The following is a 144,179-nucleotide window of genomic DNA, read 5'->3' as shown; positions in this document are numbered from 1 at the left end:
TTTACATTTCTAAATTCTGTCCCTCCTTCATCGCCATAAATAAAGCAGTTGCTATGGCACAATGTGAAACCAAACAGCTCTTTCTCTAGACCAAGGAGAGCAGCCTACCTCCCCAGGAGTAGCGGTTTGTCTTTTGAAGCTGAGTGAAAATAAAGGGAGTTTCACTTCTGAGCTTTGAATTCCCCTGTGAAAACCTGAATAGAAATACATGGAACACATATAATCTACCACTGGCTGGCAAAGATGCAAAAGGACTTTTCTAGGCCTGTAGGTTATTAAGACAACCCACTCATAAAAACTTCTATCAGTAAATGAGTCACTAAATCTCAACCAGGAGATGAATAACCATTTTAGGGAAGTAACTGTGACCTCAAGAGGCTCTTACTTACTTTGCAGCACAGATGAACTGGGAATTGGAAGAAACAGCACTACCACCTTCAGCAGAAAAACCTCCAAGCAGTGCACAAACATGACTGGGTGAAGTCCCACAGTGCAATCATTAGATGCAATTCGCCTCCTATGGCACACTGGAAAATCACACACAACAGCCACATGCCCTGCTGAGGGCTCAAAACAAGTCAGCAAAGGCTCTGAGAACAGATCTAGGAATTACAGGCTCCTGCTCCAGCCACTACAATATCAGCAACAAAGGAGGATGAAAGTTTCAGAGTTACCCTGTGGACACAAATATAGCAGCAAGGCACTTTTCCTGCTAGCCTGAGCAGGTAGGCACAGGTGTAATCACTACATACAGACCCCCCCTAGCTTTCAGTCAGGACTTTTCACCTGGAAAAGCTTCAATATGTGTGAATAAGCTCACAGCATCCATCCATTACAGTGCGAGCCACTTCCTCAGCCTTGTGACTAAAGGTGTTCTTCTTTCAGGAGAAATAATTCCAGTGTCTTTTAGACAACCATTAATGCACAATAATTATACCCCCTTTTTTTAATAAATTTTAATAATAAATGTTCAACTTTTAAAAATTACATTTTAAATCAAACATCATTCATTTTTTATTACAAACTCTTGGAGATCACAGTTTTAAAAACATATAGTGTTTCTTCACTTAAGATGGAACAGCCTATAGATAAAATTGTGACTTGCAGTACTGTGTATTCAAGACTGCAAGTTCATAAAACTACAAACAGAATTATTTCTTCAATATGGAAGATCATATGGAAGATCAAGTGGAAAATCATAAATTGCATGGAACATTAGACTCCTGTATGCCACCACACCAATCCCTTAAAAGTGAGGAATGTGGCTTCGATGTCTTCACAGCAATTCATGGGCTACACAGTCTCAAATTTTCACTCTGAAAGAAATATGCAGCTTGAAAGAATGTAGGACTGGGAAAGGTGATACACATGATGAGTGATTCCCTAAAAAATATGGCCTACTAAGAGAGTAGTGATGACTTAGGGAAGTTAAAACTGACTTGTCCAAGGACATCCATTTGGCACTCTGTCACATGTCAGCTGCACCATACCGATATCTGCTTCTACACAGCTCCATGATTCAAATGAATAATGTTCAAGAAGACTATCTCCCACTTTGTGATGGGTTTTTCCTGCTGGTGATGCTTTTAAATTATGCTTCAGGACCTTATCCAATAGCACACAGGTTTTTCCTCAAGTAGAAGACATTCAGAGACACAAATACACAAGCTGGTCTTCATGTCCACATTCTTTATAGCAGAACTATTGAGTTCTTCTGGATGTCAAATTGTGCCAGGGTGCAAGTGGTGCAGCTGTAGTGGTCAGTAATGGTCCTAGGGTGCAGGCTGATAGGTGAAGTTCAACTCTGAAAAACACCAGAGTAGAAGAACCTGTCAAAGAATGAATATGGTAAGGGTCATTCAAAATTAAGCATACTATTTTATTAATCTTATGTAAATAAAGCCATTCATTAGGAATTCAACATACTAAGAATACTAAACAGGGACCTTGTCAAACCCATGCACACTCTGTACTTATTCCTGGCCACTAAACTTCTGAGGGTACTGAGATGATCTTGCCTGGCGCTATTGTGACCCTCTATTATCCTATTAGCTGCAATAGGATTTAAGAGAGGATTTAATCATTAATTTTTTAAACAGTTGCCTTGACTTAGGCAGCCAAAGAATATTAAATGTTTCCTAATTATTCTTCCTTTTTTGACTTTCTTTAATATGGGTTGGAAACACCACAGCCAGACTCTTACATCCCACCTTCCCAAGAAACCACAACTACATGAACTTGGGAAGGCTGTCTCTGCATAAAAACCTAAAATTATGTGATACTTTGTTACAGCCCAATTTGGAATAAAACCATGGCAGCAAATGAGAATGAGAAGTGGGAACATAGTAATTCTTCCTGAAAACTGGAGGGGTAAAAGTCTGAGTTTGCTTCAAAGATGACTTTGCAGTTTACTGAACCAGTAATCCCTCCTTACTGGCCACATCCAAAACCACTCAATTAAAATAAGAAACTTGACAGAAACTTGACCAAGTGAATCAATTTCATATTTAAATAGATGAATAATGTTAATTTTCATTAAATGAAAACTTTTGCCATTTTAAACCAGATCTTATGAGAATCAGATCCTTCTCCCTCCTTTTTAGACCTCCAGCAATCACTTGGAAAGACATATACAATTTTATGCATATTCTCCTCTATATTATGCATATTTCTCTCTCTGAAATCAGTGGCATCAGCAGAAAAGAGAGAACACCCTTACTTTTTGTTATTGATTTTGAAAGTTCTTCCCATTTAGAATATTCATTTCTCATCCTCACTTAAAGCGCAAGGTTACAGTTACTGCAAAGCCCATGGCCACATGAAAACCCATATAGCAAACCTCAGGAATGGGACTGAGCCCTGGGAAGCTCCTGCAAGGCTGTGAGAAAAGGATGGCAGCCATCACTTTCTCCCATTCTACTTGCACCTCCTTTAATGGAGGTGAAGGATTACAATCTCATCTTTTTTCTGCCTCCTAAATGAAGTTTGGTTTTACAAGTCAGCCAGCTGAGGTATCTTCATGGCACTCGTGCCATGGGAAAAGGATAATTCTGCCCTAAGAAAGGCAAATAAATGGATGGGGGAGGGAACATGTATTGTCTCTCACAGCTTGTAAGAATTTAAGCACCTGGCTCTGGGACTCAGTGTATTTGACCCAAGATGAAAGAAAGTTCTGTGCAGTGTAATTTCACACACCTGTAGCCATCCCATCCTGCACACTCAAGCAAGACCTGCTCTGCAAACCTGACAAATCTTAGAAAGGTGGGGAAGATTGACTGACACCAATATGGCTGCTTTTTGGAAAAAACATCAAACCAACCTGTTGGAAAACACCCTTTTTTTTTAAGACTGCAGCCACACACACAACAGAGACAACCATCTTGCTCCAGAACAACTCTTCTAAGCAGAGCTTCCCACAAAACCATGAGAACAACCAGAGATCTCTGCTGCTCCTGTGGGATATGTGGAGAAATCTTGGCCAAATTAACAAAGAGTTTTACAATAAACATCGTTAACACTGTTACTGACAAATTCATCAGCATTGGGCACCCTCAGAAATGCCATTGACGTAATCAATGTCAATGATCAAAAAACCCAAGACAGCACCACAAATAAAATATCTAAGCTGCCAAATTCACACCACAGTACCTTCCAGAGGAAAGTGTAACAAATGTAAGTTAAAAGGAAGCTTGTCACCCCTATGAGTTTATGATTCTGCTAAGAATGCCAAGAACTGAATTAAAGGTATAAAAGGTAATCAAACAGGTGAGACAAGGCAAGATTTTTTTCCTTATTCATACTATACTGAATAACAAGTATTCTTGAGCAACAGCTCAGGACCAAGCACTAGCAACAGAAAATTAGGGTTTTTTATAAGTGACCTTTTTTGCAACTCTTTCATACAGTAGTAGGGTCCTAAAACACTTCACCTCATTTGCTCCCATCTCTGTGTTTCTCATTATCCAGGTGTTCTCACCCTGGGATACAAATGTACTTTCTCAGTACTCTAAGAATCCAGGACAAATTTACTACTAATCTTGTTTTGCCAGAAAATATATGAGACAGTAAGTGGGTTAAATTTCCATATTCTGCCTCACTGATGTCTCTCAGCATCGATTAACAGGAAAAGGTTTGAAACTGCAGATCACTTTATAAGACAATTTCATCTTTGGTCTCTCTGCCTTCATTTGCACAATTATTGCCAGTTTAGATTGAGTGGTGTGGACATAAAACCACAAAAAATTACAAATCGGTCACTAGAAAACCACCATAAGGCAGTGTCTTTGATCAGCGGTCATGAGAGCATGACTTTTCTAAAGGTGCCCATGAAAGTTGTGCCAATCATCCCTGAAGAAGTGTATCCCACCTTCTCTCTCCTCTTCAGTGAAAAAGGAAGATTTAAATTTAGCTTGTAAATCCTCTCACTGTTCCACTAAGCATTCAAAATCTGTAGCAAGATGCCACATCAGTAAGCAAATAAGAGACGAAATGAAAGAATATGGTTTCCACGAGCAGATTTTTATAATTCTATAAAGAGTAATATTTCACAGATGTCACCTAAGTGGGATGTACCACTGCCTCTTGGAGAGTTGCATCTGAATTCACTAATTTTCTCATTTTGCATGGAGAGAGGGGAAAAAGGAGACCCAGAGTTAACAGCTTTTACTGAATGAATGTAGAATAAAGCCACCTAGGAGGTGGATTTTAAAACAAAGACCTAAGGGAAAAGTATAGTGTGCAATTTCTATCAGGAAACATCAAAAGAAAGAAAAAGCAAGAGACACTATACGAAGGAAATAACCCCAAGGCCTTATGTGTGCATGGTCTGGATGATGAGAAACATTGAAAGAGTGATGACAAAAGAGCCAGTCACAAAATCATCTCATAGCTGTTTGTACTGAACTGTTAATGCAACCTGCTTAGAACAGACAAAAAAAAGGGACACTGCAGGGCACAAACTAATAAGGGACCAAGGCAAAAAAAGGTATTTCCAATCTGCTTTCACGAGGGGAGAAGGAAAAGACGAAAAGTTGCAAGAGTGAGAGATGAATGAAAAAAATGTAAGACTTGAAATTCCTGACTTGTGAAGAGACTGCAAGTACAAATACAATATGATGGCAACACCCTCTGACCCATGCATGTATGAATAATCATTGCTCTAAGAAGTACAGGTTAACAATTTAGCTTAACCAGGGAGCAAAGAATAATGCAGAGCTCTAGGGAGTGAAAAAAATATTGCATTTTTTTTGTAATATTAGCTATATTCTCCTTGTGTTAGTCTATATTATTCACTAAAGTAAAATATATTTTATTAATCCCTGCCAAGTTGGTAACTGTAATAGACAGGAGCCAACAGACATATGAAGAATAATTGATGTCAAATAAGTCATAAATAATGAAAGAAAAACAGGGATTCTTCCTGGGGAAAGCTACTAATGCATTATGTCTAAAGCAGAGTGGCAGCAGTGAAAGTGGGTTTGTAAGAAGGTTACACACAACAACTTTGAGTTTCTGTTTCCTGTTAGAACTAAGAAAATATTTAAGCTGTACTCACTGAATATAATTACAGACGCTTTCAAAGATCTTTAAATATTTAACTACCTAATCTTCACAATATCTCTATTAAACAGACATTTCTTTGTAGCCCAAATTTACACAAGAGAAACATCTTTTCTAGCTTATTTTTAAAAGTGGTTTTATTTCTTTTATGAAATGTTGGAAACTGAAAAAACCCCCACTGGATAGAGGCCTCTGCAGGTGCAGCTTTGTAGATGCAGACACAAATGAGAAGTTTTCTGCTCTTTGATTACTGCTGCCAGTCAAGCCAACACTCACTACAGGCTTCAAAATGCAGAGGCAATTAAGTAAAAGGACAAAACCGTATCTGCAAATTTCAGCAGAGGCTCCTTCAAAGTTCAGCATGAAGAAGGGCCCTGCTCACAACTGCACACCTGGCTGTGCCAAGAGCAGACTTTACAAGCTCTTGGCACTTCAGCTCCAGCTGAATCTATTGACGGGTGCTGCTTTTCTGAGCCAAATTTCCAAGGCAGAGGGAATGAAAGGAAGGCAACAGGCTTATTTTAAACTTGACATTTCAGCAGAGCAAATCTACAGAATAATTGGAAAGACTTGCAACAAGCATATAATATTTATCCATACATTTTGACCAAAGAATTGCTGGTTGGTCTAGCACTACACTGAGAAGCAAAAAGAACACAGAAACAGTACAGCCAGATGAATGAACTTGGATATTCCTAGGGCATACTATTTTCTCATAGAAGAGCTGAAAGATGTCACCTGTACCTTAATTAAATTTTTAGAAGTTCCCAAATGAAGAGCAGCTACCAGACAGTGAGAGAGAACAAAATGAGAAAATGAGGTTTCTGCTTAATTGCATTGTGTATTCTACATGGGCATCTGATAAAAGAAGCTGAATCTTAAACAAGGTAACACATAATCATTTTTGTTTTAATTACAACTAAAGAAACAAACTAGATACATAAAAAATAAAATCTAAAATTATTGGAGAGTTCCCTAGGACGTAGGACAGGACTATTGGGTGACACAGAAACACAGAGTACACACATCCCACATGCACAAGAGTCCCCCATAGTACTGAAATAATAACTCTGAATGTGCAGTATGGTGCAGCCCTTGCGGCAATGGAAATGGTTATATTGATTTTACTGAGCTGAAGACAGGACAAGCTCCGCATGACTTTGAAACTTAGGATACAAATTAGTCAACTGGAAAAAAGCACAAGCCAGGCAGTAATACTCAGGTAATAATAGTACTCACAGAAAAAAGTAATACATGGTCATTAAGAGTATGGGAATGAGTCTTTACAGGACAGGCAGCAATGCTGCATAAATACTAGTAGTGCAAGTCATTTAATACATGCAAAATTGCAACTCTGTTGCCCTGATTTTGTAAGACTTTGTTAAGCCTTCTGATGTTTACATTCTTTCAACAAACTTTCTCACACACAGTTCTGTAAATAACCTATGTTTTGCATTCTTTCATGGAGGTGGAGAGAATTGATGGACCCTTGGTCTGTCCAGTGGCATTGGAGAGGTGGCACTGTCACCCTCCAATCCACTGTCACCTTTGAAAAACTATAAATGTTGGAGTCAGAAAATAAAGCTTCTTCTTTTTTGTTCCCCTCGAGAGCAGCAGTGTCTGTGTCATCATTTCGTGCCTTATCACAACACAACTCTGCAAGTATTTGACAACAATGAAAATATAGGAGAGAAATATTTACCAGAATTGTTAACAGCATTGCAGTTACAGAGGAAAAACATACAGCCAAAGCCTCGCTGGATATTTCCTTCACAGAACAGCCAGGAAATTTAATTTTTAAAAAGGGTACAGTGGATGAAACCAAAGGATAAGTTTGCCCAGGACCACTGTTCCAACATCTCTACCAGAAGGCTGTAAAAGAGGGTTTACTCTGCTTAGGAAACTCTTTTGATGGGTGACCCACTTCTAGTCAAAGAGAATTATTATGTCCTCACTCTTCATTCCCTACCTGGACTGCTGACTCATTGTCCAGTGCTACAGAACCTGTGCAGTGAGTGACAGACACTATTATATCAGTCTCAGAAGTTGCATTTTTCACCTATTTCATGCTCACATGATTAGGTCAGATAAGATCCAGGATTTTTTCCCTTCAAAAAACTTAAAGCAAGCATCTTGACTGACTAATTTGAATTTAGAGCTGATTTTCTTTGTTAGTGTTATTAAGTAGACAAATCATAGCTATGAACCAAAAAAGGTTGCTTTAGCCTGCTTTGTACCAATGCAAATGATGACTTGAGTTACAAGGTTGAATGGAGCCTAATATCTGCTTGGAACAAAGTGGAAGACTCAGTGGTATTTGCTATTATATATATAGGTGTGGACTTATATGTATGAAGAGCTTTAAGACCCTTGCTACACCAGGAATCCTTGGGCAAGATTTTTGGAGGCACATAAATAATCCAGCAATGTGGCAACTGGGATTTACCAAAGCACATGCAAACTGCAAGAATTCAAATTTTACTAAAAAGTCAGTGTGTGCAAAAATATTTTATAGATTCTAGGAGATGGCTCCTGCAGATGCAAGTGCCTAAACACCTTTGTCATCTGCACTGAAGCCCCATAAGGCTGCTGAGACAACACATACCACATCGTGATTTCTTGTAAGGCAAAAACATCTGGAAGCTGTAAATATGTAAGTTGTCAAGCCTTTGGTCCACAAATCCACCTGAGTTAAGCTGAAATTAGTGGCACCTAGGGACCTATGTATTTTTGTACATCTGGCCTGAAAATTTCATGCCAAAGTTCGTCATGACAAAGTTTAACAAAGTTTTCAGTTTGTTTCTCAGATGTGTGTATCAGGGTTGTTAGTTAATAACTGCTGATGCTGCGTCTGGTGTAGGGACCCTGTGTGGAATCCAGTCTGAGCAAGGTTGAGCAGAGACACACCAAAAATGGTTCCAGATGCTCATGGAGTGGTGAGATGGTTTCTACACAATGAAGTAAAGAAGAGCTGCCTGAGGGGACAGAGGGCAATCAAAGATGACACTTTTCAAGTAAGAGGTGGAACGGAAACAGTGGTCTATTGGTTTGGCCCAGAGTGAACTTCATAAAGGACTTGGGTCTGTGCCTCATCCAAGTAACTGAAGCTTTTCCAGAACATTTAATCTGAGATTTTTATCCTCTGCTTTGTAAGGGCTTCCAGCAAGGCAAAGTAATGGGATTATGACAATTTGTGAATTTGGTCAAGCCTCATCATTGCTGATAGCTCATTACAGAGTGGAGCTTCATAAGCAGTCTTCCCTGTAGTGCAACCATCTTTTCTGAACCTTTCTAGGGGCAATCAGCATCCTTGGGGGTATAAAAGGACAGATTACTTCCAGTGTGAATCTGATGTAAAAGCAGGGCATTTCAGGAGACATAGAAATAACAAATGATTACAGAGTTTGCAAGAAGCAATGGGATAGGCCTACTGCTAGCAGTGTCTCTACTCCTAGCTAGAGGAACATTAGCATTCATGAAAGACTGACTCAGAAGCAATAAAGCATCATCCCAGATGCAAATGATGTGCTCGAAATCCTTTTTACTGAACTTGTTAACCTAATTACAACTTTGAAAACTGTTGACTCAACATAGTTTCTCCAGTTTAACAGGTTCAGGGTCAAAGCCATATGCTCTGACAACGGTGAGATATGAAACACACTCCCTGTGACATGGTACAGGAGCACAAATCTGTCTAATGCAATTTGAAGACAGGCAGTGGCAGGCAGTGATGATCAGCTGGCAAACAGCTCTGTCTCAGGACACACAAGATAGAAAGTGTGCAAGAGTCAACATATGCCAAATAGAAACATCTTTCTTCCACTAACAGGCTTTAATTATTGAATACAATGGAAAACTGTGGCAATGCGAGGCACTACTGCGTGGTAGTTATTGGAAGTGCTGACATTTTAAATAGCAGCTAATAATGTTCTTAGTTGCTTTTAGGAGAAACAAAACTAAAATTTGCATTTTCCCACATGCAAATTTCATCAGAGAGATTCAAGATCTCTTGAGGAACATGCTGGCACAAGCTTCATTGTATTTTGTTTCAGTCTGTGGTGAATGCACTGCGTGGCACAGAGAGAATGTGAGCACAATGTATTACTGAAGGGCATTTGAAGAGTGAGAACATAGCCACTTTGACTTACAATGTACAGAGGGATACATTCAGAATTGTAAGTACAAGACTAATAGGTTCACTGAAGATAGGGATGGCTGAAGGGAAGAAAAAGCTATCACAGAAAGCAAAATTCAATAGCAGAGCAAAAGTCTAGTAACTGGTTTGAAAGGAGCTTTGCATCTGTGTGGAGCATGATAATAGGAGTGGAATATCTTCAGTCAGAAAGTGCTTAAAGATAATTAAAGCATTTTCACACTTTTAATGTCCTCTAAATGACTAAAATGTCAAGGTTGCATCAATTTGAAGCATTCATAACACATACACAGATGCAAAATAAAAAGAAATTATCAAATTCCCTGATGCTGCCAAATGTTGACTATTTGGTAAGAAGAGCACAGCACATACCACAGGAGCACATCACATCAGTATGAACCGATACAAGTGCAGGCTGCAGAGTTATCTATGCTGAGTAATTCTGCACTCAGGGAAATTGATCCACATTTCTATCACCATAAGAGGTGAAAATAATTTGTTCTTCTATCTCCAGTTACAATCAGACAGAGAAAATATCAGCTCAAAGACACTTACACTGAAAGAATATATCCATAGGCTACACAGACACAGAGGTAAAACCTGACATCTGTGCTTATATCAACACGTAGGACTGACTTTGAGGTTACTCTCACGGGTCCCTCAACAGATAAGCCATTGCACCCCTATCAAGGAGTTACTCAAAAATCCTTGAGGTGACACCTAGGCCAGGGTGGGCCCTCACAGAAAGCAGGGACAGGGAGCTGGGGACTATGGCTGGTTGATTTTTTCGGATATAAGTAGATCACATATCCCAGAGACCAAGGGGCAAAGAGGTGGATAGGGTTGGACATCTTTTTGTCCATGGAAAGTCAGCAAAGATCCATGGTCTAAGTTTGGTGGGAACACAGGCTCAAACCAAGTTGTCAGGATCATCACAAAAATGTGGGACAAAGGGAAGGGTCTGGGATGGGTCAGTCCTCAGAAAGTATTGTTTGCTTCACCAGCAATGCTGAGAGATCCCTCAGCAATCCTTCATGGCACCCTCTGCATAAGCCCAAACTTGGTGTTTTACTGTCCCTTATCTCAGGTAACAACACAAGCAAACCAAACCCCTGAAATCTGCCTATCATTGCCAACAACTGGTCTGAAAGCTGGGAGGAAATATCATTTTTGCTATGATTCATGGAATTATAGAATCATTTAGGTTGGAAAAGACCTCTAAGATCATCAAATTCAACTGCTAATCAAAAAGGCAAACAAAAACAGCTGTAAAAATGTGTCTACGTTATTAAAAAATACATCAACATTTTGCCATCTGATTGAAATAAGAACCAGGTATGTTTCAGATTTTGTTCTGTTTCAAGTGGCTTCATTTTTTCTTTCATTTCCTGTTATATTAAACCACACCAATTTTTCAAGAGTCCTAACTGCTTTCTCTTCCCTTACCTCTCCTGAACAACATACTGAATGCTACAAATCAAGCTATTTCATCCTTTTCATGCTTTTACATTAATATGTTGAATAAGACAGAATATTTTCACCATTTTTACACAGCATTTTAGTTTTTCTTTATGAATGCTACAAAAAATCACATTAGCACTTCTGAAATTAGATGGCTGTGATTCATTATGGGTTTTTATATCACCTCAGGCCTAAGATACAACTCTGAATTCCAAGTTCAGAGCACTGTTACTTTTAATACCCTTCCCCAAACCCACTCCTCACAGGTTCCTGCAGCACAGGCTGGTACTCACTCTCCTCAGACATGGCTTTCTTCAAAAATTAACCTTCTTAACATCACAGACACAAAAAATTTTCAAAAAGTGATTCTAGAGATAAAAATTGCTTACTTGCAGGCAACCACCACAACCCTGCCTGTGGGAGGCAGGTATCACAATCCCTGTTTCACAGTTAGGGAAACTGAGGCACGCGTGTCAATGATTTGGCAGTCTGAAAGTTTGTGGCAGAATCCAGTCTGACCCACAGGGACAGGTAAAAGCAAGAATCTACAAATTTACTGCAGGCACCCAATTCTGTGTGACATGAGTGAATATAAATGTAGGAGACAGCCTGGTTCCTTCTCATGGCTGTGAATGTTCCAGCTACTCAGTACAGACTGTGACAAATGCTAACACTGACTTGAAAGAGTCTTGTGAGGAGGCAACATTAAATTTCTTTCTGCAGTTGCAAACAACCTGTGTTACACTGGGGAAAATGCAGTGCATCTTCTGAATGCATTTTACCCATCACAAAAAGTAACAACTCTGAAGTGATGTATTAAAAGCAAGTGAGAGTATAAGCCAGAATGATTTACACAAAGAACTCTGTCAAAAGCAAATGCAGAACTTGGGCTTTCACTTACCTTCTGCCTAACTATGATGGATTTTTCTCTGAAGGGCTGGATATAAGGATTTGTAGCAGAAATAACCATGTATAAAATATAGTCTGGCTCACATCCTTATCTACCCTGCTGTTGAGGAGGGACAACCTATACTCCTACTCTCCCACTCCTTTTTTATTTTGCCATTGACCTTCGCTATTTGTTCAAAGCTCCTAGATATCCAGTAGCCCAGTCAAACAGGAGCTGCAACAATCCAAAGACCTTCTCAGGAGGTCTCTTGGTATTCCCAGGACACAGCTCCCATTCAGACCCTTTGAGACAGGAAACTGGCATTTCTGAAGCTCAGCCAGTTTTTGGCGATATCCAAAGCAGATTATCAAACACATCAAGTTACAGAGACCTCCAAAATAATTTAACCATCACAGTATCTGCACATTTTAAAATAAATGTTTTCACTGACCAAGAAGTCCTCCCAAAACAAGGATTTTATGGGTCTTGTATCACTGGTTTTGGCAGCATCTGCAGTCAGACAGCTTAAACAGCTATTAAATGCCAAGGAAATAATACAACAGTATCCAAGATGTTCTCAGTAGTTTTCCTAGTTCTCCTTCACATTGAGATGAGCTACAAGAATGGAATCCCTAAGGTGTCTCCCATGTTAAAAGAAAGGCAGGAGGGAAGATAAGAGGAGTGTCTCAGTGGAGGGGAATACAATATTGACATTTGAAACAGTCAATGTGGAACAATTTTAATGAAAATTATGAATATTTTTGAACACTTGATAAAACAGAATATGTATTATTGGCCCACCTTTCAAATGGGACCCAGCTCCCTGCAGGGAAACACTTCTGTTAGTGCAGTGTTCCACCTCTTAAAAAGAGGTTATTTCTTTCCACTGTTAATAAAAGAACCCTCAGACAGCCAGCTCAGAGTAGGTCACTGTGGACCTCTAAAATCTGGATCGCTGAAGCTCACCCTGCCATTAAGACTTCAAAATACATCAGTTATCAGTAAAACTCATAATGTGACTGGCTGATACTATTCTCCTTCACTATCCATCATTATTCCACCCTACCCAAAGGCAGTTAGACCACTTAGACGCAGATACAGTATCTCTCTTCCCTCTCAGTCTTGACTTTGCAAAATTGTGCTTCCTTTCACATAAAAATAAGAAAAAAATCGGAAAAAGACAAATCATCTGGTTGAGATGCTATATATAATCATTCTCATGGCCTCCTTTCACTTATGCATTTCCTTTTCTCCTCCTCTTCTCATGGACATTTTTCTTCCAAGTTTTAATCATATCCCTTTTCTCTCCTTTGTTTTCTGTGCCTTTCTCCTTTCCAATTTCTTTTTGGCCATGTTTTCTTCTGCTCCTCAGTGGGCTGATTATGAATTCAGTTTCCTCAGGCCACTGCCTTTACCTTTTTGCCCTACTTTTGTCTTTGAGTTCTTCCTCTCCCCTTCCTTCTGCAATTTCCCAGTACCCTTCCCAGTACCTCTGAGAATACTTCCCCAGGACTCTCCCCCAGTCTTATTTTTGCCTTTTTCTATTACATAGGAAAAGAAAGCTTGTAAAGCTTCATTATCCCAAAGCTATGATGGTATCCAAGCTATTTCATTACCAGCCCAACTGGTCTCAGTGATCTGCATATATCTGCACCATTTAGGTGTTTATACTAAGCCTATTCAACATAGATTGGCAGAATGGTGTGGGTGAGAAGGGATTTTAAAGATGACCTAGTTCCAGCCTCCCTGCCACAGGCAGGAACACCTTCCACTAGCTCAGGCTGCTCAAATATAAAATATTTGCTTACATGGATGGAGACAATCAGAGAGAAGGTAATATCCATTAAGTCAAGGAGCTAAGGAACAGCCAGTGTACTGCAGGAGATTAATGCTTGGTCTAAGATATTAAGACCCCTCATTTTTGCTAAATGACTGAAATGTATTGAATGGGTATGAAGAGAAAAGAAGTACAAGTGTTGAGGGTAAAGATTAAGCCCATTCAGATCCTTTGAGGGACTTGCTAAAGATCAGCTAATGCTTTCTGCCAGGAATAGGCTCACTTTGATGCAAGCAAACCTGAAATGTAAGAAATGCACAGATAAAAGAATTCCTCAGAAGGTGTGCATCAGGAAAGCATTTAGAGCCTCTCTGCAAGATAAAGGCAGACAGAGACCTCTCTGATTTAATCTAGGTGTAAGAAGAGGAAGTCTGGTTTTCATTTCTTCACCTCTGTTTGTAAAAGACAGTTCTATACAGTCCATTTGGTCTTAAGTAACCCGTTTTATTTTCACATTACACAAGAGCACTCTTCTCCCAAGTATGTAGCCTGAGGCACTGGGATATCTTCAGTGCTATAGGAAAGAAACAAGTACTTATCTTAAAATTGTATTGTAAGCAGGAAGGCTCTTTGACGTGTAAAAAGACAGTAACAGAGCACAGCTAAAACAGAATAGTTTTATATGAACTTTGTAATGCTGTCCTTACAGACTCTGTGCATCACAAGCCTCCTCTAACATCACGCATCTCAGTCCTATTGCAAGACTTTTTCCAAACTCCCATGACTTTCTAGCAAAGCCTGGATGAGCCACTGAAATCTTCATGTCACACTTCCCACACAAAAGGTTTTTCTTGATTACTCAGAATGTGACCCTTGTCTTGCACAGGCTAAATCCTCTACAAAGAGCAGAGAAGTCCCTCCACAATGACAGTCAGCTACACCTGGAAATACAGAAGAATTTGAGGAATGCCCAGCTGTGTGCTTGATTCACACTCACCTCTATCAAAGCACTTTGAGCAGAAATTCAGCTGGGAAACCAGTAAAGATGGAGATGTGCCTACACGGTTACATCCAGGAAATGCCAGTCTTACACTTCAGAATAGAATTTAAGAAACAGTTGCTGGATAAGTGGCTTGTAGATAAATCAGCACAGACATCTCAAGGACCACAGCTTCCTGGTCATAAAGAATCTTGTGAGCAGTCAACAAGAAGAGACCAGAGAAGACTGTTCCACCTTCTTTGGCCTCTAGGGAAAACATTATGATGTCTCACACCTTTAGTAATTCAGAATCCAAAAGAGATCAAGCTTTATCTTCAGTGTTGATGGCAGCATGTATAGGGTGACAGAATCATTGATTTCTCAAGAATATGTGTTTTCTGTTAGATTAAAAGCAGTTGTGTCTTCTTAAGAGGAAGATAAGGCTTGGTAGTTATTAAACTTGAAGCAAGAAAAACAGAAAAGGACACAGCACCAAGAGAGGAAAATAATTTCTTCAGGTATAATGAGCATTAAATTAGAAGTTTAATGATCCAGTGTAATAATTCTCTGAATTCAAGAAAGGCATGTGGTATCCAGCTGGCCAAGAGCAATTTTGACTACATGCCACCACAAATGTAGACTCTCATTTAATGTCTGTGAAACCAGACCAAAACGTAAACACAAATTTCACATCAGTCAAGTGCAAAGCACTTATTTGGTTTTAGGTCCTTGACTTCAACTTTCACAGGTTGCAGCTGACAATCAGATGCCTTTCCAATCAAAATGCGACCTTATTCTCTGCTTGATCTGGTCCTGAGTCAATGACCACTGAGAGGCTGAAACTTCATCCAATTTCTGGATTTCTGCTGTAAATGAACCTGTAACTGAGATTTAGTAATTGGAAGGAAAAGGCCTTGTACCTTAACAGAGAAGGAAAATGCACTTGCCCTACAAAAACTGCCATTTGATTAAATCAATAAAATTACAGCAAAAGGAACGTCAAGATCGGTGAATATATGAGATCACCAAATCACAGATTAAGTCTGCAGTTTTTTGCTTTTTGTGTGATTTTTAACAGATTCCTAATATATGAAAATAAAAAGTGGATGTAAATTTCCCATGGCATGTGTTCTGTCTGTTCATACTGAGAACACAAAGTCATTTTAAAGGATACCTTTTTTGTTGCTCATAATGCATTGCCACACGAAGGGACTGTTGCCCCTATCACGTGTCAGATGTCCCTATTAATCTTCTCAGACTCTAACTTTCAATTTGTTCTCTTCACTTCCAGAGAGCTGAAAAAGAAAAGAAAGGAATATCAACTCCTGGTCTTCATAATAGCCTTCACAAAGCTACCTTTCTTAGACTGTATTAGAGCCTTTCCCTCATTTAATAAATTCATGACAATTGGCAGACACAAATAACTTTGTGCTTCAGTGTAATTATGAAATAAAGAGCAGTTACATTGTTTATTTTGAAAATACTGTGCACTTAGTAAAAGGATATACTTACCATGAGCTTAAGTTTGTAGATGGAGAAATGTCTTTGATCCCTGTGACATGGGCCACGTGGATGAGACTGGCTAATCTTTTGGGCATCCAAGGACATCACATGCAAGAGCCGCTGGCAATGAAGTGTGGGAGGTAGTTCCATGTCTGGTTGCTTTCTTTTTGAAGCCATCTTGAAAATGGAGAGATTTCTTTTGCTTTTTTTATCACCATCTTTCAAAAGGCACAGATGCAACTTTTGGCATGATTTCCCTTTCAGGGTATTGTTCTGTTAATAATGCAAGTATGAATTTTGGATATCTTTTCTTTCTCCTGTCCTGTCTTTTAGATTTACTTGATCTAACTAATTCCCAGAAGCAGACAACAGCAATGAAAGGAAGAGCAACACTGCTTCTTGTTTTCCAGGATTTTTCTATTCTGCTTTTCTGTGTTCATTCTCTAGCTTTCTCCATGAAACCTGTTTTTCAGCTAAAGACAAGTTGTTTACAAACAGACACTTAGATGACATATTTCCAAATGACATATTGAATGTTAGAACTAACCCCAGAGAAATTTCCCCCCCCCCTCATTTCACAGGTCTGAGTTTACCAAATATAATGTACTGAATACAGATCTACAGAGGAAGACAAGTCTGAAGGAAAAAAGCAATCAAATAAACATTAGGCATAGAAAGCATCCACAGCTGTACAGATGTGCTCGTTGTTAGCAAGCTTCTACAGAATTACCCACTTGCTACCTACATGGCAAGCACAGGATCATGGTTAGGGTTTCACTAACAAATCCAGCTTGGGGAGGAACCTCTTTTAATGAACACACTCATCCAGCCCTGACTCCCACCCAGGCAGCACAGCAGAGACACAGGCATCTATACCAAAATAATTTATTTTCAGTTATAGTGTTGACCTTCCCCGTGAACTACAACTAGAAAGGTTTGTGTATTCAGGTGATTCAGAGCTAAACTCCTGGAAAATTTCAGCTGTAGCAGAGCTGCAAGTAAAAGAGAACAAATGAGGTCGAGAGCAGATAGGAAGCAGTCGTCCTGGCCAGGAGGTCAGCCCCTGACTCTTGAGAAGTGGACTCAGGCAAACACACTGAGCTGGCTATTCCATCTCACAGGTTAAGAGTTCAAGGACAGCAGAATATTTTTCTTGCTTGAAAGGATGTCTGCTGGCACAGGGAGGAATCTAATTCAGAGTAGTTTTCTGAAGAACAAGCTCCAGGGGTTCCCCATGACACAGTTTTCAGGTGTAAAAGGAACAGCAGCAGCAGAGCAGAGACTGACTTGGCTCTGTCCCCTCAAAGCACAATCAGTGCTTCCCAACTACAGTGGAAATAATTGTGCTACTGTAAACTGAGTTAGAATTTCATTTTCCAACACTCAAACTAATTATTAATTTCCATGAGAAAGATACAGCTCTTCAGCATATTTATAAGCCTAAATTTATTTGGATCTTATAAAAACATGTCCAAACACCACTATGCCCACCTTTCTGCATGCCTTCTTTAGAGCCTGCCTTTGCCACACTGTCCATCTCTCCTTACATTATACTATAAGCTCCTTTAGCTGTAGCCATGGAAAAATTATTTCACTGTCATTTGGGTGCTCAGCATCCTTTTTGAGCTTGATTTCGGACTTAATCAAGACTCAATGCAAGCCAATGAAATTAGAACCACAGAGATTCCTGTGAAAATTTTATGAGTGTGTTCTTCCAGAAAGTTCTTGGGTATCTGATGTGTAGCCAGTAAAAAAAAAACCTGAAAAATATACAAATTTACACCTATTTCAAAACATGTGGTACACAAGCATGAGTGGTACATTGCTGCATTTTGCTTTACTTGGAGAAAGAGTAGAGCAGTTGACAGAATTCAGACAAGTTGGATTAATTAACCTAGAGAGGAGAACATGATTGAAATGTCAAATTTCAGAACACAGCCAGAATGGAAAGCTGTGCCAGTCACTTGGTAGCTTGGTCAGTACCATGCACTGAAAAGAAGTGGATACACGCATCTCCATTCCCCCAAACAGGAAACAAATAGCCAGCTACTGCCTAGTCCAGAGATATAGCTAAAATGCCTTTATGTTTTCCTCTAAGTATTCAGAAAAGAAACTCAAATCTACAAATTGAAAGAGGAGAAATGAAGGTTTAGATAACAGGAGGAAGTTTTTTACTGTGAGGGTGGCAAGGCACTGGAATAGGCTGGCCAGGGAGGCTGTAGAGTTCCAACCCAGTTTGGATAAGGCCTTGAGCAACCTCTGGTCTAGTAGAAGTTGTCTCTGCCCATGGCAAGGGGTGTTGGAACTAGATGGTCCTTAAGGTCCTTTTCAAACCCTCAACATTCTACGATTCTGTGATTCTATGACCAAAGTACCAAGCCTGTCAGAGTTAAAAGAATGTCTGGCTGCTGCCAGTCATAAAGTTTATTTTAGGTAGTCCTGTGAGAAGCAGGGTGTTGGACTCAACAAGCCTTATGGGTCCCTTCCAATCTGATCTATTCCATGATTATTTTTAAGTCACCAGTCCTTGCCAAACATGAATGTCATTTTTAAATAATTTTAGCTATCATCAATTCATTTAAAAAATAAGTGAAGAAAAATCACTCACAAAAAATTTCATCCAGGTGAAGAATACTGAAAAGCCTCTGTTCAAGTTTATGTTTAGTTGAAATCAGATCTACTCCATTCCAGTCAAAACTACCACCTGTCAGTTCTGCTATACTTTAGATAAGCATTGTATAAATAATAACCTGGATACAAACTTCTAACAGAAAATGAAATATAAACTATTCATCAGTTGTCTACATGAGTGCAGATATATTTGTGAAAAACAAATAGGAGGTCTACAGGTCCTACAGACATTCTGACCCCAAATCTCACATGAAACTGCCCCTGTTCACCATTGACCAGCCACTGAAAGATTGTTATGCACTGCTAGACTGTCAGTGATGGAAAAATTGCTTTCTTCATATGCTTTGCCCACATTTTTCCTGATATATCTGGGCTTGTGCAAGAATTTCAGTTTCAGTGAAGGCTTGCAGGCAAGCAAACAGCAATTATTTAAAGCTGTCAGGAACAGAATCAGTTATAAGCACAGGCAGCTGCCTGCAGCATCACACACAAGAAAACATTTGGGTCCTTGCAGTACTTGCTGAAAATCCAGATGATGCCTGTACAAAATCAATGACTTGCTACTGACCACAAAAATGAAAATTAAAAAAAAAAAAAAAAAAGCAAAGCAATTTAAACCAGAAATGTGAAATAATATGGAGAAATACATACAGGAAACACAAAAATTATCGCCACCTCCCCTAAGGAAAATAATGGAAATAAATGGTTTGAAGTATTACTAGTGTTTTATGACACCAAGGAATTTAGGATTTATGTTATGACATGATTCACAGGCTTTATATTGCTGAGGATTCTACTGAAAGCAGCATAAAGATACCTACACATCAGATTTGTTTTCTTTTTGCTGCCATGTCCATGTCTCCATTTAAAAGTGAGAGAAACAGGAAAACAATAAACAAGTCCTATCATGACTCAAGAGTAATATTCCTGATACCCCATTTGGATCCTTCAAACAGTGAAAAAAGATAACATCTTTTGGACCACAGATGCATTCGATAAAGTCACTGTTTCCATTTGCCTTTTATTACATAAACCAATAAAATCAACATCAGAGACACTCTTCCAGGCAATACCCTCTTTTGTCACAAAAACCCCTACTTGGCTGATCTTGTTTTCCCTACAGGCCATGCATCTCTTTCTTCCTTAGGCCATGGTTGCAATAATACTGCTATGGCTGCTATGTAAAATGCCCACTGAGTCAGCACACTGAAACTTGAAAAGGTTTGAGTGTATGCACAGGATGGTTTAGAACTGACAATATTTTTGCCAGAGCCTTAATGGCGCTTTTCTTTAAGATATTGTGTTGCTGAATCTTTCTACCTTCTAACCTAACCAACTAACTAACTAACCCACCCCCAAAAAATTAAAAAAAATTATATAAATAAAAATTCCACCGCTGATCAGCACCTGGTAGAAAGATTCACCATGCACATTTTCTGCTTTGCTAGGGGATGAAGAACAACTTGAATTTAAGTGTCTACTCCATTGTAATGGGCAAACATCAGTAAAAAAACCGCAGTAAAATGTACATCTCATTAAGAATTATTCTTTCCACATGCTCAGAATATTACTCTTATCTTTATGAGCAAGGAGTCTGCCTGAGAACAATTCTGCAATTTCCCCACAGGACACTTCACAGGCTTAATTAGAGAAATTCCAAAGTTCTGTTTGCCAAGACCTTTCTTCTGCTAGACACAGAGCCAGAGTGGCAGAAATTGGAAGGCAGCTCTGGAGAACACCTACTCCAACCTCCCTGCTCAAGCAGGGGTGACTAGATGAAGCTCCTCAGAGCTGAGTCCACTCAGGGTTTTAGTATCCCCAAGGACAGACTCCACTGCCTCTCTTCAACACAAGGACTGGACACTGACACAAAGACTGCAAGTGACTGCAAAGGACACTGACACAAAGACTGCAAAGACACAAGTGACCTTCACAGATGACCAGAGAAGCAAGCAAAGGTAAAAAAACCACATAAAATATGTATAACTTAAATTGCAGCATGACTTGCAGTTTAGCACAATAAAATGCTACACAGTAACGCCCTTGAAATCACTGAAACGGGAGCATATGCCTCAGTACAATCAACCTATTGCTTTGATGTGACCTTACAATTCACAGTTCACACGAACAATACCCATTTCATGGTTTCACTCCAATAAAAATTTAATGAAATAATCCTTTAAAGTATAAATCTCTGGTTGCCTGCTTATTCTTATGAGCTAAGTAGGAACTACAACCTGCACCCTACAACTACGCTTTAAAGCACCCCAGAGTTGCTAGCTAAAACACTGCTGACTTTAAATATTCCAGCATATTCAGAAAGAACTGGTTGATGGTCTGCATTTCTTTAATACCTGATCAGAAGACAAGAATTTGCTGTTTCCCAAGGGCCACCCTAGTCTCCTGCCATTAGATTAGTATCACTGCTCAGAAAAAACATCATGATGTTTACCATCTTAGGATCAAGCTGATAAAAAGCCATTTAAAAAGCAACTCGACCCTTTCAAAACAAACTCTAACTTTTCAACTGAAGCTACTTAAATGTCTGCAAAGGGAAAAGTTTTGTTCCTTGCTTCAGAGGACAGCTACACCACCCTGTGAGTGCCAAGAAGCAGTGCAAGCTGATGGAGGCTGCAGCAGCTCTGATGCAGAGGGGGTCGGCAGCACCAGCATCACTTCTGAGCAGCAGCCAGAGATGGGGCTCGGCATCTCCCCTGCACTGCCCATGGTGCTACTCACTGTAAGTAAGGAAAATCGATTTTCTATTGCTTAGCTTCATAGAATAATAGTCTTAAAATGTTCAAGCAATATTTAGACACTGTTATTGTCATCTGAGAATTCCCTGGTCTTGTTCTGGGATTTCACTAGGGGAAATTTTGCTTTTGGACGCACCAGATGTGAAACATATTGCAAAACTCTTAAGCAGGGAAGGGTTTTCTGGAGAAATATAGGCATGCATTTTACTTACCACACACAAAGCAGGGAACAATCTTCACCACATTACAGCACTGCAAATACATGAAATAATCTAAAATGTGCTAGTGAACAGAAGTATTTGGCCTATTCTCTGTACTGTGTGTTTACTTTGAAGGAAGGTGAAAAGAGCAATCTCTCTACTAAATTCCTTTTGAACACAAACTTCATTGCATTCACCTCACTGAAACATAACTTAGGTTAATGGTGCCACCTGGTGACAACTCTTACTCGCTGCTCCCAGCCCTCGCCAAGCAAGAAAAAATAAATCTGTATGGCGTAAACCATCCCATCAAGAGTAAACCCCCCCAAAAACCACATCACCTGCATTAATTACTTGTCCTAATGAGCACAGTGTATAGCACGCAAAGAACAATAAACAATAGGAAGTAAAATATTTCTTAACACTTTCATTTTAGACACTATCACTCACTATTGCTTTATTAGCTTGTGAAGAGAATGCACCTAATAGTACAAGAAGGAAAATGAGAGAATTAACACTAATTTGTTGCAATCTACTGAGGATGTGGGAGCAGGGTGCTTTCTCTAGCTCAAAATCTTGTTTGCTGCAGTCCTGTGTAAAACTCTAGCACCACCTTGGAGGATTTTACTATCCCCATGACTGCAGTCCCTAAAAAAAAAAAAAAAAAAAAAAAAAAAAAAAAAAAAGAATGCTTGAGCATGTGCTTTTTGCACCTTACCTGCTAGTAACAACTCATGAGAGAAATTAATTCTGAAGCCATAACTGGTCTGTGCATCTCTCTCTGCATTGCAACACTGCTGACTACAATCACACAACAACTGATGGGAGGTTCCTTCTGCGTGGTGAGACTCTTGCCCTGTTTCCTCAAGGTAAATCGGGATTTATGCTGCAGGCAACAGTACGTGGTGGGGGAAAACACCTAGGGCAAGGAGGAGGCAAGCATGGAGAGGCCAAGAAAGGCTGGAATCCTTGCTCAGGTAGAGACAAGGTCAGGGAACGTAGCGCATCAAAGACCTAAAGCCTGTTTGGCATCTGTCAATGTGTATAATCAACCTTATTATATTAATTTCTGTCTCGTGTATAAAATAACAAATAGTTTACAAATGGACAGCTTCAAAAACCTAATATTTAAAGAAATTGGTAGAGGAGATTAACAAAAATGGAAATGGGAGTTTCTATTTTGCAGGAGATGCCTGGGCATAAAGTGGAGGAAAACACACTTTATATAACACAACTTAAAGCTGAAATAACATCTGTACAATAAAATAGCCAGAATTTGTGTTATGGATCATATTGATGGTTTCTCTACAGCTTTGCTTACATGCAAAATACGTGTTCCCCAAAAATCACTGCACAACAACCACTTTAATTACATTACAGTAACAACTTACAGGTGAAACCAGTCATTTTGGCAGTCTCACCTCATCTTTACTCCCACCCAGTTGTCACAATATCCCATTTACAGCAGCAATCCTGCACAACAATTCCAGCAGCACAACTGCCTAGTAGTCTTTCACATTTATAAAAAAGAGCATGCTTAACAGAAGGCAGTATACCTGCTTTACAGTTTGCTATGCTCACCCAAAAGTTGCTAATTTTACTAAACTCAACATTTTGGAAGGGCAGCTGAAATCACTGGGCATTTCAGTGCATTAATGTGCTTTTGAATAGAAAACAACATCCCCCAGGACCTTTAACAGACTGGTACTTCCTTTCTATGGAACCTAATCAGAAACCTGCTTAATTTAGCAAAATAGGACTATCTCAACAGGAGGATGTATACTCTTCTCCTAGAAGCCTACTTCACATGATAGTCACACACTGCAGATGCAAATTATACAAGTATCCATATGCTTCATTTATACAACTATTTAACCAGACTACCATAATAAATATGTCTAGTTAGATACTTGCAGTAAGTGTGCAGCTGTCTGGAAGGAGATACAAAATCACCATTAGTGAAATCCAAACTGCAGCTGTCATTAATCAAAGCTTTGCCCTTGAACATTCATCACTCCGATATTGCTGTGACAAAGTGGACTTTTACTGCTGTTTGGGAACCAGAAGATTTTACTTCCTTAAAATAATTTGAGATTTCTAGTGGTGCAGATGCTGTGAAAAAGGCAGTTTTCATGCTTGGTCTCAACAGAGCAAATAAGCAGAGGAAAGACGATCAACGTATTATAGAACGCTTAAATTATATGTAAAATGCTGAAGTTTTGCACAGTACATAGAAAATCCCCATTGAAAATATTTGTGTTTAATAGAAATAATTGATGTTTCTTGGATCAATGAAGTGGAGATAATGCAGTCAGGAGAGATTTTATTGTTAGACCAAATGAAGATTTCTATTATTTTGAAGTGGTGATGTAGAAGAAGCTTTAGTGAAGATGAGGTTCCACATGTAATGATACACTGCTGCTGCCAAGCCCTACATCATTTGATCAGAAAAGAGCAGAGGCTGTTAAAAATATTCATCCACTGGATTGACAGGGATGGACGGGTTTGCACAATCTTAGGGAATTAAACCAGAGCAATCCAAAGAGCTTTCCTCATGGTGAATATGGCAAATATATCACAGAATCACGTGGGTTGGAAAGGATTTTGAGAGGCCATCTAGGCCAAACTCCCCACAATGATCAGGGACATCTTCCACTAGATCTGTTTGCTCAGAGTCCCATCCAACCTGACCTTGAATGTTTTCAGGGTTGGGGCAGCTGCCAGGTCCCTGGGCAATCCATGCCAGTGCCTCACCACCCTCATTATAAATAACAGTTTGCCTTTTATCCATCTAAATCTACCCCCTTTTACCTTTAAACCATTTCTCCTTGACCTATTGCCACAGGTCTTATTAATAAGTCTGTCCCCATCCTTCTTATAAGCCCCTTCAAATATTACAAAGTCACAATAAGGTCTTCCTGGAGCCTTCTCTTCTTCAGGCCCAACAGCTCCAACTCCCTCAGCCTTCCTTAACTGGAGAGGTGTTCCATCCTTGTGATCATTTTCATGACTCTCCTCTGGAGCTGCTCTAACAGGTTGATGTTTTTCCAGTGCTAAGGATCCCAGAGAGGGATGCAGCACTCCAGGTGGGGTCTCACAAAGCAGAATAGAGCAGGAGAAACACCTCTCTTGCCTTGTTGGTTGTTGGTCATGCTGCTTTTGATGCATCCCAGGACTCAGCTGGCTTTCTGAGCTATGTCAAGGCTTCACTCCAGACTGTGAACCATCATTCCTTTAGAAAAATTATTGAAAACTTTCCAAAGGTTTGTCCTGTTTCCTCAAGGTAAATCAAACTCTATGAAGAACTCTATGAGCCTTATTTTTTATGCATTAACTAGCAGCTCACCAGGGCTCTTCATGGACAACATATTTGTCCAAAGAGGCTACATAAGGCACTGGATCTTCCTGGATGTGGCAAAGTCAAATTTAGCCACAAGAACAAGGTGTTGAGTGACTGCTATCAGGCATATTATTTAGGCTAGACACAAGATTATACACTTCCATAAGATGAAAGGGGCCAACCTGCAACATCTGAAGAAGAGCCTGAAGGCACATTCTGACAGTGCTTGTGAGGTGTTACCCAATAGCCACAGTGCACAAGCTCTGCCATGTCAACTACATACACTTGGAATCACCTTCTAGAGCTGAGCTTGGATTCATACTTTAAAATTCTCTTAGCCTCCAGAACAGAGCAGCCATGTACACTGATTTATGGGGATGATCCCTGGGCTGTGAATGGTGGGAAAGAATCCTGGTCACATGGGCCAAAACCTTGTCAGAAACCATTAAAGCTGTTTTACATGAAGATGAATGTTTCCCATGTGGAAATATGTGTGGTTCCCAGGTTAGTTCACTAATAAAGACATTTCCAACTAGATTTCAGCAGTCAGGACATTCTTTGAGAGTGGTTTGTTGGACACTGAGCGTGCACATGGGAAGTTCATAAACTTGCTGGAAATCCATACTCCTGCTTGCCTTGCAGTAACTTTGTCAAGTAACCACACTTGGAGCAAACTACGAAGAATTTGCTGACTGCAGCTTCTTCTGCATTTGTGAGCCATCTGTTCAGTCCCAGCACTTGTGTATATTGCTTCCACATGAGATCTGCACACTTTACTGGATGCTGCTTTATGAGAGCATTATCCAGTTCAGAAAGAGTCACCCTCAGCTGTGCAGTCACACCCAAGAGGTTTGGAATTCACTCCTGGTGCCATTGAGAGCCCTAAAGATATACTCTGTATACAGCAAATTCTTTAGGTCTTTTCACTGCACTATGGAAATTGTACTTCCAAGCAAAAAAGGTGTTAACTGGGAATTATTGTAAATTTATTGTTTAGTGAAGGACTCCTCAAAACTTCTTCTTTGCCAAACACATTTTAAATATCTTTTGGTTTGGGAAAAAGTGTTGCAGTTTGTGGCACAGTTTTAGTATATAGAAATAAATGATGAGCAGTGGGTTTGAGATATGCGACTACCATACCTCTCATGTCCAGTGATCTCCAGGGAAAGCAGTGAAAGGAATTTGAATATTCTTTGAGGATTTCTTGCAGCAAAAAGATGTCTGGCAGAGTAACTATGTCAAGCTATAGCATTTTCCTTTTTATCATGACTATTTTTATACTACTCTACTGTTTTTTCAAACACATGATGATGACTGGCACTGAAGACACTGGAGGAAGTTGACAATTGGAATGAATCACAGTCCTACAAAAATGCTTTTGAGTTCTGTGAAGAGATTTCTATTCAGGAACATCCGTATCTCCAAACCTTTGGCAGAGTTTAGCATGTATTTCCCTTACACAGTAAAACAAGTCCTATTTCAAGGAAGGTTCTTACAGAAACTTTCACATCTGATTTTTTTTGAGTGCAAATCTTGCAGAATATCAATCTGGACTGAGAAATCCTGCAGTTCTTGTATTTATCCTTAAAAGTGGTGCTGGATGAGAGCACTTTGCCAGCACAGGTTATCTCACAAACCTAGTGTAACCATATAACACAATTCTTATTAGAAGGTATTTAAGGTGTCTATTCAATTTTGCAATCCAATCAGGATTTATGTGTTTATCCCATTGAGAACTGTGTCTACATGCCCTAGCTATCCTTTGTCTTCCTCTCTAATCCTTTACTTATCACCCACACTGCTTAGCAAAAATTCAAGGCACTGGCCCTTTTCTTTACTCAGACATCCTCCAGTACCTTAGGATTGTCTCAATTTAATGCCAACTCCTCATTTTTATGCAAAATGCACCTGGCATAACATTACTACAGCATTATTACTGTACTGTACCTCACAACCCCATCCCATTTCTCCAGAGATTCATCTCCTCACCAAATGAGAACCAATACCCAAAGTTACAAGCACAAACACAAATCTGGCGTTTCACAAACTGCATTACAGCTCCTTTCTTAGGCCTTTCTTTAGAGAAAGTAAAGACAACTTGCAAAAAACAGGGTACAAAGAGAGCACAGCCTTATTACAAGAACCTTCACCTTATATCCTAATGCTACACCAAGCTCTGTAAGCAAATGCTGAAGGAAACCCCTCAGCACTCAGGTACTTCAAGAGACAGTTGACATCCTGGGCTGAGGAGAAATACATCAAAAAAGAGGCAAGTCCCCCAAAAAGGCACAAATACCATTCTTTCATCTTAACTACAGAGGCCAAAGCTGAAAATGTGAATTAGCTATCTTCTTTACTTCACTACAATCTCTTGTCTGAATTTAATAACTTGTTTGATTGATTTTCTCCTTCGACCAAAATCTTAAAAGGAAGAAATTATCTTGACAGCAAAGGTCATGAATGACACAAGAGACAACACAAGACACTCCAAAGGGAAACTGGGCCTTGGTAGTAATTCCCAAGCCAAAAAGCCCTACATGATAAATAATACATTTTGCAAAGCTGAACAAAGAGTGCTTGTCCCTTACCTTCCTAAGAGCACTGGCAGTTACTTTATCTCATTAAAGTACTGGATGTACTTATCCAATATTTACAGTTCTGCATTTGGGTTACTCTAGCAACTGTTATAGTCCCAGACAAGCAGTTAATGAAAGATGTATATATTTTAATTTGTGTGGAGTGTCAACTGGGATTCTTATGCTGTCACCCATACACCTCACTTAATCACCAGGATTCACCGACAAAGCTTTTGAGCAATCTTGTCCTTCTCTCTGACATGCAACATTTGCACTACATACAGGACAGATTTTCTCTGCTTGGTACTTCATGCATCTCCAGCTCAGACTCCTTAGGTAAATGATACTGAAACTGGTACCAAAAAATCCATTGCACAACTAGATATAATATCCAGACTAAAAAAAGATTGCTTCTCCTGCAGGACTGTCTGTTCTGAAAAACGAAGATCTTCCAGAAACAAAGCCAGCTCAAACCAGAAACAGAACTTTAGAGCATGTTTTAAAGCAGCAATTTTTCCATTATCCTTGTATGTTTGCTCTTTTTATTGCACTGATTTGACTGTATTCTTTGAATTCAGCCAATCAAACCAAGCCATCTCAGCTCAAACAGGATCTCCTGCTTTCAAAGGCACTATCTATTGCCTAAAGAGATATAGCCTTATATTTAGGGGTATATTCTAAAAACCAGCCCATCTGCGGTACCAATTATGTGGATTGAATCTCACTCAGTTTCTTTGGGCCTGTGAATAATGCACAAGTGTTGGTTACAGTTATCTAAGCTTCTCTCTGCTCCTACCTCAGCTCAGAGAATCCTAGATTGGTTTGGGCAGGAAGGGACCTTAAAGATCATCTAATCCAACCCTGCTGCCGTGGGCAGAGACACCTTTCATTAGACCAAGTTGTTCAAAGCCCCATTCAGCCTAACCATGGATACTCCCAGGGATGGGACATCCAAAACTTCTCTGGGCAACCACTTGAAGTGCTTCACCACCCTCACAGTAACAACTTTGTTTCTTATATATGATCTAACCTCAAATAATTTGTGCTGTTTTGGTCACCACCATATAAGGAAGATATTAAACTATTAGAGAGCATCCAAAGGAAGAAAACAAAGATGTTGAAGGGCCTTGAGAGGAAGCCTTATGAGGAGTGGCTGAGGACACTTGGTCTGTTCAGCCTGGAGCAGACCTCACTGCAGTCTGTGACTTCCTTGTGAGGGGAAGAGGAGTGACAGGCACTGATCTCTTCCTTCTGGTGACCAGTGACGGAACCAGAAGGTTTGGCCTATTGTTGTGTCAGGAGAGGTTTATGCTGGATATTAGGAAAAGCTTCTTCACCCAGAGGGTGCCTGGGCACTGGAACAGCTCCCCAGAAAAGTGTTCACAGCAGCAGCCTGACAGAGTACAGGAAGCATTTGGACAATGCTGTCAAGGACACGGTGTGACCCTTGGGGATGGTCCTGTGCAGGGCCAGGAGCTGGACTCAATGATCCTGATGGGTCCATTCCAACTCACTGTATTCTGTGACTCAACATGCCCTCTTTCAGTTAAAAGCCATTTCCCCTTGCACTATTACTCCATGCCCTTATATAAAATTCCTCTCCAGAGAGGCACTAAGGACTAGGAACAAATAAAATCAGTGGACTCTCACTCACAAAGGGTCAGAATAATGGCAAGTTTAGTAGAACAAGAATAAAATATCCAGGTTTGATTTTGTATTCTCATTAAAATATTGATCTTTATTGCATCAGAGTTCATTAAGCTGGTTTGTTCCAGCATAATCACTCACATTTCATGTTATGAGCAAGTACCTCCCAAAGCAAGACTGCCAGTGAAAAGTCTCACAGATGGCAGTTCCACCCTCCAACAGACATTCATTTGTCAAAACTGTAATACGAATAATTTCCAGTAATTAACAGATTTGTAAAACTAATAATTTATCATGAACAATGCAACATACAGAGACATGTAAGTATATAGTTTTAACACAGGAATAGCTCAATGTCTGCTCCTATTTGCAGATTTTCTAATTACTGCCTGCCATTTTTTGGCCCACTTTTGCTGTAGGCAGATATCCTATCCAATCTTCCACAGCAGAGATAAGAAAACTGAATCAGAATAGGCCCTTGACTGGCCTAAATTCTCTCCAAGACGATGAAATCAGACAATGCTTTCCATTATAACTTAAGCCTGACAGCCTCAATCAGGATGATCTCATGATATGATGTAAGCTTTGTATTCCTTAGTTAGGCTCTGTGTTCAGTCACAAGCGTCCTGTGAGGTCTTGGGTCAGTCACTACAGCTTTTGTTCAGATCAGCTGGGTTTTGCTGATCCATAAAAAAGTCCCAGAAGAGCCATGGTCAGCTGGCCACCACACACAAGGATGGGACTCCTCAGGAGGCTTTTGTGTTATTCAGACATGGACATTGTCACCTGACACTCCTAGGTGTCAAATGGAGACACTGAACCACAGCCAGATGCAGGGATAGGGAGCACTGTACACACAGACACCTAAAACTGCTTTTTGATGGAATGGGGAAAATTACCTCCCAATTCCAGAGGAAGATTTAAGAAGGCAGTCTTCTAAATAAAGAGGCCTTCCTCTGAAAATCTAAATCTATGAGATTCATTATCCTTGCTGGAAACTCATGTAGCAACTCTCAAAATATAATGTTGACCTCACATAACACATGCATTCCAGAATGCTTTATGCACCCTGTGAAATGAGCAAAATTTAACAGTCTAAAAAGCTTTCTAATTTCACATCCAATAAGACTATACAGAAAAGCAGCTGGAACTCCTGCTTATAAACACCTTGCTACAATTACAAGATAAGCAAAAGAATTAGGCTTTCCAATCACAATAAATTACCAAGCAGAAAACGTAATAAAATCTAACAAGGTCTTTCTATATTGCACTGTGTTATTACAACCTTTTTATAATACCATCTATTGCAAAATGCCAGACAGCTAATTAAGGGAAGAGCTTTTTTTGCAGGTTAAGTAGAACACCTACATTTCTGCAATTATTGTACTGTTGGAAAGTGTGTCCTGATTCTGCTCCCATTTAAAGAAAAGAAATCAAGTCAGCATTATAACAAGTTTTGTGTGCTTGCTCTCAAGTGCATTTAGCAAATGGTCAAAATGGCCAGGTAAGAGCTTGAAATGAACAAGCTGGGCTTTGCACAACCATAGTGCTCCTCACTCAAGGACTTTAGTGCATTAATAAATATTAATTAACTCCCATACTGCTGCTCTGAAATAAGCAAGGGATATATTTAAGTATCACTTGGTTTGCTACTGAAATGCATCCCCCTTTTTATGCTTGGCCAGGATGCAGCAGCTGTTGAACAACACACATGAATATTAAACAAGAGGTTTAGAGAAGAAGTAAGGAATACTTAATCCAAAAGGCAGCCTAGAGGGATTTACACAGGTAGATAGCAATTACTTAAAGTAACAGCTCCCAAACTCTGCAGGTATTTTTGTTCTTCAGTCACTTCCACTTTAAATTTAAATTTGCTCTGGCTTCTAACAATACTGGAGGGCTTTGCAGGCAGCATGTCAGCTCTGAACTGTAGTGAGGGGAACTCTGGCACAAAATCAGGGCCAGAATTGCTAGAATCTTCTTTTTATTTTGACAAAAAATGACAGAGGTCACTTCAGTGATCACAGCAGAGTGAGATTTTGGCTTCATGCTGCTGAAAGAGGCTGAGTAGCTGTTTAGATTTTAGGGGACTCAATAATTAAGCTCTCAAACACTTATTCCATCACCCAAACACTGTCTAACTGATGAGCCCTTATTTTCAACACATCCCACCCAGGAGAGGGTACCACACAGCAGCAAGGGTCACCAGCTGGCACAGGGTTTCTGCCTGATTTCTGTTGGTGGCTTCAATGGGTTCTCTGCTGCCAATGCAAGGAATTCACCACATGGAAATGACCATTTGGAAAAAAATCCCTGCAATTTGCACAGTGTCGTCTCAGCCTCATGTCCTTCATTATGGGGAAATCTCTTTACAGTCTTCCATTGCAAAACCTACTTAATATCCAGCTGTCTCAGCATGAAGAGCCAAATTCTTTCTTGGGCAGACAAAAATTAGAGATTATGATTCATAACAGGACAAAATCCACCAAGCAGCAATTCAAAAAAGGATATCACTGTCTGAGCAACAGAAATGAAACAAAGAGCAGAGAGCTTTCTTTTCCCATGAAACATCATCACCAGTCATTCCTTTCTGTGGCAAAAGGACAAAAGGAGAAGGCATTTTAAGAAGATCAGCATTAGTTTGATACCTAACCATGTACAAATTTCTTTACTATTTAAATAGTCTCTGTTGGAATGGGTGGGGGCACTTTGCCAAGGAAATCTCTGGAATTATCCCTGTAAATATGTCATTTAAACACACTTTGTGTACTTCAAACATAATTTTTACAGGCTAGCCCACTCAGAGGCCCTCCAAATGACTTGCTCTGTTTTACAACCAATCTACATCAGCACTTCCAGTCTCAGTAGTAGGATTATATTAACAGCTTAACTTGTACTTACTTATCCACCAAAACCAGTTCTGGCAGGGCAGACAAACATTCATCTTAATTGAAAACGTCACATCTTTGTTTTTCATCAAATTAATAAATGAGGTCACCAGATGGCTCTTTTAGGATCACTGAGCTGGGATTCTTGGATTTTATACTCCATGTGTGCTTTCCCACATAACTAAAAATCCTTAACATTGCCAGCACATGACATCAATCAGTGCTGGCATCCTCAAGTGACCAAAGTACCTCCAACAAAATCCTGAGTTCCACACACATAGAATCCTTTCCTGAATCCAGCCTCTCACAGCAAAAGACTTGACAGCAGACCTGGGGCCACATGTTATGAGTGATGTGCCATGGAGCAGTGTTAGAGGGACTTTTCATTAGAGATGCATTAATGAATCCATTATCCTAAACAGAATTTATTTCTTAGAGAGGTCAAGTGTCTTTTATTGAACAGTTAATTTTACAATCAATCCACCAGATGGGCTCCATGGTAACACCACCATTTTATATAGTTAAAATTTAACCTAGCAGATTATCACTATCTTTCTCCTCTTTAATGCTGAGGAATGGGAAAAGACCTTTGCATGATGAATTTGAGAGACTGAACCAGGGGCAAAACTCTCTGCAGGGGCACTATTCCTGCATCTCCGCAGAGCGCTTCCCAAAAGTGAAAGCAAATCTCACATTTCCCCAGGTCCTTTAAGCTTCTGGCACAGAATTACTCTATATCTCCACCTGGCATTGAAAAGGTTTGTATTTCATTAAGATGAACTGCACAAAACTGTAGTCTGAGCACCTTTTAGGCACTTGGATACAGTTTGGTGGTGGTGCATTGACACCACCCAACACCTTTGGAGGCTGATCCACAGGAAGCACACGCATACACTGCTGCAGTATGGATCTGAAATGGGCTTGGTCTCCATGCCAAAATATGCCCATAAATATGTCCTCCTGGACATATTTATCTTCACCTAAACCTAAGCAAATCTTTGGACAGCTAATGAACTGGCAGAACAGATGATGCTGAGAGGTGTTGTATTCCCACTTGCTTTGGCATTGTGGCTAATTGAAACTTCTTGAGAAATTCCAAATGGCTGGAAGAGCATTAAAATATCTTTGAGTTCGAAACACTGGTAACTCACAGATACATGGGATAAACTTTATGCAGTAAAATATGAACTATACTTACAGGGCCCTGACACATAGCAATATTTTCTCTGATCTCTCAAAAGCCTTAATGGAAATCATTACAGACTTCTGGTGAGCAATCAAAAAGATTTTGAAACAGAAAACACCACACTCACTGTGGACAAAATAAAATAGTGCCAACAGAAAGATGCATTTGAAATCAGTGTAACCACAAGATGTCACTCTAAACTTTACTTAGAGGAAGGGTTAGGTTACTTCAACTTTTAACAGAGTTCAAAGACACTTTTTCCGAACTATATTTATAGTCTTCCACACTGCATTTACAAAATTTAAAACATAAATTAATTGCTACATGTTAAACACAACTAAACAAATGTGAGAAAGGCAGCCTAACACACCAAAACTTACTTTTAAATCCTCAAAAGGCAGGCTGGGTATGAAAAAATAATGAGAATAAAAACAGAACAGCCTTTTGGCTTGAGAGGTTAAAGAAGAAAAACAATGAAGTTACAGCTCAGTTCAACATTGAAGATGAAAAACAACTCAAGAAATCACAAGATTTGGGAGAATATAGCCATTAAACATTTCAATCCTCTACCTATCCCTCTGTCTCACTGCAATTACGGTGGATTTCTCCTATCTAATTACTATCTGCTTAGAAAGATACTCCATTTGTTCTGCAGTAGAAACCATCTAGTTCATTTAAACCATCTAACTATTGGGATAAAAATCAGATCTAAGAGAAAGGAAGCAGCACTTTTGGTAGCATCAGCATCTCTAAAAGCTCAGGCATTAAAGGCTCATGTAGATGTGTCCAACAGTTTTGACCTTGCTTTAAAACATGTGTTATTACTATCATCACACAATGGAAATTGTGAAGAGAAGCTGTCTTCACTGTCCTTAAAGTCTAGGAAATCACTACGAAAAATTAACTCCAAAACACTGATAAGGTTGCCAATGTACTTCCAAAGTTGGAAAGTGTCACACTTCAGGTGTATGGTCACACATCACTTGTCCCTCTGCTATAACACTTGGTTTAGTATACAGAATGGGCCTGCTCTGGGAAAGCTGCCTGAGCAAACTTTGCACCATTTATCTGAGAAGCTGTAAGGCTGAGAGCAGTAAGAACATTTCCAAAGGGTTCTTTAGCTTAAGAGCATTAAATGCCACCCTGGGAATTAGATGCTACCCCTGACTCTTACCGATAGTCTCACTGAGGTCAGAAAGTCACATACACAGTAGTTTTCAAAAATGATGACCCATCAGATGATCCTCATGTTTTAAGTAGCCAAAATGAGACACTGAGTCTTGCTGGAATGGTGACATTCCCTCTTGCAACTGGAGCTGTGGTCAGACGTGAGAAGTGGTGCATGTGGTGATGTATCAGGTCAGAATTGTCTCCAATCAGGCCTCAAAAATAAGAGAATATTTTTACTTCTATTTCTCAGGGCTTCAGTACCACCTCAGGGTGGTAGCAGCTCTCACAGAGTAAATAATGATGGGAAATCAATGAATTAAATACTTGCTCATGAGCTGAGTCCTGTCCCTTTTGCGCACTGAATGAAGCAGGATTTCTGAAGATAACAAGTTTGAGATCAAATAAATAAAAAGTATCACACTGTATGTATGTACAGGAATTGAACTCAGCTCACCAAAACTGTCTTAGTAATAACACTGCCCTATGATCACTTACCTAATTCTCTTCTCACATTTTTTGGAAATACCACATCCTTTCTGCACAACACAAAATAACAGAACATAACATGTAATGATAATTATTATAAAAGCTATTTTCTATTTCCAAAGCCTGGGGTTTTATGCAATGGTGCCTTAATCAGCTGTATCAGCAGATATTTAAAGCCACATAACTATGATTACAAAATGAAGACAGGAAAGAACAAATTACAGACACAAATTCAGTCTCTTTGCAAAGAGCACCTAATGATTTCAGAGGCAGATCAGGGTGACAGAACACAAACACAGAAAATGAACCTCATGACAGAATCAAATACAACAGGAACGAGCAACACAATCTGCAGCATTTCTTGTCAAGACACACTTTAATACTCAACAGAGCTCCCAAGCACAGAAGAATACCTGAGCAAACTACAGCAGAAGTTTGACATAAATACAATATCCAGAGTCACCTGCCACAATATTTATATAAGAATTCATATATGTATTCTATATATAGACATGGAAATTCACATACATACAGGTATGTGTATCTAAGAGCAAGCAGTTTACTTTGATGCATCTTACTGTTCAGTGCTCAATCCCAACTGCACTTAAATCACTCCCATCAGTATTCCTCACTGACTCCCACAACACACTGGAAGCACAGGGTTAAGTAAAAAGAGTAGAGATTCCAAAAGATCCACAGTGGTGGCACTAGGCAATAAACTTGGCTCATTTATAACACCTTTGAGAAGCATAAGGTATAACACTCTTCAAGGCTAAAATGTTTCTTTGATTTTAAAATTACCATGAAATTTCTTAAAAAGTTATTTTCACTGAACAAAAGTCACACCACAGTCTAGCCTAAAGTAACTCTGCAGACCAAAACATTAGCAAGGGAGAACAGCTTTGCTATTTTAGAGACAAAAATAAACATTGGGATTAGTGATGGAACAGCTTGCTCTAGATTATTTTCTTCCATTTTATTAGTAGATGTACAAACTACATTAGCAAGATATAAATCCAGTCTTTCTTTCTTTAACACCAAAAGAAACTCATCTATCCCATTGTTCTTTTATATTCTGTCAGCCTGAAAAAGGAAACTGCATTATTCAAAATAAAACCAAATTATCTAAATGAATCTCTTAATAATTAGTCTCTAGTTCTCATCACAAACCAACAATAAAGGGCTATCCCTATTTAATGCAAAGAGAAAGAAAAGCTTCACACTGGGACAGCAGCCACATAGCAACAGCTGCTGCAACTGCATTTTATTAATCCAAATTATACACAGAATCCACACTCAAAAAATGCACTTAAAAAAAAAAGAAAAAAAAAAATAAAATTAAAAAAAAACCACCAAACCCTACAGAAACAAACATCAGCTTTTATTCCTTGCTGGATATTGAAAACCAGCAACCACAACACTTAGCACATAGCTCATATTAAAAATGGTTTGTTTCTAATAGCTTTTGCATATCTAATCACAAAAGTCCCCAAAGGTTCCAAATTCCTTGTCCGAGATGTAAATGTTATCATTCATGGGTTAAAAGGCAGAAAGGCAGCAAAACACGAGCAGAGGGTTGCATCAGGATTACAAGTGATTATGTATTACCTAGGTTGTATCAGTGCTGTAATCGGTTTCTTCTTGTACCCAGATAGGCTGAGAATCCAGACACAGACCTGGGCTGGGATCTTCTATTTATCAGAGCTCATCAGCTTCCACTCCCATAAATGCAAGAGGTAGCAGAGCTTTGCTTGGTTGAAGTAGTTCCTGGTAATTCAGAAGCTTTTACTATTTCAATTCTTTCAAATAAAAACTGATTTGGGGTACCCACACAAGATTCCCACATCTTTGCACACACCTTCCCTCAAGGTGGGAAATAGCTTTAATATTAAGAAGCTGGCTACTCACATCACCAGGCTGGCCAAAAGAACAGGGAGCACCGTGCCCTGGCTCTCTTTGCTCCTCATCTCTAACCAGTAAAACATCACATGAACATCCAGTAAGTCCCAAAGACTACAGCAATTCTGAGAAATATTTCAGCTCCCCCATCACAGACACAACTAAGAAAAACTGGGTAACATTTCAGACTTCAGTGAAACACAAAGGCTGCCCAGAGAGGCTGTGGGTCACCTCCCCTGGAGATATGCAAAAGCCATCTGAACACAACTCCAAGTAATGTGCTCTAGGGAGTCCTGCTTAAGCAGGAAGGTTGGGCTAGGTGATCTCCACTTGGGCTATCAGTGGTCCATTCCATCCTGGCCCATTCTGTCAGTGTGTGAAACTCCTCTCTCTGGGTATCTTCACTCCAATTCCTCTACAGCAACATGATGTCTGTCCATCTTGTTTCTCCATGTGCATCCACCTGTCAGCTCTCACCAGCTAAATTTGGACCCTCTGTCCACTATCAATGCAACCTGATAGAAGCAAAGAAGCCTTATTTCCTCTAAAGGATCCACAGGCGCCATGGGTTGGGAGGAATTGTAAGAGATTGAGAGAAATTATAATAACACAGGAGAAATTGCACTGCCATGGAAGCAAAACCAGCAGTTGGCCAAAATCCACTAGAAACGAGTTTGAAAAAAAGGTGGATCTGTTGTTTCTCTTTAACAAGTGGTCCATTCCTTGTAACCAGACTTTCACTGGAGAACAGCAAGGGTTAGTTCCTCCACCTGGCTGTAATCCAGTCCCAGCTTACAAAAAAGAAAAATCACACAGCTTCCAACCATCCCAAAGATCGAGCACTACCTTCAGCTCTTTTGAGAGAGAGCACAGAATTTGCTTACTAAGAGAATTGTACTTCAAGAATAAAAGCAGCTGCAGCTGTCTTCAGGCAAAACAAAAGCTGCCCTTGAATTTAAATTTCAGTTCTGCTGTAATTTATGCTGCAACAAAGAAAGATGCCAGTTTGGGAAAGTAGGACTCTGACAATGGGGAAGCCTGTTATTACTCTGCACAGAGATGTCATTTGAGCATCTCTCAAATATGACAGCACTGAAGAGGCTTTGCACATTTCTTTTCCTCCTCGACATTTTTAATAGTCAGGGAGGGTTTCAATATTTTTAGATACAGCTATAGAAGAATCTGTATTTTCCCAGTCAGGGAAGGTCTGAATATAAATCTCAGAGAATCACCCCAACACAAGATCCCAGGCAAGCAAAATCAGCAGGGGTTTTATTCTTTGACTTCGCAAACGGTGGATGCAGGCCCTCAGCAAGAGGATTACTTAATATCCCTGGGCTGGACACTAGCTTGGCTGTGCTGGATTAACACCTGAGGAATCCAGTGTTGTTACTGTGGGTGAAAAAGCCTGACAGGACCAGAAACCAGCTCACTGAGAGTAAGTCTAGAGAGAAGTGGCATAGGAGACAAGTGACCTTATATCAGGAGCACCGTAAGTAATTGAGCACACAGAACACGGGAGTGGGACAAAAACATCAACCGAGAGCAAGCTCGGCAAGTATGAATAGGCAACACCCAGTTGTGCTTTCCTGTTGAGAAGTTTCCCAGCACAGCAATTCATTTCATGTCGTTCTGGTCCCTAAAACACTGACACAGCACTGAGTACCAAAACATGCTTCCTCCTATGGACTGAGAAAGATGGGTAGTAGTGACAGTCACCATCACCTCCCCTCAGAAAGGCAGCTGTCAAACAAGTTCTCCATCTGGATTTCCTCAATACTAGCAGCTTTGTCAGGAACCTTGTGGAACTGGACATTGTCTTGTTTTCTGTGGCGCCATGAATGTTAAATGTCTGCTCAAATGAAAAAGTACAAAAGAGGTCTTGGCGGCTGTAAAGGAAAGCCTGAAAATATGATGGCAGTGTTTCTTAGACACATCACAGGAGCAGACAGTAACAACCTCCAGTATTTAATAGATTATTCCTATGTCTTTTGTGCAAATCTCAGCACTACCATGTACGACCAGGATGCCATTTTTGCATTTTCTGGCCTCTCTAATTGCTCTTCACACTACTTTGGTACATGCCCCATCTCCAGCCCAGGACTGTGATGTAGGTCTGCTTTTCTTATCTTGTATCCTGCTTTTCATACATGTATTCCTGAGTCCTGACTCACCTCCTTCCCTCTTCTCAAATTTCATTAAAAACTTTCTCCTTAAACACAACATGCCTAAACAAATTCCTTGCCTTACCACTCATCTCCAATATGTTCTTCTTCTCCCTGTATGGTCAACAGTATCATTATTCTTCTCAACATTAAAGCCTATGTAATGTGGGGGCCATTTTTCATCACTACTCTCAGTTGACATGCCTGGCTATGCCTATCAAAATAATCCTCATTTTTCATTCTTAGAGTTTTCTTTTTATGACAGTGACATGTTTCAACATTCCATCATTACTCCTATGAGAGGTTCCTCTCCAGTTTTTTTCATATCTAAACTATTCAGAAGTTTAACCATGGCCCTAAGTGCAAGAGAAATGTCAGACCCAGCTCATAAGTTTGTAGACAATGAGGTCAATCAAACTAAGACAAATCCATAGAAAATCAAGCTCTTGGCTTGCTTAATGCTAGCTATAATAAATACTTGCATGTCTCAAACACTATGCTGTTTTTAATAGATACATATGTTCTAAAATAATTAAACCAAAGGGAAACTTGCTTTAGATATCTGAAATTTCCTCTTTATATTTTTTATCTGTCCTAGGCACCTTCCAGTAACATGGAAGAATGCAAGATTTAACTAGATCTCTGGAATTTTGGAGACTAATGTAACACTATTGAGTTATATTTCCACTTGATTTATACTCTTTTAACAGAAGAATAATAAGAGATCACAGAAAAATCATCTGACTTCCTTTTTTACTTTAAGAGACACAATCAGTCCTTTAAAAAATATTTTTATTACAAGGTTTATTTAAAAGTGAGCTGGATGAGGAAGAATCTAAAAAAACTGGCCTACTGGAAATGTAACACTGTATCCTAAGTCTACGTGCTGGCTGTGACACAGATGATGAGTAAATTCTGTAACAGCCATGTTTGCTACAGAAATTCTTAAGACGAGCAGTTTCAGAACATCTGCACTATTTTACAAAAATGGTACAATACCATTAAAAAAAAGGTAATGCATATTTTAATTAGAAATATGGAATTTTGAAATTCAGGCAAAGTTATGCAAGCATGAGGAAAAAAACACAAGACATGGTTTCAAAGTCTGCAGGAAATACGTCACCGACTGCAGATTGGGTTTATCCGAATTTTAGAAAAACCTATGGAGATTAGTTTTTACCTAATACTGCATAAGATGATTACAGTTATTTGTGGCACTTTAATTCCTACTAGAAACAAAATTATGTTTTATGGAGATGTATCAACAAAAAAAAAAAACCAAACAACTCTGACATAAACCTCTTTTATCCATTCTCATTCCACAGAGCCACCCTCTAAGCTGTGGAATCATGCACTTTTCTTAATGAAATGAAGGCTAGGCAAATATATAGCAGAGGTTTCTCAAAATAAATTGCACTAAACTATTAAAATTTAAGTTTCCTAAAGAACAGAACTAGAAAATAACTTTTTGGTTGCTCTGACACATCCAGATGACTATTATTACTCTTTCACGGTTTCCCTTTTTTATCTCAGCACGATGTCTCCAAAATGCCCCATTATGAGACAATCCCAAAAAATGAGACATTTGGATTTTTGGAGGTTTCATTTCCTCTTCCTTTTAAAAATGTTCACATCAGCACATGTGGTACAATTTAAGAGAACCTTGTGATTTTACTATCAGCTAGCTACAGATGAACCTACAGAAAGAAAAATCCTTACAAGGTCCTAACAACAGCATAACTCCTCGCTGCCCATAGAAGAGTGGGTAAAATCCTTCTGGTGAATGAAATCTAGAATTAACTTAAGAGTAATGTCAATATCGAAGTTCATGTTCTTCCCCTTGCATGCTCCTTCTGAAGAGCTGCTCCTCCTCCCTCCTCTTAGGGCTGGATTTTCCAAGCATTGTGTTTGGGCCACAGGAGAGTAAGTGGGACTCCAGAGACTGCAGTTCTACATGTCACTTTGAAAATGTGCCTCTTAGCAACTAACTCAGCTGTCACTGAGCACAGCCACTCTAGCAAGACATCCAGCAACAAGAAAAGCCCAAAGGGAGAAGGGAATGCTTTTAAACCCTAATTAAAATATAAAAGGACCATCCTTCAATAATCCTTCAGAACTTTTCCTTACATGATTGTAGTGGCTTATTGCTTGTGTAGAATATATGCAAAAAAAATATTGAATCTTCCTTTATCTCATGTTACCCCACTGTTCAGTAGTCCACATTTAATATTTATGAAACAAATTGAAGATAAAAATAGACACATATTGAGAAGCCAGTTCAAAGACAGCTGAACAAAATCAGCATACTCACACAAGCATAAATTTGAGAATAAAAGGAACTAGACAACACTAGATTTGAAAACTGACTACGATTTTTCTTTATCTCTTCTTGTTATATTTAATTTAAGACATCCAACAGATTTTTAAAGCCTTTTGGAAGTTAATGAGAACTGAACTGACACTTAAAAGGGCAGAGATGGTTACAATGGATAAATTTATTTGCAAAGGAACCAAAGTCCACTGTAGCTGTGGGACCTACAAAAACTGAATTTGGCACATAATTTTATGTTAACTTTATTCCTGGTAAGAATGTGCACCTCTGCATCCAGATTAATGATTCTGTACAAAAATCACATTTTTCATTAGTAGTTACAGCCTAAATATTCAAAAGGTCAATCATTCTGGATAAAACCAGTATTTGACAGCTATAAATTAGAGAGTTTTGGAAAGCAATGTACTTTCAGACTCTGAAAATTAAGTCTCATTAAGATCAGGCACAGAAAAATGGACACTTTCAAGATCATTAGACATTCTGTAAATATAAAAGACAAAGGAAGATTAGCAGTACAAAATTTAAGAAGAGACCAGAAGCTCTGCCTTAGTTATTCCTTTGTGTGGTGGTCTGATTTATAGGTGAATAGAGAAACTATGTCATGAAGCTAAAACAGATGTTATGGAAGTGAGGGTCTTTTTAAATACTAATTATGCAAGAATCTCATTATTGATTGTGTAATAACACCATCTACCACACTTAAAATGTGTGGGATGTCTCCTCTCATGGAGAGATCCCTCTTTAGTATTGTTCCAGAATCTAGATCAACCAAGTAACAAACCAAATGTAATAATGAGACACTTGGAACATGTCTTGCAATTCCCAAATCTCTTCTATAAAAGGAAGCATTTAAGAAGGGAAAGACATCTAAATGTCCACAAATTAAAATGCTAACTTCTGTAACACCATACTCCTCAATCTGTTATGGTAGCAATCAAAAGATGTAAGTTCTTCTTTGAATTCAACCTTATTGTAGCTATAATAATTTTTTCATTTCTAACATGCGTAACACATCAACAGATACTGTATTGTAGCCACACACAGAGCATACATGTTGTTAGAATACTCTGAAGTACTCTAAATTACTTCCAAGTAGTGCAGAAGTAAATGCACAGCTAATGTCACTTCTGTAACTAGTGTATTTCTTCAGTACACATTTCTATATCCATACTTACCTACATAAAAACAATATGGAAAGGTCCAGTCTTTTTTTTTGATTCTTATTTTCAAATCTATTTACAACTAATTGGTAAATTCAATTATTAACCCCTTTCCTTTTTTAAAGCATACAGAGCAATTAAAATTATGTAGAGTTTATAAAATAAAGCTAACCACTTCAAAGAAGTTAAGAAAAGTTACAAGTAAAATAGCACTAACATTAATTAATTCCATTTGCAGGAAATGTTAGACTGGTAACACACATTTTCTACAAATGCTACAGGAATTCCTGAAACTAGACCCAGACCTCCATTGTCTTCACAGTAATAATGCATTATTGATGTGCTTCCACTTTTATGACAATCAAAATTTTTCCTTAACTGGTCCTGACTGTAGCTCTGCAAGGAGCACAGTTGATACTCTGCTCCAAACAGCCTTAAGTTGAAGGCACGTGTGCTTCCACAAACAATCTGTGTTAGGAAATGCACCCTTGAGAGGAGCTCCTCACACAATGTAGTTTTGTGGGAAGGAAGGGCCATGCAATGTGAGCGAGAGGGCGGAGGGAGATAGAGCAAGGGAGATGCACAGTTACAGTGTCCTTATGTATGACCTTCATAACATTATACATAACAACTTATGGAGGCTGCTTTACACAAAGCTCCAAAACCACAAGCACTTGATTTTAACACCATTTACAAGATGAAATGGGGATCTTCAAGTAAGTGGAAGGAAGACTGAGTGATACACCACCACATCTATCTGAACACTGCAACATCACATGAACGGGAACATTCTGCCAAACTGTGTCCTGGAGCAATTTTCTTAACTCATTTTTGAGTTTCTTTGCTGACACCTTTCACAAAAATGTAATTCAAAAGACACAAAGATTTTCAATGCTACTTGGTGCCAGTGAAATCAAACTTTGGCCATTTACCTGTGAAGATGGCTTCATCCTCAGCTTTGCATAAACACTTTATCTTACTCTGATTCTGTATCTCACGTTAAATAAAGCAAAGCAGCAAGGTTTAGGAATAATTATTCAGTACCTTAACTTGTATTCAATTTCTGTTAATTTTCCTTCTAAGTAAGAAAATACCTTTAAATACCAGTACAAGAAGTTTCTGCTCAGAGAACCTGTAAAGATCATTTCAACATGCTTTTTTACCATAAACACAAATTAAATAGTGACTAATAAGCAAGTTACTAGGTCTGACCTAGCTCTAGCCTCCAAGAGAGTGCACCTAGTATTAAACATTAGTACCTACCTAGCAGTGCCTGAAACAAGCTGCTCTTAAAGATGCCCATCACCTTTCTGATGGCTTTTTTCAGTTGTTGCTCTTCTGGCTTCTGTAGTTTTTTGCAATATTCTTCCAGCAGTACTAAAGCTCGGTCAGTATCTAAAAAAACAAACCAAGCACAACAATGTATTTATTGGCTCTGAAAAGTATTTAGGTGTTCAAATGTTAACTACATTATTTTGAGAGGCACTGTTCACACATATAAGCAACATTTACAGGAAGCGTTTACAGAATTATAACAGTACTATGGTTGGAAAAGATCTACAAGATCATAGAGTACAACTATTAAATCAGCACCACCGTGTTCCCCAGCAAACCACGTCCCCAAGTGCCACATCCATATGCCCTTGGAACACTTCCAGGGATGGGGATGTTAGTGCTTTCTGTCACTAGCTGTATGTCACGAACATGTGCATAGGGGAAAATGATCTTTGGAACAGCATCTATAATAAGTGCTCAACTTCTATTTATCCAAAACTATCTGGAAGCTATGGGGCCTGGACCAAATTACAACTTGCAGAAGTACAAAATTATGGACAATAACCATTATGGAAACCCATGCAGGAAAACTGGCCATAAAACATATTCAGAAAAGACATGAAAGTGTTTGCTTTGCAATCTGCAGCACTCAGTTCTCTGTCTGACAAATGTGTATCTGAAAGGCAGGTGTCCAAAAGTGAGGCTGGTTTTTTCTATTCCCTCAATACATAAAATTGCTATCTACCTCTTTGGTAAATGAGGCTTTGATAGCAGACTTTCATCCATGTGCTGGCTCAAAGAGAGCAATCCAGCCTTTCTCTAAGACCCAGAGGAGCAGAGCTCTTTTTCTCCTGCTGCTATTATCTTTGTGCAGTCAATTGCCAAGAGCATGAATGGCATGTAAAATTGCATGAAATCCAAACACCCCCATCTTACAGAGAAGAAAATAGAGGAACATGGAGAATCAAACCTCATCTGTCCTTCTCCCACCCCAGTTAGGTTCCAGAAATGTACACAAACATATGTAAGACACTGAGATATCCGCACATGTTTTTGTAATTGTATTGCCACCAAATTTTCAGTACGATTCCCAAACACTCATCCCACCCCCCAAATTAATTATTAAAAACAAGTGCCTCAATCTAAATTTCTTCCATTAGAATTTAATGCAAGTTTCATTACTAGGAGAGGATCAGATTCCTCTGGTTAAACTAAACTCAAAGTAGTGTAAAATGAGTGGAAAGGCAATAAAGATCACTTTTATAATTCTTTTTTACTAAATAACTAAAATAAAGCTTCTTTCTCACAGTATAAAGATTGACTGTCTTTGTTCAGGGTCTTGATGACTCCCCGTATTACAGGCCTTGGGAAAAGATAACCAGATGAGTTCACATGGGGGCAGAGACATGACTTGGATTCTGTAACCTGATCACAGTCTCAAATTTAAAAAGAGGAAAATTTTAATCAATAAAGTTTAAAAAGATGCAATGTTTCTTCTTTCTTCTTGCAGAAATTCTACCTGGTCACAAGCGTTTTATCAGAGAAATTAAAAACATAATGAACAAAAAGGAATTTTATTTAAATGCTTTTATATGTGCACAGACACATATACATATATAGAATCATTAAGGTTGGAAAAGACCTCCAAGATCACTTAGCCCAACCTTATGTACATATCACATAGACAGAAAGATTAGGGAACATTTTATAGCAGCCTAGCCATTATAGTGGAAGAGCTCACAATTCTTTGCTTTGATCCCACCTTGAGGGGGTCTCAAGACACACTTTCTTTCTATGATAGCTTGATAGTCCTTGGGGCAGGTAAGGACTAAGAAATTGCACTTAAGACCAGTTATAACCCATGCAGAGAGAGACAGATCAGCTCTTTTAAGGTCACATCACAATACCTGGGCTGGGTTTCCATCAAGTCATCCAAACCAAAAGCACAGCGTTAAAACAAAGCTCTGGATCCAAGTGGGATACGTTGGGTACAAAGAACTACTTCTACACGTAAGCTCAGCTTCTTTTGCTTTTAAAACCCCAATTACATCACACCTTTTACTGACCTCATGATGACTGTGCCTAACCCACCTGAGATGTTTGCATGTTCATTGATACACTGAACCCTCTGGCCACCCTCAATAAAATAAATAGTCCATAACTAAAAGCATGGGTTGGAATCAGTAATTCACCTTCTCCCAAGTACAGACATGTATATGTAATGAATCCACAGCGTGAAGTGAAGCCACAGAGTGGTGGAAAACCACTGCAAAAAAAGCAGTACTGAGGACACATTTTAAGAGTAGACTGAGAAACTAGGAATATGGGATGTGAATGCCTCTTCCACACCAGAGATACCACTCTCTTTCTTAGTGTCTTGGTGAAGCATGCTGACATCCCCTCCTTTATTAATAATTCCTTTCCTGAAGTGTACAGTTTGTATTTTGAAAAGTACAATGCTACAAAAAGTAGCATCCTTTAGGGATATGAGCAGTTTTTATTTTCACTTGAAATACTATTTTTCAATTCACGAAGATGCAAAGACTACTTTTGTTGCTACTTTTTGTTGTTACTACTTTTTGTTGACCCCAGAAGAGTCCTAAACTCCACAAACTGAACAACCAGCAACAGAGCACAGCTCTAATGCTAAATCTAAATCCCAGATCAAGTAATGATCTTCCTGCCTAATTTTCCTCTCAAGCTTTAATAGGATACATTAATTTTTACTCCATCCCTAAGCTCCAGCATGCAGTTGCATCCTTTTCCTGCACAATCTCACTCAGCAGCGGGATATCTAGCTTTCCAAATAACCTGCAATGTGCTGGGTGATTCAATCAGGATACCCAGGCATATCCTGACCAAGAGTATTTCAGCATGTCAGGGAGGGGAGCTGTGCAACCACTACTGCTGGAGTACTCCTGAAAAGCCAAGGGAATCATGGAGACTACTTGAATCTCCAGTCAATTTCTCACCAGATTAGGCTTTCAAAAAAGAACTCTTCCCCCTTCTTGATGAACTCTCCTGGTTATAAATTGCTCAGAACTAGACCTTCATATGGATTTGACAGTATTCAGCATGCTGGGGCACAATCCTGTTCAACACCAGCACAGCACATTCCTACCTCTGCACAACACAGAACAAGAGGAAATAATGTAATAAAAATGGCACAGCTGAAAAATGCTGAGTACTCCCCCCAAAATAATAACCATTGTCAACTCCCAGTCATAGCCAACACAGATGACAACATCCAGTATTTTTTCTTTTGCAGCTACAAAGCTTCAGTACTATCTGGTTGAAAGAATGGAGTGCAGCACAACTCAAATAAGAGCCATATTCTCTGCCACCCAATTAAGTGGCAGTTTCTGAATCTGAATTCCCACACATTCTTTTCATCAAGAAGAGAGATTGGTGGCTTTCATGAGAGACTGGACCACTGTATGCATTACAGTAGTCAATAAAGCACACAGTTAATTTACAGCAGCCAAAGTAAGTCCTGTACCTTACAGAGTATATCAGAAATGCAACCAAAAAATCTTTTTGTATGGTATCACTATTCTCCAGTACTGATACCAAAACCAAATTCAAGCAAGACAACAAATGCACTGAACACACAATTTAGTATCGTAAGAGGTGGGTCTCTGTGTGGATCCTCAGTAGGTCCTTTGTCTGTGAACAAAAGACCACTGAGAAGTCAGCATCAGCTGTGCCCCATGAGGCCTGGATATAGTTCTAATTTTTTTTTTCTGCTTCTTTGTATTTTATGACACTACTATTAAATTGATCCTATTGGCTTTGAAAGATGACTTTGATAAAAACCATTCAGAAGATACAGTCCTACAAAAACATGCTTATATTCTTACAGTCAGTAAATGCATTATTGCTTTGTTTAAATAAATCATACTAAAAACATCTTAATGCAATTGTAAGAAAAACTTAAGGAATAAAACAGCTTTTACAGTCCTACAGGATCTTGTCCAAGAAGTTATCAGTTAACCCAAACTAACTCACAATTCTGTAGATTTTATTGCTTTATCACGTCAATTTTTAAGCAGTTCAAGAATGTTTGTGGTTTATGTTACTGATCAGGGAATGGGCAATTGCTACAACGCAGCAAATCAGAAATGTGTAATATTAACACAAAACTACAGAGCAATAACTTTGTTTACTGGACTCCTTCAGAAAGCTTTCCTTCTTCTATCAATCAAAAGTTTTTATCACATAAGGAATTACTCAATTTTTCTTCAAGAGAATGAGTAGCTTAATGTAGTCACCTACGTAAGAATCAAAGAAGAGGCAAATCCTTTCCTCAGGGTTGTGATACCAGAGGGAATCATTAAAGAATAAGCCACACTTGATAGTACCTCCACTGTATACGTTTTTCTGTGACGTTAATTTTTAAAGTTTAATAAGTAGACATTTATGCTATAGAGTAAAATAACCTCTTGGGGCAATGCTCATACATCTGATGAAACAAATAGAAAAATTGTATAGAAAATTGTACAGAAACCTAAGTTATATTTTAACAAAACATACCTTCAGTATATCTTACAGACAAAAAGTTTCCTGGGGAAAAAAGAAATGAAGCTATACATCCAAGCACATACCAAGTAAGGTGCACAATATACCAGGAGAAATTAAATTCTTACCAATAAATTGTTTCCTAAAGCATTACTCTTAAAATGTTAGTCACACATATGAACAACTAAATTTGATAATTATGCATATTTAAATTAATACTGCAATAATTTTATAATCTACTTTGCTAAAAGATGTCAAAATCAATTCCATCTACTTCTTAGGGTCCATATCTGAGACCTAGATGCTACTTGCAACACTGACCAGTACCTTGAAGCAGAAGGATTCCCTTCCTCTGCTGATTTCTTCTCTTTGCTCTCATGTTTTGCAAGCACATTTTTAGAACCACCTTGAAACTCCATACAGGCAAGGAGACACTATATTCACTGCAGCATCTACAGTACAGTCCTGGTAGAGTTGAAGCATCTGCAGCTCTGCTGGTGTGGACAATTGAGTTGATTAAAAAGTTTTTGTGCCTTCACGTGGGACTGAGGATAACACAGCCCTGCCTGCACATAGCACACACCACACCGTAGGACAGACACCAGAAACAAGTTTCTTAAATATCTCCCAGGTGTTTAGGCACACCATTTATCCTTCAGATGAACTAAATATACTACACCTGAAGATAATTTATCTGCAAACCTCAATAACTAATTAGGAACAGGTTTGACTAACAACTAGTTAGTCAACATTAATTGAAACTATATGAGAAAGTAAAAGTGATTCAAAAACCAGTCACCAAACAGCTCCCTTTTCAATCCAGGGTTTGTTGAATGATGATGGCTCAAACCAAAGGAGCAGATAATGGAAGCACCACATAGCTAAGGCAGATGCTGCTAAGGCCCTATATATGAATATAAGGGTATTTTCAAGCCATTAGAGCTCCTTCTGGCCACAGTAAAGTCATATAGGCTGAACTCTACTGGCCAGGACCAGTTACTGACTTTGCACTGAAGTTGTTGTGCTTTAAACACCCCCAGTCTGCTGAGAGCTGCTGCTGCTTTCCTTGGGAGTATTATCTTGTCACTCACCTCCTGCTCTGAAGCAAGGCGGCTGGGAAGATGGAGAGAAAAAAATGAAAATACAATTCCAAACTCAGCAAGTTCTGCCTTGCAGGTGGAAGAAATCAGACTCAGCTGGTTAACAGCACCCTGCACCAGCACAAGGGAGTATCAGGCAGCCACTGCCTCTCAGGGAACCAAGTCTACCACAGCCTCTCACTAAGTTTAGAAACACATTAACATTTTTTTCCTCCCACTGGGATCAGAGTTTGTGAATGAAAATATTTTTGGGGTGCAACAGTGTGGAAAAATGTCAACTTCAATGAAAAATAAGGTTCAATTGGTGAGAGACATTTAACATTAGTTGAGATCTAACTCTAACTGGATTGATAAGATAAGGGGTGTTTTTATTTAAATTTCTCCTTTTTTTTTATTTTTTATTTTTTTAAATCTGTTTTTTCCTAAAAGGGATTTTAATTATCTTCTGACTTGCCAAGTCTGTTGTAGAGGTGAATTTTAAAAGGAGAAACTGACAACACATTTCAGGAGACACTTTACAGGTCTTTGAGAACCAGAATTGGGAAAATGTAGGGCATTGAAGCAGGAAAAGGCATGAAGAATGGTGGAGAAGAAACACAGGAGCCAAAATAGGAATGAGAAATGGAACCAGAGCACCTCGAAAGGGAGCAAGGAAGTGATCTTTGATAACTTTAGAAGAAAAAGGATCTCAAAAACTACTCTCATTTTGGAGAGATCACACCTTCATTTAGGCGACCAAAAGAGACAGAGGAGCAATCACTTTTCCCTGACTCCATTATTTAAAGATATCTTGATTTGATTCTCTGGCCTGGAATTCTCAAAAAATTAAAATGAGTTGTTACAGATCAGCAGAAGAGAATGCAGTAAGAAATTTCCAGGCAATCTGCCTCGGGACTGATCCAAGTCAAACCTACCAGTAACTCATTTACCTTCCCTGATCTGCACACAGAACAGCAAACACAAAGGAATAAATTCTTATAATGCACAATACTCAGTACCCACAGAAGAAAAGAGAAGAAAGCCAGTTAAATTTTAGAAAGAAATTCAAGAAACAAAACACTAAGATGGTTGAGAAAAACACAAGCTGTAAGCTCCCATGGTTCAAAGAACTTGAGAACTACTAGACAAATGATAATCATAAAATATTTACATATAAACATTAATATGAGACGCATATTAATCTAGCAGACTGCACAGAGGGAAAGCAGACAGGGAAAATGTGTAAAAACCAGAAAGCTCCCAGCATCTTGGGCCCTTCATCTCTTTAAGAGGACTTTAAACAACTCTCCAGAAAATGCAGCATATGGGTTATACAACCTTGAGGAAGCATAAGGCGTGACGTATGTGATAATCACCCAGTGTGGAGAGCACTCACAACAAACAAGCAAAAGGGTTAAAAATAACAGCTCCTCAGGATATGCATGGCACATAAACCCATCTTCTGTCCTGCTAGGGAAAACAAGGGGACAGAAAAAAATGGGGGGGTAATAATTGAAGGGAATACCAGGCAGGCTTGTTTCTAGGATTTCAGCCTTTAGCAACCAGATTTGCACAGAGGCCAACACATGGCCTGTGGAGATTAATCTTGGACAAGTGGAGAGTCTTTCAAGGAATGATATTTCAAGTTGAGGTTGCATTCTGAGCTGCCCTTACCCTCCATTAACTATAAAAAGTGTGACATCCCTAAACAAACTGTAGCCTTGGTGAATTCTCTGCACAACTGCTTTCCCAAGAACACCAATTTAGGAACAGTTCCATTGTGAAGCAGTGCTATTCTAGACCATGATGCTGCCAGCAGACAAGAAATGGGCCAGACAGGCTGTAAGAACTACTATGCAAGTACCAATTTCGCAGAACAAGGCAGTATTACATGCCCAGGTATATCAACGGGAATCAGGCACCCAAATTCCAAGGAAAACTGAAGGAGGACAGGTAGGTTTGCACTGAACAGTTGTGTCACTGCAAGTCTCTGTGCCCCACACAGCTGCCACAGAACCGCAGAAGTTGCTCAGCAGTCTCTTGTTCCAGAATATTGATTTGAGCAGACGATGGAATGCACAGGGCTAAATGTTCTGCAAGTCAGATTGCTTTGAAGGGCAGGAGTTGTGTTATGATGCGTCAGCTGAACTCTGAGAAACAGAACAGACAGACACACAGAGCCTGGAGGAGCCCTATGAGCTCTTCAGTTTTCCTCCCTGCTGTGCAGAAGGACCTAGGCTTACACCCAGATGGCATTTGATTACACTGGTAACCTCCTACAACATCCACAAGATCCCTCACCATCTGACTTCAGTGCTTGAAGGTTCTAGTGGTTTTTTCCTACTATATAAAACCAATATTTTTTTGTTATAAATCAGGACAACTACTTGTCATCCAGATGTCAGTGTAAAGCAAACCACCATTATTCCCTTTCCAGCCTCTTCTACACTTGTTAGATTTGTCATGTCCCTTCCCTGCTCAGTGTCGTTTTTCACAGTTCCAGCCTCCGCAACTTTTGTATTCTTTTGACTTTCTCAAAGCCTCTCTTTTCTGGAATTAAATTTATCTTAGCACATAACCTATAAACTCAGGCTGGACACCCAGTAATGATACAGGAACACTGAGTGGTGGATGGAGCTGGACAGAAAAATCATTGGCTTTATGAAACACAACACACACAACCAACCAAGGAAGTGATGGGTTCTTTTGTGGCCTATTTGTTAGGAATCAGACTTTTTGTCTAACTTACTATAAGGAAAACTAAGAAAAATTTCATATATCTATGTTGATTAGTTCAATGTAACCTTGTTGTCCATGTATCTTCAAACTTGTTTTTACAACATACAACCACATATCTGTCCCGGTAATATGCTGCCTTCACACATTTTTTTGTTTTAAATATAGTTCTTTAAACTTGACTAACTGTACTAACACAAGAAATAGGATATTATATAAAGATCAGGAAGTGGCTCAGCATAAACTCACAAACTTTACTCCAGCATTTCTGTTTATCAGAAAGCATCCTGAAAACCAAGCCACATTCGTGCTTCAGAGCCCCCAGATGACTATCTGACCCCTGCAATCCCACAGAAATGTCTTCCCTACTCATCCCTGCCTGTAAACTACAATTAAATATTGAAAAAACAGTCAGTATTTAGTGTATAACCTGTTAATCTTATGTATCACACTTTACCATAAGGAAGAGCCCAGTGCTTATCAGATGCTCACTCCGGGATCCGAATTCTTCCCCATCACTTCTCCTCAGGGGACCACAAAAGGCAACTGCTGATATCAGCTGCTCGTCACACCAGGGCCATTCCTTTTTTCCAAGGAGTTCTCTTTTCCCACTTGTGTTGAAGGCAATGTGGGACCTGTTCATTAACAACCCTTGCTGCTATACAGGTGACCTGTTTGCATTTCAGATAATAGAATGAGCAGATTCTGAGGCCTTGAGACTCCTTCCAAAACCAGACACCCTGCAATTACAAGTAGCTCCACCTCACCTTCTGGTTTCTGCCTTTCAACTGTCACAATGTTAAAATCTAGGTGTACAAATGTTAATGTTAAATCAACAACGCAAATATGAAGACAGAATGAAAAATGAAGCCACAAACCCTCAAAATGACATAGCACCAAATAAAAACCTCTTATTTATACAGCTGAATAAATGTAAATTGACATCTTAACAATGCAAAATTATCAGAGTGCCCTGCTTTGAAGAGCTTACAATCTAATTGAATGCAAGACACAAAACTAGTGGAACTTGATGTATAGTTGCAAGAGTAAAAACCAGGAGTTGCACACTTAGTACAGCAGCTGGGTATTTTTTTTTTCTTTAAAAGAACATTCAGTACCAAAATTAACATAAATGTGAAAATTGGAGTGAGACAGAAAACTAAGAAAAATATGCCTGTTCAGGAATAAATAATTTCCAAACTCATACAAAAGAATCATTATATTACATGAAAGAAAACAATTCAGTAACACAAATGCTTTCTAATGCAATAAAAAAAAAAAAAAAAAGAATGAGATCAAATTACCTTTATTGATTAGCAAAATAGGCATTATGGTCTTACATTTTCTCACATCCATGTTGGAATTTTTAATTTGAAAACCTCTGTATTATACTAGACTCTCCGAGTCAATAAAAAACCCAACATGCACCTTCAGGCAATATAAAACAAATTTTACATTTTGGACATTAAACAACTGGGTCTGTAGATTTGCAAACCTTGGGTTGGGGTTGTTTGGTTGGGGTTTTTTTGGTGAAAAGCACAGACATCCATCTGCAAGGCAGTGTTAACATGGTGCTCAACACCTAGATCTGAACCAGGAGGCTGGAATTATTCCACTACAGCATAATGCGAGATATGCCCATACAGTCAGGGGACAGGGGTACTTGAAATCAGAAATGATTGGTTTCTGCTTGTGAAACTGCAAACTGTCCAGATTCCCTCTTTCCAGGGAACTCTACATGATTCAATTCCCGACAAATACGTTTTGAAGGAAGCGTTAACCTCTTCAGCCCAAAGTGAAGACAGACTTAGGGACAATTGCACTGACTTTTTCTGACAAAGTTCTGCTACCAAAAACTCTTCTGGACCACATCCAATAAAGAGAAAATGTTTTCTTCACATATTTTGTATGTTGATTACTACTGCCATCACCCATTAGGTCAGGGCAGCCTTGCTGGCTCTTTCTGGGATGAATATGGCAGAAGAAAACATGACCTTTATTTCTATTTTTATAAAGCTGTTGTTCAGCACTGTGTTAATTTGCAGTAAATACAAGAAGATACCTCAGTGAAACAGACCTTAAATACTTCTAAGAAGCAGGAACCTGGTATGACCTGACCAAAATAAGCATATCTGAGTAAGGCAGATTTTCTGGTTTTGCTGAAGCAGGGACTGCAAAATCATCTTTTATCACACTTGGCCACTAGTTACAAATTCGGCTTTTTCTCCATGGTTATCCTCTGACATCTAGCTTGCCCATCTGGAACAAATTTGGAAGGAAAGAAGAGAGGATGAGAAGGAAAAAGATTATGCTTATAATGCAAGACACCACTGCTTCTACTGAGTGCAATATGCACTTAACAGGAATGGAGGAGAGGATGCACAGCTGCCTCTTGTGCTTGTACCAACCCTATGGTTGCTTCCAATTCCAGTGACTAATAGTACAGTAATTTATAACACTTTCTTCCCCCCTAAAATAATGAATAGTGTTAATTTATAGCACTCAAAGAACACAGAGTGTCAGCTCTCATAAATATCTCAGGAGATGTTTTACCACTAAAATTTGTATGAGAGAATGAGACATCATCAAACTGAGGTAAGGGAGTTACAGTATGGTTACCCTGTGTTTTGTCTGTGGGGAGAGAGAAAATGACAATTGTCCAGAAGGCAATGCAGATCTTACGTGTGTTAAAATGCCCTTTGGAGAAGGATCCCTGTCTCTGCTGACCAAAGCAACACTCCAGGACAAAAAGCTTGGCACCCTACCTCAGTGAGGCAACTAAAATGGGATGGATCTACATTAAACATCTGAGAATACCAGAATAACAGCAGGGCTATAAAAGAGCACAAATTTCACTATTCCCAGTCCAGATCCACTTAGCTTTGCAGTGTGCATGCATACAACAAAGGCTTGTTCTGTATAATGCCTGCTTCTTTAGTCCTTTTGTAGGCAAAATACTTCACTGTTTCTCACAGCAGAAACAGTGTCTGGCTGGAAAAAGCTCACTGCCATAAAAGCAGTGACATCTTTAAATCAAAGCTTTGTGGTGAAAATTGGCATGGTTTAGATCGTCATTTTCTGACACTTGTTTGTTTAACTCTTGGAAATCTAAAAATGTGCTTTCCACAGTCTGTAAACAACTAAAATTTGTACTGTTCCCTTACTGAAAATAACAGTAAAAACTGAGACGTAGTTGAACAAAACTTGGAGTGAAGGAGGTAGCCTTTTAGCCATATACTTATTTGAGAATTCGTATTCAGCAACTGAAAGGACAAAAATCTTGTAATACCAATTACCTGTCACAAGTAAATGAGAAAGAAAATTTCCAATATACATTCGATTTGCTGCCGTAAGATGTAAGAAGACTGAAACCACATTCAAGATTTTTGAGCACAAAAAGTTATGATCCTAAATTTAAATTTTGTTAGCTAAAAAGAAGCTTCCAACTTGAAAGAGAATTAGGGCATGAATGGGAGCTGGCTTTGCCTGGTCCTTTATGAACTTTGCTTTAAAAGCAAAGGGGTTTTTTTGCTTTTAAAAAAAAACCAAACTCCTGCTGAGTTGTTTTTAGACCCTTTCCTTTCAAAAGACCAACCACAAAGTCAGCATTACCACTACAAAATCCAGCATTTGATAGAGCACATCTGTCAGATTCTTCTAAATGGCCCAGAAGTTGTCCACATGGATTCAGACTGACGCATTTTAATTCTTGACATTGATGTGCTTAATAAAACATGTCCTGGAAGGCATTTTTAATATAAAAGGAATATGCAAAAAGTTATTCCATGACAGAATCAGCACATCTTTATGAACAGGCAACTAGGCAGGGCGAGTCAAGATGGTTTTAACAGCAGCCCACAGGTTTCATCCGACTAAAGGTACAATTCCTCCCCCTCTGAGAGATGCAAAGTGGCATGAGGGCAGCACAAAACCCAACACTCCTATCTCTGACTGCCTAGACACAGCTAGATGTGCAAGGACGATGACAGGGTTAGTCTAGAAGCACATGTGCAGCCAAGCACCCAGATGCAGGGGTTCCTGCCATCGCTGTGTGAATCACAAGCAGGGCTCCAAAACTGGAATCTGGCCTTCATCACAGAGGAGCACGGATTTAATTAGTACTTTCCATCACTGTGAAAGACATGAATGAATTACAGTAACATTTTTGCTATTAACTATTCTGTTGATGAATCCAAAATATGTGCAATTACAGACCTAAATATAGTCCCTTACAGTTAACAGAAATCAAGCTAAGTAACTCAGGGCGGGAGGGAGGGTGGGAGAGCAGACATCTAAACCATGCAAAAACCTAACTTCACTTCTTCTGTATGGTAGTACTATTTTACTTTAAAGCAAAGACCTCCTCAAGAAATTCCGTATTTCCATGAATAGTTCTTTCAGAAATATCGTAGTTTGTGAAAGGTAAAAATTAAGCAAAAATAATGAATTTATTTACTTCTCAAAATTGTTCATTTCATTCCATCTCTAAGTGGTACTGTCTAACAAATCATTTTGTAACTACAGTCAAATGCCTGTCTTGTCTGATTTAAAACTTTAAGTGTACTTCAAAATTAGAGATGAGCAAAAGCCAAATAGAAGAGCCCTTTGTTTAATTGTGAAGCAGTAGTGCACCAATCCATACAATGTCTCACCCCATACCTACAGGGAGCACATCCAACACCACAGGATACTCCATAGCCCCTTCCCAGCCTCGCTTTTTGCTGGTACTGCCAGCAAGCATGTCAGCTCTGTGAACATTCCTGGGGAGGTGGAGCCTCATTGCCCTCCACACTGAAGCGAGAAAAACAAAGTATTTTCACTCTAGCACATCAGGCAATGGAAATCAGGTACTGACACACGACCAGAACCAAGCCTTTTTTTTATTTTTTCCCCGCACCCATAAGAAATTACAGTTTCCTATAAGTTATATGATTTTTATTATTAAGCAAACTATTTTCTTCCTAACTATACAGGTCTGGACTTTTAAAAGCAAGATAGCAGGCATCACACCACGCAGTAAGGTGAAGTGTAACTGAGGTGCAAAGCTATGTGAAATGTGAAGCTATTTCAAAGGTAAATTCCCAAAATGCTTCAATTTTTCTTTAGGAAGACCCACAACCAGCCACTGCCAAAGAAAAACAGTTCTTGGTAACAACTTCCAGTGATCAGTATGTTTTAAAGCTTGTTTCACAGGTTTCTCTGTCTCCATACTGATTTTAGGAGAATATTTTAATCAAATCCAAAATAGCAATGCAGAAAGAAGTGCTGACAAGCAGAGGGATAATCCTGTCCTCAATGCTGATACTGAAACACTTCTGCACAGCCTACAAGAGAGTATCCCACTGAGATTTCTACAGATGCCCTCGATGGGAAGGACAGCAAACATGAACTCCCAAATTTTCCCCAGAAAAGGAAAATAAGTCATCATCAGAAATACTAAACTAGTTAGCCACAAACTGCTGCCAAATCATAAAGCAAATAAATGGGAAAAAAACCCAAAAACCAAACATGGAAGAATTCCCTCAATCCCCCTAACATTCATAGAATTAACAGGCATTACTTCAAAAAATAGCAATCTTTTTAAAAACGGTAGAATGTTTTGAGTTGCCAGCATGCTTTTAATTACATTTAGAAAGTTAAAGTGTATTGCATGAACTAGACAAATTAAGTCGTTCAAAATCACAATGAAGTTGCTGATTCGCCAACACTTTTAATCCTGCAATTTACATGCTTAAAATACATTCTTAACAATACCCTTTTAATAATCAAATACATTCACACTGGCAACTTCAGTACGCTGATTGGTGTGACAATTTAAAGTATTTCAAGGGGGACATTTGGGTCTCTTGACTTTATATTTTAATGTTGCCAAAACACACATCCTTGTAACACCAAAGAACTCAAGCCTTGGTGTACACTAAGACTGACCCCAACTGCCTGGAAACAAACAGGAAATTCAGAGATTTTTAAGGCCAGAAGGGACTGCTGTGATTGCCAATCTCACTTCTGCACAAAGGAGCTTCTAAGATTTCACCCCTAAAGTCCTGCAGCAAGTATTCAGAAACTGAATTACAGCTGAACATCTGGCACAGAAACATCCTCAGTGTAAATCACCTAAATCAGGATTAAAACTGAACAATGAAAAGCTTCAGTTTTCCTTCTGTAAACAGACAGGATACAGAAGCCTCCCAGTACATCAGGGCGACACTTTTACAGCACAGCAGGATGAATTAAGAACAGAACTCCACACACGTTTCCACCTTTACTACACATAATGGCAAGCGATTCCATGAATGACAAGGCCATCCATTAAAATATTTCAAGTTGGAAATTTCATTTCTACACTGTCATTTTTTTAAAACACAATCACAAAATCGCATTTATTGTTTTTTAATGAAAATAATTCTAGCAATCTGTGTGTTTATCATTATTTATATAGTAAATGTTAACTCATAACTAATGAAGGATTATTCCTACACGGAAGAGAATCCAAAGCCACATAAATTACATCCTCATTTCTGTTTGCAACATTCACTTTTTGCCCTTTCCCCCACATTTTGTATCATCAGATCCAAGGATATATTAGACCCAGGCACAACTGGATAGATAAGCTGAATAAAAAAAGGTTCCCATCACCCTTACTCTATTAGCATATTCAGAAACTTTAAATCTGTGTCCAATTTGCAAGAAACCAGAAATAACCTAAGGTCTGCAAGTATTTTCAGAGTAAGAATTTGCCTTCATATACTTCCCAATTGTTGTCTGAACACTGGAAGTCACATTTTCCAAAGCTGCAAACACAAACTTGAGGTGAGAAGAGGCCAAATGTAAGGCTGTTTGTCTTTTCTTAAATGTTGCCATACTACAGCCTTAAAGACAGTAGTTTTATATTGTACCAAAGCAAGGAAATTCAAGCTAATTAACATCACATTTAAAAAAAAATCACGTTCAAATCACCTTCAAAACACAGCTCTCATAACTTGGTTTTAAAATCAGCCTTGAAACTTTGTTATTTATTTATGCTGCTACTGATAGCTGATGTTTATCCGCCAAACATGTCACAAATAGATAACAGATTAAACTATGGTTTTCAAATTTATTAGCGTTTGTAAGAGAGACTTCTCACAGAATTAAATATCAAGCTTTTCTCTTGGTGGCTGCTCAAAATCTCGAACAGCTGATTTTTACAAAAAAAACATTTGAGGCCAAATTTGACGTAAATCTTAAAACACAGCATAAAGTTACTTTTAAAAATTATTATTGTAAGTGCACAGATTTTTCTCCCATTTTCAGTGCAAAAGAAAAACGATTTCCATTCCCCATTAAAGCATTTTTAATTTGAAATGGTTAAGTACTAGAAATCAACAATCTAACACAATGAAGATGCAATATGAGATATGAAGCTTCATAGCCCACCTTTCTTCTTGACTGGCATTCTTCTTCCTACTTCTGAATCTGGTTGCAAGCACTTATTTACAGGTACTAACGAAGTACTACTGGAACACTCTGCAAGGTCAGGAACTGACTATTGCAGAACACTTTTACAGTTCAGTAAGGAAATGCAGCTTCAATCTTCATTTCTATGAATACTTGCTGTTCCCTTGGGTTGGACTTGCGATGCTCTCCACAAAAAAGAAAAAATAAAAGGGGGGGGAAAGAAGCTTTTTGATTCTTTTTAAAGAGATTCTTTCAATTTCTTTAAAATATATTTGACTCTATAAAAATACAAGAGCAAACGTTCCTTGGCAATATAAAACCTTATTATAACTCCTCTTCTGGCAGCAAAGTTTGAAAATTAAAAGATTTTATGCAATACAATTAAGGCACAGTCCATCTCTACGCAGCTGTCTCAATACTCCACCTGTACATGCTCAAAATCATATTATTTGCAGGACAAAAACGCCCAAGTAATCCAAATAAGGAGGAAGACAAAAACAATCCAAAGCGCCTCTTTAAGCTCTTTCACTTCTTGAATTAATTTTGCTAGCTATGTATTAGGTGACTACACAGCAGACTGAAAAGATCCCTTTTTCCTCACCAGACAAGAGCCTTCAAACATCACCCTCTTACCCAACAGAAGTCACTGGGCAGACACTTTCATTTTTATTATCTGCAAGCCACCCAGCCTTACGGTCTTTAATGTCCCTCTGATCCTCCCATGTATTAAAAGAGAGGATTGAAAACGAGGAAAGCAATCCCTTGACCTGGAATTATTAAAGTGACAGTGCTGCCCACTGGGCACTTGGGCAAAGCAGATTGCTTTTTATACTGGAGTCATTTACTTCATGCCATTCCTTCCCTCGCACAGCAGCAGCCACCTCGTGAAAGAGGAATAAGGAGAGTTAGGAGAAGAGCTTCACAAAAGGTTCATTTTCAGAGATAATGAAGTATTAATGAAATAAAAAGCAAGCCATGAGATCAGTCCGGAGTTTCCCACTCAGAAGCGCAGCTGGTTGGCTTCAGTATCAGCCTCTCTCTCTCTCCCCCTTTTTCTGGAAAAACAAAAAGAGAAACAGAAACGGGATAGATTTTCCTCATCTACTTGGTTAAGGAAAAGTCTGAGAAAGGCGGACAAGCAGGGAACGCTTCCCTTCCCGCGCGGACCAGGAGCTGCGGTGCACATGGCGGGGCTCGGCTGTGCATCACCTCCCCGGGGAGCCGGGAGCCCTCAGCAGGGGCGACTCTGCTTCGCTCTCGGATCTGCAGCCGGGATCTGCTCGTCCCGCGGGCAGGAACTCGGGGGCTGTCCCCCTTCATCCCCTCCCCACGCCCCCGTCCCCGGTTCCCTCGAACCCAAAGGGTTCCGCCGGCTGCTTTCCGAGGCCAAACACGACACAGGGGGGGGCCTGCCTGCCTGCCTGCCTGCCTGCCTGCGGGACTGCGATGGATGCAGGTGAACTGGCGGAGCCAGCCCGCCTTTACGGACGAGGACAATTCCCCCCGGAGCTGCTGAGGGACAACAGAGAGGCAGGAGCCGAGGGGATGAGGAAGGGGTTGGAGGTGGGGCGAAGCGAGACGCAGCCGGGGCGAGGGGTGCTCGAAGGGGGCGGGACGGGGAGGGAGCACAAAGGAGCCGGTGGCGAGGGAAGGGGGCAGCGGGCTTTGCGAGGGGGCAGGCGGGGAGGGGGTCAGCGGGTTACCCCGAGGACTGGGCCTCCCCGCACCGAAGGGGGAGTCCCCGCGTCCCGGCCGCCGGTGCAGGATCCGCGCTCAGCCCCGCCGCCATCGAGGAGCCGCCGCCGCCATCCGCCGCCCCGGCAACCAGCGCCGGACCCCGCCCGCCGGCCCGCGGCCAATCGGCGGCCGCCATACTGGGCCGGCGGCCAACGGTCCAATCACAGGCGGCCTCTGAAGGTCCTGGGTCATGTGAGCGAGCAAGATGGCGGCGCCCACGGGGAGGGCGTGAGGTGGGAGGAGCCATGTTGTAGGCGGCGGGAGCGGCTCGGTGAGGGCGGCGGGGTCGTGTCCGTCTGTACGGCTCAAGGTCGGAGCCTGAGCCCGGCGGGGAGGCCGGGAGGGTCCTCTGGGTGCGGGGGCAGCCACTGGTAGCGGTGGGGTTTGAAGGTCGGGGTCGAGCCGCAATTTCCCAGCTTGAGGGTTCTGACCCGAGCCGGGCCCGGGGCTTTGGGAGAGACGTGTGTGCAATGCTCAGGGAGAGGGGGTGCCTACAGCTCCGTGACGTGCTGTCTGTGGGATCCCAAAGCACAGGTTTGGGGACCCTCCTCGGGCGGCCTGAAGCGCTCCCGGTGTCATCCTGTCGCTTCCTCGGCTCCTGCCTCCTGCCAAGCCCGAACCGAACCGGGCTCAGTCCCGTAGGTAGGGCTTAGGACACAGCCTTCACGTTATAATAGCAACTTAAGGTAAGTATGATTGGCAAAGTCTGGGAGAATTTCCTCTGCAGTAAAACGTGTAGGAAAAGAAGCACTTGAATGACTGAACTCCAAGTGTAATCAAGAGCTGTTGTGAAGGGTTGGCCTCAGGTGGCACCAAGACGCTCTTACCGCTTTCCACCCCCCTCAGTAGAACAGGGAGAAAGTATGAATAAAAGCTCAGGGATTGTGGTCAGGACAGGGAGATCACTCGCCAATTACCATTACAGTCAAAACAGGAAACTGTGGGGAAACTGAATATACTATCAATCAAATCAGAACAGGGTAATGAGAAGTAAAGCCAAATCCTTAAAACACCTTCCCTCCACCTCTCCTTTCACTGCCATTTTTCTCTATGTCCTCCTCCCTCTTAGAAGTGCAGGGAGACGGAATGGGGGCTGTAGTCAGTTCATCACATGTTGTCTCTACCACTCCTTCCTCCTTGCACTCTTTTCCAGTGTGTGGTCCCTTCCACGGGAAACAGTTCTCCACAGACTTCCCCAACAGGAGTCCTTCCCACAGGCTGCAGTTCTCTGTGAGCTCCTCCAGTGTGGGCCCATTCCACAGGGGTCAGTCCTTCAGCAGCGGCTGCTGTTCCACTGTGGGTTCCCCATGGGCTCACAGGTCCTGCCAGGAACCCACTCCAGCTTGGGCTCCTCTCCCCATGTGGCCACATATCCTGCCAGAGCCTGCTCCAGCATAGGCTTCCCATTGGTCATGGCCTCCTCTGGGCATGCAGCTGCTCTGGCATGGGATCCTCCAGGGGCTGCAGGGGGATCTGTGCTCCCCTTTGGAGCTCCACAGGCTGCAGGGGCAGAGCTGCCTCACCATGGGCTGCATCACAGGCTACAGGGGATCTCAGCTCCAGCACCTGCAGCACCTCCTGCCCCTCCTGCACTGACCTTGGGGTCTGCAGGGCTACTCCTCTCACGTGTTCTCATTGCTCTTTTCCAGCTACTGTTTTGCGCCAGTTTTTACCCTTTTTTAACTTCCCCATACACACCACCACTGTAGTGGTTGGGCTTAGACGTGACCAGCAGTAGGTCTGTCTTGGAGCCGGCTGGAACAGACTCTGTCAGACATGGGGAGCTCCTGGCATCTCAGAAGCCACCCTTGCATCCCCCCTGCTACCAAAAGCTTGCCACACAAACCCACTGCAGCTGTAGGCTTTCTGATTTATTTGGTTGGGGTTTTTTCTTACAGGTCTGTTTGACTGTTAAGTCAATTTAAATCTGGAATATTGCCATGCAAAATAGGGAATGCATTTGTGGCAAAGAGTCTAAATGCTTATTTGATTTATACTGGGGCTGTACAACTTGGATTACATATGGAGTTTTTTTCCTTATGATCCAGAACTTCAAGATGACAGGAAGAGAGTTTCTTGAACTGGATTCTCCACAGAAAAGACTAATTCTGGAAAGATTTAAGCGGATGGAAATCATACAAAAGATGTTCAATGAGCTTCCTAAAGCAGATCAGTAAGTGCTGGTAAAATAAATGAAGATAAGTGCATCAAAGATTTCAAGTCCTGGAGGCTTTTCTTTTTCCTTATTCTTGTATTACAAATTCTCCTTGCAGTTACAAAATTAGTTAATTGTGAAGATGCTTGTTATTGTCCAGAACAGAAGACTTGGTTTATGTTTTTTCAATATGGTTATTTGAGTGCTGGCTCTGGTCCTGCTCAGCTGGTTTCTGGCATGTGCTCCCCAGTGCTGAGGGTTCTGCAATGGCTGATCAGCCCTGACTGGCTGAGCATTCTCACAGTCCTGTGCTACAGCTAAAAATTTTTCTAGGAAACCGAAATGTGATTCTGCTGGAGTCATCTTGTGTCCAGCAGAGCTGGCCTGGGGCCAGCTCACTGAGTGAGCATCAACCTGCTGGTTTCTGCATTTCATTCTGCACTGCTCCCTGTTTCAGGAAGGCGAGACTAAGGTGTCCAGGTGGTGGTGGAGGAGTCAGCTGGTGTCCTGCAGGCTCACCAGCAGGGTTCTGTACAGCACAGAGCCAGCTAAATGCCTTCTGGGCCTCACAAATGACCTTTTGGTTTGTGATACTGCATGTCACTGCAAAACCTTTCTGGACCTGAGCTGGTTCTCTTACGAGCCATTTGCATGTGTGTATCAGCTTGGATAAATTTTTTAGAAATAAGAGTAATCAGAAGCTTATTTTATTTATATTTTTTTAAATAGGACTAAATGGCTGGCTAAACAAACTGTTGGTAGTAACACAAGGCCTCCTCACACAGGTGAGAAAGCAAAGGCTGCAACTTTGTGTAGGATCTGCTGCCCTCATGTTCAGCCTCCAAAACTCCTCCTTCCCCAGGAGAGCAGGGGAGGCAGATACTCCGTAGTGATGTGGTAATGTCTGGATAGAAACTCTGGACTTATGGATTGCTGGGCCTTGGAAAGAAGTAGCTGCCAGTCACTGGCAGGACTTAGAGCTTGTATCCAGAGGGGAGCTCACTGATGTATGGGTAGGAAGAGCAAGCACACTGCAGTCAAACTGAGAGTTCCTGTTTACCCAAGCACTTGTGTTTGACACTAGGGAGCTCAGACAAACAAAAAACCCCAAACCCCACCTCTTCCATCCTCCTTTCCTTTTCTTTTGTGCAGTGTAGCAGTTCTGTACCTCACTAAGTAAATTCTGTTGGTCCTGAGTACATTAATTTGCTCTGGTTTGGGTACTTAAATATGCTGCTAAAATTATAATCTTCGTCCTCTGTATTTATTGATGTGTTCGCCTGTATTTTACAGCCTGTGATTGCAAAGGTAAAATTTGAATTTTCCTATTCAAAACAAGAAATAGTTGGTGTCCTTGATGTCTGACATTTTTAGTGTTTTAAGTATTTCACAAGATTAGCAAGTACATCTCTGAAATCTTTTCCGTAGTGCTCAATACTACTCAAAACATTAAAATGTAGAAGATTAAGTAGATTGACTTGACTTTTTAAAAGTATACATTTTATTATATATATATTTCCTCATTTCTTTTCAGAAAACATTATCCTTAAAAACATGTTTATTAGGAGAGCTTTAATGAAGTTTCCATTAACTATAATAATGGGGGGGGAAAAAAATGGTAGCAAAGGCTTCTCAACCTGTCACTTCACTCTTGAAGTGTGTGTAAACTCAGGTATACAACAAAGGATGCTGCACTGGCTGCTTTTGAAAGTAGTTACTCTCCATTTTGCACCAGTGAGTGATTTACATCTCTTACCCCTTGTTGCAGGATTTTCAGAAGAGAATTGTAGTGTTGACTAAGCTAAACTTTTTTACAGTTCTCAGTTGCTGAAGCAATTTCCCTTCTTTCACAGGAACCTCTGTAATCATGGACAATACTTCCTAGCAGCAAATTCAAGCTTATGTGGCTTAGTAGCAAATAATTTCTTCAGGAGCATCCTACATGTCAGGAAGGCTTCCCTGGTGTCTGCCATGCCAATGGCTGTTATTCCATTTCTTTCAACGGCAGCAATTTATGAAACTTTTGTGCATGGCCCTTTATTTTCAGGTAAAAACCTTTTCATTCCTTTCTCTCTTTTTTTTTTTTTTTTTTGAAAGGGCTTTGCTTTCTGTACACAATGTAACAGTAGAGGAGTTTTTCTCCTTGCAGAACACTGCTCCTAAACTGTTGTGATCTTAAAAAACCTCAGTTTGTAAAGCAGAGTTTGAAAAACAGAATGCATTGGACAGCAGTGAGTTCTCAAAGTGGAGTGGGAAAGGAAATACATATTTATATATATTTATAAATATTTATATGTATTTCTAAAAAAAAATTCTTTTACACATTACTTATTTTCAGCATTTTTCACTCAGTCATGTAAAAGTGATTGCAGCAAAGCCGTTCACTTTCCCCCCATCTGTACAATTTCATTTGAAGGTCAGCTTTCAAATGATAAATTCCTCATAGGATGGAGTGGGAGTGATTGTTTCTGGTTTTGTCTCAGTTTTTGTTTTGGGACTGTTTCTGTTGTTGTTTTGGGTTTTCTTGTTGTTTTTTAATAGTCCTCCTTTATAATTTTTTGCATACCTGTACAGCTTGGAAGTTTCTGTCAAGAGCCTGTTTTCAGGTTCTTGCACTCAGCTTATAAATTGATGTGGTGGAGCATGTGTGGATATTGGCAGTGAAATATGGTTTGCCATGCAGGTCAGCTGAACTGCGAGGTCTGTGCTGTGATCAGAGGAGGATTAGTAGGTGCTGTTGTGGGTGGTTTCTATCCCATTTTCCTGGCTATCCCCTTGAATGCAAGCCTTGCAGCCAGGTATGTCTTATCTACAGTGTATTGATAGAAATGTATCCATGGGTTAAATGTTCAGCTCGCAGTGTAAATTCTGTAGATATTTGATCTGTGCACACTTTTCTTCTTGTAGACATTTAGAATGTGGAAGGAGATATATGTTAAGGTCATCTAATACAAAATGAAATTTGTAAGAGCTACACCAAAGTGAAATAAGATCTGCAAAGTGATCCATTGGGAAGCCCTTGTGTTTAGCAGGAGCCTTACAAGTCTCCCAGGCTGTGCCTGGGTGTGTTCAGCAGTGGCTGCCATCCTGTCACCACTGAATGTGGCTGCACAGCCAAGAGACCTCAGTGACCCTGGGCAGTGCCCAGGAGCCAGAGTCCCTGACGAGTGTCGCACTGTGTAGTTCAGAGCACAGCAGGGGCAGGGTGAGGCTTGGTGAGACCCAGCACACGGTCAGGTTGTCTTAAAGCATTTATGCAGAGACCTCAGTCCCACCAAGCGAATTTAACATAGGAGAAGGAAGAGAAAATTACTATCTACATAAATATTCATGTTAAATCTTGACACTTGCATGGAAAAAAAAATTCCACCACTGTTTCTTTTGTTTAGGTATACGTCAACTCCCTTGCCAGGGAAAGAAAATCTGTTGCGCTACTGGCTCACAACTTCTCAGCCTGTCTTCAGAAAGATGAGTCTGGGTATACTGGTACAGGCTCTGACTGGATTATATCTTGCCACCAAACAGCACGGAATATATATCAAAATGCTACTGCAGATGAACAGTAGCAGGGATCCTGAAGAGCTACCTGAATGAAGTAAAGCAACTTCTCAATTGCCTTGGATAAGTAACCATAATAAACAAGAAAAAGAAGTGTTGCTGTGTATTTTTAGTACAAAAACAGTCTCTGTGCTGGCATTTTTTAAGTTTTGAACTTAAATGCAAGTTAAACTTTTCATTATATCCAGTTTAGTGTATACACCTGAATAGCAGACAGGTGTGTTGCTTTGGAAATGGGAGTAAATAAAGCATTTTTAGTCCCTGCTCGATGTTTGGTTCTAAGGTGATGCTACAACTTTTAGAAGCTGCAAAAAATTAGTATTCTTGAAAAAGAGGTTTTTTCCTTCATAATGCAAACCATACAAACCATAGAGATTTATTTAAAAAAACAAAACAATAACCAAAAAAAACCAAAAAAACAAACCAAAAAAACCAAAAAAAAAAAAAAACACAAAACAAAAAAAACACCACCAAAATCAAACCACAGAACCTACAACCAAAAGGGGGCAGATCAAGGCAAGGTTTTACTAGAGATCTACTCAGATTTCTGAGTATTTTTCTCCCTTTTCTCCATTCGGCTAGAACAAAACTTTTGTCACAAGATTACCTCTTTTACACTGTTGGATGTGTCACACTGTAGAGAACACTTTTATCACAGAGCAATCAGGAGTGATAGTCCTGTCAGGCTTCCCAGCATATCAAAAAAACAGCCTTTGGCTTTGCAACCATTTTGCCTTGAAATTAAGTCTTTTCCTGAAGGATGGGGCTGTGTGAGAGGCCTTTGAGGGCTGGTGCCATTACTGGGATATCTCAGCTATGTCCAAGAGTAATGCATTTATGAGTTGGGTGTGTCTTCACATTGGTGGCTGTATGTGCTAGAGCAATATAAAATGCCCGAGGTGTCCTTAGTGTATTCTGCAGTCTGAGAGCCAATTCAGGAATTCTTCTACAGAAGCAATACTCTGAATCTGCTGTATGGTCTTAACCTGCTGTAGGTGGGGATTGGCTTCTTCTCCCAGGGAACAAATGACAGAACAAGAGGAAACGGCCTCAAATGGTGCTAGGGAAGTTTCAGGTTGAACATCAGGAGGAATTTTGTTTCAGAAAGGCTTGTTAAGCATTGGAATGGACTGCCCAGGAGGTGGCAGGAGTCACCATCCCTAGAGGTGATCAAGTGCCACTGGATGTGGCACTCAGTGCCATGGTCTAGTCAAGGAGCTGGTGATGAGTGAAAGGTTGGACTCCATGGTCCTGGGGGTCTTTCCAAACCTAAATGGTTCTCTGACTGTAAAAGCTGTACAGTTACTGGTCAACAGTCACTTCAGTAAAATTCTAGCATCCCCTGATGCACATGGAAATATTTATTAATGAGAATTAAGAATTCAGCATTGAGACCTTTAATTGAAAGGGGTTAAAATTTATGCTGTAATGCTGATGAAAATATATTGAAGGAGTTTCATCATCTTTATCTACCTTTTCCTTAAAAATGGGTCATTACAGCAGGAACATGACACATTCTTTATCTATACCCAGGAGCAGCAGCAATAGACTCCTGTTTGTTGTTAGGTAGAGATCATTTAGTTTTCTTGATTCAGAGTGCTGCTGTGTCATGTGGTGTTCCCATCCTGGTCTGCACCCAGACAGCTTGGCCTTACCTTAATCACCCCGACTGGAGATTCCCATGGACCAAGTATTTTACATGACAGAATTGTCATATCTCCGGAAGCCATCAGACTTAAACCAACAGAACCACTTACCTGTGATAATAAAAACATAAAATACATGTGTTATTGTGCAATAGCATCTTGAAGAATGACAATGACTGGCTCAATGCTTATTGCAAATGTTTAACATTATATAGTTAAAATACTCTAAACAGATTCCAGTGCTTATTAAAGGGTGAGATTCAAAAGGACCTTTCCTTCCATATACTACTACTTTCATTTTGGTATAAATTGAAGTGATAATTATCCTCAGTCACCAAAATGCATGTTCTGATATTTAGTGGTCTGACCTGGACAAACCACATCCTTTTAGATACTCATTTCTTGAAGTGAAAGGTGAAGATTGTATATTAAAAAAAAAAAAAAAAAAAGTTATATTTCTCAACATTTTTAGTAAGTTGCAAAGACTGATATTTTTTCCAGCATCACTGATGAACACAGATTGCAGGCACGTACTTTACATGTTCAGCACTAGTCACATCAAAGGTCAGCCGAAGGCTCCTGAGACTAGAAAGTCGCTGTGTTTGTGAACAAGGAACTTCAGCTACAGCCTCTGTACTTCTCAAACTATTGAGGGGAAGAACTGTTCTCAGAAGTCAACCAATAAAGTCTGAAATTGTTTCAGAATTCCACAGGACACCAAGACACTATCCCACTTCTGACATGCATGATGTGGAGGAGTGTCTGCACAGGAATCTGGGAATGTTCCTTCCATTCCTGTTTCATACAGGATATGACCTATCTCCTACAACCCCCAAGAACCAGTCCTTGGCCTCTGGCAACTGTAATACACTCCCCACAAACACTGAGTGACAACAGGTGTCAGCTGGATCCTTTCTTCCACATTGTAGTGGAAACAAGCCAGGCACAGGCTACATATCCTACAGAAAGGACTTCAGGCTACTGCAAGTCTCAGCTATGGCCAAAAGAATGCCAAGAACAGCTACAGATAAGAGCCAAGAGAAATACTAAAAAAGCTCCACTTTTTTTCTTGCAGATGCACCATTCTAAATGCTGTCTCCACATTACAATGTATTCTACTTCTCCTGCAAATCCTCCTGGTACATGTGCAAGTCCTGCCCTTGGCATCCTCCTGCTAATGAGCACAGGCAGAGTTATTTCTCCACATCTGCATATCCCACTTAAACTGGGTGGGAAAATGTAGAATCAGCAGCTGGTAACATGCAATTTTTGCACATGGTGTTCTTTAAACAGAGTCCTTTGAACAGCTCCCATACCTAACATATCCTTCAGACATTTTACAGTGTAACTAATAGTAATACAGCCCAATAGCCAGAATATTGCAGATTCCAGCAGAAAACCTCCTTAACTACAAACTCCAGAAAACACAGCATTTTAAAAATCAGTAAATGTACAAAGGGCCTTTGGATTTTGCCAAAGATCCCTATGTTTCACAAGGAAAACTGATTAAAATTTTGACAAATGGCATGAGAAATCTGACTATCTGGAAATGCCAAGTGCTGGAACATGGCTCCCTGCATTTCCTTTGGTATCATCTCTCCAGGCAGCTACAGATTACAGAAACACCGATTTGTTTTTAACTCCCGGATGCTGCAAAGCTCTTCAGAGGAAAGAGAAGTTAATTTAGAATATTACCAAGAGACACAGTACCAAAATCAAACTCCAAAAGACTAAAGGAGAACTGAGCATGAAATTGTTTCTTATTTAAACACTAAATAGTCTTCAAGTGACTCTGTTGAGAAGAAAAAAAGGGTAAATGCAGGTAGCACAGCTGTGCAGCTGAACACTGGCAGCACTTGGTTCTGTGGTACATACAATTCACCAAGCAGGTTTCACTGCTGAACAGGGTATTTTCTACAATTAGAGGCCAAAAAGGCAGAGCATGCCAGTATGCTTTTACATTTTTATGCAGTATTTTTTGTGAAATTCTCCTTTTTATCAAGCTGCAGACCACTTTCACTAGAATTCCCTCATGCTAGCAAGCCAGTGCACTATTTTAAACTGTCCTCTGCAAATAAAGCATTTAAGATGAACAGAAATCTGAACATACAATGCACTGCCCACTCTGGAGCCACGAAAATGTTCTGTCCTTTCAGCATTGTCAACTTTTGTTTTTAACACTCACTCCAGTGTTTAGGGTGGAAATAGCAATTTGATCAAAGATTGTGATTCAACAGCATGTAATTAACCAGTCACGAAACTTCAGAGCCTAAAAACAGAACAGAAAGGAGGAAGATGCCAATAACCACAGTAGGGTTTATGTAACTATTTTACTCCTCCATGGTATACTGATCAAACATATCCATATTAATAAAACAATTAAGAACAGCTATGAAATACAAGAAGTGCTGATGCTCAGAAGTACAGCTCTATCTGCAGTTCAAGGAATAACACTTTTGTGTTGTCCTCACCACATAATGACCTCCAAAGAGCAAGAACATTTCTCCTGCATAACCTGATCCATTTTATTGTGTTTTCCAGTTGATGACCCAGAGATAGCAGCAACATTTTCCCCTTTCTGTTTTACCACTTTTTTAAAAGAACCAAGTCATTCATGAAAAGAAAAAGATGAAAAAACATTTGAGCCCATAAACTGAAAGATCAACAAGTCTGATTTTATTATGATATTGTATTCTCATCTGAATGGCACATAATTACAAAGAAACATTTACAATATATTTTCAAGTATTAAGTTATGTCATTTCAAGGCTTTCACTTCAAAAAGCTACATTAATAATACACCATACAGATAGTACAGTTGGTTAGTTTCAAATAACTTCCTCCCTTCTATTTGGTTTAAATATGATTCAGTAGGCACTAGAAATGCCTGCAGCCACTGACTTTCTTGGGACTTGACCTTGTTCTTGTACCACAATACATAATTTTGCATGTCAGAAAATCAGCTGCTCTCAGACACAGCCACAGGTCGTGTCACAACAGAGCATTGTGCAGGTTCACAGCAGAGGCCAGAAGAACTGTCCCTGACCCTGCCATTCAGCAGTGATGCAACAAGAAAGAATGCATATTTAAATTAACTTAAAAAACACTCCTACACTGAAGTAACCATAAAAATGCCACTGGAACATCCCATGCTTGCTACATTAGTGTTTCTCTTTTCCTCAAGCCCATTAAACTGAAAAATAAAGCACGTTCATGAAGTCTGAGCTAGGCAGGTTGAGATTAGGTTGAATCTAAATTATTTCCATTTTGCATACCAGTCAGTGCAGGTCCTGGTGGTTAACTCTGACTCCTGTTCACTGGTATAACCCATCAGTTACAGCAGAGTTACCCAAGTTAAGACTGAAACTTTGAACAGCCCTGTTGATGCCACCGCAGAGGTGTAAGGTCACACATATCCCACTAAGTGTCTCTTTTGTGCTGGCAATATCCCCTGAACAGATGGAATTCTGCATACAGTGGAGTAAAACCTGTTTGGATAGACTACTGCCTTTAAAAAAAAAATCATCTTGGATGACAGTAAATAATCCCAGCATTCAACTTCTTTTTTTTAACCAAAGACAGCAAAAGCCCTGTTACCTCTTTATTCTCATTTCTTATACTACCTTTTAAAATAAAGCAGGAAATGTGGCCAGCAGCTGGTCCCGTCTCTTCTGCCCCAACACAGCTGAATCCACTTTAGCATAAAGAAAAACAAGGATGCTAAATACACATATACTTTATCACACAGTGATGTTTCACAAAGAAAAATCAAACTCCTTTTCTACTGATGAACACGTGACAGGGTCTAGCACCAACAAAGCAATTGACTCGGAGAAAATGCTTTCACCTACTTAGCCTTAAACACAAAATTTAAGGCTTTAAGAAACAAGACTTCAAAAACACTAAACAGCATAATTAAAAAAAAATAATAATAATCTGTTTTAGAAAAGTATTCTTTGTGAAACCTCACTTTACATATTATCATTTTCACAATCCTTCTTCCCCCACTGACATACATTTAAACAACCTAAACATTATAATACAACTGAAAAAAGAACCCACTCATCTTCTGTGACAGGGAGAAACACTGACTACTACAAGAAAACACACACTATTTTTTTGTCAAACTATTTCTCCTCCTATCTCAGGAGCAATTATGGAGCGTTTTTCATATCATTAGCCTCAAGATACATACTTCTTTATCTCCAAACTATGCTTAATTATATCAGGTTACAGATTTCTGGATACTGTATGAGGCTAAATTAAGAACTCTACAGTCGAGTTAAGCACATGCGTATACATGCAATATTTTTAAAATTTAAAGCTACTCTGAAGTAACATAGGAATTTCAGTGTGCATGGGCACAGATTTACTTATGGGAAGGTAAAGTAATGAGTTACTTCGATGCACTGATTCTTCAAACCTAATTCTCCTTAGAGGTCCATGCAAGAGCAACTCCTCTATGTGAGGATTCCTCTGCAGTGACTTAACCAGTGCTCAGGCTGTTTCATCAGGTAAAACTCTACACTGTGAATTAGAGCAAGTAGAAAAGGGCTTTTGAATGGTACTGTGCATCCCTAATACTAGACAGCATTTTAAACCAACAGGTCACCAATTCATTTTCTTTTTTTCATTCAAAAAGCAATTTACTTATACTTTTGGGACAGTCCCCTGTAATAAAAGGCTGTAAGTTTCACATCCCCCTTATTAGCGTATTTTCCTTTTTCTGCTCATCAGATACTTGGTTAAATGGGAAATTTCTATTTCGAATGCATGAGCAGTTTTTTAAAATTCAAAATGTAGTTCCCATATTGGCTACTATGTAGCCAGTGTAGTTGTTTCAAAAACGAAAAAAGGAAAACAGCTAATGAGACTGATGTGATTTTAACCTTTACTATAAATTGTCATCCAGAGCTAGAAACATTTTGGCAGAGTAGGCCAAGGACCAGAGAAATAATTTTCTGAACCAGTCATTACGACAGACTGGGATAAGCAAAGCAAGCTGTCTGATACCACATTATGGGAATATATTGATCCTTACCAGGTTGCGAGGTGGAAAACGACTGTTCTTTAACCCCTACACAACGGAGCCTGGCAGGGCAACCACCTAAAAGAGAAACTGTCAGAGAGGTTTTAATAGTAATGTATAACTGAGATGCAGTACAATTTTATATGCATGCTTTCTTTTGCCGATCATTACTATTTTCTTAAGTCTGTCCAGTGACGATGTCATAATGGAGTTTTTGTTTGGTTTTCTAAGCAAGCATTTTCGGCTCCTCAGGATAAGCAGGCTAGACATTATCTGACTCAAGACCGGGTAGTCAGCATTATCTTTACTGCGAAGTGGAGCCGAGCACACCTTCATGCATCAAGTCGGCATGATCTTTTCACCCAAGTGCTGCGAACGGGCTCTGGCGGCACCTCGGCGTGTGCACCTCGGCGTGTGCACGACCACTGTCGCACTGCTGCACACAGCTCTGCGCGACTCCCATCGCCAAACAGGCTCACACCACTACCGTCCACACGCCAGATTTACAGGACCTTAAACCAAGGCCACCGTCTGGCTCCCAACATGCCGTTCGAGAGAATTTTTGTTACCCTGGCCACTTAAGTAAGCACCAGGTTCCCCTCCTTTGCATCTCCCCCAATACCACCCCATCACCACTGTATGGATTCTTTTCCTCCGCACCATCGCCTGCTTCCTCCGCCGCGACGCGAGGCCCTGACGGGTGAGAACCCCACGAGTACTTGCAGCAGGTACTTGACCCTACATTTTGAAGGAGGCCGCTGCCCGCCGAGCACAGATGGAGCAGAACTCCACCGACACCTGATCCCGGTCCACGTGCAGGCAGATCCCGCCGGGGGCCGCCCACTCCTCCTCCGTCTCAGGCACGGCCGCCGCCTCCTCCAGCCCGCGGGGCCGGGAGCTGGGCAGGGCGTAGTCGTGGTCGCTGCTCTCGCCGGCGGGCTGGAGGTGCTGGTGCTGGCGGCGGGGGCTGCCCGTGTCCCTGAAGAGGCTGGTGCTGAGCTGCAGCCCGCCGGCGCGGGTCCCGGCCAGGCGGCTCAAGAGCTGCCCCAGCGCGCTCTGGTTCGCCAGCACAGCCCGCAGGTAGCTGCTCTCCCGCTCCAGCTCTCGCAGGCGGCGGCTCAGGCCGCGGTTGCGGTCCCGCAGCTGCCGGTTCTCGGCAGCCAGGCCCTGCAGGCGGCTCTCCAGCCCCAGCACATACTGCTTCTTCTTCAGCCGGTTCAACCGCGCCGCCGCCGCCGCCTTCAGCCGACTCCCGGCCCCGCCGCTCCTCCGCCCGGGCGCCGCCGGCCGCGGGCCCTTGCCCGGCGCGGGCAGCGGCTCCGGGTCCCCACAGAAGCAGTCGCTCAGCTCCGCGTCCAGGTCCCAGTCCGGCCGGGCCGCCTCCAGCAGGTCTCCCAGCTCCAGCCCCGGGAACCAGTCCTCTTGCTCCCACACCTCCAGCGGGCCGCCGGGCGCCTCGGCCTCCTTCTCCTGCCGCCGCGGCTCCGAGGCGCCCGGGGGCTCCCGCCGCGGCGGCGGCTGCGGTTTGGGCCGCGCGGGGCCCGGGTCCCCTTCCCCGCCGCCATCCCGCCCTCTCGGGGCTTGCCCCGCTCCGGCCAGCGGCCAGACGGCGCCCGAGGGGCTGGCCCCGCCGGCCGAGGCCGCCAGCAGCTGCGTGAGGCTGTGGCGCATGGCGGGAGCGGCGGGAGAAGGGCCCGGCGCACGGAACGGAGGCTGAGGACAGCGGGCGGAGCTCGGCTGCGGCCCGGCGCTCCCGCCGCGGGGCCTGCCGGGAAGCGGCGCGGGGGGAGGGCGGTGGAAGCGCCTCGCGACTGCGCCCGCGCGCGGGAAAGCCGCGTCTGGGAATGAGGGGAGGGGGTGGGGGCAGCTGTTACCGAGCGTGGAGTAGGTGAGGATTTTGTTGAATGAGGATATTCTTTGACGTTTGATCTTTGTGTACTTTCAAGCCTAAACAACGAGAAGGGAAATCCATGAAACAGCGAGCAGCCAACAAACTCTAAGGGATCTCCAGGTGTTAGAAGGACAAATGAATTGTCACTGGAATTGCTTTCTTAAGGTTTAGGGCTCAACGTGTTTCAATGACCTCAGAGCTAGGGGGAGGGTAACAAAGCTAGGGAAGAAGGATGTACTGCTGATAGCGGACACAAAGAATGTAGAATTTACGGGCCACAAGGACATCGGGCAGAACTCCCACGATAAGGAATAAATTAATAAACCCAACGGGGCAACTGTGCTAAATCAGTTCTGACTGGGTAAAACATAATTCCAGCAGGGGCATATCCCATCTACCACCTCATGGACCACTCCAAAAAAAGAGAAAGTTTGAGCATGCCAACTAATTTGCAAGAGAGAACCATCAAGTGATAGAATACCAATTAATAAAAGAACTAGATAACTTAGCTTGTAACACCAATTCCCTTGTTTGCTGAAACCTATAAATAGTAAAAAGTTTTGATAGTCAGTGTTTGATTTGTGGAATACCGCTGAGCACCCAGGTTTGTGCAACTCTGAAATAAACGAATGTCTCACATGTGTAATTATTGGCTTGTTGCACACCAGGTAACAAATCTGATTTTTGTGGGCAGCAGGGTGACAGGTGTGGGAGGCTGGGGGTGTGAGGGGATACGTGTGTGGTTTGGGTGATGAGAGGTGTGTAGGAAATGGATGTGGGTGTGCAGGAGGGGCGAGTGTGAGTGATGGGGAGGGAAGGAGGGAATGGGGGCAGTGACGAGGGGTTTGTGTGTGAGGCAGCAGGGGGGAAGGTCTCTCACACTCAGCCGTTGCCAAAGGGTGGGAAGGGGGATGTCCCTGAAGAGTGCAGAATGTGGGGTCTTTCCCACCACACCCCATGGCTGTGGCAGAGGCCTGTGGGGCTGCTCTGTCACACAAGCGAGCGAGTGTCCTCTGCCCAGATTTAGAGATTTAGACACCTGGTCTCAGGGTCCCTTGCAGTGACCAGAGGGATACAGGTGCTCCACATTGCCAATGGACTAATTCAAACAGAGCAGCCAGCTCTCAGACCAAGGGCACAGTGTGTATGTAATGTGAGTCAGTTGGAGTTTACACTGTAGCTGCCAGCACTGAGATTAATGAAATGTGTGTGTGGGGTGGCACCTCAGAGCAGGGAAGTATGGTTAAAAAGTAGGAGAATGTGGTCCATAAAACAGCTGTGGAATGACACTTGTAGGAGCCAGGATCAGGAGAAATGTTGTGGTTCGTCACACAGCAGGTAGTAGAGCAATACTTCTCACCTGGCTTTGCCTGGGTTCAAGGGCAGTCCAGAGAAGTTCAGAAGAAAGGCTGCTAGCAGCTGCTGCTTTGTAGTCAGAATCACAAAATGGTTTGGGTTGAAACGGACCCTAAAAATCACTAGTTCCAACCCCCCTGCCTTGAGCTGGTAAACCTTTCACAGGTGGCTCAGAGCCCTATCAACCTCACACTGAACACTTCCAGGGGTGGGGTCATCCATAGCTCCTCTGGGAAGCCTGTACCAGAGTTAGAAACTACATCTGATCCAGCCAGTCCTTAAGACGAGCTGGTCACTGGCCTCCAGACCTGCTGCTTCCAGTCACTTCTGTAAATGGCCTCAATAGATAACTCTGATACTGTGCTGTGGCTTATAGATACTCAGGACCAAGAAATACTCAATCCATTTCCTAAATTCTTGAGTCATCCCCAGGCATAAGCATGTGGCAAAGAACTTGAGGTACTCTGGAGGCAGCTGCCTACAGCCCATTTAGGGGATGCTGTTTGGCCCCTCATGGGGGTTGTTTGGAGTTTTTTTTTGTTGGAGACTTAAAGAGCAGAGCTGAAATTCAGCAGCAAAAATCTTCGTGCCTAGGAGACCAGCAAGAGAGAGTGGGAGGTCTCTGGATCCCACAGTGCTGACAGGGAAGATTTTTCTTATTGTCAAAAGCTGCCAGACATGCACAAAATGGAAGAGTGTATCATTAATATTTATCTGCAGGAAACAGATAAAAACAGGAGAAAAACCCTGGTGGAACATCTAGAACATTGTCCCATTCCAGAGAACAGATTGAAATAATCCAAAAGACTTGACAATTTATTCTGAGCTGAATGGGGATATAAATACTACTCTGGCATTAAATAAGGTTTAAATGACTGCTGAAATCTGTAAGACTACTAGAAAACTATAAACAGTAATTTGCTTGAGAATCAGTTGTTGTATGATATTATTGGATTACCTGTTAAGTTCCTGAATTTAGAGACTTGCAGAGATATTGCAAGGTAGGATTTCTTTCTTGGAGCCTCAGAGCCTCTGTTGAACTTCAAAGCAGAATCAAATACAAAAGGCTAAGGGTTTGAGCTTTTGGTCATCTTGAAAAATAAAGTTATTAAAAAAAAAAAAATCAACCAAACAAACATATAATTCAGCAGAGGTTAGCACTAAATAAATCAAATTCATATTTTGTTTTCCACCCTAATCATTCATGTCACAGGTTTGACTAGTTCAATGATCCATGTTCAGATTTAAGAGTGTAGTGATTTACTTTCAGAAAGGCGTAATGACAAAAGGGCTGCAGAACTGTCAGTGGAAGAGGGTTTAAGCTGGTCAGGACAGTATAAAGAAACCAGAGGATGGTCCCATGGAGAGAAACAAAATTCAGGGGTTTGTTACCACAGAGGCACCTGTTGAGAGGAGAACAGAGAAAAAAACTGCAGTTATGCAACAAAGTGACGGAGTTTGACATTCAGAGCTCTCTCTTTAGTCAGTAAATCTATACTGTGCTTTCTGTAAGGATTGAACTACAGCAGGAGTTCACTGTACGCCAGTTTGCTGTGTTCTAGCTGTCCTTGGAGCTCTTGAACCTTCAGCTCTTTGTCTACTGCTGCTGCCTCTTTCTTGAGGAACCTTCCTGCTCTCTGCATGGCTTCTTCCTCCCCAGTCTCTAGCTTCATCTCCAGTTTCTCAATCTCCCGCTCCTTATCTTGCAGAGCTTTGCTGCTCTCCATGGCCAGGTTCAGTAGCTGCTCTTTCTCTTCATGTGCTCTTTCCAGCTTGGCCTGAAGCTCACTGCCCTGAGCCCTCTGCTGACTCTCTGCCTGCTCAGCCCTTGCTGCAGCTTGTTGGTGCTTCTCCTGTAGGAGTTGCAGCTGCTTCTTCATGAATCCACCTCCTGGGCATAGGCATCTGCTTGTTGGCTCTGAGCTTCCAGCAGCTCCTTCTCTCGCTCCTGGGCTCTGTGACTCTCAGAAGCATATTTCTCCTGCAAGGAGCATAACTGCTGTGAGAGCTTCCTGGCCTGGGCTGCCAGCTGGAGCACTTCAACTTCCTTCTCCCTCACAGCCTGGCTGAAGAGTGCTTCCCTGTCCTGCCACAGGCACGTGTTCTCCTCCCACAGCTGCATGTGCTGGTTTTTGTGTTCATTTTTGAACTGGATCATCTTTTTGTGGTTTTTGACCAGATCCATGAAGCACCCCTCCAAATACTGAATACCCTGGGTATGGGTTTTAATTTTCACAGCATCCTCCCCTCAGTTTCTCCAGCTCCATGTTGAGCTGCTCCAGGTATCTGCAGCGTTTGTCTGTATCATTCACTTTCCTCTTCAGTATAGAGACAAGATGATGATGCTGTTCTAGGTGTGAAAGCAGTAGCACCTCCTCACTCTGCTCCTTAGAGCTCTCACAGAGTTCCTCCAAGCTTTTTGTCAGATCTTCCACATCTTTGCCTGACTCTAGATCACCTGTGGGATCGGCCATACCTGCTCCTGTCTCCTAAGGCATGAAGCACCTATCTTATGCAATGACAAGATAAAATTTTATAGTGGCTGGTTCTGTTAGTGGCACTCAGCATAATTAAACAGCACCCAGTGGTTGTGTGGCCAACACTGCTGCCATAAGCTGGTGGTGTTTCTCTGGAAATCCAGAGAAACTGATGTGGGGGAACAGGACCTCCCAAAACCAATGTCAGCCAGCCTGCCGCCCTCGCCCTCCTCTGGTTCAGAGTCAGGCACACTGAGACTCAAGGATGCCAGACTCTGTGAGCAAAAGCAAAGAGTGTGGGCTTAGTATTTATGCAAACCTATTCATTTGCTGATGACTAGCTTAGTTAATTATTCCTTCTCGAGGCACTGCTGTTGTAGCTACAAGAACTGCTATTATATTTAGGTAAAAAGCCTGTAAGTGATAAAGCTGTAAATAATTCCTTACACAATCCTTTTCCTCTGCCTTTATTTTCTCCTACAGCTCTGTATTGTAACTGCAAATAAAACACAGAGGGTTACGTCAAACTTTTAATTGATTTACAAGATTTCTATGATAGTACATTGCTAGTTAAAAACAACTGAATGGCCTTATCCTGTGCTTAGAGATTTATGAATCAAGTAAAAGATCTATACAATCTTAATAAATAGTGAATGCTCTGTGATACAAAGCCTCTATACCTGGAGAAACAGTTCCTCAACTGAGTTTTCACACTGATCTGCTGGATTAATTTAGACATGTGATTTCAAAAATCCGTTTCTTCATTTAAAAATAAGGAAAATATTTATATTGCATATGCACCAAAATTATTATTGGTGCTGAATCACATGCTACCCAGACATTTGAAAAGTTAGCCTACAACTCATCTACAAGTTTTTCATTTGGACACAGACCTGAAACAGCACATGAAACAGCACACTGATAATCAGGTTTTGTGAATTCCTGAGCTTTGACTAGAGGTAAAGATAGGATGTGGGAAGGAGCCAGCTTAAGGATGAAAGATAATATACAACAAAAATGAATAAACACCTGTGAAACACAAAGAATTTCACAGCTGTGTAGTGGTGACTTCAGTACAGACACTAGCTCTGCCTCCACCATCCTGCACCCTCTCACTGCTGTTGCTACCTTGGATCCTTTGCAAAAAATGGAGGAGAGGGGGAAGGACTGAAAGGTTTAGGCCATTCAGTGGAAATACAATGAAGAGCAGGGTTTAAGGAGAGAAAACTATTTTCTTACCAGGTACTTCCTTCCTGATGTCTGTTTGTTGTCTCTCTTATTGTGAGGTTCTGTTTCCATAGATGTAAGATGATGAATCCAGTTGCTCCAGAGCTCATGACCTCATCCAGGCTGCTTGGAGCCAGGCCAGTCCCACCAGGGTGGCTGAAAGAGCTGGCAGTGTTTCTTAGCAAACAAACATTGCTGACACTCTCAAAAGCACCCAGATTTGGAAAGGAAAGAGAATTTCCACAAGCTTGAAGAACTCCTCGTTCTCAGCTTACATCCTGCACATGCCAGAATCAGAATAGCAGGCTCTGACCTCAGAACACACTGAAGGTCCATGGAAAGTAAAGACAGACCTTGCCCTGAACAACTCGCAACTTTATTTAGCAGCTAATAAAAATCTGGCCAACAGGATAGGGAAGGGAAAAATAAATCCAACTGGAAGAAAAAAGTCAGTGCAAGTTTGGCTGAATCCTCTGGAAAGGGATACAGAGGAGAAAGAAGAGAGTGCTGTGTGTTACAGACACGAAGCACACTAGAGAAGGAGGGCACAGGACAGGCTTCAAAATGGGTGAAACCAAAGCAATGGGAGTTGCTGCACCAACTCAGGTTTGCAGCCTTACTTGCAGCAATGGGAGGTTTCTGAACACAGAGCACAAAAGGAGAGCTAGGACTTTGAAGCCTGGTTTATAGCAAATTAAAACAGAGTAATTTAGAAGATATACACACATGTGTTTATATGCATATACACACATATGTGCTAAAAAGAAAAATAAATCATGGCCTAAATAAAGATGAACTTGCAACATGAAGGAGAAGAGGAAGGAACTTGTATGTTTCTCCAGACGAGAATTAATATACATAAAGATATTTTAGGAGTGTGGCTGCTTTGATTCTTAATTCCAGTTCACCTTTATGACAAAGCATAGCTATTAATTTATCAAACTGCCCTTTAATGAGTAGCGAATTATGCACCTTTAAAATTTTGGTTATGGATGACTAAAGGCTTTCCCTTTGCCTTGAGAACAAAGTAAGCAGTTTCTTGAAACTTTTTGTCTTAACCAAGTTCCCAACTCACATTTCTCTATCAGCATATTATCATACTGCTGAAGTTAGGGAGTCTGTACACAATGAAAAGAAAGGTATTGAATACTGGGGAGGAAGTTTTGTACTTAAGGGACAGGTTTTGTTACTTGCCTCAGTTTCTTGGTTAACCTAGATGCGTACATAGTACCCCTATGTCATTAGTTAATTAAACTAGTTAATTACAAGTGCAACATGCAAGTAAATCTTGCATTCAAGTTCAGGTAGCTTTTCAAAATTTGAGGATTGGTCTATTAGTAAGGTGATAGGCAGAGTCTTTTGAGATATCAGAAAAATTCTGTGTCAGTCTCTAGGAGGACTAAAAGAACAGCAAGACACAGAATGTCTTCTACTTGATCAGAAGACAAGGAGACTGTCACTGTGACAAACTAAACATTTTATTTTGATAGCAGTGAAGCTTAGGTATAAAAATTTTGTAGAGTATAGAAGACAGCAGATTACATGACACTTGTGGCCCACTATTGAGCAGTCCCTCAATAGTGAATTCTGAGTCAGTTGCTGGCTTTGAGGGTCCTGCAAATTTGGAGGCAAGACCCAGGCAAGCCCTGCAAATGTGGAGCCTTAAGACCCCATCTCTACAATTGAACCTAAAGCTGATTTGTAATACAAAGCTGAAGCAATGTATTTGAGCTTCACAGGAGATAAAACTGCAACAGAACCAATAATTCTGTAAAACTGTAGGTCATGTTCACAGCAACCTATGTTTTCAGATGCAAAATTTATTCATATAGGGAGCAAATACAAATAAATTAGGTGCCTCTTTCAGAATAACCATCCTTTCTGTAGTGACTCTTCAAGAATGTAGAATCAAAGCAGCAGCTGTACCACTTTGGTAAAAAATCATTGTTCTGAAGTGTTGTGTGCACACAAAAAGTGTTTTGTATATGTCTGGCAGAGTGGAAGCTGTAGCAATTACGAATCTCATACAAAACACCTGAAGCAGGAAGATACCAAAGACTGGCAAACTGCTTTTGACACTTTTAAACTCCACAGACTCCCTGGCTGATGAGAGAGATAGTGGGTTCCCTGAAGGCTGAAGAGCCTCTTTCCTTTTTTTCCATTCATAGTGTATAATAAATACCAAGTAACATTTAAATTTCTATTATTAAATCAAGCAATTGCATTAGAGCTGTGAAGAGCTCCCTTCTCCCCTCTAACTTTAGTGAAAGATTTCACCAGCTTTTAGACTTAGCTGGAGTAAATAACTGTGCATTTATTTTCAAAAATGTTTTCTGTCTGCATTTTTTTATATTGCATGCTGAATGGCTAATATAAACCACTGGAATTTAATAAAAACTGAATTCCTATTTAGTTTAAATAGGCTGCTTTTATTAAAAAAAAAGGAAACAAAAGGAATATATTTTGTATATCATGTATTTATCTACCAGTAGCATGCATTTCTACAAGTTAAAAACTCCAGTCTTATTTCCTATGCCTCAAAACTAAGCAAAGCCCACCACAGTCCTCCCAGTCTCCTAACGGTGGCGCTGAAGCACAGGTAAGTTCACTTCTCGCAAAAAAACCCCAAACTAATGGATACAGGTACAAACAAGTGCACTTTGAAGAATAAATACCCAACATCCTTGCCATCACTAAAACTGGCACATTTAGATCCTTTTGAGTAGCACTGGAATAAAAAAAGTTTCACCTTCACATCTTCAGCACTTAAGACTAAGTATTTTATGCTAGCAAGATGATTAACACATATATAAAGCAAACCTTTTATAACCCTGATTTTTTACAGTACATTGGAACTAAGTCCTCTTCACCTTGTAGAATAGGACGTCAACAGTGACACTTCATGACATGCTTCTTTCATTGGGGAAGTAACTTTCATGTCCTAGAAATGTACTATTACAACTAGAGGAACTTTCAAAAAACTAAATTCTTCACGCCCATGTTCCATGCTGGTGAGATCTAACATGGCATAATGAGGATACAAATACATACCAATGAGCTTTAACACTAATGTTGCTGTCTTACCAGTAAGCCTTCAAGAACAATCCAAGCAATGTACAGAAACAGTTGACTTGCTCTTATATTTCTGCTGGTTATTGGGATCATTTAAGGGATCAGAAATGTTTCAGTTAGACAACACAGTAATCTAGGTATCACAGCTACCTCTAACACTGATTTCTGTAAGCACCTTCTTTCTTGAAGTTGTTTTCAGTGAATAAGAAATTTAAAAATCCCTACAATTTACATAACGATCAGCAAGCAGATGTTTGAAATACAAAGTGGCATTTGACAGCACAAAACCAGAACAGTAACAGAGCAGAAACTGTCAAAAAAGCTACTACTGTGTTTCTTTTCCAAGTTCCACCCCCATGCTTTCAACTTAATTCCCAAGATTTCTTTTTGATACTAACAAATAAAAATCCACCTTATTTTGTCAATTTTGCAACCATAAGCATCCTGAGAGGTAGTGTATCTTCTATCCACGTGTTTGGAGAGTTCATCATCTTCTCCCAAAGGGCAGTTTCTTCTGAAGTAGAATCCATCCAATCTACTGTAGTTCCATAGCTTTTGCCTAGAAAAATGTCAGTTTTAAGAGAAAAATTACTTAATCTGCTGCAGAGTTAAGCACAGACAATCAAATTTGCCTGCTCTAAAATGGTTACACCTCTTCAAGTAGCTGATGTAGTGCTTTTGAAACCCAGTTCTACATTTTTGCTCTTGAGCAATTATGTCAAATTCAATTAACAACTGTTTCACACAAATTTTGTCATCTTTGTCCAGATTTTTTCCTTTTGTATCCTTGGTCTTTTTGTCACAATCCCAAGGAAAAAGATGCCAATTGCCCATACATCTGAGAAGGTTTAACAATAAAACAGAGTACTGATTTTATAATGAAATGCAACCTCGGGTACTTAAAATTGAAATTAAGATTTATTATTCTAATTTGTAATTTAGGTTATTCTGGTGAGCCATGCAAGAATTTAATTTGTGAAAAGTAGCTTGTACATTGCATTTCTTGAGAAGACTCCAAGCACATCCTCCTCTCAGATCAGAGAGCAGAATAAAAGTGACAAATAAAAGAATTGTATGCTTTTCCTGTTGCTATATCTGCATATCATATATTGCCCTTACGCTAAAGACTTGTTTGCATTTATAATTTTTCCTATTCAAATATCTTCCAATCTTATCCTACATTCCTGTTCTATCCTTTTATTTCCACCCACTGCTGTCTTTACACTATTTTTTTTGCATGAGTAAGTTTGCAAGACATTATCAGATTTCAGGTGCAGGAATACCATATTCTTGTACTTTAAGCAGTACCAGATACAATGTATGGCCAAAGGTTTGTTTCTAATATTTCTCCTGGCCAGTCATCCTAACCCTCCTAACACGACTATTATTTACATTTCAGGATCTGTTTTGAAGAATAGGTACGTTACTAAATGAAACTGTTCCAGAGAAAAGAAAGACTGAAAGAGAAGAAATGGAAAAGGGAAAAAAAAAGGAAAGACCACTCTGTAAATTAAGTATTAATGTGGTGATTGTCCAGTACCTGTTCCAAGGCCTATCCGGAGGCCTCCCAGAAAGTGGTTTGCTAGTTTGTTGTGATCCCAGACTGTGAGTTCTATGCAGGCTTCTTTCAAATCTTCTGGTCTAAAGCCATCATAGACCATGGTGTGGTTGAACACCGGGTTTGTAGTTTTTGAAACTGTCCTTGTTTTCTGGCGACTTTTTCTGCTGGTGTCTGGAAGAATGGTACTTCAGAGAGAAAAAGCACTGTCAGTTCGCACTTGCACAGCACAGCCTGTGTTAAACATACTGAAAAGGCAAAAGCTTCTGATTAACTTTGTTTTGCATGTTAAAATAGGACTGAAGATACAGTGCTTTACAGAGATGGAGTGAAGGGTCATAGTCTCAGTCCCTTGCAGGAAATACTGGCAGCAGGTATCCACCCTTCAGAGGTGCTTCAGAGGATGGAAGGGCAAGCAGGTAGGGAAGAGGCACAAGTGAGTTTATTTGCTGTGTTATCACTGATGACACTGAAACATTTTGTTGCTGCCAGAGATTCCCCAACCATCATGTTATTCTTGTCTCCACATTTTTAGTCTGTGTGTGGAAAGGAAGGGAGAAGAAATCCAACTATACATTCACACTATTACGCTATTTCACTCTTCTGTCTCCTCCCAACATTTGCTAAGCTAAACCATGTTTTGCACAAACATGTTTTGCTTAAATGTGAATAAAAGCCGGAACAGTTTGACTAGTCCTTCCACCAAGTGACTGAGAGACAAAACCAAAGTGTAATAATGACACAGTAAGTTTTACTTGGTGATACATAGCATCTGGAACCTGTAAACTATGCAGGACAATATGCACTACAATAAAGGAGAATCAGAAAGCAATTCAGTGTTCTTTCAATATGAATGTAGAAAAAGAAGATACAACTAGAAAGCACAATGGTAGCATTATTAGGCCACCATGTTTGATGACTTCAACCACAATTCTTACCATTTAATAAAAGAGTTGAGCCTATTGCCTCTCAGAAGAGGGAGGTTATGGCATTCCTTCACCCAGATGTGGACCTCACCAGTAGATAGAGTCTTCTTTCCTGTAGAAAACAAAAAAAAAAAAAAAAAAAACCAAAAACAAAAAAAATCTGCTTAAGCAGATAGCTTTTAAAGGTATTTTGTCTGATGCAGCAGTTCTTGCCCATTTGAAGAGGTGATATTCAGCCTGGACTTGTTATCTCATATCTTAATTCAACATTGCTCTCTGTACTCTGGAAGCTGAAATCTTCATCCCATCAAAGTACTGCAAGATCACATCATGTCTGCACTCCTACAATGACTTTTCTTCTGTTACAGCTAAGGAAATACATGCCACTGGTCTTCTCTTCCCAAGACTCCTAGATAAACAGATCAGCTTGTCATCACTTTATGTGATGTTAGCATTTATTGTTGCTTGTACTTTCAAATAAGCTCTTTTACGTTCTTAATATATTTGGCTCTTACTGACTGTCTGTCTGGATTAAAGACCTGACCTGGCTTCACTCTCAGAGTGGTCCACTATCTGCTGCCAGACAAGATTAAACCAAACTGATCAGACTGCTATAAATTTCTGCCTTCTAAATACTTGCTGCTACTTCCTACACCTAGTATTGCTTGAAATTCAGTGTGTTGTCATTGCTTAGCACATCACAGCATCTGCCTGATGATTTATAATCCCTAAAATTATTGAGAAAACAATTTTGTTACACGTAGATATTGCATTACAAATCTTAGATTATGAGAATGAGGTAATTTCTTCATCAGTAACATTAAAAACAACAAAAGACCTCAAAATGGTCTTTGGGGTTCTAAACTGTATTCAAAATCAGAGTGACTTACTCCTCTAGGAAAAAAAACAGAAGCTGTCTGAAGTGAATGACAAACATTAAGTGAGGACATTTTCTTTTTAATTTCAAAAAAAAAAAAAGGACAGAAACACCAAAGGCTTGACAAGCCTAAGCAAAGCAGCAATGCTTACCTCCAATTGGATGTGGGACATACTGGAGGGCTAGTTTCATCTCCCCTCTGTTTTCTAGATTAAGTGTTATTGCTGAAGTCTGAAATGAAAAAAAATGAAACCAAACATCTGAATTTAAAATGGTGCTGCACTTGCTCCACATCCTCAGCAGGTTTACTCCATATTTGGTTAACAAGTGCCTTCAGATATCAGTTGCAGCAATATAACAATGAGAAATATTTTGAAATTCCTATTCCTTAGACTGTGAGAAAGTTTATCCTACTGTAATAGCTAGCTAGACTACAAGACATCTCAGAACTGTATTTCTGTTTACCAGTGTATAAGTATTTGCCATTATAATCAGCACAAAACCCACAGAACACACAAGAACAAGCCTAAATAACGATTTGGTTTTGTACTTGCACAGCAGAAAATGCAATACAGCCAACTTACCCTTGGCTTGAGAGGAAACCAGTTGATCTGCTTATTGGATGGATCATTCCAGTCCCAAGCTCCTAAATCCAACTCCACTTCACCAAGGAAGCTATTCCTACCAAAGGTGTCATTGTGCCAGACAGAGATATTGAGGCTTTGATTCTTTAGGAGCTCCTTCTCAATTTTATACTGCCAGGAAGAAGTAAAAAAAAAAAATTAAAACAAGATGAATTTTACTAATGCTGTGTCAGAAAGCAACACGGTTAGAAAAAAAGTGTCTTTTACTTGTCCATAACTGCCCACTTCTGCATTTCAGAAAGCAAACAGATATAATAAAACCCAACTATTTCCTTTTTATTTCTAACAGCTTAAGCTCATACATGGCTTGTGTTTGTTTACAAGAAGTATAAAACCACCAGTGTTCTCAGTGCTGGATCCAGAGACCACTGCAGAGTTAACCTATTAATGGAAGCACACAGCCAGCTCTGCAGAGCAATCTCTCTCATGCTAATGTCCCTTTTGAGTGCAATATGCCCAAAAGCTGAGGTTCCTCACACATCACACATACAGTATATTATATCTAGTAATAGTTTGATAAATACCCGCAGTATTTCATTGTAGACTGGATTAAAAGTTTTCTTTTTGATAGATGTCTTCCGTTTGCCCAGTCTGTATTTCTCTGGAAGCAGGTAGGTCTTTACATATCTAAAATTTAGACAGGGTTGTTAGAAGAGTGAAAAAATCCCCAAAAACCTAAAAAATCCAGACCCTCTCCAACTTCATCTTCCAAAATACACAAGTATTTGCTCATTAAGTAAAAGAAATCCACTTGAGTAGGCATTCAACTTGCATATTTAAGAATTACAACAGCAGTGGTGATGTATAAAATCATCACTTTCTTATAATATCCTTCTCCAGGGAAAAATCTGTTGAAATGTCTCCTCAGCACATGAAAATACAGAATATATACCTGTGGCAGGGCCAAATGTCACATTTATAGGTTCTAATCCTACTGAAAACATATCAAAGTGGTATTTACCATCTGAAAAGTGTATTTCAAAAGATAATTTAATATTCTTAAAAGTTTTAATTTCCTATGTTAATACATATACAAACACCAATTTATGAGGTCAGTTCTATACTCAATCAAAGCAAAAAAAGAAAAAAAAAACCTCACAAAGCACATTACAGCCTCTTCATCTACTTCTTGGGAGCTTTACTCTAGCAGGTTAGAGAGACTGGAAAACCCCAGCAGTTTTCATTTCCACATTAAAAGAAAAACTTCCATTAGAAAATAAATGCATTCTTTGTACTTACGGGTCTGAACGCTGTCGCTTAATATCTGCCACTGCCAGGTCTTTACATTGGCAAATAAAGATGTGGAGCTCGTTCAGCTGCTCCACATAATCAATGGCAAACTGAATGTTCCCCTTCACATCCACATTGCCAAAGTCTGCACTGTAGATGCTCATTAGGCTGCCACTCACCTGCAGTGTACAAGAGGAGAAATATTTTCCAGACATTGCATTTCACCAGGTACTTCAGGATCAGGGAAGTTGTGCTCAGGATTCAGACAGTAAAGGAATCAACTGCAACTCTTTAGATAAAATGTAATAGACACTATTATACAAGCTTCTCAGCAAGCAGATTAATGAAAGAAAGATATTGGAAATCAAAGGTGTTTGGCCAGAATTCATACCAAAAAAAAAATTGAATGGGTTTACTGCATTGAGATAGAAGAAATTAAATTATAGGATGCTGTAGATATGAAGATGGCCTGTGTGCAGATCCTTGAAATATTATTTCTACATCTCCTCAGCTCATCTTCTTTGCAGCAAGCAGAGCCTAAGAGTTTAGACAACAGACTTTCTTAAAATACTAACAAAAAGATTAAGAGATAAAGTCTATATGGCTGAATTATGTACATAAATATGTAACTAAATAAACCACTGAAAATTAAATACTAAATACAGAGAAGAAGAAAGATGTGTCTGTATATATATATATTTTTCATCTCAATATCCTTCCCCAAAATTCTGTTTTTCTTACTCAAAGTCCACATAAACCAATGACTTTTGGTTAGCTAGTTGATTCAACTACACACCTGATATACCAATAATATCTCCCACTTTGACTTATCTTTCTCCCCTTTCTCCCTTTCTAAATGTTTGTTCTTTGTGAATTGTTCCTCATTTTCAGCTACAAATGTAAGCTCTGAGGGTAAAATCCATATCTTTGTTCAGAGCCCTGAACAAGCTCCAATATATTACTAGGAAAAAAAATTGAAATCGATTTAATTTTACTTTACTTGCTTCAGGCAATTCCATGCAAGGAACTATGTTATGTTCATATAACAGAAATGGAAAGAAGGAGACAGAGATGACAAGGGAAGAAAAACACAATGAATGAGAAAAGAGCCAAAACAATATTGGAGAAATTAGCAAAAGCAAAGTGCCTTTAAAGTAATGCTTTGGTTTACATACAGAGGATAAGGAGGCCATGCCAGAAGAGCTGCTAAGATTGGTTAGAGAGCTGGGACTCTTCTTGATTCTGCCAAAGGAATAACTGCTTTCTGATGTTGTATCTGTCTCTCTGTCATCACTCTACAAAAACATCACAGAAAAAAAGTCTGTGTGTGTTCTTTATAGTCAGAAAGAAAATTATAAAACAAACAAACAAACAGAATTTTAATGCAGGTTGAGACTCAGTGGACGTCTGAATTTAAATTCCCTTGTAGTGCAACATGAATAATATTTCTAGAATTAGGTCATGCATTTAAAGTTGACAGGGAGTTTTTCTGATGAACACCCTACACTGATAATTTTTTTAAGCAGCAATGCAACTAGATTTGGGGGTTTGTTTGTATGCTTTAGATCTCAAGTAGCAAAGAAAAATTACAAAATTAAGTTTATTGGGACAATTTAACTCAACTTCTCTGTGTCACTGTCTCATGCATAGCCTATGCAATTGTTAATGCTCAGTTCCTTTAGCAGTCCTTTCTGTTATATAGTAAATGATGTCAGCTCTGTGCCTCTCTCTAAAGGGCAGCTGGCCAGAAGGCAACATTCAGAGAACAGCACTGGATACAGTGAATGGTTTTGCAAAGTCTTTCTGGCAAGAGGGAAGCAGGGCTTTGCTTTTCCACGAGGGAATTGCAGCTTTTGTTTCCTTGGTCATTATCAGGTTATGTACTCACAACCCCATTCTTTCTCAGTATTACTTTTGCACTAAAGAATTGATTCCCCTTCCCACATGTGTCTTCCTACGCAAGCTGTTACAGTCAACTTCATCTTCCTGTTGTACTCCACCTAGGAACAATTTACAAGGTCTCCCCGCTCCTTCAAACAGTTTTGAACTGATGTCATAGATCTTCTCATAACAGATACAAGATTAGTAAACAACAGTTTCCACACATATTAAGAAAATAGTTATTTATATAAATAAACATTTAGCATATAAAGACCTTTTCAATTTGCTTATAAAATCTGGTTATGTCTATTCTGTTAAGAAAAAGCAGACCAGGATTTTTTCTCTGTTCAGATGGTTTAGATAAGATACTGATGATAGGTTTAGATAAGATACTAGGAAGAAGTTTTTCATTGCAAGGTGAGGCACTGGCACTGGTTCCCCAGAGAAGCTGTGGCTGTCCTCACCCCTGGAAGTGTTCAAGGCCAGGTTAGATGGAGCCCTGAGCAACCTGGTCTAGTGAAATGCATCCCTGCCCATGGCAGGGGGGTTGGAACTGGACAGTCTTAAGGTCCTTTCCAAATCAAACCATTCTGTAATTCTTCTGATAGAGAATTGTAGACATCATAGGCATGACAGTTCAAACTTCAATGTCATTTTAGGAGGTTAGAATATGGCCTCAGAGCTTATTCCAAGGTTCACACCATAATGATGATAACAACAATAATCAAGCATGGCATGTTGTTGGGAGTTCTGAAATTTTACTTGCAGAGTTAATGGTATCTGAAACAATAATATTTCAGAGATGGAGCTTACCTCTTCCTGTAAGAATGATGGTACCGACTTGCTCAGTCCCTTGAGTTTTTCAGGGTTGGAAAATGGTTTATCAGGCTGTGAAGTCACTGTGGAAAATGAAAAGCAGTAATTCAAAAGGCTTCAAAAACATGTTTGTACATCAGAACAGTGAGAATCCATAACAGGACACAGAAGCAAACCACTTTGGATGAAATCCATGCACATGCACAACCACCTTGGATGCAAGGGGCTTTTTCCCCCCATAGGACTCAGAGAAGCTGTAATTAGGAAGAATAATCTACTTTGGCATTGTCTGTAACAGTGACCAACAAACTTTGACAGGACCAGAAATGTTGCTTGATATGAGGTAGGTTGGGTGCTAAAAGCAAATTCTGATCAAAAGTGATGAAGAAAACATTGCAGATTACCTTCTAGATTTTCCTCCTACAACAAGAATAAGCACACTTGTACACTAACAATATCATCACTGACATTAGAATTATCATCATATTCTTAGTAAGAAGCCAAACTTTGTTCTAGTTTACTCAGTCTATTTAACTGCAATAGGTAAATTTCCGTAAATCAAGCAAATTCTAGATCTGGCCAAGGAAGTTGCCAGTATTCCTACTTAATTATAAGATGCATATCTTATTAATGATGCACTTTTTTGTACTCTCTTCCATACTTGCATACCTCTACTGCAGCTCACTTCTGTGCTCTTTCACTGTACAAAACCTAATTGCACAAGCTAGGCTTGCAAAAATCCAGTTTGCAGTAAGCTCATGATCCTCAGAATTTTTCATGCTCTAGCCCCACTTCTATTTAATAATATACAAACATGAATTGGATAACATTGTGAGATGCATCAATGTGATGTGACAGAAAATTATATGGCAACAAACAGCTACCTAGAGGAGCACATATTTATTGCATAAAATGAAACACTGTACACACTTGGGATTGATTGCAAGGTGAGTGAAACTTTTGCAAAGCTTTTGATGTCAAAACTCAACCAATGCTCAAAAGATCAGTTATTGTTAGTATGCAATCAGATGCAGTACTTAGAGCAAGTATCTAGCCCAGATGTGTAACTTGTTAAATGAAAAAGTATTGTTAGTGTATTAGTTCAGCTGTCAGAGGAAAAGCCTCTCCAGTATCTGCTGGAAGAATCCTATTACTCACTTTCTGATGCATTTTCAGTCCTCTCTTGATGCTGATCAGGTTTCGGACCTGCTCAGTGCAGTATTAGCAGTCATTCAGCAGCACAGTTTTGCAAGGTTATAAATAACATCAATATACTTTATATGTGGGATTTTTCTGGTTTTTTGGTGGTTTGGGGTTTTTTTACTTCCCCAGACCACATGAACATTGTGGGTTTTTTCCTTCCAATAGTTAGTAGTCATTTAGGTATTAGGCCTGTGTGGGTGTTAGGTCTTTTTGATTTTGGTGCATTATGGAGCCTTTCTGCTTATGCAAACATAAATTCAGACTTAGGGACATGGCTCAGTGGTGAATTTGCCCATGCAGGGTTAAAGGTTGCATTTGATGATCCTAAAGGTTTTCTCCAACTTAAACAATTCATGATTCTGTTTCTGTGTTTTGCATTGCTGTTCTCCTTTGAGGAGCTGGATCATGAGAAAATATGAGTGTAATATAAGTGTACAAGCTAAAAAAATCAGTCTTTTAGCTGTTCTTAAAGAACAGTCTTTTCAAGAGAACTTGCCTTATTCTGCCTGTACAGCCATCAATTTGCTCTGTGTCATTTTTCATAACTTCAGTCTTAACAAATTAAACTCAAATTCCCTCTGCTCTTTTCAGATTAGTCTGTAAACATTCACACTGAATGCCAAAACAGGCTTTCAGTAGGAGTCTCCAGGTGAAAGCAGAGTGCAGGATGGTGCTTAAGTCTTGTTACTTTACGGGGTATTGTAGGTATTCTAATATGCTATGATTATCCTATTGCTACTATGGGCCACTGGCATGCACAATGCTTTAAAGCATCTAAACCATGAAATAAAAAATACAACTGCACACAACTGTTCTTTTAAAACTGTAGTGCTCCAATGCAGTAAATAAAGAATTGTGTGCTATATTTCACTATATTCAATATTATTTGATAGTTTTCAATTCTGTTTATTTTGACACATTCTCAGAGCAGGTTTGCTTTTCATTTTTCTTAGATTTGGAATTTCTAAGGGTATATAGAAAAAATTAACTGCAAGGCATCTATAATTCACTAATGGACTGATGATATCAGCAGTGGCTGATCTAGAAGTTCATCTATTGCTTACAATAATGGTACTTTATAGGACTAAGGCAGGGATATTAAGAGAGGTTCCTTTCCAATTGAGGTATTCTGAAAGGTGTCTTGCACTAGCAAAAGTCATCTTGGATCTTACAATGCAATGGATAAGCAGAAAAATTGAATATTTACTGAGGCAAATTTCTTTCAACTGAGCTTGTGTTCAAAGCTCCCTATGATTTCAGTAGCTCATAGGCTGAATGACTGAAGGCCAAAAGAATACACTGGTAAGTGGCACAGTTTCTACAGATACAGGAGGACACAAATAGATTCCTTAAGGATAAACACCACCACAGAATGCTACAAAAGCTTTCCAGCCACACTGAGGTTAACCAAATCTAAAACCACAACATAAAAAACGTTGGGAAAAAAAAAAAAAAAAAAAAAAAAAAAAAAAAAGAACTTCACTAGCAAACAGAGGCCATTGAAAAAGCAACAAATTTCCATGCAGAAACAAATTATATTTACCATCTTCAGCACTAAGAACTAATTCTTCCTTTGGTTTATTTATTTTTTCTTTATCTGTTCAGGAAAAATAGCACAGTTAGAAACTTTGTTATTCAATATAAAATGGATGGCAGTGATATTAACAAAATTAAGAGTAATGAGGACCAAAACCACAGACAAACCAGCAGAGCCATGGGAAGGGTTAAATTCAAGAGGCTTTTACTTGACATTCTACCTCAAAGCCTACATCCAAGCAGGGGTCTCATGGTGACATAGTTTCTATCAGCATATTGTTGCAACAATGTTAGTGCACACCTAAAACCTAGAAACTGGTTAGAATGCAAGCAGTAGCATAAGTAGTATTAGAAGAACAACTTGCTAATATCTTTAAAAATTCTACATTTCCATGCTTCAGTTCACAAATGTAAGTTCAGTCTGTGTCTTCCCCATTAGACATGAGATAAGCATGAAAGCACTCAGGGGCAGGGTGAAGTGAGACAGGAATAATAATTTTTAAAAAACCAAGGAATCCAAGGTGGATACTGAGGGAAGCTGGGAATTCATTTTAAGTATAATATTATCTCACTGTATTGTCTTAAAGTGAGGTTGATACATTTACTGCTAGAATACACAGGTGAACCATTATTAAACTGAGTTTTTCATGCTTTCACTGTCTACTTATTTGACCCAAGCCAGCAACCAGGAGGTAATGACAGTAACTGCTCATTACTGGTTTGGGTAATTGCCAATACTTTCACAATTGAAAAACTATCCAGGAAACAGTTAATCACTGCTCAACACAGTGCACTCCTGGAAGATATCTGCTTCACAGACCAGCCTTGTTCCAAAATTAACACCAAGAACTGAAAATTAAACCATATGAGAAAATAATAACCTCCAAAGTATAACCTCCATACAGCTTATTGAGAAACAAAAACAAAGCCATGACTTGGCAGGGCTGTATGGAAGACCAGCATGAACACATTTAAGCCAAACTGGGGACCATGGCAGATACACACAAGCTTTGTGCTCACTTGAGGTGGCTGATGGAATGTCCTCTAGACTTTTGGAAGGCTTTTTCCTATCTGCACTCCTTTTCAAAGCCATCAAAACAGGGTTTAATTCTTCTTCAGAACCTGTTACGAGACAAAACACATGAACACTGCACACACAGGCAGGACACTTTAAGCCAGTCAATGAAGAACCAACCATAGGTTTCTCATTAGAATCTATTTTCACAGCAAGCAAAGACAGTGAACATTCAATGAAAATAAAAGATAAATCCAAAATAAAATAAACATCAAATTTTAAGTATCCATTTTTTCTCTCTAAACACCCCCAGTCATCAGGGGAGACAGACAAGTCTGACAAGTGATTTGACAGACAAGTGATTTGCCTTGTATAGGTATAGGTCTATCTTTACTGACTAATAACAGCATTTGTGGCAATTATTGCACTCAATTGGTTAAGATTAATATAGGATAAACTCAGATTGCAGCCATTTTGTAACCATCTTCTCAGGAATCACCACAAAAGAAAATTTTCCTTTTCTCCCTTGGTGCAAATTTTTCTGTTCTAATCTTTCCACAATGAATGTAATTTTGTTTCAATGCTTGAGTAACCAAAAAAACCCAACAAAAAACAAAACCAAACAAAACCAACTGACCAAAACCACAAAAAAACCGAACACCAATTCCCCACACACACCCCCCCCAAAAAAAGCACCAATAAACAAACAAACAAAGAAATCCCACAAAAACCGAGGTGTGTGAATGTATTTGGAACCCTGAAGTTATGCAATTGTCTCCAAAAGCATAATCAAGACAGCTCCTTCAGAAATCTTTCAGACTTTCCCTCTGCCCTATCTCACTTTCCTCTCCCTCCACCAACCGATCACAGTGATGCTGCCTGTAATTATGGGTGAAACAAAATTACATTTGATTTTTCCTCACTTATCTTGAGTTTTCACTGACTCTCTCTGGAAAACCACTTTCCAAACAGGCTTGGATGTAAGTAGGCAGGCCCTGGGAACTTCATGTATTTCTCAGATTCTCCAGGAGAAGAAAATATTCCCAGTTTCTCAGTATGAGACTAAAAAGGTTAAATTATCTCCTCTACCTTAAGGTCTTCGATGACTGTCATACACTATACATTAACTAGAACTGCCATTCAACCAAATAATGTGAATCCTAATAAATGGACACTTCATTTATATGGCCATTTTCATTTATATGGCCATTTTTCAGTGCAACAGGCAGCAATGCTAAATGAAATAGCAAAGTATTGGTATTATCCATATATCCAGATATTCCACTGATAAGCATTTATCTTCAGAGACTAGCCAGTCAAACTGGCTAGTCTCTGAAGATAAAAAAGATAAAAAGATAAAAAGAATGAAACCAGTGAGCCACCAATATTTTTTCTTCTTTTAATCCACTATATTTGAAGGGATTACTAGATTGAGTGTTACAAATGTATTAATTTCAAGGCAATGTCACATGGGACAAGAAAAGTGTAAATCACAAAGACTAAGTGGATTAATGCTGCTAAACTATCCTTACCAAAAATGGCTTACCCAAATGTAGTGTCTGTTAAACACTTTCCAATCAAACAGCTTAATTAGTTCTTCCCACCCCTCCCAAGAAAATATCCAAATTTCTCAATTAAGAAAGTATCACATAGACTTTCTATTAATATATTTCAAGCTGGATACAAAAAAAAATTATTGGAGCCATGTTTAACTCAGCACCATGAATTTTAGAAATCAGATAGCTCACGAGCTGAACTTCCTGTTCCAGAGCAGGAATCAGAGTTTTCATCTGAAAACTTGGATCCCAAATTTAAATTGTTGCCTTCCTCTTCATTGTTATCATCATGATGAGACATTAGGCAGAACTGAGCTTCTTCTGGCTGGAGAGAGCTGCTCTCATCTTCAAGCAGTGTACTTGTTCTTCTGAAATTCACGAGTGCTTGAAATTCTGAATTCTGTTCAGAAGCCTCCAAGAATGTGCTTTCATTCATCCCTTTAGCATTTATCTCAAATGGTTTGACTGCAACCATATTCGTCTTGCCTTCCAAGGGATGAAGATCAACTGGAACCATGTTTCTCTCTCCTATTTTATTAATAGCTCCCTCTCTTTCAAGACCAGAAGCTTCAGTTTCACTTACTGCAAGATCCTTAACTGAGGCTTTGACATATTTTTCTGGAGCTCCCTCTTTAAGAACTGTCTTCATTTGTGTGTCATGGCTACATAAGGCATTGTATGGCTGTGACCTTTTCATGAATAGAGTCTCTTTTTCTGAGGATAATGTATGACCCTCAAATTCTTCTTGCTGATATAAATCTTTGGAGATTGGACATGAAGCTGCAGATGCTTCTTGAAGTAGTTTTTCTAAAGAGCGACTGAATTCACCAAATTTTGCGATATTTGAAACAGAAGTTTTTTCTATTGTTTCTTGTATTTCTTGAGGGTGATCTCTGTCTCGTTGATGTGGAACATATATACTTACACTAGTCTGTATTTTATCATGGATTTTCTTATCCATATTTTCCAGCACAGAAGCTGGTGTTTCAGAGACCTCTTTGGGTGGATTCTGAAAATTAACATCAGAGCCTCTACATTCAGTGTTGGACAGTGCGGATCTTTCTGTGGTCTCACCAGCTCCCTGCACCAGCTCTCCATTATGCTCATGGGCTGTGCTCATAGCCTTTACCTCAGCAGTCCCCTGTACTATGCTGTCAGCACGTTTGGGTTTAGGAGGGGGTGCTTCAGAGGCCTCCTTCAGCATCCTCTCTAAAGCAGAACTCAAGCCACTGGCCCTGGATGGGGCAACAGACCTTTCTACAGTCTCACTGATTTCCTGCAGCACCTCTTCACCATGCTCATAAGTTATGCCTTTATCTTGCACCTCAGCAGTTCTCTGGGCTGTGCTGTCAGCACGTTTGGGTTTAGGAGGTGGTGTTCCAGCGGCCTCCTTCAGAAGCCTCTCTAAAGCAGAACTCAAGTCACTGGCCTTGGATGGGGCAACAGACCTTTCCACAGTCTCACTGATTTCCTGAGGCACTTCTCCACCATGTTCATACCTTGTCCTTTTAACTTGCTTCTCAGCAGTCCCCCATGCTGTGCTGTCAGCATGTTTGGGTTTAGGAGGTGGTGCTTCAGAAGCCTCCTTCAGCAGCTTCTCTAGAGCAGAACTCAAGCTATTGACCTTGGATCCAGCTACAGACTTCTCTATGAGCTCATGGACCTCTTCAGGCTGACCAGTAGCTTTTTGGTGTGCTGATTCTACACTGAAGTTAGTTTGTGATATACTATTTGAGTCATTGTATGTTTTCTTTCCCACCCTTCTGTATTCAGAAGGTTGAGATACATGAGTTTGTGGGAGAAGGTTCTCCAAACCAGCTTGAGGCCTCTGAGAGCCCTCAAGAGTATCATCCTTGTCTGCTGCCTTATATTGTAGATACAAAGGTTTGAATTCCCTGAACAGTTTTCTGAGACTTTTTCTGTTCTCATGCTGATCTGTTGATGACACATTCACTTGTCCTGTACTTTTGCCTATTTCTTGTCCTTGATCATCAACAGAAATATCATGATGGTCGTCCCCTGTTCTGTGAAAGACCTTGCACTGATTTGACTCAAAATGTGTCCCTTTTAAAATGTTTTCTTTTAGGTTTAAGCTACATGACATCTCAGAGGCTTCCTTTTCTAGCTTCTCTAGACATGATTTAAATATATCAAGCTCACCTGCAGGTAGAACAACTTTATCCACAGTCGCTGCAACTTCCTCTTTATCCAAAGAAGTAGTCTTGTTTTCCCCTTTTTCTATAGGTAAATATAGTTTATCACCTAGTACTGTCTCTTTTAAAGTATCTTTACCATCAGGTGACTGGAGCTGCAAGGATACATTATGATCTTTTGATGAAACAATGTTTTTTTCTGTACATTCTCTAACTTGCTCTGGAAGATCCATCTTTTCCTGGGATTTTGAGATAACTGGTTGTCTGTCCAGCTGGAGAAAGTCTGTATTTTTTGTGTGTGTCACATTCAGACCTTTTAGGATAGGAGATCCTAAAGACTTTTTGCATACCTCAGAATCTAGTTTCGTTGGTTTTTCTCTCTCAGATGTTTGGGTTTGTTGTTGAATCAACCCTTGCTTGCTCACATTATCTCTGCCTTTTTTATCTTCCTTTGATTTTCTTTCATAGGCTATTGATCTAGTATTATTTGGCAAAGAATCATCTCCCCTGTCAATGCTGCTTTGGAATTTAACTCCAGTATCCCAGAAGTTTCTCAGACTCTGGAAGTGTGAAGGATCTAAAATTTGATTCTTGGACTTTTCATTCATCTTTTCTTTTAAAGACAAAACCTGGAAGCTGGGCTTCTGTTGGGAAGAAGCAGCAACTTTCCCTTTAAGAGTTTCCTTCTCATCTTCATCTTTGCTTTTTGAGGAAACTGAAGTGACACCAGCTCTGGGATGCAAGTTATTGGCTTTTGGGAGTTCATCAGATTGAAGTGTCCCTTCTGGCTTTCCAAATGCATGGCTTGGTTCTGATTCAAAAGAATGGTAACTTTTGTTTCTTGAAGCCCTGCTTGCACAACTTACTTCAGGACTTCTCAATGTATTATTGCTCAAATTATGCAATGCCTTGGGTAGATACACTGCGGATCTCTTTACCTGGTCACTTTCACTGAGACCTGTTAATGCATGGCCACCTGAAACATGAGCATTGATACTAACTTCTTTCTCTCCATGACTGGGGATAGTTTTATCCCTTTCCCAGAATGCTCTGATCTCCCTTATTCTTCTTTTTTCTTGCATTGCCTTCTCCGATTCAAATTTCTGAGCTGGTAGCTTGTGCCCTTGATGGTCTAAGAGATTTGATTTTTTATTTTGTTGTTTGATTTCTTGACCATGTTCTTTTTCTTCAACTCTTGTACAATCAAATTCAGTCAGCAGTTTATCATTTTGCTTCTCATTTGCTTCCCCTGTCTTAGGCTTCACTCTCTCCTTTATCAGCTGTATGTTTTCTGAAGTAAAGGATGTAGATGAAATTCTGCTCTGTTGTTTAATCTTTGCAAATTTTGTCTCTTCTGTATCTTCTGTTTTTCCATGCACACCAGGCCCACTGTGCTTTGTAGGAAGAACTGCTGTTCTGATTGACATATCCACTTCCTCTCTGGGTGCCCTGCCTTGGGACTTTGTTGATACATCTTCCTCATCTTCAGTACTAGAACTTCTTTTAAACCAGTCTAAAACTTTAGACACAGATTCATCGTCCTCTTTCATGAGTTCATCAGCATGCTTGCCAGGCTTGAAAATGGTTTTAGCATCTCTCTCCTCAACAAGATCAGGCTTACCTTGTTGAAGACTTGTAGAATTGATATTGGACACCTCATGTGCTTCTGTTTCAGCAAAAAGTTGATGTCCATCTACAATGTAAATAAACTTATCAGAGTTGTGAATCAGATACATGACTAAAAATGTTTGGTCTACCTAGAAAATTCTCAATTTTTTTTAACTGTTAGTGGAGAAAAGAGTTCCCTGTCCTCATGATTTTGGAAAGAACCATACCATGGGCAATGGAATGAAGAAAATTCCTGCTCTGAGACATCCTACTGGAATCATTGCTTTTGAGGGTACAAGCCAAGAAGATGAGTTAAATCCATTCTTGAAGGAAATGCCTTCATTGAAGGGAGGCTGAGTGTGACACTCACACAGAGGGTGACAATACAGCATATTTGTGTTTAGTTACATATGCAAATCCCTAAGTCACATCTGAATTATTCCCAAGGACAACCGACAGCACTACACTAAAATATCACCCATAACAGGTTCCTATACTGGTTCTGATAAGATTACCAATAGGAGATCATAAAAGTGTTAAAAAAAATTATTTAATTCTGCAGTAGGACATTTGTGTAGCAGCACATTCCTACAACTTCTGTTTCCCAGTTGTTAATTGTTAGCTACAAGTGATCCACATTAATGAATATGTGTTATATCCTATTTCATTCAATTCTTCACTTCTATTAGACTCTTACCAGTAAAGTTTTTGTGTGACTCTGATTCATGGCTCAAGATCTGGTTGGATTTTTTTTCATGTGTCTCATCAACACTCCGTTCATTATTGTGGTTTGATAGGATATTGCTGGAGGTCTTCTGTGGAGTTTCATGTTTCTTGGGAGTAACTGTATCTGTCTGGAAGCTTTCACTAACTGGGAAGTCTGATCTGTTACTGTCATGAGGGCTGGATGCAGATGTGTCTTCTTGTAAGCCATCTATTGTGTTAATTTTTAAAGTTGATGAATAGGTTCCCAAAGTCTTTGCAGCAGAAATTTGCTTATCCCCAAGTGAATCTGATTGAACAGCATAATTTTCACTATTCTTTTTTTTGTCAAGTTTCAAGATATCATGCTCTCCTTTTTCTTTACCATGGTGTAGCTGTGGGCTTTGCAGAGGTTTCCCTTTACCTGAGCTAGATGAAAACCTCACTTGTTTCAGTTTTTCCAGTGAATTTTGTGTGGAGTTTTCTGCTTCTTCCATAAAAGAGTTCTTCTCACCTTCTCCTTCAAAAATAGTTGCAGTTGCAAGACCATTCTTTTTCTGAACATCTAACGTCTGACTGACCCGAACTTCTGAGTCAGTGGAACTTGAGCTTGAGCTGCGCTTCAGAATGCCCCTGGGTGGGGTACCAATGCCATTAACCCTCTCGGTCTGCTTGGTTGGTTTGGGAACAAGGTCTTCTCTTTGACAATCTGCTGCTTTGTGAATTAGTTTCCTAGCTTTTGGGACAGGACGCTTAGCTAGCTCCTTCTGTGGTTCATCAGTAAATTCTGTGGAAGGCTTCTCAAGTTTATCTGTTTCATCATTTTGTAAGTTTGATTTAGGTGGGCTGTCTTCTGGGAGTGACCAAATGTCTGTAAGACATAGAAGAGCTCATGAGTTTATGTGACATTTGCCAGTATAAACATAAAGATACTACAGTGCAGATCTAAAATGCAGTGATTATACTAGTTTATTAAAAGCCACTGCAGAAAAAACACAGTCAGTAATTTTACATAGGTGTTGATTTCATTTTTATGTAATAGAAATTTTTAGCAAATTAAAAGCTTGCAGTTATTGCTTATTTTAGAAACATCAACTATTTGATGATACCAAATAGAGCACACCAAGTTCATTATCAGCATTATTCCTGCAAGGGACAAAGTTTGCAGAGAATGGCAGCTTTTGAATACACATACACCTCTTCAGTGTCAGAATGTAAACAACAACCTACAAAAACGGAAACTGGCTATTTCCACAGTCAAATAGAACAAGACAAATGCAGAAATAATCTCCTGGCAGGGAGATGAAGGGTTTTCTATTCCTACTATGCAAATCTTTCCTTTTTCTGTTAGCATGCTTCACAACAGAGACAGGAGGGTAATAGCCACACATGACTCTAAATTACAATTTCAAATGCCTGTATTGTGATATATAATCACTCATCAACTTGCTTGCAGAAAATACTGCTCGAAAGGGAGGAAAATAAACAGGACTAAGGAAACAAAGGAGAAAAGTACAGACTAAAGAGAGGTAGGCTGCTTCTGTCAAGTTAATTAGCAGCAATGATTGGAAGATTATATAGACAGCTATGCCGAATTCAAGGAAATTTCACTGTCCTCTTGTTAATTCAGGACAAGCAGCCCTCCCAGATGGAGTGCTTAGTACTGACTAAAACTATGCATAAAAGGAAGCAAAGTCCATTTACTCATGTCTATAACCATTTCCTGAGTACATCCACATGCTTTAGATGAGGTTTGAAATAAGCTAGTTGAGAACTCCCAATAGTTAAAGATGAAATGGGTTTTGATCTCTTACAGAAAGAAGTTATGAAAGTAAAAATAATTTCCACATAAACCTGCAGGAAATTCATAGTCATCTGCTAAACAAGTACATTTACCCTTCTTTGATAGCTGAGGTGTGATGACTGGTCTGTCTTCTGATTCCACACTGTTCAAGTTATCATCTGATACAGTAGAATTAAATGGATTTCTCCTTTGCTAAAAAAGAAACAAACATTACTGTTGCAAATTCTTACATCACAAAATAGACACAATTGCAGTGATTTTCTCTTCCCCACTAACCGATCAGTAAGGAGTCTGATACCTCTTAAATTGGATACATGACAAAAAACCTAAACAATATGAACAGGAAACTATCAGAAGTGCCACTAATAACCTCACCTTGTTCTTCTGAACTCACCAAGAACAGAGATAAGCCACCCCTTAAAGACACCTGAAAATTCCAGGTTCCTGCAAGTTAAATAATTTTATCTCTAATTTTGTGATATTAGAACAGAGCATGCCAATTGCTGTCAGTAGTTGAACAGATTAGAGATAGCGTTAAGAAAAAACAGCCATTGATTATAGGTATAGCAGCACTTTAGTGATGAAGCTTTAGTGGCTTTTATTACCTCTCTCCAAAACAAAAACCAAAAAAAAAAAAAAAAAAAAAAAACACCTCATTTTTTTAACAAATTATTATCTTTCCTCCTTACAGCTTTACTGATGTTTACCACTGAAGCAAATGACTTCCACCATATTCAGTACCAGTCATACCCTTACTGATGAGACTGCTGCCTTCACAGGTCTTTCCTCTGGCTTCTTTAACACAGGGTTTACTTCTTTAGAACTGTAAAGGAAAATTACATAACAACTTCAGCAAACATGACATTACGTTAAACCTTTTTGGAAAAGCAAAACAAAGATTCACTTATACATATTCAAACATAAACACTTGGCACCTGAGTTTTTCTGTTCAGCCTGTCCTCATTCCTATAGCAAAGGGGATACTCTTGCTGCTTTGTTTCCTCATAAAAATGTATTTACTTGTTAAAGAATTCAATACAACTTCTACTTGGTATGACAGTATTTTTAATACATTTACATTTTTTATTTTTAATACATATTAAAAATAAAAAATGTTTATTTTTTATTTTTAATACATTTTTTATTTTTAATACATATTTTTAGATGTCTGAGTAAGCTTTATAAAAATAAACATAAATATAAATCTCTATTTTATATTTACAGTAAATACTGTATAAATATAATAAATATTGCTACTCTCCAAACAATATCAGTGTTGCTATCTCCATCCTTGTCCTCCATTTGTACTTCAAGGACTGAAATCAAACTGGAGGAAAGGGTCAAATTCTGACTAAAAAATAGAGTTTTGCAAAGTGTCAAGATCAGTAAAAAACAGAGGAACTCCATCACCACTAAAGATGTGACATCTCACAGATGGCAACATATCCCCTCAGAGGTACAGTTTATAATCTATTCTTTCAATTGAGATGTATAAATTTTTTTGATTGATTGCATAAGTGAAGTAAGTTATTACTTGTGATAATAAGTATAGCCCACATATGGAGAAATTAAAATAGATAGAAGAGACAGTTCCTATATTATCTCTAGAAATATTTAATCCACTTGCAGAATGATGCAAGAGTTTTTTCCCAACCAGATTTTTAGCATTTTAGTTTATCTAAACTTCTCAGATATGAAAAAGTATTTGGTTTTTGAAGATTGAAGTTAGAAATGGATTTCAATATGATCTTCACATAACAACCATATTGAGTGTCCTAATTTTATATGGAAAACACTGACACTAACTAAGATACGCTCTTATGATTTTGGGGTGGGGGAACAGTATGAAGCAGAAAATTTTATATTTCCAGATAGGAAATATATCTCAGGCTAGGAAGGAAAGCAACTCCTATGTTTTTTTACGATATAGATGTACAAAGAGATTCCAAAACTGAGTATTTGTTTGTTCAATGATCTTTGTTATATGTGAAAAGGCTTAAGGGTGGTAAGTAGGAGAGCCACAAGGTGTCTCAGGACAGAAACAGCACCCACCTCTCATCAAGCTCCAGATTCATCTCCTTGCATTGACAAATATCTCTCCAGTCTGGTACTTGGTACCAGTCTGCCCTCCTGAGGGGAAGACAACTTTCCCATCTTCTGCAAGGTGCACAGTTAAGCTCAAACTTTAGGGGAGAAAAAAACCCCCAAACACTCTGATAAACTACCCTTGAAAGCCTATTTGCCTCTGGAGTGCTAAGTGTGTCTGAGCAGTGACATCATTTACATTTTGCAGAAGGAAAAACATAATTATGGAGAAGATAAAATAACCATAGTGAGCAGTGTGAACATAAGGCTAGCAAAAAAAAAAAAACCAAAAAAAACCACAAAAACACAGGTGCAATCTGAATTATCAACTTCCTTGCTCTTTTGAGTCAACACTGCCTTTAAGAAATATACCACCATGCATAGTGATAGAGGGTTAAGGTATGAGCTAATCTTGCAATGGAATCTATCTCAAGGGTGAAAAATTAACTGTTCTTACATTTTTGTAGGACAGTAACTGTTGCGGCCTCTTATATGCATGCACCAGATTACTAACGGATTACTATTGTTCTTTCTACTATTTGCTGATCCCAAGCAAGAAGAAAATGTTCTGTTTCTCAAAGAGCTAAATGTTGCAACTTCTAGTTTCTTTTCCAAAATATCCTTTCACATTATGGCTTTTAACCTTAGTTCTAATATATTTTTTTAAGTATGAAAATAGACATACATTTTAAAGACACTACAGAAAATTGAGGTTTTGTTCTTGCTTTTATAAAGCACTTGTGGTTTTGGTTTTGGGAGCACCACACCTGTATGATCCTGCATTTTGTGTCTTTTCTGCAACATCTACTATTGAACAGGACAATCATAATTTTTGTATTTCAGGTTTAGGTCCCAAATTCTTCAACCCCTCACTCATTTTAAGCAAGAAAAATACTGTTAAGCACCCTGGGCTGCAAGAAACTGTAAGACATTCTTCAGTGAAGTTTTTACAGGTGGAGCAGTATCTGTGTGTGTGTGTGTGTGTTTGTGTTCAATGAAACATAATCTCATAATCTTTAATGCAATGTTTCTTTGGATTTACCATAGAATAATTAAAGATTAACAACTTGGCATTACATTCTGAAAACCCTGATCTAAATAAAGCAAAGCAGAGAAAAAACAACAGCCAGGATCCTATAACTACATTTTACAACAATGGGTCTGAAAATGAGTTTACCCACAACCCATATAGATAAGAAAATTGAACAAACTGTTCCCAGATAAGCTGCATTCACAAGGCTAATCTAAAAGTGTATAAGGCCAAACTGATAAATTAAAAAAGGCTTTAAAAATTCTATACTTCAACTTGCAAAAATGATGTGCTGAGAACCACAATGAAGGCCCAAGTCCCATAAAGACTGAGGCAACAAGGCAAAGGCAGAAGCAAAGCTAGAGAAAGGGGTTACAGACTTGCAGGCATTGTCAATACATGGATTCTAAAAGTCAGGGCTTTTGTGCAAGTTTTCCTCTTGCTGAACTCCAGGACCCCCACTTGCCACCAGTTCAATGTTGATCAAGAACACTTTCTAGCTTAGGGAAGAAAACAACCTGTGAATCTTAATTTGAAATACAACCCTCGTTTTTTGAGATTCATCATACAGACAGATGGCATCACTGGACAGACGTAATATTGACAGTGTGACTCACCTTTGAAAACTCATTCTGTTCAAGGTTACACCTTTAAAGACACTTCACACACCTAGCCTGTAAAGGCTCTGGTATGCAAAAAATTATCACAATGATATTAAACTCAAAAAAGAAATAATTCATAGCTTCATTATGGAATTTAGATATTTGGGGTGTGTGAATAAACGTCACTGCTAATTTTAAGAATATTGTTGCTCTACCTAATATAGCAGCACCCTGATACAACAGTAGTTGAACTGGCTCCAGGGTTGGATTTTATCCTTATCAGTTTACAAACAGATCTAGCAGAACACTAAACTTCCTTTACACTCAGTAAGAATTGTTTTGCTTTAAGAACAGGATCCAGAACAAAAGTACTCTGAGTAATTTGTTATCATATAGCTTCTGGACCCAATCCTCAAGTTAGCAGCTGTGTAGTTTATGCAAAGCCTGCAAGTCAGTGCTGGCCTGAGCCACACTCTTAGAGAAAGAAGGGGGGAGAAAAACAAACAGAAAAACCCCACAAACCCCACAACACCCACAAACTTATTCTTAAAGCAGCACTTTAAAATGCTTTAAAAGTTCAAGTGCTTGAACCACAGATAGCATTTGGACACTGTAAACTGTGAACTGTCTTTAATGCAATCCCAAATTCTGCAATGATACTCTGTTTCATCCTCTTAGCTGTGTTAAAACTATTCCATTGTGAGAGGAAGAGACCATTAATTCCTTGTGGCTCCACTATCCTAGCAACCAAATTAAATGTTTGTAGACTTTGCCTTCCCAACGCAGCTACTGGGGTTATTGCTTTTGCACCATTGTGTTTCCTTCTGCCAGTAGAGACAGGCCCACAGTTACGCCAGGCCAATCTCTTTCAAATTCCAGTATCAAGAGAATAGAGAGGAAGAGTATTTTAAAAGCATATGGTGCCTCCTGCAATTTCTCACACACAATATTGTGTAGACTAACCTCAGTTATGGTGAATTAAGCCCACACTAAAACCATAAGCAATTAATTTCACAGTCCTGCCACATTTGCTAGCCATAGGTTTTGACATTTCAGAAACAAATGATCTGAGGCATCCAATCAAGTTATTTATGCACAGTCAATGTAAGTAAGCATCCAGCCTACATATGACAGATCACTTCCTAATGTCCATTTCCAATTGCCTCATAAATCACTGGACTGTGTGAGCATGCTTTAGAGAGAAGATCTTGAGCTACTGAGGAAAGTACAAGTACACATGAACAAAGCATGGAGGTTGATCAACTTTGGTACAATTTGGAGCAAAAGGCAGGAGAGAGCTCTGGAAAATAATTATCAAGCTTTCCATGGCTGTGATGTGAAATTAGTCATCAAATCACTTAAACTTGAAGATCACTATCAAGTTGGTCTCATTTGAAAAAAATTGTCTGCATATTCTTAAACCTTACTATGTTATGTATTTTAGAAGAGGCTGCCCTGGTATATTATGAAAGCTATTGTACCTTATCAATCACACACAGTTTGTGGCGAGTTCTAATTATAAGAATAGGATTATAAGGCTGTACTTCTTTAAAAATGTCATCATCTGTTCCTGATGTGCAAGATGATATGTGAAATATTCTAAAAGATATATTAAATAGCAACATGTCTTCTGCTTTTCTTAAAGAAATATCTTCATAACAATTCCCTGAATGTAAAAGCCACCTGTAAAAAAAACTACATTTAGTAACAACTAACTCTGTCAGCACATCAGTTAACTTCAGCTGGGAAGGAAAACAGAGCTCTGTCTTGTGATAAGCAATCTTTACCATCCTTTTTGGACAACTTCATTTTTGGCAAGTCTATAACAAAGCAGTTGATTTGACCTCTTTCAGCACACCTCTTTCAGATGTGGTAAAAACAAACACCTCTGAGTTCACTGATAGTGATAAAATATAAGAAAAACACAAGCCAGAGTTATTAAGACTCACACCAACCTTTGCTGCCATTCCCCATGAATGTGTGTGCCCAGACTGAAGACCACAAAAGTGAAAGGTTCAATTGCTACTAGGTATTGTATAAATGCAGAGTAGGAGAAGCCTTACTGCGAAGAAAAAACAGATCATGTACAGAGAAGGACTTAGACAAGAAAGTGACAGGTTACAGAGCTGATCAATGGCAGAACCAGAAATAAAGCAGTTCCCCTAAGAAGTAACTCTGGCTCTTAACTCACTCTGTTCACTATAAGCACAAACAGTGGCTATCTGGGTTACACCCTGGTTCTTGTTTCCTCAGTGTGTTGAGGAATCTAGTCACTTTAAGATATTTCACTTTTACCTGCAATGACTCCAGCTGTTTCAGCACTTTCCTTCTCAAATGTAGGCTTTTTGTAAGTTTTTAACACAGCCAACGAATTACATGTAGGTATTTTAAAGAGAAGGCATGTCTGTTTCAGAAATCAACTCAGGATATTTCAAAACAAAATAAAGCTGTTTGGGATGTTTATGGACTTAAGATAAAGTGATTTAATACAAAATCCTTTTTAGTTCAGAAACTACTTATTATCCAGCCCTTCTGACAACTGTAGTCATTCAGGCATACCAAGGTGACTCTTTTTCTTACTCTGAAAGGAAGCTTCTCCATTCCAGAAGGACGTTTACTTTTCTTGGTAGAATCTGACTAATTTTCTGCAGCTATCTAAAGATTCTAGTTCTTTCCATCTGAAATATGTTTGGTCTTCTTAAAAAGTTTCAGAGATCTTAAACTGCATACCAAATAATTTGGAAAATTCTAAACAGCAATTTCTTAGTCTCCAATTCTTCATGTGATATGAAGTGTTCAAAACATGTGGATGTGGCACTTGGGAATGTTGTTTAGTGGTGGCATTGGCAGTACTGGGTTAATGGCTGGACCTGATGATTTTACAGGTTTTTCTAACCTCAATAATGTTTAATCCCAGTTCAAAATTCAGGCTGATTTGATAGAATAATTTCTATTAAACCATTCTATCGTCATCAGGGGACTGATCATAGCCAGCCATTCTAACTAGAAAATCCAGGTCTCACTTCGAGGAACCAAAGTTAATTGTGACATGAGAACATGTGTGCAACCATTCTATGTTTGATTGTCAACTTTTTCTGAGAAAGGCAAGCTGAAGATTATTAATTGTTCTATATTCAAATGCAGAACAGTACATGACTATGTGTCTGTCACATGCAGAGCTTTGTTGTACAATTGTAAGGGAACATTTGGTGACCTTTGAAGTAAGAGATAAGTACAAAATTTTAGGTGGAACGTACAGCTCCCAAGTTTCATGCACATTCTAAGCATGTAAACAGACAGTTTACCTCCAACTAGTTTTCTGTTGCTCTTCCTCTTGATGCTCCTCAATGCCATGTAGATCTGGTGGCACGAACACGTCTTTATTAACATTGTTCACCCAGCTGATCTTTGCTTTGCTTGTTTTGTTGTGACCCACTTCAGCTAAAACATGAAGCAAGAAAATTATTTTTTCCCACATGTTCATATAGGATTTCTTAAGAAAGAAGTACAAGTATTTGCATTTAGGCCTACAGCTATTTCTAAAGCCCACTATACTTGTTTTCAGAAGCAGACCTGGTGCCTTCTAAAGAAGACCTTTTTAATGCTACAAAAAATGTCAAATACTGTTCTGGATACTTCATTTTACTAGATATTTCTGGTTTTCACCTTAAAGTGATCCTAAATTGAGGAGTTTTCTACAAGAACCCTGGTAAGGTTGATCTTGCAGTTAGACAAATACTGAAAGTTCATCCTCAGTCTCCTGAGGAAGGAAAAAATTATTAAACCAGAGGAAACTGAAAATATGTTGAAATCAATTCAATTTTTCCCTTTTTAAGCAGTAAACTGGAAGTTGGTCATAACTCACTTAGGCAGGTGGCTAATCCTTTATGAACAGAATTACCACAAGATGTTAAAAAGGTAACATAAAAACCCCAAACAAACAAAAAGCCCCACCTCACTCAGCAATGCAAATACATTTGCATTTCTTTCTAGGGTGGGACAAAATCCTATTCTGATAATCCCTTTCAGAGCAAAAACATTCCATTATTTCCTCTAATGCTTTTTCCACTTCACCAACAGTTTAGAAGTGAAGAATTTTTTAGTGTGCAATAATAGGAAAGATTTTTATTCATATTTTTGCTATCTATAACTGCAAGGAAAAGTATCTTGCCATCTCATGAGTAACTGAAACCAAGCAATTGTACATAGTTCTGAATGTGCCAACATGTCCCTTTGTTTAAGTAACAAGATTGCGATTAATTAACTTTCCTTTAAGATGGTATGGCTTTTAGTACTTTCCTTTAAGATACAAGTTACTGTGAAATTTAGCTAGAATTTTACAGCTGATTTTCATAACCTTTAAGCACAAAACCAGCCAAAATGACAAATGCACCACACTAACCACCTATGGGGGGGGGGGTTCTGCATTTCTTTCTGCTTCAGGCCTTTTCTTTTTAAATTAAAAACTCAAAGCAGTAACCTCAAACTGACTAAACTCACATTATCAAAATCATCTCTGAAAATATAGAAATTGAGAAGGTGCAATACTACAGGGTTAGTCAGAGGAAAACAAGACTAACTTGTAGTTAGAAAACCCATAGAAAGCAACAAACTGTAGTCCATTCACAGTATAGAAGGAAGTACCTTACTTGCTTCACTAGCACATTTCAAAATCACTTGACAGAACCAAAAAAACTAAATTGTACAAATATCAGTACAATTTGGTAAGAATAAGGTAAATCTTGCCCTTCTAAATCAAAAGGACTTAGCAGAACTCGAGGAGGTAAAAAGGGGATGTAGCTCTGTTTCACTAAGAAGAAAAATCACTTTCTATACAAAGAATGATAAAGTAGACCAGGACACTTTAGATTAAAAGTCATATGCTGAGAGATTTATAATGGGAGGTCTATGAAATCCTGGATATTATATAATATGCTTTTGTGAATACAGATTCACTGTTCACTCCCTCCCTCCAAGGGGTAAACTTACTGGTGATCAGGGCACCCACCATGGCATGGGGATTATGGGTGCATTGAAAGCTCGCCTGGACACAGGATGCCAGTCACAGCTACCAGAGCTTTCAGCACATATATTTCAGTTAGTTATAACCACTAACTCTAGCTTGTGATACCTGCCATTAAGCCTCAAAGGTCTCAAACCAAGCACCGAGATCTTGGAAATTCATGTTAGAGAGCATTTTTCTCAATCTCTTCTTTGCATGTTCCTAAATAACTCATAGGGTTATTTATGAATATTTATAAATATTTATGTATATTTATTTATGATCCTCAGAAATGGAAATGAGAATGAGTCTAGGAGTGCAGAGAGCTTTTAATCCTACACATAAACACAAGCCAGTTCCTTCTGTTAGCAGTCATGGCTCTTTAGTACATGGCACTGTGGGAGAGGAAAGCTTCCACTGTTAATTACATGGGAAGTCTCTTTTTTGCATCACTTTCCACTTGCAGAGAGACCAGTATTCATGTGTTTCACATATAACATTGTCTGAGGTTAGCAAAGTAAGAGGCAACCTTTCCAAAATGAAGTTCCAAAACAAATTTCCAAATGCTTACCAATGGTGGCAGGTTTCCTGCGCATGGAAGCTCTGATAATATCTGCTCCATGGATCTTATCCCTGTGCCTCTTCGACTTGGCCTCATAAAACCACTGCCCACTCATATTCTTCAGCTGAACATGGTCTTTGACTTTTTCTGGTAAATGCCTGAGGAAGAGGAAAATGAATAAATGAGATATAAACATACTTCACATACCTACCTATGTGAACAGGAAGCAAAGAGATTTTTTTGGTTGCTTGTTTTTTGTGTGTTGATTTTTTTTAACACTCTCTCCACATACTATTTCCATCTTCTCACTCGTTATGCTCCTTATTTAATTCTGAAGAATGACAGTGAGCTGGAAAGGGACGAGCCTCAGCCTTACTACTTCAACCTATGCTCTGAGGGTAACTCTTTAAAAAAATAAAACAAACAGCTTTGCTATGTTAAATACTCAAGCACTAGAGAAGTCTCCAGTGACTGCAGATTTTCACTTCCTGCCTTCAAAGGCCAGTTTTCCAAGACTAAAATTGAGATAAGCTAGTAGAACAGCATAAAAAGTCTCTAGCAAAATTAAGAGCATGGCTATTTTGAGGCTCATAAGATGCCTCTTCAGGGTTTTTTTGGCACTGCTTTTACACACGCACAGTCCAAATGTGTACTGGAAGCGTGGTGCCATTTTTTCAATAAATTACACAAAAATCCTTATATGAATAAAATGAGTTACAGAGTAAAACATCATCACATGCAAGAAAATAAATTTTTGCTATTTATTTTATTAATCTCTATATATCCATCACATGAACTGCAGTCATTTTAAAAACTGGGAGACAAATTTTTAATAATTTGTTTTCAGGCTTCAGGGTTTTCCTGCTTTTATGAGGCATGCTTTAACAGAATAAGTAGTTGCTGTGGGCAATTTGAGAGGTTGGTTTTTTTTTTCCTTGTTAGGCATGTAGCATATTAGGCATATGCTTACACATGGCGTGGAGACTAACCTGCAGATCAGGGAAGTTACCACACAGATTTAGAGAACACTTAAACAATAAAAAGTCAAGTCATGCTTCATCTTCCTTCTCCATTTATGTCTTTTCCTTCAGCAAAATAAGCTAACAACAGAGCCCAAGGGAGAAATCAAATTAGGTCCATTTACTGAGACTTGAAGGCTAAGCACAGTCCACATTGCTGTGGAATGGTGCTGTCTTTAACAGGCCTGATGGACAATCATGAATGGTTTGGGTTGGGAGGGACCTTTAAAGATCATCTAGCCTAATCCCAGGGAAGTTCACCAGAGTATGACATTTCTCATGGGTTTAGGGGACAGATCTTCTGGTACAATCAATTAACTCTGATAACAGCCCTTTAATTATAGTTTGCAGATTTGATTGTCATGTACAAACAGTCATTCACAGCAGAGAAAGGACACTGATCTAGTCCCAGCCCTCAAACTAAGATAGACCATTCTCATCTGTCAATCAATTTCTCTTTCTTCTTTGTATGGCCAGATATGAAAAGCCTTACTTGAATGCACCAGGTATATTACAATATATATATATTGTAATATATCTGGTGGTATATTTGGAATTGTTGGAATACTTAACACTTCATTTTGAAAGTACTGTCAAAAATCAGTCCCTTCTAGGGGTGCCTCAAACCTACTACATACAGTTTAGGTTGCTAGATGTTGAGGTCACCATTGGCATTTTTAACAACAGTCCAGAGTATAACTGGGTCATTAAAATTTTCTCACTCCCTCAGCGCTTCTCTAAGGGCCAAACTAAATACCTTTCCTAAGCATGTGTTCTAAGTAGAAGCAGGAACATAGCAGTAGCTTCCCTTTGCCCTCCAGCAAATATATTACTCAGTTTATAAATGCAACCAGCAGGAAGAATGGAAATGTAGAACACAATTTTTTTTACACAGGTGGCTGCTTCTCCCTTTCACCTTTCACACGTGTTATTTGTCTTCTCAGAAGTGATGCCCCTTAGGGAAGGGACTGGCTTTTCAGCTGTTTGTACAGCCTGCAGGGCACCAAGTGCTCTGGGACAGTATGACAACAAATGCCAAGGGAGGTTCTATAGAGGGAGGGTACTGAGTCACAGGACAAGCATTCAGTGTCCTCACCCTGTTTGATTCAATCCTTCTACCCCAGACACTGCTCACCCCTCTCCCCTTGGTATTCAGCCACTGAAACTGGGGTGTGGTTGGAAACATTTACAAGCCAGCTCAGAGCAGAGCACAGCTGGGCTGTGGAAGGGGACAGGATCCCAGGCTTCTCAGCTGTTGCAGCCTGCTTACCTGCCTGCAGGACTCTCAGATCTATGGACAGTTAACGTAACCAGAGACATAGGCATGGATTTGTCAAAGCTCTAAACTCAATAAATGTCACCTGGCCAATGCAGCTCACATTTTGCCTGGAAGTGAAAGCACCCTGCTCCCACTTCTGCTTGCTGCCTATGAGAGGTAATGTACCTTAACTCTGCCAGCTCAACAGGCCTTCTAGACTTTGGGAATTAATGAATTATGCTTGCTAACAAAGGTATAAAAAGTGCTCTCAATTTTCACAGCACTTCCTTTAGAAATGACCTGCCTGCCTGACAGGGTTTGTATGGTGAGAACTGACAGATGCTGAAGCAGTTGACTTAAACAGACTTTTACTATATCACCTCGAAGTAAACTTGTCTTACTTGCTTTTTCAAGAGAGGTGTTTAGCCTGTCAGTCCCATTGTTTTTGAGGAACTAAGAGCAACATAAGTATTAAAGCTATTTCCATGCATTCTCCAGCCACAAAAAAAAAAAAAAAAAAAAAAAAAAAAGAAACAGATTTCCATTATCAGAAAGACAATTACTTCTAGGTCTTGACAACAAAAACGTTTTTAAGCCTTCTGTGTTCACCAATATATCATAGACTTGTAATGCCTGCAGCTGTTTTTGCAACAAACGAGAATTTTTTAAATGCTCCTTGAATTCTCAAGATTTGCTAGGAGGAGGTCTTAGCAGTAACATCAAACTGCTTGCACTATAGAGCCTTGTTTGACTCCTAGGAATTAGACATAGATTGTGGTTTACCTTGAAAGCAGCTGTAGAGAATCAGATTGCAGCCATGGTTTTCCACAGCTATGTCAGCCTCCCAGCAAACCACAACAGGACTAGAAGCCAACAACTGATTCTACACCATCTCCCCATTTAACAAAGAGGCTGACCAAGTTGCCATTAAATTTTTCTCTTGGTGATCAAAGAACTGGTAGACATCCAGATTAAGAATCAGATTGTGGGCTCGGTTGCCAAGTTTGCAATTAGGAGAAAATACAGCAAGACCTTTATGTATGATGCAAGTATGTATTCTGGTCCCTCTGTGCTCTGTTAAAATGCCAGTTAGTTTGTGCTGCAGTTTTTCAAGGGGAAGCAGCCTACAGTTATAGAGAAGCTAGTGCCCATTTCTCTGATAGGAACTTTAAACTCAAGAAAGTAAAGGTACATAGTTAAAAGTAAATTTAACAGAGGATTTTGTACTGAATAAGACTTTGTTTCCATTGTTTAATATGATGTTTCCACTATGCCAAGGTGAAACATGCTTTATGGCAAGATGGAAAATTTGTCACCTCCCCTAGTACAGTAAGTACATGCAGATTGCACTGAACAGGAATACAAACCAACTGTCCACCACTCTGCAGGCAAACAGCAAATCTATACATGGATTAATTGGGTTGTTCCTCTTCACCTCTGGAACATCTGAAAATGGGCCAGATCATATGGTATCACTGTAAGGCAGGAAATCTGCTCTGATATAATCAGTCCCTGACAACCTTCTTATCACCAAATCCAGAATGGTTTATCCTGTGCTTTGTAGGCTACTGTAATAGGTCATTGCATGAGCAAAGAGGTAACAATTCATCCCTGTTTTTGAAAAAATAGTATCTACCAATACATACCTGTATCTAAAATTTTTCATATACATTTCCTCAGTGTCTCAATTCCCTCCACTGCACCTACCTTATTCATAGTCTACATTACCAGTCACCATAGAATTTGCAAGATGTGACTACTGACACCTTAATACCTTATTTGATTGCCTTACACCCCAATTGACAGCTTAAGCTGAGCTTTTCAGACAGGAGAATCTGTGTGGTACCAGCATATTCTGGGACTCCTCATGATGAATCAAGGAGGATTTAAATCAAGGTCTGTGTTTACCTCAAAGATAGATTCATTATTGTCCCACACACCCTAATCTGAACATATGGAAAAAGCACCTTAGAGTCCAATACCAAAAAAAAGCCTTTAAAAACCCTGATATTACCACACCTTATCAACAAATTAACTTCTGAAACCTCCCTTCTGCAAATAGGATACCAAAATACCAAATAAGTGGAGAAGTTGAAAGGAAAAAGAAATTTGATTATTTTTATCTCAATTCTATTTGCTGCAAACATAACAACAAATCACAAACCAACAAAAAGACAAAGGATTTAGGTTCTGGGTGACATTCTGAACACAGAAAAGACAAATTTTTTGTAGTATCACTCATGCAAGAAGAGGAGTAAAATTATATTAGACCAGGTATTTTAAGAGTTAGACATGTTGATTAGGTTCTTTTTTCTTCTTTGAGAGTAGGAAACAACTACAAAAAGCTTACAGGACAAAGCAGTAATTATTTAAACATTCTACCTTGTATAAGCATGCCTTTTTAGTCTGTAAATATCTATATAAGGTACAGAAAGAAAGTCTGTTCTGATATTTGTTAAAGAACTACACTCAAAATATTTGTAGTGGGCAGTCCCAAATTGCAAATAAGCTATCTTTTGCATGGTAGCTGCACATGACTTTACAAAACCCTAAAAACCAAAAAAACCCATCAGTTACTATTTAATTGGTTTAAACAGTAGCGTAATATAATTTCAAACTGTTTGGGGGCTATACTAGAAAGAACAAAGCAGACCTGTGGGGTTATGCAACCTTTCCCCATCCTTGCCATCACAATTCCTCATAAGCAACACCTCTCATTCTTGCCTTTGGTGTCTCTCTAGACAGCAAGATTTCTCATAGTTAGAAGTAGCTGGATACATGAAAAAGCAAGCCAGTTCTGTTTGCAGTCATGCATGTTCTTCCATTTTATGCTTTTTCAGAAGTGTTTGTGTGTTAAGTCTACTAACAATACCCTGATTAATAAATCTCAGGTATCATCTTGCTTTTGGGTCCTTGGACAACTGACTGTAGTCAGCACAAGTCTTGATGACAAGACAAAGACTTGACATTCTCTCTCAAGTCAGAGGGGAGACAGACACATCCAAGCCTGGAGCATCAGAATGAATGAATTATTTACGTGCTCAGAGGTGTGAGAAGTTAATTGATTTTGGAGATAAGGAAGAGAAAACATGAAGCTCTGCTGCCCACTGAAATATGGTCTCCATCAGAATCTGGAACCAAAACTACAATCCCAATGTTTGTGCTAACAAGCGGCAGTGAAACACGCTGACCACATTAACCCTGCTGTACATTTCTCTCCTAGCAGATGGCCACACATGGGGCATCAGACCAGTACATTTTCCCCCTTTTTCATTTAAAATATATGCATATTCTGCACTACAGAGAGAGTCCTTAATGTCTGCGTGCCTTTCTACTGTCATCTGCACTTAGCACTCAGACTCTCCTATTAGTAGTTGTTCTGTCAAGTTTGAAGCAAATTTGCTTTTATGCAATGAATTATATAGATCATGTAATTAGATACTGCCCTAAGCAGACACAAATAATATGTGAATTTGCTGAAGCATTTCTTAGTATATAAAAGCTTAACTTTATTTCATTCAGGAAATCAGTATCAAGACTGAGTCTTGCTACAGGAGGCAGGAGTCTTCAAGGTCTGCCAGTATTAGCAACTTGTGTTATCTTCCAATTGTTTTATTTCCAGAATAGCCTTACACTGTTCATTTTCTCTGCTCATTTTAAAGGATTTGCATTGAGGCTCCCCAATGGCCTCCCCTCCCTCTTCTGATGCAACCCAAGTAAACCTGACAGGGGAAAACCAAACTGATCAACCCAACCCTCACAATGAAGGCACAGTGTCCTGTGACAATACATCTTTGGTATGAGAGCCTGCCTGGACAGCAGCACAGGACAATCTGAACAAGGGCTGGAAAGGTTGTAAGAAAATATGTAACCGGCAGGTTCTGCTCACACAGTGTCCCCAGCTCTCCACAGGCTTTAAAAGTAGGCATATAAAGCACAAAACCAGCCCCACCAAATGACACAGGCAAGCAAATATAAGGGAGCAGAAGAGCCTGTATCATAGCTTGCTTCACACTAACACCAAGGACATCTTTCCTGCTGCGCAAAAGAAAAGGTTGCATTTAGGATTTCAGGTGAACTAGAAATCAAGATTGATACAATCTGAGGGTTTCAGTTTGGCACTTAATAATACAACACAGTGTCAGGTACAAACATGTGATAAGTTTTCCCAAGAAAGTTCTTGGAACTGTAGGGAAAACCTTGCTTACAGAGGGAGTACTCAATATACAGGTTACAATTATTATTAGTATCCACTTTTTTTTTTTCCATTCAGTGCATTCTTTTACCATACAGAATAAGTCCTATTTCCCCTGCTTCACTAGCATTCCCAGACAATCATCATCCTTTCAAACAATTTATCTGCTATTAGTAGACAAAGCAGTAATCAATACTGGGAAGAAAAGGTATCAGCTCATTTCTCAGTGTAATCCAATGCTGCATCTCTTACCAAGACCAGTAAGGTCTCTTCCTTAAGCCCAGTTATCTCACCTTAACAAGATGAAAACAGTCCTGTTTGTCTTACTGGCATTTTGCAAGATAGGCTGGGACTATCCTCCCCACCTTCGCTCTCATGTCAGTTGGCTTTGTTAAAAAGAATAAATAATGACATGAACATTCTGCTAGAGAATAAAATTGATCTACTTCCTGAATAGTCACTGTATTTGGAAAATCATGTGGTGCTAAGCAGTATCCATGATGGGGAATTCATCCAGAAGACATGAGCTAATCCTTTTCTGCCACAACTGGTGCACTAAGAACTCCTTGCCTCTGCTAAGCACACTCTCAAAACAGTTACATGTAACAAAAAATATTTTATGACAATTTTAAGTACCTATTCTGATGTCAGTTGTTTTCACATTACAGAAGTAAGTCTGGTTTCCCCAATGCCAATATTAACCTCACCACGATATCTAAAATATCCCACCTCATAAAAGACAGTCAACAATATAAGGAAAACTGCCTTGAAAAGTAACTGGAGAGGATATCTGTGAGAACTAGCTAGAGCCAAAATAACATTTACAATAAGCTTTCAACTGCCACACACTCCCAGCAGAATCTGACCACTGAAGTTGTCTCTCTTTTTGCAATGCCACACCGATTAATATATCAATATTAATAATCAAAGGGATTTGGCACACAGGAGTCCCCACCCACCAAACAAAGAACTTCATATTGGAATTTCCCCTATCAGTAACCTCCTTCAGTTTACATAAGAAGCAAACACAGCCCACAAGAGCACTGCTAGGAGGTTCTGCTGGGAAGGGCTGATCACCACAGCAGGGAACCCTGTCTCAAAGGTGACCACAACAGCCTTCTGCCTTAGACACACTGGTGCCGGAGCCAGTTACTCAAACCACAGAAGAGTCACCCAGCCACACTCCACAACTTCACAGACAGATATATTTCTGCTCATGTTACTGTCTCCAGAAAGGGCTCAAAGTTAAGTTAATTCTGAGCTATGCATCTGTAAAAGGAGTTAGGGGTTATGTTGAAGCTACTGCCAGGACATTCAGTTATGTACGTAGCTCACTCAATTTATTCAATGCTGGAGTAGGGTATATCAGAAATTCCTCGACAGGAATGATGACAACAAAACCAAAATAATTAAGCTAGTAATATGCTGAAAAACAGCTTCTAGTATTGACAAGCTGTTACCTGACTCTTGTTTTATGCCTTTGTCCCATCCACAGCAACACTGTCATTCAGTGAACTGCTGCAACTCCTAAGGCAAGGAAGCAAAGAGAGGCATCTTCTTGCTTCAGGAATAAAAAAGCATACAATGTCTTTTGCTTTCCATGCATCACACCCTCTTGTCACCTGAGATTTCTTCATCACCCTTCTGCCAAAGAGATCATCAGTATCCTCTTTCCTTTGAGGCAAACCTCAGCAGAGGTGAAGGAGGAAGCAGACAAGCTGTTCCCAAAGCCGTGCTGTACCTAAAACTAATCATGCTGATCCTGACCAACACAAAAGGAGCCACAAGATGGGGAAACACCTATTACAACCCTCAAGAAACCAAGATTTAAAGAAGACTACCTTAAGGAGGCTGCATGGGCCAGCCTACTCAGAGTTCTATTAGATTAGCAATATTAGGAACTGTTAGTAGGGAAGAGCCTATATCAGGTGATTTGTAAAATTCCACTAGGAAGTGGCTCAAAGAGGATTTTGTCACGGTACAAATTTGTCCATGCTCCAAGAACATGGCACAGATTATTCGAACACCCTTCAAACCTCAGAATTTCTTCTGGAGAGGAAAAAACATCACATTGAAAGACTTCCATTATATACACATATAAATAGCACACTGTCTGATGTTTGCGTGATGACAGTTGATCCCAGGTCTTGGAATCTCCCAGCTGTGCAAGGCTATAGAATCCAAACTAAAGTACTGCATCTCCTTGGCTGGAGATATAATTCAAGTAGTGTTTTAATATATAAAACATGAAAAGCAAGCTCCATGTGCCACAATTAAGCAGAAAAATCCATTTCATATGTAAGCTTCCAGCTTCTCAAGTCATAATATTTAGAAACTAGAAGAGACTTTTTATTGTAGCAGCAAACATGCTGCTGCAAAACATGATTACAGGCTGCTACAACCTGCAGTCTCTTGCATTTTCCACCACACCCTCTTCAACTAGAATTATAAATGGCAAAAGTAAAGCTACAGGGACAAAAATACTTTCTGACAGTCCCTTCAGACCACTACTGAGAGTGACTCTTTTGAATTTCTGTTCCAAGAAGGGTTCTTTTCCCTAGATGCTGTTTTCAAACTCTCATCTACAATTACTTACCCTGCAGGCTTCCAGACCTGGCACTGCTGTAACATTCCAACACTAAACACAGTGGATTTTGTTTTCTACCTTCAGTAAATAAAATGCCTATTCTGTTACAGAAAAGTCAGTTTATTGCTTTTTGAAGCAGAAGACAAAACTCTGTGGTGAAAATATTTACTTAGGCTGCATTAAGATGGGGGCAGGAACTTGGAACAGTGCCTGTAATGATTTTACCTTCAGCAAAGCAAATGCTTTGAGAGGAAAAAATCTTTTTAACAAAGAGAAGCTACTGGTCTACACTTTATTGCTCTTAAAAGAAGCAAGTAGAATAACTCAACAAAATGTTGACCACATGCTGATCAAAGAACCTCAGGGCTGCACAAGCATACTCAGCAAAAGGAATGGTGCTCCTAGGGCAAGAAGCAGGCTGCCTTTTCCTTTGCAGGATACAGGGTATGCCTACACCAAGGACATTTTTATCCAAAAAAAAAATCTTTCTTAGTAGCAAAGAAGCATCAGAGTTGCATCCTGGTTGGAATAATTTCAAAACATTTAAATTGGAAATACATTACTTCATGAGAAACATTACGAGAAAGAATCTTAGAGAAGATTACCAAATCAGTGAGAGAAAATCCTGCCTTCACTGAGGCCTGTAAAAATTCGTTTCTGTTATAGCACTTGGAGTTCTCAGCACATCAGACTCCATTTTTCATTATTTGTCCACATAGTATTTTGTGTACCTTATAATGGATAATTTCCTTCACACTGGAATTAAAAAAAATCCATGTCTACCAAAATCCTCACTCTTGAGCAGGCAGATGTCTATATCAGCTGGAGCACCTATGTGACTGCTATTTATACCTGTGTAGAGACACAGCTTTCTCAGAGCCATCTGGAAAACACTACTTTCCTTGCATGCCTTTCTAGTCATGGCAGTTACCCTAACAGTAACTCCAGTAAAACCTCCCAGCACATAAAACACTCCAGAACAACAACACATTGCTCCATCTGTGACACCACAAAGAAATTATAGAGCAATTTTCTGCTTTATCTGTGGATTGAAAGGGCATAGTGGCACTAGGGCATAGTGGCATTAGGGTATCGTGTTGTTACTTCTTCTGGACTGCAGCTCCAAATATTTTAGGTACAACTCCAGCACTTGAGGGTGCTTGCACTCCTTTTGAGCCAAGTCCCTCACTTACTATGCATTAGTCCAGTCTGCAGTGGTTTTGACACTTGCAAACTGAATCTTTTCTGAGGAAACCAAGGCAGATGTGTATCCAGGCAGATGTGTACAGAGTGCTCTTGGCTCCTTAGGGAATTGCAAAGGTCCATAATAATTCTGGCCAGTGATGAATCATTTGTGTGGTAGAGGTATTCCATCCAGAGACTATGATAAATTTAGTCCAGAGTAAAAAATCTCCAAACCACATATACTGAGGAATATGGGGCCCTCAGCAACAACTGTTTTAATCTACTCCTGAGTAACACAGCACAGGAACTGTGTAGGTCTTCCCAGGACAAGCAGGGTGCTAGATCTCTTACCTGACTCTCTCTTCTTCAGTTCTTTTAAGCTCTGCATCCCGTTGCAGCACCTTCATTATTGCCTCTTGTTCCTCCTCTGTCAGGAAGCTTAGGTCAATCATCTTGTTTTGTGCGTAGGGCTGGTAAAGAGTCTGGGAAGTTCTTGGATCTTGCTGAGGACAGTCTTGTAGCCTGCTTTAAAGTTCTAGAAGTCTTTTTCAGCAGACACTGACAAACCTGGACCGGGTTACAGTCAGTGGTTTAAAGAGTCACAAAGGTTGCTTTCTTGCATGTTTCTCTAGATGAGAGACTTCTGGGAGAGTGTTTCATTCCTGCTTGCCATCACAATAATGTCTTCTCAGTTTGTCCTCTCAGCTCTGCTTCCTGGAGTAACAGTTCATTGACCCAGCATATCCAGCATTTGAGAACAAACAAAACATTCCCTAAAAAAGAGACAAGGAAGAACAAGTTGCAATATCAGGGATCAGGGAAGTAGATTATGTATGCATTTTTAATTAAAAGAAACAAGTTTTTCAGTGTGATTAAATGACTTTATGAAGTTCAAATGGTCACTTCAAGTCAAACCTGTTTTACAGGCCTCTTGAACAAGGTGGCCATGAAAATATATTCCTCCCCAATAGGACAACTCACACCCTAAAAGTTAGAAACTAGTGTCATACAATTGGTACACTTTTATTATACAAGTATATTTTAAATCACCCTTGCAGTTAGCAGAACAATTTAAAGTGAAGGGGAGATAACCACCCTCCCAAAATAAGTTCAGAGCACTTATCACAATGATTTAAAGGACGAAGAAAAAAAAACCACAAAAAAAGGCCAAATCACTGTTCTACAGACCATATGGAATAAATGTGAAATAATTTATACATAACCATATTGAGTATGTGTAATTACAAGCCATGTGGTAATATGAACCTCACTGCTTTATACAAGCCAAACTGCATTTACAAGTAGTAATTTGAAATACTGTTTTGTCTCTGTTTCATAGGCCATGGTTTCTGAGGCATATCCACTTAGAGATAATTCCAACTGTCAAAGACAAAAACATCTTCTTCAAATAAACCCTTAAAGGAATAGAGAGAGTAGCATGGGGAGGAGTTAGTTGTGTCTGTGGTAGGGTTATCTTAGTGCCTCAGGATTACAGAGACGTAGATGTGAAAGCCTGAGAAAAAAGAAATAAATAACTCAAATTTAATCCTCAGAAGCATGCCTAGTGCCAAACCTGGTAAGAGACAGAAGAGAAACAGATGTTTTCACTGGACATATCTCTGTACCAGGCAGCTCCATCACAGCCCTTCAGGGTTGTGGGTGTCTTCCTTTGGCCCAGCACTGACATCGTGATGTAGCTGACAGGATGCAGAACTCATATCGATCTACCAAGCACTACAGTCCTGAAACAAGTCACTGCATTTGCTCCCCTGGCCACAAGAGCACAACCAGGCCATTAAAACAAGATATTGACACTGGCAGGGCTCAAAAGGAAACTTTGTTCTGAAAATAACAGCATTTCTTTTAGATTTGGTAGGGAGATGTAGCCACATTACTGATTATCCCATCAAAAACTCCAATGCCTGAGCCACCTTCTGCATGTTTTTGTTTGGCTGCCATCTTTTTCTCTATCATTCTCATTGTGATTTTGTTGCATGAGGTTGATACAACAGCACCTCAAACAACCTGCCATCTGTAACTTCATTTGCATTTAGAAAATTATGGGTTTATAACTAGGCAAAAGTGAAAAGTGCTTTCTATAGGACTACCAACAAACAGAACAATCCTAAGTTTGCTGAGTATCTACAACAGTACTCCTTCAGCTTAGGAACAGGTATGGATATTTGTTTCAGCTGTCATGAAATTTTCTACACCATCTGACACAGCAAGCAGCATTCACACTGCTAATCCAAAGCCCTGGATGCTGGTTGAATGGCAAGTGCCCAGCCAACAGGCACAGAAGCTCTCATGTTGCAACTACAGACCCTGGACAGCTGTGAACTGGAATAATCAAAGATTTTGCTTTGTTTCTTGCCCAAGATCAATCCAGTCTGCAAGAAACCTTTTGCAGGGAATAATATCTTAGCACTTCTTTAGTCTTTTTTGTTTAAAGACTTTTGTTTGAGGGAAGATATGTTATATTGTCTTAATATATTAATTTAAAAATCTAACGGAAATAGTTGGACAGTGTTTACAAAGCCACCTGCAGACTTCACTGATGTCCCTCAGCACTCAAATCAATAAAATAAATGGAAATAGAGCTTTGATCCTCCCCAGATGAACAACAGTTTGCAAGGGCACATCGAAACAGGCTGTGAGAGCTCACAGCAAGCAGCACTGCTACTGAATTCCACAGATACCATCATTCTGGGCAGAATGGGTAGAGCAGTTTCTTCAGCTAGGGGTGCACCCCCACTTTGTTTTCAATCAGAGGTGAGATAGCAAGTTACCACCCACCCTGGCAGGCTCTTCACTCATAATTCCACACTTCTTCATAAACAAGAAAACCTCTTTCTGTGTGTGTGGTGTTTGGCCAATCTCATGAGATGGTCTGATACAAGTAACTGCAAGGCTGGCTTTCTGCGAAAGATTATCAGCACTGATTCTAAACAGAGATGGTAAAAACTGCTAGCTTAGAGTATAGAACCTGTTATAAAACTTAAAATTATTTTAAAAATAAAAAGTAAAAAACACCCAAACAACAATGTCTTCCCCCTGATCAATTAACACTCTAACACCACCCCAGCCTCAAATATTTTGATTTCTTTTGACATTTTCTCCCTCTTAAAACCCCTAGACATGTCAGGAAGAACTGAGAGGTTTGAACAGTTTGTTTGGTGCCACTGCAAGTTCAAATGCAAGCATTTTTATGCCAGGAAAGTTTTCAGACCTAAGTTTCAAATAAGACTGAAAGATCCTTATCAAACTGATTGACTCATGGAAATTGATACCACATAAACTGACTTCCAAAGTAGGGGTCTCATGTGCTATATACTAACATTTATGAGTCATGGCATACTTGGCATGATTTTTTTCTTAAACATGAAATTCAGGTAAAACCACACAAAAAAATCCTCTCTTTAATGAAAGACTCCAGTCATAAACAGGAATCTGAAATTATGTTTTATCCAACTCATGCATGAAAGCTTCTATGTTTTGGCAATAAAAGAAACAGAAAGGCAACTCAAAATATAGTTTTGCCCACACACACTCTTAAGCTGCTCTTGGTTTCCAACTGGTTTAGGCCAGGCACTCATCCAAGAATTTTATCTTGTAAAATTTCTCAGAACCTCTCAGACAGATGTATACCTCAATTGCTTTAAGTCAGAATTCACATTTTTCTAAAACAGGAACCACAAAAGAAAGACAACTTTGTCTACAAATTCATTAACCCTACAGAGGGCTCTGCTTACCCCCACACACTGTATATTCCCCCCATATACAAAAGGGGAATGTTAATTTGAATACTGTATTACGGACACTATGGGATATTACATTAAGTGGTACTACAATGATAGTTCAGGTTTCCAGGTTTTTACTCAGTGTATACCTATGGGATGCAATGAGGAAGGCAAGGAAAAGGTTGGAGTACTTTGCCACGGCTGACATTGAGTTTACCAACAGAGTCAGAAAACAAACAGCAAAACCCCAGAGTCAGCAGTTCCATTCAAACCAACAAGCTCTCCTTTTGCATGCAGAAACCTCATAATGTCATAAATTTACATTGCAAAACTACTTTTCAAGTGCTCCTTGTAGAGTAGACCTAAGCTGCTAAAGTTTTGATCCAGAGAATTTGTCTTACAGCCAATGCCTTCTAACAAGAGGAAGAAGGTGACAGCCAGTCCTACTTCTAGCTGCTTCACACAGCTCTCGGCGCCAACTCCTTCAGCTGAACAACTACCCTGCAGGCCACATCTTCATCCCAGAATGCATCCACTTACATGTAACCTACTGGCTCTGAAAAATAAGAGAGTTTGGATTTATGTGCTTGAAAGCTACAAATTTTTCTAACTATATTTCTCCACTGCTAGAACATACCAGCACTAGCAACTAGGATGAGTTGGAAATCCACACATAAGGCAACGGGAAGGTGAGGAAGACAGATAAATGCAATTGTGCACTACAACAATTTGCATGTGCAGAGGAACTCATTCTCAAAAGCAACCAAGTTTGGCCTACACCCATACTCAGGAAATAACAGGCCTTTATTTTGAAGCACGGAAGCCAAGAAGAATACTAAGAGCAATAAAAGCCTTGGAGAACTGGCCCCTGTGGCCCTGGGAAGTGACATGAAGCAGTAACGGCACCTCTGACTGGAAGCACCACAAGCTACAGCTTTGCAGCAACAACAAACAAATGAATAAATTTCATTCTCCAGTGATATTTAAGCAGTGCAGTCACAAGTAACTCAGCACCAACCTAGGCTTAGAGATAATTTTTCTGTAAATACATGAGGCAAATCCCATGAAGGTAGAACAGCTAATTAAGCTAAACGCCACTGTTGGCACAAGCACAAATGGTCATGAACATATTTGCTCAGAAGATCAGAGGATTATGGATTTCATTTTGAGCAGTGGAGAAAGAAAAGCTATTAACTTTGAAGAGGGACTTAAGTCACAATTCACAGGAGTTTTAAAAGCTGTTGCCTGCAATGATCAGGACAGAAATTTAAGCACAAGAAGGCCTGTTGTCATTTTTATTCCTGAAGGGGCAGAAAGGAAAAGATCACCCAGTAAGATATGTGTATCTGCAGCCAATCCAGCTGCTCCTACAAGAGGTGCTATCAGAATATTTTCAAAAATATAATAGCAGAGTATACATAGCATATCATATGTTCAACAGTCCCAGAGATTAATTTAGAGAAGAGTGTTTGCTCACATATATGTTTAGTCAGTGGGAGGTAGGGAGGTTCTTATCTAGCTAGTTGTGAAGAATGTTGGTAGAACAAGGACTTTTGCAGAAGTGAGGGATATCTATTTTAAGAGCAGTTTCAGTGTTGCCTTATTAATAAAGCAATGCTTCATTTTATTGCAATAATAAGCCTATTTGTTCTCCTATGCAGTATTCCTTACAACATGGTTAAGGGAAAGAACAGGACCAGATAACTGCTCCAAACAGCCACAAAGGGGAAAATACTGAAAATTGCACACAAGCTTTGTACCCTACCCTTTCTCAACAGTATCAAAATAATCCTTGATGGTTTTAACTTGTAAAATAGTTGCAAGTCTCAAGATACGTACACTGACAGCCTTATATAATGACATTCAACTAGCTGAAAGAGGAAGAAGTTCAGCTGGCACAAGCACTTCAGAAAAATTCTCATTTTCTCCTGGAACATCCGATTTGTTGGTCCACATGATTCTGCCTGTGGTTTAATTTTATTCTTATTTGGTAAGACATTAAGACCTTCACCACTTTGAAGACTATTAAGGCAATTTACTCTGAAGAAGAGTTAATAGCAAAGAGGATAAAAGTTAACAACTTAATATTGGAACAGAAAAGAATAATTTGCTTTGGTTGTGGCCAAATCCCTCTAATCACATATGGCAGCTTGCCATTTCTTTCACAGGGCTTGGATACTGTCAGCACTGCCTAAGAATGTAAATCTCTATACCTGTTATGGTGTAAAACCATTAGGCCAGAGGTATTAAGAGGATGTGGTCTCTGGAGAAAGTCCCATAAATGAAAGTGAAACCTTAGGAAAGCACACTTAAACATTCCTTCTCCCTGTGACCACTGTCAGCTAACTGTAGAAGCCTTGCCATTTATTTCATATTGCAATAAGTATAAATCTACTAAAAATACATCATTTAAAGAATCTTCAAAATTACAGAAATTACACCAAGTTATTGATACTAACATCAGCATATTTTCAAATCTAGTTATATTTCCTTGCACATTGTACCATTTGTACTTGGCTGTGGTTTAATCCCAGTAGGCACACTGCTTGAATTAGTAACAGTTCATTTGAAAGAACTTAATTCTTCTAGCTAATTCTATTCATCAAGAATTACAAAACAAAGAATATCTTCTCAGCATAATGGACTTGAAATATAATAATGAAGGTGACTCAGTCCTGTAGGTCTCTGAAGGCAGAGCACTGTCAGTTGTGTAACAATTATTACAATCTTACATCTCCATTTAGACAGTAGAAGTGGGAGGCTCACAGGACTCGAGTTCCCACTGCTACTTTCTCACTCTTCACATCAACAGTGGCATTAAACTCAGACAGAGTCCAGTGTGAGAGATTGTTTTTATATCTTATTTGAAAATAGATTTAAGCAAATGCTAAAACCTTTAGAGAGATCAGAAGCAAACCAATTACTCGGTGGGAAGCATCTCCTGACCCTACATATCTGTATGTAATGGCTAGATATTTCTGAATGTTTTCCCAACATAAATACAAGACAGATTCAAACTCTAGCAAGGAAGTTATACAAGAAAAAACAAAACATTGCCCCACCTCTCCCTTCCAAAAAAGATCTCGGCAACAAGCAACCCTGAAACTCATAATGCAACTAACTGGTTAATTTCTTAAGAAGGTTTTGTTAAGAAGTGATAACCTTCTTTTGATTTTACAGGAAAGAAGTGCTTACCCTCTTCTTCTGGAGATTTGCCATCTTAAACATACAGATTCAGCATGGAAGATAACAATGAGAATGGGACAACAAGACCTCTATCCCTTCTCACAAACTTTTATTGCAGAATGGAAAACACACCTGCTATTTCTCCCACTTGTACTGTCCCACAGAGGACATTCATCTATAAGCAGGTGCTGCCAAACCCCTTTCCTTTTCTTCCATTGCTCCATTCTTTCAAAAAAGAAAAAAGCATTCTAGTTTGCAATTTAGCATTGCCCAGATTAGGCTAATGAACACTGCACCAATGCAAGCCAAATAAAAACATCTATTATGCACTACGAATTCCTAAAAAAAAAAAAAAAAAAAAAAACAAAAACCAAAAAAACAAAAAAAAAATTATCAAAAAGGCTAAAGTAGAGGCCTTGACGAGTTTAGATACTGAAGACTTTAGGGGAGCTATCTGACTTCTACTCTCCTTCCTTGCTCTCCAGCAAGCATTGACTACATTTTAGCTAGAATTCTCTTTTGTTGTAGGAATTGTACTATTGGAGAATGGAAGTGTGCAAAACAGTGTGACTAATTAACAAGTATTTCCTATCAGTGGCTACTGGGAAGTGACACACTTCCTGCACCTTGTTAAGTTATTCTTTCTTATGTGAAAACAGACTGAGCTGCAGTTTACAGTCACTGGGTAGTTCTGACTCTTTCCTAGAGCAGACAATCCAACGAAAGGGCTTATTAAGGGGCTAGCAGCACTGATGAGAAGAACTCTATGTTACAGACCAGGATTTGCATTCAAATACTTAGAGTAATGCTAAACTGAGCTGACAGTAAGACAAAGCAGTTCCTAAACTGGAAGACGGGAGCATACAGATTTCTGAAGAAATCTTCTCAAAGTTTTATTTCAGTCAATGAACATGACTTCTCAGATGATTTTTATCTCATTATGGAAATCCTTTAGTCAGTATCTGTTGCATCCCTGTGACTTTCAGAGTCCTGCTCTTACTCCTCATTTGAGTTGAGATGATGAACTAGCTGAGCAAGGACAGCTATCATCACTGGCAGACTGATTTTGCTCCACTACTTTTGTAAAACTGGGAACCTGTGGGTTAACAGGTTGCTCCTTCCATGTACCACTTGGATCTTCTCTAAAGCACTGTCAACAGCCAGCTGCTCAAGTCACTGTTAGTAGCACATTGCCTCTGCAGGAGAGTGCACAAAACAGCTTTGTGGTACATATTAAGCATAAAATTGCCTAGTCCAGACAGCAACACTTTACATCGTCTTTGCTTTCCCTGACAGAGGCCACTGATCTCAACTTCCTCAGAACACCTTTGCCTGCAGCCCAACGGGGATCACACAGAACATTGCAAAAGGCACTCCATCATTCTCAGACAATTAACTGCATAAGTACCTGTGGGAATCAAAACAATCTGTTACTCACCTGAAACACTTAATTTGTCACTGCAACCTCCTGCTTTTCAGCTACCAGCCTTGTTCTTGTAACTACAGCTCTAATTAATTGATTACAACTGTGGACAAAGAACCAGGAAACAGAACAAGCCCTTTCTCTGTTCCTTCTCACAGGCTGACTGACTAACCACTCACCTTAGACATTTGTGCAAGTTTTGAAGGCTAAAATTAACTACCTAACAAATTACATCATCTCAAGGATACTAAGAATGTTTGCGTCAATTAATCAGGTCCTTGCTACCATAACTAAAGCATACACCTACTTGAAAACGGGGCCTCACACAATTGCCAGCACAAATCAGGTGCTAGAGGAAAGAAAATATCCTTTAGGAGTCCTGCAGTCACAGAAACAGTAAACCAAAGAACGAGTTGCAAGAAAATGACACTACATCAAAGTTCCCAGGTAAGTTAAAAATCAAAATGGCTAAAAAAGGCAGCATGCAGTTTGCACATAGACCAGTCAGAATCAGGTCTCTTCTCAGTCACCAAAATTAACTTAAATTTTGCAATGAAGTTTTTATTTCAGGGTTATTGGGTTTTTTTACTTGTTTTGTTGTGGTATATTTTTTAATAGATACATTTTAAAAAGCTCACAATAGCTACCTATTTAGAGGAAAATAACTTGTCCTCCCAAGCATAATGTTTTAACAGACAGCCCCATTACATGAAAATTTTGTATGCTATTGGGGTCATTCTGGCTAAATTGAATCCAGCCAGCAGCAATGTTAATCCAATATTGAATTGCAAGAATAACAGGAAGCCTATCAGCCATGAAAACTTCACTCACAAGATTGTTTGCGCTGCTGGGCTGGGCTGTATCATGCAAAATTGTCTTCTCCCTGACTGGTACCAGTTTCCCTGAACACTTATGGCCAGATGTGAGCAGAGAACTCTGACACTGAAAAATGAGGTGTACTGTGGTGAAAGGAAGATAAAAGGACATGGCAAGAGCTAAACCAAACTGCTACTCATGAGAAGCATGAAGCAGGGAACAGTTTCTGGAGCAGCCTTCAGTTGCACTGGATGAGGTGAGATGTCAATTTGCACTGTGTGAAAAGGATTTGCCCTACAAATGCTGCTGAACAGCACAGGAATAGGAAAGAAGGAGCAAAAGACTGTGACAGGAATTGTTTCTCATACACAGGCATATAAATCAGGAGTTCAGAGTTTGTGAGGCTGGGCTTTGGAGTATCAGGCCTGTCCCTGAGCAGGTATTTAGTCTTGCAGGAGTGGCTCATTCTTTATGAACACAGCTATGCAAGGTGTTAGCTCACTTGCTCAATAGCTACAGCTACATACCCAGGAAGCAGCCAAATCCAGAGTCCCCATGACCACTTAACACAAGAAGATTCAAATGCACATCCCCTTGTTCACCAAAATATATGATGATCTCTGAAGGGTTTGCTTGGCTCTCTCTTGACCCCTCCTAGGCCTGAATCCTAGGATTAAACCTCACTGAATCATTACTGAAGTGATATCACAACCTCGCAGGCAGAATCAGGAAGCCAGGTACACTTTCTCTCAGTCAGGCCACTATTAATAAAAAATCAAGGTCTCTCCTAACTTCCCTCCTCACCCAGACAGACATGCATTCCTGGCTATAGAGCAGTCCAGTTCTAACAAAGCAGAGGGAAAAGGAGAGTAACCTAAGGGTATTCATTTTTAATCCAAGTCTCTTAACCTTCAGAGAAGTAATGTAATCACTATGAAGCAAGGTAAAATTAATGACATTTACACTAACATAAGTTATCCCTGGATCAAAAAACAAGTTATGTGGGCAGGACCAGAATAGAAGGTTAAGGGCTTGCTACTTCTGCTTGTCTGACAGATTTCTGCCTAGGACTTAGACACATACCTTTTCTTACAGTGCTTTAAGTGCAGTTACAGAGGGTTTTTGGACCTCACCCTTAATTTTTTCATAACAGATGCTCTATTTTTAAATCACATTAGCCATTTAAATTCATTAGAGAAGAAAAGCACGGTGGCAGATCTTAACATCCACAAGCTAATGGCATAGAAACCATTTCTAACCTGGGCATTCTCAAATACACTGATCTAGTTCTGGAGCTCTAGCTACACAGCTACACAGCTGAGATCACATAGTCTGACTGTGTGATAGTCCATTCAACCTGTACACAGCAGCATCTCTGCCAGTTTATCAGTCAGCCACAATCAGACACAGGGCAGGTAATTTCATTCAGAATTTACCAACATTGCTTGATGCTTTTGTAAAACAAAAACATTTTGCAGTGAATCTAGGATATTGTTCTGCTAATTACTCCACAGATAAGCATCCCCTTTCTTCTTACCTTTCTATACTTAAGACACATTTAGAAAGAGATGAAATGCAAAATTTCCTTGACTGGGACAGAGAAATAGAAAAAATTACTTTTAGAAGATTTATACTGCAGAGAAAAAAGGAACATACCAAGATATAAGGGAAAAAATGGGATCATAGCATGGTTTGGGTTGGAAGAGACCTTAAAGAACATCTAGATCCAACCCCATGGACAGGGACACTTTCCACTTGTCCAGGTTACTCAGAGCCACATCCAGCCTGGCCTAGAACACTTTTGGGGATGGGGAGTCCCCAGCCTCTCTGGGCAACAAATTGTTAAGTTGCTCATTAATTTGATGTATAGTCACAGGACACTGAGTGGGTTTCAGGTCAAAAATAGTCTGGCATTATCATCCAGAAAAGGAGCTATAAAATAAAGAAGGGAAGAAGTAATCTTTTCCTCCTCCTCACATGTACATTACATCTCTTCCCTTTGCCCTCTTGATGCAATAAGCAGAGTCAAATTACATATAGCAAGGAAACCTTATAACATGAAGTAAGAATCTAGAATAGCCAGTTGCTGTACCCTGATGAATTGGAATGACTCCCTGCCACAAGAATGAACCATAAATAAGTCCATTGAAATCAGCTGTCACTCTCAAGTTATACCCAAATAAGTTAAAAAATTGGAGACTGCTGATACAGCAAATGCAACATCACTGGTCATACACATTTTGGCATAAGTGTTTTGGAATTGGAAGATCAAACTATGGATCCTCCTTAAATTGACTCCTGATCAACCTAAATAAGCTGCCTTTAAATGCAACAGGTGATGGACTTCAAACACCAGAAAGGTACCTACTGCTTTTAGCAGTTATCCATTAGTTGGCAATCCCAGGTGAAAAGCACTTTCTGTGCAGAGGGAACAATTCTTTACTATGGTTTAAAACAAGTCACTCTTGAATAAAGAGTGAATTCCAAAGGATAGGAGCATCACTTTTAATTAAAGAAAATTAAACACTTTTTCCGACTGAGAGAATACAAATGATCTTTATATTTCCTTGTAAATAATATTTTCTTATTAGCTTTTTAATTTAGGTCTGTCCCATCCCTTTCTGTCATGAGCACAGAAAACAATACAATTAGAAAAGAAGTCATTTCTTCAACTTCATCCAAGAGCTTTCCTGGTTAAGCCTTTTTTCCAGATGAAACTATCAAAGATGTTCTCCATATACTAAACTGAAGCAGTATTTTCACTTGGGAATCTGGCAAGCATCTCCTGCAGAATAACAGGGGTTTACTCCAGAGAATACCTGCACATGGTCTCCAGAGCACTCCTGGAGTGCTACCCAGTGCTCTAAAGCACTGGCTCTTAATGGAAATTACACATTCACTTTTCTGTCATTCATTTTTGGGGCAAGGAAATCTTGTTTATTCTGGCCTTTGTCAGAATTGGAAAACAAGAACGTGAAGATCTTGTGAATTTTAAAAGTCTGACAGTGAAACTGATAATACACTATTTTGGCATGCAAGAAATGCTGGAATGAAATTTGTTTAACAAGAGACAGGCCCTATGACAGCTTCAAGAAATTCAAAAACATGCCTTACAACCAAGCAGAGAATGGCTGCACACGTAAGGTAGAAGCAGACTAAGATGCTTATTGTTTCCTTGCCTTAGACCTAGACATAAACACACTATGGTATATAATTGGTAGCAGTGTATTAGCATTTTGTAACACAGCAACAGTTTTAGTAGCATTTTATAACTTAGTATACACAAATAACACACAACTGCAAATGAACAGAGACTTGCAGTATACTTGCCTAAATAGAGCACAGGAAAGCATATATATGCTAATAATTTAAAATCTGCAAGATAAGAACAGAGAATGTAGAGTGGTCAGGAAAGACGTCAGATGAAACTAAAATAAGATTGCAGAACAAAGAGGAGATCTGTCTGATGGAACCAGAACAATCCTGCAAAGCAAATAAGAAAGATGCAACATTAGCAACCTAGAAACACTACTTATTAAACTTATTCCCTCAAAGAATATGGACTACATCATCTGAGATCACCCCATTTTCTTCCAGGTAAAAAGCAATACATTAACAATTAGAAAAGAAGGATGATATTTTATGAAAATCACAAGAAACCTCACTTTGATTCCAGCTTTCTTGCCAAGGAGCTCTCAAGCACTTTACCGGGACTCCTGCAACTGAAACAAACCATCAAGAAGCGTAGTCATCAGTGCGAAATATAGGGCACCAGCTGCAGGGTATTGCATACTCCAGGTTTACTACCACTTATATACGTGATTGTTAAAAACTATTTGGGAAAGAGATAATAACTACTAGTGGTAATTAAGAACTAATGACTGGAAAGGTGCATTGTTGCTGTATACAAGTTTAATAAAGTACTGTGATTCATTAGTCTTTTAAACAATCCAGCACTGAGAGCTTCAATCTGTGAGGAAACACACAAATGTTTTGGTGCAACACTTTGATAAGTTCTTTCAGCTAATAAAATCAAGTTCCTTCTCACAACATCCAGTTAAGCATATGTTGTGAATGAGTGTGGGGGAATGCACCACCACAACATGTTCTGTCCTTTCCCCTTACACTTTCTCAGAAAGTTCAAAAATACTTGTCACTAAACAATCTGTCCCCAGATTTAAGTGACCTTCATCCTAGCAATCTTCTAAGCAGAGGCTTCTGCTCACACAGAAGATTTTCCCACTCACACAGGAAAGACACAACTGGCTGCATTAGATTTTAGGGCCAGGTCCAATATTGCAAGTCATTCCAGAGACGGCATGGATGATGCGAGTAATTCACTGTTTTGAGATTAAAAATATTTTACTATGTACAAAAAGATCATTAACATCTCTCAGCTGAGATCTAAACACCTTATTTAAATGAAGAGTGTCCTCCCATTCCAGCAGGCTCAAGAGCTCTGTGCAGCGAAGTTCTGACAGATAGCCAGCTCTCACTCCGGACAGAGGCAGCAGCAACAGGGATGTCCCGGCGCTCGGCTCCCCGGGCACGGTGCTCTCGAGAGCGGTTCTGAGGAAAGGCGCTGACAAGCACCGCTTCCCTGCGGCCTCAACCACCGGGGCCGGGCCGGCGAGACACCTGTGAGCGCCGCACCGTGCTCGGGTGAACGGGCCCTGCCAGCCCACCGCGGCCGAGCCCCGCGGAGCAGCCCGGCTGGCGCAGGCGGGCAGCCAGGGCTCCTCAGCGGGCTCGCTCTCACGCTGTCCCAGCACTGCGAGCGCGGATGGCTTCTACAGCCCTTTTGACTCCGAGGCACTCCATTAACAAGACCCTCCCTCTCCAACCCCAGAGCCCTTTCTAGGTCAGCCTCACCTCTCCTTCCGTCCCCTCCACGGCACCCCTTTCTTCCCTCCGGCCAGAGACAGCGCCGCTTCCCCGGTCCCAGCGGGCAGCCACTGTCCCGTGCCTCCGCCCCGCTTGTCTGAGGGCAGGGAGACGGCAGCGCCGGCGAGGCCGAGCGCCGCCCTGGGCCAATGCCGGCGCCCGCCCCTCCTGCCCGGGCCCGCCCTCCCGCTCGTGTCACCTGCGGCACCCCCGGGGTGTGCCCGGCGGGGCCGTGACCGGCTGGAGCGGTGACCCCGGCCGTGGGCCGGGCGAGCTGCGGGTCGGCTGTCAGCGGGCGCTGCTCTGAGGCAACAGCTCCACAGCGGACAGTGGCTGCTTCACACGAAGCACACGCAGGGAGTGTCGGCTTGACTTGACGAGCTGCCTTGAGGGACAATGATCAGTATTTCACTTTACCTGGCGATAGGCAGCCCGAGAAGTGTGAACATACGCCCCTGTTTGAGTAAAGATACGGGCCGCGATAGCAGAGGTTTCAGTCATCTGTTTGTTCAGGAAGCCGCTCTAAGTGCTTTTCTGTTTAATTAGTGGCACAAAATACACATGCCGCCATTTCATGGGGTGTTTCAGCAGGACCTTCCCCTCAGCAGCCAGCCACTACGGCGATTTCTGAAGCCGGAGTGCCTCTGCGAGCAGGGTGAAAGCACCGAGCCCGGCATGGGGAGAGCTGGTGCGCTGGTATTTTCCCCTTATGCACGCCCTTCTCACAATGCTTGATCTAACAGGTTTAATTCTAGTTTGGGGCAGCTGAAGGGTTTCAGCGTCTGGCGTGCCCGGGAGCGGGGCCGCTGTGCCCTGAGGGCGGCCCTGCTGTCACCTGCCCACGGCTGCCGCCCGGAGCGCTGGCTCGGCTCTCGCTCGCAGCAGCTCTAGTTCAAATTACACCCCCACTGTGTTCCCACCCTGAGTCCATTCACTCCCCAAATCCTACACCATCAGCCCTGGCTTCCTGCTAACAATAAATTGTTATGTTTCACTTCCTTCTCAAACTTGGATATGGTGAGACAATTTTTAGAGAAAATTTAGTGTTCATAGCATTGGTGTAAAGCCTTGGTCAATTACATGTCTTTTCAATTTCATGCATTTGATACACAGCTCTTCCTTTTTGATGACAAAATAAGGGACTAGAGCATGCTTTTCAAGCACTATGCAGTAAAACTATGGCTTAATAAGCCTTTAATAAGGCTTACATTCAGCTCACAAGGATCAGAGTGAATTGGAGACCTTGTGAAAGATTAAAAGTCGCTTGCTCCCCTCAATAATTTTCATTCAATCACGTCTCATCTACATATCCTGTTTATTCACCCCACTGCAGCATACTGAGCTGTATCTATTCAAACCCACATTGAAGTGCTGTTCAGTGCAGACCGAGAAACATCACTTAATGAGAAGTGATGCGAAGCCCTTTTGACACTCTTCGTAGATGGAGCATACTTTTCTCCTGTGTAAAATACCTTTCCCCCCTCTCGCAGCAGTCCCGAAGAAAAGGGAAGGTGTGAGTAAAACAGTGGTTCAGGACCCGGCACAGCTGTGGGTGCGCTTGACCCCTGCTGGATGAACTTGGAACTGAGGTCTGGTGTACCCACTGCCCAAAACAATTCCCCCTCTAATTAAGGACTTTGGACCCAAGTTTAGGAGAAAGCAGCTCCTTGCTGCTAAATGGCAGGGGTCTCCAGCACTGTGAGAAGTGACTGCTGAGAAACTGCGTATGTGCTGTGTGCTCTGTCTGTTAAAATACATAGGTGAGCTCTCCTGCTCGAATTTAGTGATGTGTTCTTAAAATGGATTCAGATGAAATCTGTGGGATTATGTGTGTAAGGACCGTCTCAGCTCAGACCAGTTGCCAGTTGGTATCTTCATAAAGAAGAAACTGAAAATATCTGAATGACCTTCAGAACATGGAATACCTGAAGAACCCTCAGACTCATTCCTCAGTAACTGCAGATGGAAAAAGTCTGCACCCAGTATCCAGCCTGTCCCCACAGCTACTCTGCAGTGGTTCAGCAGATTTGAAGAATCTACTCATTTTATGTAAGCGCAGAACAGCTGTTTTTCAAGTGAATTGCGCCTGAACACTCTCAAGGTGGCAGCAAGAGAACAAACATTAGTCACAGAAGGGTATGCTCTACCCACCCTCCTCTTTGCATTCCCCAGACACAGTCACAGAGTTGTTAAGTTCTCAGCACAATCAAAAGATTTAAGCATGGTTTTGATTGCAGTGCAACAGTGTGTTATGGCATCTTCAGGAAAAAGACCCAAACCAATGAAGTCTGCAGGTATCTTTGTGTAGTAGTATTGCTGTCAGATTCAGAACGTGGATCACCTTTCTTCCTTCACCCCCTCATTCAGCATGTCTATTTCTCTAGTGATTTCCCAAAGTAAAAAGGAAGTAATGCCATCTTTTTCCAATTATGAAAAATTTAGTGAGTGCCTTGGTGTGGTTACAAAATGACAGGTATTAGTAGCTTCCACTGATGCAAATCGAGCTGATAATGCTTTCCTTCCTCCAGTTTCCTCCTGTCACTCAACTGCCTTTGACACTGAGCTGCTCTCTGAACTAACCCAAATCACAGCTAACTCTGATGTTGTTCATTTAATGGCTGTAGTGACATTTCCCAGGTGCCTTTGACCACATTGTACTTTGCTTTTCAACCTTCAGTTGGTTCCTAGGCATCAAGATAACTTTTTTTCTTATTTTAAAATCTTCCACGCTCTTAGGTTATGTCATAAAAGTTCTCTACATGCCCAAAGGAAGGCAGAGCAATAACAGTGAGTGGAGTTGCTTGAGAAATACCCAAGTCCACCACAGGAGCTCTCAGCCCATCAAAGGTCCCTCTCTTCACACACGAATGAGTGCAGAGTCCTTAAAACTAAGCCTTCAAAAATATTTTAGAATTATTTAAAATTTATTTTAAAATATTACAAGAAAATGTATATCAGAAGCGCAAACTGTAAAAGGAAAGAGTGTGGATAATTTATATTACTCTATACAGTGCTCTCTGCGGTAAGAAAAAGACTGGCTTGATAATGATCATGAAAAAAATGGCTTCAAAGATCAAATGTGCATTACTAGGGCCTGATCATTTTCCTTCTCTTTTGCTCCCAAACAAAACAAATTTAATCCTGCTGCCAGTGACCAGGGCATCTTTAAATTTATTGTCTTATGCAGCATGGCTACAGATCTCTGCCTGTAGGACTAAAAGCATTTTGTCCTTACTTTAATGAACATGTCTTAATTACAGAGACTGTTCTACTATGTCAAACAGGACTTGTCAAAGGAAAACACAAATTCCCACAGGGATGGTCAAGAATTATGAACAAAGTAACTAAATGTTCATCATAGAGAAAAAGGAACTATGGAGAGACCTCATTGCAGCCTTCCAGTCCATAGAGGGGGCTTTTTAAAAAGAGGGAGAGGACTTTTTTTATACAGTTATGGGGCAAGGGTGAATGGTTTTAAACTAAGAAAGCCCAGAGAGGTTGTGGATGCCCCATCCCTAAAAGTTTTTAAGGCCAGGATGGATGGGGCCCTGAGCAAATAACTAGTGATATCTCTGCCCACGGCAGGGGGTGAGATGATCTTTAAGTTCCGTCCAACAAGCCTTTCTATGATTGCATGTTGCCCAAGAATGCAGACAGCAGCACTTTTGTGACTGATAGTTTATTCCTGTGGTTGAGTACAGCTCCCAGGATTCTGTGGCTCAGGCACTGATATCCTATGAAGGAAGGAAATGACCAGAGCCTATCCAAAATCTATTGCACACAACTGGCCAGGAGAGAAGTAGAAGCAGTTCAGGATCAAACTCCAACCTTCCTTTCCACCTTCTTGAGCCCTGTCCCACACTGGCCATGGCCTTTTGCTCTGATGTGGAGCAAAGGGGTCACATGCCGCCGAGTTCGGCTGTTGTTACTGCAGTACAGGAGCCACCCAGGGCTCCAGTGCCTTGGACTGAGGGAGCTGGCTCCTGAGAGAGCAGCTCTGCGGCGATGGGTGGCCCAGCTCACATTCGGGGTGGGACCGTCCCAGTAGGGAGGTGGGACACGCTCTCTTTCTTGACGACAGCTACAACTTCAGGATTTCAGCCTGGCACCGCATTTGGGCGAAACCCAGCCCGCCCCACCAGCCTTTTTTCCCCGTGCTTCTCGTTTCCCGGGGCAGCGGGCACCGGCGGGCCCTGCGGCGCCCGGCCCCGTCGCGATGGCGACCGGCGGGCGGGGCGCGCGGCAGGGCCCGGCCATGCCCCGGGGCCCGCGACGGGGCCGGGGCAGACTCAGCGCGCGGTGCGGGCCGGGTGCCGGGCCGCGGGCACCGTGAGGGGGGACGCGGGTCGGGGTGCGGGCAGGGCCGGGGGAGGTGCCTCGGAGCTCTCCGGCGGTGGCGGGAAGGGGTGGCGGGGGGCTGAGGCACAGGGTGACGGTGCCAGCGCGATTTGGTGCCTACGGGCAGCGAGGCGCTGGCCTCGGTGAGGGGTGGCCCAGCTTTGTCCACTGAGGGGGTCTGATGGTGAAAGGGGCTGGGGGAAATAGTGCAAGGGATATGTCAGGGGAAGTGTTAGCCAGGGCAGATTGAGGGCGGAGCGAATTGTTAGCCTGCTTTGGAGATTGGGAAGGGGATGCAGTGGGACTGCACGATGTTGCAGTGTGGCTGAGGTAATAGATTTTCCATATTCTGCATCTGGAACGGGGCAATCCCAGGTGTACCGACAGAATGGGGAGGGAGAGGCTGGACGGCAGCCAGTGGAAAGGGACCTGGGGATCTTGGTCGATGGCAAGATGAACATGAGTCAGCAGTGCCCTGGCAGCCAGGAGGGCCAAGTGGGTTCTGGGGGGCATCAGGCACAACATGGCCAGCCGGACTAGGGAGGGGATTGTCCTGCTCTGCTCTGCACTGGGGCGGCCTCACCTTGGATATTCTGTGCAGTTTTGTGCTTCACAAGAAAGACATTAATCTCTTGGAGAACTTCCAAAGGAGGGCCATGAGGATGGTGAAGGGTCCTAAGGGGAAGCCATATGAGGAGTGGCTGAGGTCATTGTTCTGTTCAGCCAGCAGAACAGGGGACCGAGGGGAGACCTCATAGAAGTCTGCAACTTCCTCGTGAGGGGGGCTGGTACCAATCTCCTCTCTAGTAACCAGTGAGAGGACCCGAGAGGATGGATGGCCTGAAGCTGAGTTCAAGGCGTGTTTGGACAATGCTGTCAGGCACATGGTGTGATTCTTGGAGTGTCCTGCATGGGGCCAGAAGTTGGACTCAATGACTCTGACAGGTCCCTTCCAAGGCAGTGTATTCTGTGAGTCTATAAATGTTGGGGACTGAGGGAGTGGAGGCTTCTGGTAGTGCAGCTGCTCGATATATGGAGATGATTATGTGAGGGCAAGTGCTAGTTTGGATGGTGTTAATGGTAATGATTGGGCTCATGAGAGTGGTGAGCTGCTGTACAGGTGGTCTCTGTAAAGAGTGTCTGGAAAGTTACTCTAGTTGGGTTGCAGTGTCAGGAAACTGCCTGCTCCTTCTGAGGATGCAGTGGCAGTGTAGTTATTGCTTGAGACAGTGCTGGTGCTGATAAAGGGGATCAGTCAAGAGTCTCACAGTTTTATTTGGGAGAACAAATAGATCTTTCCTTCTGTAAATATTGTCCTGTGGGTTTCAAATGTGCAGTCAATCCTCAGTCCCCTTAAATATGTTCCTCTCTCTCATGTGTATTTTGTATAGTTTGCAAAATCCTTTATTATAGCATGTGTTTTTTATGTGTTTTTTTTCACCTTTTACAGCTTGGAGGCTTTCTTGTTCCACTCTGCTTGGGAACAATTTCATAAATATATCACTGGGACTCATCTGGGTCTGTAGTTAAAAAAAAACAAAAACACCCTAAGCCTTTTCAAAATACTTCTACTCAATTTTTTTTGGTTTATATCCAGTTTTAAGCAGGGAATTTGATTATCCATTTAGTGAAAGGGACAGAAACAATTTAAAGAAAACCTTGGGGAGTGCTCTAGTGATGTTCAGTTTCTGAAGAAAATCAGTGAAATAAATGCTCAAGAGGAACTGGAATCAGTAGCAGTCCAGTTAATTCTGCACTGAAGAAGTGTGATGGATTCTTTTTTACTCTTAACAAGTGTATCCTGCACTTGAGCATTTGGTTTGGAAATTTCAGAGGAGTCTAGGCAGAACAAAGTACCTAACTTCCTGCCTCAGTGAGTTGTTTTTCTTAATTACTTGTTTGTTTGGGTTTCTTTTAAACCCTCTTTCTTTATCTCAGGTCTTACAACAGCCATGTCTTTAGGATTTTTGGAAGTTTCATGAAAAAATATTGTACTGAATTGGAAACTGCAAAGGTTGTATATGAAATAAGATAGAAAGTCATTTTGTATACAGAAAGGTGACATGGCCTTGCTTCAGGGTATGGGGAATGTGGTGAGAAGGCACAGGACAGTGTTTGGATTGCAGTGCATCTGTCAATAGTTAGTTTCACTTCATTCCATTGATTTCACTTGCTTGCTTATGTGGCTTTTTACTGATTTTTTTTTCCTGTTTACTTGTGCTCATTTTAACAGGAAAAAGTATCCAGCCTGCTATTTAGTCGCAGGACAAGTTTTATCAATTTCACCTATTTTTTTTTAAAATCCAGAATTTAAATTCAGAGAAGCAGTTTAATACAAAATCAGGTTATAAACAATGTTACTACTCATCCAGTAATAAAACATTCGATATTATATAAACTATTTTGGTTTGGAAAATTTGATTATGTGACTGCCAAAAGCGAGGAATCTTCCTAAGTGCCCTTTCTTGTGACATTTTTTATTTTGTATGATATATGCTGCCAGTTCCATTGCAGAACTATTCATTGTCAGTCGAATTCTGAGGTTGGTAGTTGTGACAGCGTGCCCAGGGAATACTGCTGACATGCATATCCCCTCAGAAAGCGCTTTTGTTCCAGCTCTGACAATGAAAACTGGTATCAGAGTTGTGGTGAAAGGGAGATATTCATAGTGCTAGGAGAACAGAAGGAGAGGGAAAGAGAGGCATGTGAACAAGTGGACTTGATTAAATAAGTATGATAAAGAAACAAAGGACTGGAAAAGGAGCAACTTCTGGTTTGATTTGCAAGAATGTAAAAGACAACCTGTAG

At 40.1% G+C, this 144,179-nt stretch overlaps 5 protein-coding genes across 21 annotated transcripts; 1 reads left to right on the top strand and 4 right to left on the bottom strand.

Moving 5' to 3' along the window:
• Positions 1-57,231: 57,231 nt before the first annotated feature.
• LOC121341056 (translation initiation factor IF-2-like) lies at positions 57,232-62,192 on the bottom strand. Its single transcript, XM_041414259.1, has 3 exons — positions 62,059-62,192; positions 61,506-61,849; positions 57,232-60,857 (listed from the first exon to the last, which is right to left on the bottom strand). The coding sequence occupies exons 1-3, from the start codon at positions 62,116-62,118 to the stop codon at positions 60,803-60,805; spliced, it is 459 nt and encodes a 152-aa protein (XP_041270193.1). The 5' UTR covers positions 62,119-62,192; the 3' UTR covers positions 57,232-60,802.
• On the top strand, positions 61,757-67,346 carry LOC121341054 (transmembrane protein 126A-like). 3 transcript variants are annotated; one of them, XM_041414255.1, is made up of 5 exons: positions 61,757-61,810; positions 63,588-63,712; positions 65,548-65,741; positions 66,378-66,492; positions 67,084-67,346. In XM_041414255.1, the coding sequence occupies exons 2-5, from the start codon at positions 63,597-63,599 to the stop codon at positions 67,286-67,288; spliced, it is 630 nt and encodes a 209-aa protein (XP_041270189.1). In that variant the 5' UTR covers positions 61,757-61,810; positions 63,588-63,596; the 3' UTR covers positions 67,289-67,346. The 3 variants fall into 3 exon arrangements, with proteins under 3 accessions (XP_041270189.1, XP_041270188.1, XP_041270187.1); XM_041414254.1 differs by having other exon boundaries at positions 61,783-61,849; XM_041414253.1 differs by lacking the exon at positions 61,757-61,810 and adding an exon at positions 62,087-62,225.
• A 361-nt stretch (positions 67,347-67,707) lies between these two features.
• Positions 67,708-75,661, bottom strand: CREBZF (CREB/ATF bZIP transcription factor). 3 transcript variants are annotated; one of them, XM_041414258.1, is made up of 3 exons: positions 73,940-75,661; positions 72,522-72,592; positions 67,708-69,009 (listed from the first exon to the last, which is right to left on the bottom strand). In XM_041414258.1, exon 1 carries the CDS (start codon positions 75,596-75,598, stop codon positions 74,666-74,668), a length of 933 nt encoding a protein of 310 aa, XP_041270192.1. In that variant the 5' UTR covers positions 75,599-75,661; the 3' UTR covers positions 67,708-69,009; positions 72,522-72,592; positions 73,940-74,665. The 3 variants fall into 3 exon arrangements, with proteins under 3 accessions (XP_041270192.1, XP_041270190.1, XP_041270191.1); XM_041414257.1 differs by lacking the exon at positions 67,708-69,009 and having other exon boundaries at positions 71,536-72,592; positions 73,940-74,017; positions 74,588-75,661; XM_041414256.1 differs by lacking the exon at positions 67,708-69,009 and having other exon boundaries at positions 71,535-72,592.
• A 2,949-nt stretch (positions 75,662-78,610) lies between these two features.
• CCDC89 (coiled-coil domain containing 89) lies at positions 78,611-79,648 on the bottom strand. The gene is given in 3 exon segments (XM_041414250.1): positions 78,611-79,056; positions 79,059-79,420; positions 79,422-79,648. Coding segments are annotated over 3 exon segments (1,035 nt in total).
• A 3,687-nt stretch (positions 79,649-83,335) lies between these two features.
• SYTL2 (synaptotagmin like 2) lies at positions 83,336-137,168 on the bottom strand. Of its 13 annotated transcripts, none has more exons than XM_041414227.1 (20): positions 137,022-137,168; positions 123,336-123,757; positions 112,750-112,898; positions 110,482-110,617; positions 104,210-104,282; positions 103,552-103,651; positions 101,651-102,526; positions 99,353-101,038; positions 95,642-95,743; positions 94,629-94,682; positions 93,041-93,088; positions 91,880-91,974; positions 90,361-90,480; positions 89,195-89,364; positions 88,480-88,582; positions 87,896-88,066; positions 87,464-87,542; positions 86,447-86,546; positions 85,491-85,696; positions 83,336-84,509 (listed from the first exon to the last, which is right to left on the bottom strand). In XM_041414227.1, the coding sequence occupies exons 2-20, from the start codon at positions 123,434-123,436 to the stop codon at positions 84,364-84,366; spliced, it is 4,515 nt and encodes a 1,504-aa protein (XP_041270161.1). In that variant the 5' UTR covers positions 123,437-123,757; positions 137,022-137,168; the 3' UTR covers positions 83,336-84,363. The 13 variants fall into 13 exon arrangements, with proteins under 13 accessions (XP_041270161.1, XP_041270164.1, XP_041270171.1 ...); XM_041414230.1 differs by having other exon boundaries at positions 91,880-91,965; XM_041414237.1 differs by having other exon boundaries at positions 100,967-101,038.
• Between the last annotated feature and the right edge of the window lie 7,011 nt (positions 137,169-144,179).

The sequence above is a fragment of the Onychostruthus taczanowskii genome, unplaced genomic scaffold (genome assembly GCF_017590055.1).
Source record: "Onychostruthus taczanowskii isolate IOZ18803 unplaced genomic scaffold, ASM1759005v1 scaffold44, whole genome shotgun sequence".
NCBI lineage: Eukaryota > Metazoa > Chordata > Aves > Passeriformes > Passeridae > Onychostruthus > Onychostruthus taczanowskii.
The sequence above is the reverse complement of the archived record's forward strand: the minus strand, read 5'-3'. Positions and strand labels throughout refer to the sequence as shown.

Excerpts from the sequence above, each read along its gene's own strand:
- LOC121341056 (XM_041414259.1), bottom strand. The coding sequence starts at position 62,118 with ATGACACCGGGAGCGCTTCAGGCCGCCCGAGGAGGGTCCCCAAACCTG. Across the intron at positions 61,850-62,058 it reads CAAACCTGTGCTTTGGGATC|CTTGAGCCGTACAGACGGAC; the intron begins CCACAGACAGCA and ends TCAGGCTCCGAC. Across the intron at positions 60,858-61,505 it reads GGGGAGGCCCAGTCCTCGGG|AAAAAGGGGGAGAGAGAGAG; the intron begins GTAACCCGCTGA and ends TTGTTTTTCCAG.
- LOC121341054 (XM_041414255.1), top strand. The coding sequence starts at position 63,597 with ATGACAGGAAGAGAGTTTCTTGAACTGGATTCTCCACAGAAAAGACTA. Across the intron at positions 63,713-65,547 it reads GAGCTTCCTAAAGCAGATCA|GAACCTCTGTAATCATGGAC; the intron begins GTAAGTGCTGGT and ends CTTCTTTCACAG. Across the intron at positions 66,493-67,083 it reads AATGCAAGCCTTGCAGCCAG|GTATACGTCAACTCCCTTGC; the intron begins GTATGTCTTATC and ends TCTTTTGTTTAG.
- CREBZF (XM_041414258.1), bottom strand. The coding sequence starts at position 75,598 with ATGCGCCACAGCCTCACGCAGCTGCTGGCGGCCTCGGCCGGCGGGGCC.
- SYTL2 (XM_041414227.1), bottom strand. The coding sequence starts at position 123,436 with ATGATTGACCTAAGCTTCCTGACAGAGGAGGAACAAGAGGCAATAATG. Across the intron at positions 89,365-90,360 it reads GCATGGCCTCCTTATCCTCT|GTGAGTGGCAGCCTAATGAG; the intron begins GTATGTAAACCA and ends TGTACACTGCAG. Across the intron at positions 87,543-87,895 it reads GGTTTCCTCTCAAGCCAAGG|ACTTCAGCAATAACACTTAA; the intron begins GTAAGTTGGCTG and ends TTTTCATTTCAG.